The sequence below is a fragment of the Myotis nattereri genome (assembly GCF_964212035.1).
Source record: "Myotis nattereri genome assembly, chromosome: 17".
Taxonomy (NCBI): Eukaryota; Metazoa; Chordata; class Mammalia; order Chiroptera; family Vespertilionidae; genus Myotis; species Myotis nattereri.
The window spans coordinates 25109963-25231858 of record NC_138092.1 but is presented as its reverse complement, the minus strand read 5'-3'; the positions used below and the strand labels follow the sequence as shown (position 1 = coordinate 25231858).

Sequence of the window (121896 nt, the reverse complement as noted above, 5' to 3'; positions counted from 1 at the left end):
GGAGGCAGCCCAGACTTCAAAAATGTGTGTTTGAGGCAGAAGCATACAAACTTTGTGTGCTTTTTACATCCTAAATTGATCTTTACTAAACAGTAAAGAGCATTTGAGAACATTTTTTAAAGAAAACATGCTGATGATGCACATTTTATTCAGGAATTTCAAATTCAAGGGACAGAGATCCAATGAAAACCAATGTAAGCGAAAGAGAGAATTTACTGAGACATCAGGCTTCAGGCGGACTTGCATTAGAGAACTCCAGTGATGTCACCGCTCCACCCTCAGGGTTTGCTTGTCTTTGTATGTTGGCCTCCGTTGCTCCTATTGCAAGTAGAACTTACTACCTGCAGCTGCAGTGAAATGGATGGCACAGCCCTGATGCACTAACTCTCAGCTTAGTAAGGAAGCTTTTCTTTTCTACCGTTTGTTTATATGTAAGTCTCAAAGGAAGTTTCCTCTGGCCACGCTTGCCCATTCTGGGACTTGCTTGGCCGTGTGCTCATCTTTGGACCAAGCAATAGGCCAAGAGCATAGAATATGATGATTTACCCAGCCCAAATCACATCCCACATCTTGTAGAGGAAGTACTGTGTAGACCACATCACCAGCACCACAAGTGATGGTGTAGGTTGAGGAAGAGTTTATTTTCCCCCCTAATCTTTAAAAAAACATCTTTATTGTTGAAAGAATTACATATCCCTTTCTTTTCTCCCATTGACCCCTTCTAGCCTTCCCCTGCCCCCCCTCCAGGCCTCCACAACCCCTATTGTTTGTGTCCATGGGTTATGCATATATGCATACAAGTTCTTCTGTTGATCTTTTCCCACCCAAACCCACCCTCCCCACCCCTCCCACTTCCCCACCCGCCTTGGGTTTCATTGCCAGAGGAAAAGGGCAGACTAAAACAATAGCTACCTATGGCAGAGAATGCCAGTGGTCCCTCTCTATCTATTTTTTCCTTTTAAGTAACCACCCCCCAGTATCTTAGCTATGTATGTGTCCACCAAGGACAAAGGCATATATATATTTCAGGCTCACTTGCAACCAGATGTGGCCATTTGACTAAATCTGGTAAATGAATTCATGTAGGATTGCTGTGTGACAGTTTCTGAAAATCTCTCTTTAAAACGAGCTGCTATGCACCCTTTGCATCACTTTTCTTCTTAGTTTTTTCCTTGCTTTTTTTTTGAAAGTGAAGAGATGATGGCTGGCTTTGTACCTGCCATATTGGACCAAGAAGCAAAGGCCACACCAGAGAGTCCCTGAGGACTTCGTAAAGTCGAGCTGCCATACCTCCCTGGACTGCCTAGTTCCAAACTTTTCTGTGAAAGAGAAATAAATACCTACCTTGCTAAAAGCACCATTTTGACATACACATCACAGTCCACTTCTGGGAAATTCACTGCTTTCTTCTAGTAACTTTGCTTCTTCAAACCTTATTTATGTCTGTGAGCCTATATACATAGTGGAATGTATTTATTCATTTAGTCAACAAATACTTATTGAGACTTACCATGTGCCAGTTCTAGGCACTGGGACTGCAACAGTGAACTCAACTATTCAATAGTCAAAGCTTACATTTTAGTGGGACAAGAAGAAATAAAAGAAGATATTTATCATTTATAAAGGGTAATGCATGCATGGTTCAGGAGATACAGATATGGGATTGTTAGTGTGATTTTATATGGGGTGATAGAGGAAACCTTCTTTGATAAAATATTTGAGCAGGGACGTGAATGACTGGAAGGTGTGATGGTTCATTTTATGTCAGCTGGGCTGGGCCACAGAATGCCCAGATGTTTGGTTAATCATTATGTGTGTGTCTGTGAGGGTGTTTCTGGAGGGGATTCACATTTGAATCAGTAGACTGAGTAGAGCCGATTGCCTGCCCCAATGTGGGCAGGCTCCATCCAATTCATTGAAGGCCTGAATCGAACAAAAGCCTGAGTAAGAAAAGAATTCTCTCTCTGCCTGGTTTTCTTCTAGTGGGAACCTCGGTTTTTTCTCAGCTGTGGACTTGGCCTGGAATGATGCCATCAGCTCTCCTGAGTCTCTGGCTTGCCCACTGTGGATCCTGGACTTCTCAGCCTCCATAATCACGTGAGCCAATTCCTTAGAGTAACTCTCTTTTGGGCACGGGAAGGCAAGCAGTGGTTCTCAAACTGTTTGGTCTCAGGGCCCCTTTGTACTCCTAAAAAAATTATTGATGATCCCCAAGAGCCTTGGTTATAAGGATTCTATCGATATCTGTCACATTAAAAGTTATAAATTGAAATTTTTAAAAATATGTATTGATTCATTAAAAAGTATAATAATAAGCACATTGCATATTAATAAAAATAATATTTTTATGAAAAATAACTATATTTTCCAAAACAAAACAAATTTAATGAGAAGGGTAACATTATTTTGCATTTTTACAAATTTCTTCAATGTCTGGCTTGCTAGAGGTCAGCTGGATTCTCATAGCTGCTTCTGCATCCAATCCATTATAGTATGTTTTGGTTTTAGTATATGAAGAAAATCTGGCCTCACTCAGATGCATGTTTGAAAATGGAAGAGTGTTTTAATAGCCTTTTCAGACATTTGCAGTCGTTATTCTTTGATATGACATCAAAACTCACCAACTGGGAGTATTTTAAAGGGTAGTTGCAATGTGGAATCAGAAACTATATCAATAAAGTATTCTCTGTACTCTCATGAGAAAATGGGCATGAAAACATTAGAACATTAGCATAATTAGAATATTAGAATAAAATTAATTTTGATCTTTAGACTCCTGAAAGTGTGTCAGAGACCACACTTTGAGAACCATTGCTTCCGAATAAGTGAGGAAAGAATGGATGAAGAAGTGCATGTAGGAACTTGCGGGTTGTGAAGAAGACTTGGAAATTTATTCTGAGTGAAATGAGAAGACATTGTAGGATTTTGAGCGGAGAAATGAATTGGTCTAACATTTGAAAGGTCCACTCTCTCTATATATGGACTGTGGAGGATGAAGGTGAAGGAAACAGGCCATCCAGGAGGTGGTTGCAATAATCCAGGTGAGAGATGATGGCAGCTTGGACCGCAGAGGGCATGAGGGAGGTGGTCTGGCTTGTCAGATGAATGGTCAGACTGACCTGTGTCCTAGGACCACCGTTGCTAGATGTATGATCTTGGACATATAACTCTGTAAGCCTCCATGTCTTTATGTACACATCCATCCACAGGAAGTACTTGCCCTAGGGCTGTGGTTCTCAATCTTCCTAATGCCATGACCCTTTAATACAGTTCCTCATGTTGTGGTGGCCCCCAACCATAAAATTATTTTCGTTGCTACTTCATAACTGTAATTTTGCTACTGTTATGAATCATAATGTAAATATCTGATATGCAGGATGTATTTTCATTGTTACAAATTGAACATAATGAAAGCATAGTGATTAATCACAAAAAAATATGTAATTATATATGTGCTTCCCGATGGTCTTAGGCAACCCCTGTGAAAGGGTCGTTCGACCCCCAAAGGGGTCGCGACCCACAGGTTGAGAACCGCTGTCCTAGGGCCTGGTGCATTTAGTGCTTAACATTTAGTGCACTTAGTGTTTGTGTTGCTAGTGGATTGGGTCACTCACAACTAGTTTGGTGCAAAGCTGGAAAACTCCCCATCATCCTGAGGATGTCTTCCACTGGGCTTCTGGTCCGTGTGTGTGTGTGTGTGTGTGTGTGTGTGTGCGTGTGTGTGTGTGTGTGTACACTGCTTCTAAGACATAAAGAAGAAGAGAAAAACGGGAGACCTGGGCAAGGAGATGATTTGAATGAAGGGATGGTTTGTGGCAGGGCACATGCTTCCCTTTAGCCTGATGTTGTTTCTCAGGAGCATCTGTTTTGCCTTAAGCATGGGGTCCCTTTAGGGAATGTTTTTAAAGGAGATTGACCTTTTCCTCAGGTCCCCCCTCCCTGCCATGTGGTTTGGTGGAGGCCCGTGGCTTTCGGAGTCTGTGCACAAGCAGCTCTGCCTCCTGAGAGCACCAATTTAGCGAGAATGATCATGGACCACTGAATGGCTGTCAGGAGGGAACAATTTCCCATCAGTTCAAATCTAGAACAGATTTGAACTAATGCCCTGGGATTAAAAAGCCATCCTGTCTCTAGTTGAATAGGGACTGATGTTTGTAAATGCAGTTTTAAGCATGTTGCTCAGGAGGGTATTATGTTGCATTATACCCTCCTTTAGAGTGTCAAACACTTTATGAATATCTGTTGGGTCCAGTATGGTTTGATTAAATGATATTTACAATTCAGGGGGAAACGTGGTCCCTGACATAGCCACAAAGTGTGGGCTTTTGGTACCTAAAAGGTCATGCTTTTATTTTATTTTTTGAAAAAATATATTTTTTTATTGATTTCAGAGAAGAAGGGAGAGGGAGAGAGAGACAGAAACATCAATGAGAGAGAATCATTGATTGGCTGCCTCCTTTACACTCCCCACTGGGGATCTGGGCCACCATTCAGGCATGTAACCTGACCAGGAATCAAACCGTGACCTTCTGGTTCATAGGTCGATGCTCAACCACTGACCCACACCAGCCAGGCAGTCATGCTTTTATAGAGTGTCCACTCCATCATTTCAGGACTTGGTACTTGCAAATCAGTCATGTAAAATGAACAAATTTTTGATGTCCTTAAGGTGGGAGGCAGCATGGTGTGTAATGGTAAGATGGATGATGAAGTCGGAAGGACACATTTCAGTCCTCTGCATCCCAGGTGTGTGACTTCAGCAAGTCACCCTGGAACCTTTCTTTCTTCATCTGTTAAATGGGTGTAGTAACATGTCCTACTCAGGGCAGGCCTGGTAGGAGATTTAAACTGCATAGTGGGTGTTGAATACTTAACTTAGCTCAGTGTCTGGAAATCAGCAGATGCTCCAAACACCAGATCGCCATCCTCTGCTCTCTTAATGGTCTTGAGCAAAAGGAATGAATCACATGTGTCCAGCCCTAATCAGCAAGGCATGCATTTGAAATCTTCAGTTCAGAAGGAGGCATCTTAGGTAGCTTTCCCATCACATGGCAAGTGCTGGGGGGCAATCCTGCAGAGAACTGAGGGTATCGCCTTTTTCACTCCTCATGGCTTTCCAGTGATCGGTGCTATTCTGTATTGGGAAAATGCAAAATAGAAAAAGCGACAAAGGAAATCGATAACCAGACGCCAAACAAATCAAGCTCGAGTCACACCTTTAGTGGGTAGAACATGGGATAGGAGACAACCTCTGGGTGGGCTAAGTCTCCTGAGGAACTGAGAGTTAAGAAAGGGACATTTGAGATTCCTGGACAGATAGAAAGACAGGCCAAAGGGCCAGGCACAGTGGCTCCCGCAGTGTTCCGGGCCCAGGCTGTTTGGAATGATCACAGTGCCTGGCTCCACTGAGAGACCAGGTGTGGGCTCTGTGTTCACCTGTTCCGCCTGATGGGACTGCACCCGCAGGATTTATGCACAGGTGTCTCCCTAGCTATTGAGCTCAGCTCCCAGGTGCCTCCCTTCTCCTGCTGAAATGCTCATGATTGCCTTGGACGTCCACCTTTCTTTTACGTGAAAATGTTTTTTGTTTAAATGTGGTGGTTTTTTAAAAATTGATTTAAGAGGAAGGGAGAGGGGCAGAAAAATAGAAACATCAATAATGAGAGAGAATCATTGATTGGCTGCCTCCTACACTCCCCACACTGGGGATTGAGCCCAAAATGTAGGCATGTGTCCTGACCGGGTATCAAACCATGACCTCCTGGTTCATAGGTCGATGCTCAACCACTGAGCAACACCAGCCAGGCTTAATTACCTCTTTAAAGGCCCTATCTCTAAATATAGTCACATCTTGAGGTAGTAGGGAATTTCAACATATGAATTTTGAGGGGACACAAATCATCCCGTAGCATGAGGCTTCACCCCATCATCCTCAATTCAGGAAGGGGAGAGGCTTAGGGGTGTTTCTTTTATTAAAGTTTACCTTTGATAGGTAAATAAGCATATGTTCTTCTGGCAAATTGAAAATCAGCCTGAAAAAGGCAAAGCATTACAATTTTCCATTCACTCAGGATTTCATTGTTTGATAAAGATGGTGATTTTCCCATTTTTGGCACTAATCTCTGTTAACCACCCCTGACTGTTTTGTTTATTAAGTCCTTAGTTACAGCCTGGAGTTGACGTAGAATGTCTTCCTCTGGAAATGTGTACACATTGTACAAGCTCTAAAAGGAAAAAAACATGATACTGTGCTGGCATCAGCTGAGTTTTAGTATAAAGAAGGATTGCAAGGGTGTCAAAAGAGTGGATAGATGATGCTGAACAACTTTATTCCAAAGGACAGAGATGAATTATTTAGATGTGGATAAGAGAAAAAAATTTGACTTGGCATCAAGGGAAATAACATGATATTAAGATTGTTGGTTATGCTTATCAACAAGAAACTCTGAGCTTTTTAAAGATACCTCTGTTTCCATAGAGGACATTTTCATTTATGACCATAATCATGACCTATAAGAGCCTATGTGAAATAATGAAAGCTAATGCAAAATTCCATCTCTGAGCCAATATTATTATTACCACAAGGTGGTAACTTTTTTTTCTTTTAACTATCCTTATTCTATGCATGGAACACTAGAATGGGGCTATTCTGTTTTTGTTTTTGTTTTCCTTTTTATAGTTTCATTTTTATTTATTATTGTTATTATTTGTTAATCCTTCACCCAAAGATATTTTTCCATTGATCTTTTAGCGAGAGGGAAAGACAGAGAGAAACATTGATGTGAGAGAAACACATTGATTGGTTGCCTCCTGCACGTGCCCTGACTAGGGCCTGGCTGAGGACAAGCCTGCAACCAAGGTACATGCCCTTGACTGGAATGGAACCTGGGACCCTTTGGTCTGCAGGCCAATGCTCTATCCACTGAGCCAAAATGGCTAGGGCTAGATTGGGGCTGTTTTGAATAGTACAATCTATAGATTTAAAATCTAATAATGTTATTAACTTGATTTGTTTCCATCAAGAAAGAATAATTTTGCATAAAGCATACATAGAATAGTTGAGTTCTATGAAATATTATAAGGCATCTATTTCAACTCCCTTATCTTATAGGTGAAGAACCTGAGGTTAGCCCGTGTGTATCCCTCTTGTGGTCATCAACACAAATGAATTCAACATTCTCCAATTTTCTATTTAGGGCTTATTCTAGCCATAGGTTTACAGAGCATTTGTGCTAAATAGGACCTTAGAGGATGTTGAATCCAACTCTCTTGTTATACTTAAGTAATTAGTTAGTTAATTTATTATTATTATTATTATTATTATTATTATTATTATTTATTAAGGACTTTGCAGCTCACAAATGTGAGGCAGTCTGCTGAGGTCACAGGAAATTGAAGACAGAGCCAGGAACTGGAACCCTTCACATAACTAAGAGAAGGGAACTAAAAACACATCTGTCATGTTAATAGATTTAAATGGGGTTCAAATGACCTGTTAAGAGACACAAAGAATGAATAATAAAATGAAATCCACACCTGATACCTTATAGCAAAATAAGCTCATTATTGATTGAAAATGTAAACATAAAATAGGAAGTCTTGAAAGTATGAGAGAAAGCATGGGTTCATTTAAAAATAACATTGGAGTGGAAGAGACATCTCTAACAACTGGCCAGGGCCCAGAAGTCATAAATGAAATCGTGGTCGACTCACTTATTTTCTTAATATACAAAGAGCTCTTATAAATAAGCAAGGAAAAGAACGAAAACTAATAGAAAAGTTGGTGAGGAAAATAATAAAGCTGTTCTCAGAGAAAGAAGTACAAATGGTTTATTAATAGTCACTTTTCTTCACTTAGTTATAGGAATGTAAGTCAAGACAAGGGAATTTTAAAAGGTTAACTTATATTGGCTAAGATTTCGTAGTTTGATAACAGAGTAATGTCATGGGTATATGGAAACAGATATAGTCATACTCTGGTGCTAGGAATATATAGGCACTTTTTTTTTAATGGACAAGTTGAAACTAGCTCTCGGATTTTAAAAGCACATATCCTTTGATTCAGCAATTCTGCTTTTAGTCTTTCTTTTTCTATAGTAATGTTCTCACATATTTGCAAAGATATGACTCCAAGGGTGGTGTGAAGCCTTGTTTGTAATAATAAACATTTGGGAATGATTTAAATATGTATCAATAATAATTAAGAATTTAAAGGATGATGTGACAATCTAACGTGTGGCATGCCATATACTATTTAAAATATTGAGGTGACTTTATATTTGCTGAAGTGGAAAGATCTCTGAGATGCATTGTAAAGCAAGAAAGAAGCACTTACAGTTGAGTGTATAAATATTCATTTACAGGAAGATTTATAAGAACATTCATATGTAAAATTACTGGAGGAAAAGGGGATAAAGGTTTACTACTGAGGAGTAGACCCAGTAGTCTAGGTCTAGGATAAGGAGAGGGATGCGTGGTTTTGTTATACCCTTTTGTACTGTTTGAATATTTTTTTTACTATGTGTGTGGTTTTCATAATAACAATAGAAAACACTAAAAACAAAATACAGATGGTCCCCAACTTAAAAATTTTCTTTTACTTTATGATGGTGCAAAAGGAATAGAAACTAGAAAGTCCCCAATTGGAAACCAAATCCAATAGAAACTGTACTTCAAATTTTGATTTTTGATCTTTTCCCAAGCTAGCCATAGGCTGATACTCTATCATGATGCCGGGTAGCGGTGGAGAGCCCCAGCTCCTAGCCAGCCACGAGACCTTGAGGGTAAACCACCACTGTCTACAGTGCACCATATTGCCAACATATTTTGGATATTGTGTTCTGAGCAAGTTTAAGTGGGTTAGGTATATTAAATGCACTTTCAACTTAGGATATTTTCAACTTACAGTGGGTTTATTAGATGTAACCTCATCATAAGTCTAGGAGTATTTGTACAATAAAATACAAAAGAGGAATTTTCAAATTGCTTTAATGAACCTGTCATTTATAGGATTAAATCCAGAGCTCTGCCTCACATGGCAAACTCTTGGGAGACTAACCCAGTTGACCTGGCCAGCCGTCTCCCAGCGTTTCTCTCATTTGCCTTTCCTTTAGCCATGCCTAACCAATTATTGTTTCCTGAGTACATCCTGGCCTCAGTGTCTTTATTCACTTACCCCTTTTGCATGAAATATCCCTGACTCCGTCCTAGAAAATGTTATGTATCTATTAAGGACAGTTCAAATGATGCCTCATCTATGAGATCTAACACGACTGTTGGGCAGAATTAGCTCTTCCATCCCTGCTCTTGTAGCACTGTAATCTGAGGGAGGCCAGATTTGTTGTGATCTCACCTACCCAGTGACAGGAGGGTGAGGTGACTCTATCTGAGCCCTTCACAGAGCACCCTGATCAGGTCTGCAGTTGTGGGTGAATCAGACCCATTCCCTTGGAACTCCTGAGAGTGGGGATTGTGTGCAGTGACGGTTTGGGCTCCACGCTAGCTCAGGCAGGTCATCCCACAGAGGGAAGGGGGCACGAAGGGTCCTTGCATGTCTGCTAACATCACACACATGTATGTGTTTCTATACATTACCTCATCTGGTCTTCACCCTTCAAAGTAGGTCTTGTTCTTGTTTATATCTTCTGTTTTGTAAATGAAGACATCTGAGGCTTCAAGAGGTGAAATAAATTACTCAAAGTAAGCGGTGGAGTTTGGTTTCCAATTTGGGACTTTCTGGCCTGAAAGCCTGTGCCTATTCCATTCTGAAATCTGTGTTCTGGGAAGGGAGGGAGAGAGGGGAGGTTCTGAGTGAAGCAACAGTGTTCTCACTTGAGAGGCTCATCCCCTAACTCTCTTCTTTTGGGATGTGCAGTTGGACATGGACTGGGCTGAGGGTGGGGGCATGGAGGGTTGGAGAAGATGGGGAAAGTTGGGTGTGGCAGACCCTCCTCTGCCTGGCACTGACTTGCTAACTCTCGGGCTATGGAAGTCCTGGATTTGCAGATGTTCTCCTGACCCAGGTCCTGTCCTTTCACAGGCCAGCTGGAGTGATTCTGTTTTCTGGAATAACAGAGGGAGGAGGAGGATTAATCCTTGGCAAACTTTGGGGCAGGAAATGTGAAACACGTGCCTGCCTGGGGTTCCTTCAAATGTTTCTAATCAATGAACCAGATTGCACTTGAATCTTTTATGGGTCCTCTGAAATTTATAGTGAAATTGAAAGCCAAGTGTAGCCCTGGACCAATTTGTGGTTGCTCTAATAACTAGCCCCTTTCCTGACTCCTTCCACCGCGTAGTGAAAATTATTATTGCAGTAGAATTACTTAGTCATACTTTCCAGGGGGTTGAAATTTCTTAGCTTGTCGTACGGATAAATCATATGTTAATACTAGAGCAGTATAGCTTGTATGGGTCTTTGCATGGAATTTGACAGAAGACACAGTTGAAATTAGATATTGAAAATTCTATAGGTAGGATGTACCTATAGAATTCAGTTCAGTTCAAGAAACATTTTGAGCACTTACTATAGGGATGCCAGAGACTGGGCATACAGAGATGGTCTCTGCCTTTATTTCTTAAAGTCTATAACTTAAACTGGACATGTCTTAAAGTGAACTTACTATCTTTACAGTCCTGAGCTCAGATGATCGCACCATCAGCAATCCAGTTGCTGATGCCAGAAACCCTGGAATCATCCCTGATTTCTTCTTCCTCCTTTACAACCATGTTTAAACAAATGCACCACTAGTCTTGCACTTTGGGGCCATTATTAAGTCAAATAAGGGTGACTTGGACACAAGTACTGGGATGCTTCAACAGTAGATCTGATAACCTGCTGGCTACTAAGTTACTAGTGGGTGGGAAGGGTATACAGCCTGGATATGCTGGGGGGAAGAGGGGAATGAATGCCTCTTGCCCAGGGGAAGAGGGGAATGAAAAGAAGTTCAAGTGGAGTAGAACGTGGGTCAAGCATCGGAAGCAGGACAGAGGGAGAATTTTGAGATGCCAATACGGTGGGATTGTAGTGCTTAGGTTAGGATGGAAGCAGGTATAGAGGGATTAGATATGAGCCTACAGCAGGAAGTGATAGGCCCTCCAGGATATACTGGTAGCCTTTTTGGGGTCTGAGGCAGAAGTGGACCCATGCTAGGTTTCATGGCTTGGCATGTGGAACATGGACTGGGTTCCAGCTCATGCAACTCCTTAGCTGTGGACCTTTGTCTTGACCAGGTTAATGCTAAACTATTTGAAGGAGTTAATGCTTTATCTTCTGGACAGTCGGGAAACCCTGCAGGGTATTAAGCAGATGAAGTGGATGGTCAGGTTAGCATTTTTGGACAATCTCTGTGGTTGAAGCATGGAAAATGTGTTAGAAGACTTCAAATTGGAGTCAAGAAGGATGGTTGGGTGACTTTCTCAGTGGTCCAGATGAGAGGTGATGTTGGCCTGACCTGTGGCATTGTTGGCGTTAGTGCCATCATGAGGAATTAAGAGAAACTCAGCAGTAGCCTTCAAGGAGCTAGGCAGGAATCATAGTCTTGCTCGTTCTTACCTTAAGTCTGCCTTTGTGAGAGACACAGAACATTGAGGCTTGCTGAACTGTAGTTTTGGCTCAATGAGGAAACTGTTGTTGTTTTTTAACACACACACACACACACACACACACACGTTTGCATTGATTTCATATAGAGGACGGGAGAGGGAGAGAGAGATAGAAACATTAATGATGAGAGAGAAACATCGATCGGCTATGTCCTGCACTCCTCCTACTGGGTATGAGCCTGCAACCTGGTATGCGCCTTGATGGGGAATCGAACCTCGATCTCCTGGTTCATGGGTTGATACTCAACCACTGAACCACACCAGCTGAGTGAAACTGTTTCTTTCTTTTTTTTTTTAAAAACCCCACACATATTGAGGTTTAATTAAGATTTTAAAAAGTCACACACATCTGATGTATCTAATTTGATGAAGTGGGCACATGCATATACCAATCAATGTAACAAATATTCATCACCTCCAAAAGGTTTTTAATAATAGCTATTCAACAAAGGAGTAAGGACAAAAGTGGAACAAGATTTTGTTTGTGCCCAACCTGGCCCAAATAAGTGTCCCATAGGTCCTTTATTTGTATCATAACCTCACCTGAGCCTGATGGGAACATCCATGTTTGTGACAACTTGTTCTGTTTTCCCTCCCACTGGAAATGTTCTCACAAGGCAATTGAAGAATCTCATTCATTACCCCAAGAAGCAACTCAAGCTTTCGATGGTTGTGCAATTGCACCAAGTTAATTTTTTACAGGCCCTTGCTTGACCTAGCGTGGGCAAGATGTGAGCCAGCGCACGGGGATGTAATTAGTACAGACAGTCAGACAACAGTGGAATTAGCCACATTGCAGATTTGGGTTGGTCTGTATTTATATCTTCAGTCACCAACTTAGGGAGCCTTCAAGGGCTAGAGCTTGAGCTGGAAAACCATTAATGAACAAAATACTTGTTCACATTTTCTCTAGTTTTCGAACCATGTTAAAAAAAATCTGTTCTTTCAACCAAAAGAAAAACCCCTGCCATAAAAGAATAAGATGTCAGGAGAGTTGGATTCTAACCCCAATATTTTCCCTTCTCAGGCCTTGTGGAACTTGATAATAAATCTTCTCTGGGCCTCATTTCCTCTCTCAAAATTCATTTCAGCTCTAATTGGTTTGGCTCAGTGGATAGAGCGTCGGCCTGCGAACTGAAAGGTCCCAGGTTCGATTCCGGTCAAGGGCATGTACCTTGGTTACGGGCACATCCCCAGTAGGGGGTGTGCAGGAGGCAGCTCATCGATGTTTCTCTCTCATTGATGTTTCTAACTCTCTATCCCTCTCTCTTCCTCTCTGTAAAAAATCAATAAAATATATTTAAAAAAATTCATTTCAGACATAAAAATCCCATGCTTCTGAAGTGTCAGCACACAGTAGGCTCTCAATATATGTCTGTAAAATTGGAGCAATGAGCATTGTGTACTAGCCCAGGGCTATTACTGGGAGACACAAAAGTAAATGAAGGAGGCCCTTATGTTTGACTTGTTCACAGTCTGGCAGAGGAGCTGGTTATATATTCAGGTGACAACCGAACAGTCTCCCAGAAATATACAGGGAACTGTGGGATTGCAGAAGTGAGGAAGCTGAGCTAACTCTAAACCGGGTTTTGCTGGATGTGCAGGAAAGTCCTTTCAAAGCAGTGGAAATCAGATGCGGGCTCAATAATTATCCCCCATTACTCAAAATAGACACTCCATGCTTCCATGCAAGAACAGCTCCCCTAGAACCGGCAGGATGACTGTCTGATCAGTTGGTAGCAAAATCGGTATTTCCTGTGGCCACTTGCTAGCAATGGTGTGTCTGATCATTGAATTGTCTTCCCAAGTTTTGAATTCAGATGTGCTTAAGAGACACCACAGGTGGACTTATCAGAGGATGCTCCAGGCAGGTCTGCCAGATAAGAATAGTAGAAGGAAAAGAAAGAAATTGCTGGAGAGAAGTGCAGGCAAACAGATGAGACCCAAGGTCCATAGAGCCAACATTTTCTTCCTATTAGTGACACTGATGAGCATTTTAAAAATATATGAATATTTTTATTGATTTCAGAGAGCAAGGGATAGGGAGAGAGAGAAACATCAACGATGAGAGAATCATTGATTGGCTGCCTCCTGCATGCCTCCCCCACTGGGGATCAAGTCTGCAATCTGGGCATGTTCCCTTAACCATAATCGAGCCTGGGACCCTTCAGTCCACAGGTCGACGTTCTATTCTCTGAGCCAAACCGGCTAGGGCAGCAGTGATGAGCATTTGGTGGGAAACTAGGTGCTTTCCATCAGCTTTTATGCCAGGAATCGTCCTAACCCAGAGCCTCCCCACATTTTTCATTAATGAGTGCTCTTCAGCTTCTGCCAAATCTTGCTACCGCCCTTACTGTCAAGCAGAACACAGATGACCCTCTGTCAGTAGATACCAGCATGGTGTGTGACATTTTTCTATAACTGCTTGTCTTATTTTTTTTTAAAGCACCGGAACTCCCTTTCCATATTAAATTTTACCTAGAATAATAATATATAAACAGCTGTGGTCAAACTTCAGCATTAACAACAGCATAAATATTTACCAGGCTTTTATAATGTCCCAGGTGTTGTACTACGTACTTGACGAACATCCCCTCTTTATTTAATTTTTATAATAATGCGACAATGTGGTGCTTGAGAGGCAGGAATTATTTTTATACACTTTTTAGAGACGAGGAAACCAGGAATAACCAGTTACAGCTAATATGTGGCAAACCTGGAGTCTGACCCAGCTAGTTTCCCCTCAGTGGGGGTTCCTTATGGCATAGGAGGTCCTGCCCCAACAGCTCTACTGCAATGAGGCAGAGCTGAGCCATCCTGGAATCCATCTCCTCTCCCCTGATTCTGTGGTAGCAAGTGTAGCTAAGCTTCTCTATCCCCCTTCCCCTAGCTCAAGAATTTAGATAATTTACCAGGTTTCTGTGTAAATATTGTCTAAGAAATACTGCCTTGGTTTGTCCTCCAAGATCTCTGCCAGAGCCCACGCTCTGTCACATTGACTCAGTGTGAAACGGGTGCTGATAGCCAAATGAGTCTTCAAAAGTGAACCTAGATGCCAATCACACAAAACGCACAGTTATTAAATGATTCCACTTATATTAAATGCCGAGAGTAAGCAAATATATAGGGACAGAAAGTAGATTAGTGGTTGCCTAGGCTGGGAGCCTGGGGAGACATGGGGAGTGACTGTTAATGGGTTTCTTTTTGGAGTGATGAAAATGTTCTAGAATTGATTGTGCTGATGATTAACTGTGAATATCCTATAAACTATTGAATTGTACAATTTAAATAGAGAAATTGTATGTTATGTGATTTATAGCTCCATAAAGCTGTTAAAAGAAAAAAATCCCAAACCAACCAACCAACCAAACAAAAACAAAGAAGCTGTAGAGTGTCTCTTTAAAAATCTATTCAATGTATGTCCTGGTGGTGTGATTCAGTCGGTTGAGAGTTGTCCTGTGCACTAGGGGGTTACTGGTTCTATCCCTGGTTAGGGCACATACAGGAGGTGGCCAGTCAGTGTTTCTCTCACATCTCCCTCCCTCCCTCCCTCCCTCCCTCCCTCCCTCCCCCCCTCCCTCCCTCCCTCCCTCCCTCCCTCCCTCCCTCCCTCTGTCTCTGGAAGTCAATTTAAAAAATTCATTCGCCTGACCCACATGGCTCAGTGGTTGAGTGTAGACCCAGGAACCAAGAGGACACTGGTTCGATTCCTGGTCAGGGCTCAATCCCCAGTAGGGGGTGTGCAGGAGGCAGCCAGTCAATGATTTTCTCTCATCATTGATGTTTCTCTCTCTCCTTCTCCCTTCCTCTCTGAAATCAATAAAAATAATTCATTCAATGTAGTCATCCATTAATCTGTGAGTTCATTCCACAGCATCTGCAGAATGCCATCTCTGGCCAGGCAGTCTGCAGCACATGGGGGTACAAACAGACAAGAATGGTCATGACACAGCAGCAGGTGGCAGCAGGAGTACTCTTAACAGGGACATGTGCAAGGAGAGAGGAGGCCGAGAGCCCTTGGGACCCGGGAAAGATCTGGCAGAGGAGATGGTATTAAGCTCACACCCAGATTTCACTAGGCAGTCCAACAGGAGACTCCTTAGGTAGCCGAGATGGGGTCCGGGGGTTTTGGTAGAGCGAGTAAAATATGAAGAAATGAGAGTTGCTTGGCTTGTTTAGGGTTTGCATGCCTGGATGACAGATCACATGTGGAAGGACCACAAAGAGAAGGATTGGAAGGTAAGCAGGAGCTAAATGACTTCCCGCCTTGAATCATTCATTCATGCACTCATCCCTGCATCTCCTGTGTGTCAGATTAGGTCAGGGGTCTTAAGCTTGGCTTTTAGAATTGCCTGGAAAGCTTACAAAAACTGATACCTCAGTCTCACCCCACAGACAACTGGCCTGAGGGTGATTTGGGCATCAGGATTTTTCAAAGTTCCTGGGGGCAATTCTCTTCATAGTCAATATAGAAAACTAGCAGGCTGTATGATGGAGATGGGGAAAAAAAGGATTAAAGCAAAGATGTTCCCAGCACTTGGGAATTTATAATCAACAAATGTCTTCTGAGAGCGTACTAGGTATATATACCCTGGGCAGCGAATAACAAGAGTCACAGACCGCATGAAGGTTCCGACTGGCAGAAGCAACAGAAAATAGGAAGGAAGCCAACAAAGAAGTCTCTCATTACAACAGGGGAGAAATTATATGATGGAAACAGAGACGGTTAAGAGATAACATCAAGGGAGAGGGTAGTTCTCCAGATTGGCTGGTCCAGGAAGGGTCTCTTTGAGGTTATTTTAAGGCAGGTTCTGAAGGAAGGAACCAGCCTTGACCCATGGGAAATATGTTTCAGGCAGTGGATACATGTGGTGTGTATTACAAGGAACAGCTGCAAAAATGAAGTTCATTGTATGGGAGAGACTACAATGTGTTTGTAGGTTGTGATGTTTTATTTATCCTTTTATGCCCAGAATCCAAGGTACTGACTGTATGTGGTTATTTTATAAATGTTAACTGAATAAGTGAACTAATGAAATCAGTAGAGAAGAAATGGAAAGTCAGGGGGATGGTTGATGAAAGATTGTTCTAGAGCAGTGGTTGGCAAACTGCGGCTCGAGAGCCACATGTGGCTCTTTGGCCCCTTGAGTGTGGCTCTTCACTAAATACCACGTGCGGGCGCACATGTACAGTGCGATTGAAACTTCGTGGCCCATGCGCAGAGGTCGGTATTTTGTGGAAGAGCCACACTCAAGGGGCCAAAGAGCCGCAGTTTGCCGACCACTGCTCTAGAGGAATTGGATGAGAGAGCGAGTCCATAGCACACAGAGGAGGGGCATCCTGAGCTGAGAGGGAAAGAACAGAGACTGGAAGTAAGTTTTCCCGCAGGGCAGGAAGCAATGTTCCCTTCTGAGGGCCACTGTGCTTTCCGCTGGGGAGAGTGAGTGACGCTGCTTGCTGAAACAAGGCCAGCTGGGAGTGGGCTCCGTGCTCTGAAGAGGGGGTAACAGTGACTTTGTGTAACTGCAGAGGCGGCTGCCCAGGGACACTTGTACAGAATACAGTGGTGCTGGGCAGCCAGCCAAGGCTGCAGACCACACGGAAATGGTAGTGACAACGGACACGGTTGTGTGATGCTGTGCAGCTCTCGCAGATTGCTACCTCTTGGGCAGGGGCTTTACAGGGGTCTATGGCAGTGGTAGGACCGGAAATGAATAAACTGAGGTGGGAGGAGAGAAGGATTAAAACCGATGTGAAAATCTAAACTGGGACGTAAAGGAAGCTGTGTCTCAAAGGTGCTGGACAATAAGTGGAAGAAACAAAGGACAAACTCTAATGAGTCAAAGGCAGAAGTATGGTGGGAAGAGAGGAGTGAGAAAAGTGGAAAAACAGCGGGAGTTCCTTGTTACTCCGTGTAGGCACCACACACATTTAATTATTGTAAAACCTAATAGCTACTTTTGATTGAGTACTACTGTGTGTCAGAGGAAAGGCAAAGGGCTTTACCTAAATAATCTCACTTAATCTTCATAGCATAGCCTGTAATCCTCATTTTACTGATAAGAAAACTGGGGCTTCAAGAGGTTAAATATATTGCTCACATTCTGTAGGTAGAAAGATGAATAAAACTATACCTGTCTGATGAAGTTAATATGCCTGACCACTGACCTAGGTTGATTATCTATCTATCTATCTATCTACCTATCTACTTACCTATCTATCTTTTTCTTGTTGTAGAACAACATATGACTCCCGTATCATTTTCATGTGAGTTGGTATTATATTAACAGTTACATTAACCCACCTGGCACTGCAGGATGAATTCCACATTCCCTAAAGCGACACAGGAGGCTGGTCAGAGTCCAAACCCACACCCTCTTCTCTGGAAGCAGCCTCCCTCGCCCTGTGCTCCCACTTGCAAGGACTATTTTCAGGTTGCCCAAGGCACAAGGACAACTTTTGTGCATAGTTTTGTCTGCGTTGGTGATATCCTTCTCCTCCTGACAGACTTCTAGTTCTTCTAAACTGAGTATATAACCCCCTTTCCCTTTCTCCAAACTGAAAAAAAAAAATGAGAAGGATTCCACCTGACACCCCAGGTGGCTCCTGGGCATCTCTGCAGACCTCCATCACAGGTCTCTTCATCACACTAAAATTCAGGGCTCTCTTTACCACCCCACAGCCCCATTCCCTTTTGTTTAGCCTTCACCATGGGGAAGGACCCAGCAAACAAAGGGGAAAGGTTATGAGGGTGGCTAGGGATGGACTCTGATGGACTCTGGTAGCAGTCTCAGGAGTGCCTGGCTTGTACCACCCCTCAGAGTGGCCAGGCTGGTCCTCATGACTTCCTTTTAGTGGCTGGTAAAGACAAAAATTTAGACTATATATATATATATATTTATATATATAGTGAATAAATTCAAAATATCTGTGCGTATCAATAACCCAAACAGCTCTTATATTAAAATAACTCTAACAGTCATTTTCATAATTGAAAATGATAATTGAAATAATGATAGCGACAGTTGCTTTATAGTATGCATTGTAATTCTTTGTTGTGCGGTAAGTAGGTTGTGATATAGTTAAGTTAGTGTGGCTGGTCACCCAGCAGGGAGGTGAGTGGTCCGTGCCTGTGGACAGGAAGGTGGTTGAGGGCCCAGATTGCACTTTCTGGTTGGGCGATTGGGCAAGTATCTTATTTTGCTGGAGCTTCTGTTTGTTTATGTTGTGAAAATGCAGTAACAGCAGAGCCTCCTGGCATTGTCCGGAGGCCAAATGACAGCGCGGTTGTGAAAAGCCCTTTGTAAACTGTAGCATGTTCTAGGAAAGAAATAAAATAATGGTGGTATTATTCCTGAGCGTGTGAGAGGAATTTATACACTCTAGGCCTGCCCACGGTTAACCTGGAAGTGCTAATTCCGGGAACGCCTAAGCAACACAGCAGGAATCTTCTGCAGCAGAAACCCTTTTGAAAACAGGGGGGAAATCTACAGAATGAGGGAGAAATGGCAAATCAAACCTCCAGAGAATCTCCTTGAAAGATTGCGCGATGAAAAATTAACTTGGCGCTGTTGGGGGTGGGAATGTGGGCCGCTGCCCTGGATGCCCCGTCTTCAGCCTAGGGACACTTTCCTTCCCCAAAGCCATTTTAGTCAAAGGTCATGTGTGAGTCTTGTCAAAGGCCAGCTTCCAATGGAATCATTGTCCCTCGGGACAGCGGCCCCCTGACTACATCTGCATTGGAAAAATCCCAAAAGCAAACGGCCCAGTGCAAACAAGATCAGCTGGGGCAGCCTTCCCGGGGCAGAGCTCACAGGTCCACGGCCGCCACAGAGGCCGCGTCCGCAGCTCCGAGGCCCCGACCAAACACCCAGACGCCCGCAGCATGACCCGCCGCGCCGATCGGGTACGGTAGGCGCCTCTCTCTTCCCGTCCTCCAGGGCTTGGGCTCCCGGGTCCGAGCTGTTGTCCTGTCAGCCCAGCAGCCTGCAAAGGGCCCCCGGATTTTCAGGAGAGCGGTCCCCGTTGGACTGCGTTCCCGTGCACTCAGCTGGAACAGTTTCCAAGCGCGCAACGCGCAGAGAGCTTAACTCATTCCTTGTGTTTGTTGCCAGAGAGCGTTTGGGTTTGTAAATCGGCGTCTCATGTCTGCAAAACGAGCCGGTAGAACTTGCAGAGAGGGGTCGCGAACGGGTTCCCAAACCCCAGAGCCAGTGGGAGCTCGCGTGGGCACCTCGGTTGCATCCTGTGAACCCTGTCTTCCTGGGCCCCCCAGACGCGTTGGGGTTATTACCTGTCTGACGTGGGCTTTTTGCAAGAAGGAGGGCGGAGAGGGGCGGGAGGTTTAACGCCATCTGTCAGTAATGTTCCCTGGGATCCAAAGGCAATAGAATCATCCCGCAGATGGGGGGAGCCAGTCAGCGCGCTGGGTTCCCTCGCGGGCTCCACAAAGCAAAGACGGGGATTCCCAGGCGCAAAGCCTCTGGGCCCTTTGTTACTTAACTATTTGAATAAGCCTTTCAAATCAACTGCTAATTTTGGGTAAGAGTTGAAGGAGCCTGGAGACTCAGCAGAGTAGGAGGGCTTTTGATCTGGACTTGGAGATCTCCCAGGGCAAACAGAGCAGGTGGGGAGAGTCGGAAGGGGCAGTGGGCAGGGGCGGCGGGTCAAAGGCTTTCCGGGATGGCTGCCCTGCCTCGCTCAGTTTCACTTTAACAGGTTAAGCCCAGAGCCTGGTCTCGCTGATAAAGACAATGAGAACAAAAGCCTTTCTAAGGCTCAGCAGGACGAGAGGGAAGCAGGCTCCGGTGTTTGTTTATGTGTTTATCACACACCCAGTTCCACAGAGGATAGATGATTTTTGAGCTTCTGCTCCCCCTCTTCCTCCCGCCCCCATCAGCTGCTATCTCCTCCTCTTTCCCATCAAATTTCTTAGCAATGTCTATCTCCATGTCCTCACTACCCAGTTTCTCCACCCAGTTACCAGACATCTGCCTTCACTTCTGAAGACACACCTTGGTCAGGGCCAGCAAAGTCCTTGATGCCTAAACCTTGATAGCTAAGCCTTGCCCTCCCGTCTTCTCCGTGTCATTTTAAACTGTTGGTTATTCCCTGTCTAGTTTTTTTTTCTGTTTTTTTTTTTGGTGTTTTTTTTCTTCTCTGTTACAGATTCCATGATACCATGCTTCTCTGGTTTCCCTCTGACCTTTTGAGTTACTGTTTAATGCCTTTAAAGGACTTCCCTTCATCAGTGTTGGTGTGTCCCACTATTCCTTGACTCTCCCCCCTTTTCCACCTGCAGTCTCCCTGGATAATCTCATCCACTCTGTGGCTTTGGCCATGACAAACAATTCTATAGCCTATCCTACTTGTCTCCTTTTATACAGAACATCTCCACTTTGATGTCTCATGGAGCATCTTAAAGTCACCATATTCAAAATGAAATTTATCTTCTCCCAGGCTAGCTTTTCCTCTTCCATTGCCAGTTGTCCAAGCCAGACACCAGAAACATCCTAGGTCACTTCCTCTCTTTCACTCATGACGCCTTATCAGTCATCAAATCCTATCTATTCTTCCTGCGTAATGCAATTCATGCACATACCTATGTCTCCCTCCATCTCTCCTGCTACTGTTTTAGTTAAAGTCAGTACCACCCTAAATTCTATTCTGCTCATAACTTCCCATTAGCCCCATTTAGAGCCAGTGCTATCAACTCCCAGACCCCCTCTCTTGTTACTATATTGTGTCAAATGGTCTTTTGTGTCAAAAAATCATGTGGAGCTTTTTTGAACCATCTTCAGTGGGAATATATATATATATATATATATATATATACATATATATATATATATATATATATATATATGAATAATGTTGGTGTATACAGGTTTTCCGAGACTTGCCTTTTACTTTCCTCTTCAATCTCATTGCTTTGTCATTCACTCTCTCTCCACATTTTAATGCACATGCTATGGACATTGTGTACAAGTTTAGGCATAATAAACTAGTTACTAAACACAACTGTCCTCCTCATCCTTCTCTTAGGTCTATGTCTAACTTTATATTTCCTTAAAGACTCAGCTAAGAGTCAACCTAGAACATCTGCTCCCTGTCCTCTAGAATGGATATCCAACATGCTTCCAGAGCTTCCTTTATTCTATAAGAGCATTTACCATTCTTTATTGCAACTATCTACTTTTCTGTTCCTCACTGGTCTGTAAACTCAAGAGCAGGAATCAGCTCTTTTTGTCTTAGAATCCTTAGAACTTGGACTCAATTGGGATGTTCAATGAGGTCTTGTGAATTCTCTCACAATTCTTGTCAATGTCAGGCATTGAATAGGATGGCAATAATACAAAAGCATATCTGGAAATTATCATCTAGAATACAGTATGGTTAAGAAAAAAGAATGAAGATCAACCATGATTATCGGGAAAACTAACAATCTTCCACTAATTTAACAAAGGAAAAGTTTTTGAGATAATGCCCCAAGTCTCCGTGTTTACCAGGTCCCTGTCCAATTCACATCTCCTCTGATGGGTTTCTCCTGTTGCTACCTGTACCTATCCTAACCTTGCTGAAAAGCTGCATGAAAGGCCTTTTGCAGTTTTGCTTTGACTTTGTGAAGATAAAGTGATCCTTTTCAGGCTACAAACTGGCATGGGAAGAAGGTAGTAAAGGCTGAGGAAGGTGGCTTCTATGAGAGCCCTTTGGTAAGCTAAGAGACCCTGTCTGTCAAAGGTAGATGCTGGTATTTTTTGGATACCAGAGAAGATGTCCAGGGACCTTCAACGGGACAAGCAGATGAGATTTCAAAGGGCTTCTAGAGAATGATGGAGGCTTTGGGAGAAGATTTGAGAGATTAGAGATGAGAAAATTCAGTTTTGATTTTCTGTGCATCCTGAAACTATAGACAGAGAGGTGAGTGATGATTAAGTTCTATAGAGAGTTGTTTAAATTGCAAGTTGTTCTTGTTTGAAGCCATGATTCTTTTGGAGATTTGGATGTACATTAATTAATCTCAGGGGAAAAATGCATGATATATATACATGATCCTTTCACAAACTTTCAGGGGGGTTCATATAAGTTTACCCTTGGGCCCTCTGAGTTGTCATAAACCTCAGGTTAAGAATCTCTAAGCAGCCCTAGCCGGTTTGGCTCACTGGATAGAGCGTCGGCCTGGGGACTGAAGAGTCCCAGGTTTCATTCCGGTCAAGGGCATACCTTGGTTGCGGGCACATCCCCAGTAGGGAGTGTGCAGGAGGCAGCTGATTGATGCTTCTCTCTCATCGATGTTTCTGACTCTCTATCCCTCTCCCTTCCTCTCTGTAAAAAAATCAATAAAATAAATTTTTAAAAAAGTATCTCTAAGCAAAGGATTGGTTCAGTAGATATTTGGGACAGTGATTAGTAGGAGCCAGCATAAGTCCAATGATGTATATTCTCTCTTTTGAGAGGATCCCAGTGGAATGTGTGGTATTGACCATGAACTTGGAGTCACAGGATCTGATTTCATGTCCCTGCTCTGGTATTTGCTAGTACTGGTATTTCTCTGTGAATGATAGTTTTATTATCTATTAAAAAGGGATAACAGATGTTGGGAATTTTAGCTAATATAAAGTATGTGAAAGCACCTGGAACATGGTTATACTCAACTCACATTAACCCATTTGAAACACTGGTTGCAGGAAGGGCCCAGATCTTGTGATATCTTTCTGAACTAGAAGGGTGTATGTGGCTGAACTAATGGCTGGTGGAATGTATTCAGTAAAGGAGAGATGATTAATAGATGGATATCTCTGGTGGTATGCTACTGGGCTCTGTTTTCATTCCTATTTTATTAAATATCATTGACATCCACGGAGGCATAATACACTGATCACATTTGCTCAGAGAAAAGACATAGGAATTAGGAGTTCAAAAGCTATCAATAAGTTGTAGTCTATTTTGAGTTTTTATTTTTGGAGGAGTGTGTATTGTGCATGGGTCCTAAAAGTCAATTGCAAATTATTGGGTATGTGTTTGTATGAGAGGGAGAGGGGGAGGCAGTGAAAGGTAGAGAGAAAGAGGAGTATAGAAAGAGAGAGAGAGAGAAAAAGAGAGAGAGAGAGAGAGAGAGAAAGAGAGAGAGAGAGAGAGAAAGAGAGAGAGAGAGAATAGAAACTGGCTTACAGAGGCTGAGAAGTCCCAGAATCTGTCATCTGCAAGCTGAAGAGCCCGAAAAACTGGTGGTGTAATTCAGTTCAATTCCAAAGAACTAGGGAGCTGGTGGTGTAAGTTCCAGTCTGAGTCCAAAGGACTGAGAACCAGGAGTGCCAATGTCCAAGGGCAGAGGAAGATGGATGTCCCAGCTCACGTGGAAGAGCAGATTCACCCTTCCTCTGCCTTTTTGTTCCACTCAGACCCTTAGTGAATTGGATGATGCCCACCTGCACTTGTGAGGCCCATCTTCCTCACTCAACTGATTTAGATGCTAAGCTCTTCCAGAATCACTCTCACAGACACACTCAGAAATGTTTATTGCATCCCTGAGCCCAATCCAATTGACACATCAAATTCACCATCACAGAGTCTTTACAGAGGTTATCAAAGTGAAGTGAGGTCATCAGGGTGGGCCCTAATCCAATATGACTCGTGTCCTTATAAAAAGGGGAAATTTGACACAGACACACACGTGGAGGAAAGATGAAGTGAAGAGACACAAGGAGAAGACGGCCCACTACCAGCCAAGAAGAGAGGCCTGGAACAGATCCTTCCCCCATAGCCCTCAGAGGAAGCCCATCCTGCCAAGCCTCAATTTTGGACTTTTAGCCTCCAGGACTGTGAGACAATAAATTTCTGTTTTGTAAGCTACACTGTTTGTGATATTTTGCTATGGCAGCCCTAGCAAATTAATACAGATTTTATGAGAACATAATCCCCTTAGCATGGTTTCTGCTGGTAACACAACATTATTTTGCTCTTCAATCACCAGAGATTTTACTGTTGTTCATGGAATGATAGATGACAGTGAATTGCTGTTTCTCAGCAAAGCATTTTCATATCCATTATCTCCATTGACTCTGACCAAAGCATAAGAGTTGGAGCTTCTTATATCTCTGTTTTAGGGACAGGTTCAGAGAGGCTAAGGGACTTATTCAAGGTTGCACAGATGGGATGTGGTAGAGCTGACATTCAAGCATAGGCCTTTTGATACTAAATACTGTGCTATTTTAATGAGTTAAAACATGACACCTTTCACCTTCATGAACATGTCACATACCCTCTTTCTTCTTTAAAGTTTACAAAGAACTGGTTTGTGGCATGCTGAATTCCTTTTTTTTTTTCTAAATCCTTTAAAAATGATTTTATCATTCTACTTGTTGGACAGTATCTATTGCCTGATGGCACCGACTCCACCCCCTTCTTCATTATCAAATATTTATTGGGAATTTAGGTGCCTGTGTTTATGTCCACAGAATATTTCTTCTCCACTCGGAAGCTCTGTTGATTGACAAAATGGGCTTTCTCGGTACCAGTTTGATTACCGACACATCTATCTGCAAAACATTGGAGCTGTTGGACAGAATTGAATTTTTCCATCTTTAACATGGCTCCACTATTAATTCAACATAGTGACGTGAGGGGCACCTCACATTTTCCAGGAAGCCGCTTGACTTTAATCAGCAGGAACAAATGCAAGATTATTGCGCCTTTCCTTGGGTGACCTAAGCCTGTTCTTGGCACCCACGAGTGCAGAGCCCTGGCCGTCTCAGAGCGTTTCTGTGGCTCCTACCCAGGGGACTTATTATGTTTGAACCTTGGGGATAATTCCCTAAGAATGTAATCTTTTCTCCCTGAAAGAACAAAATGTTGCTTGTGTTTTGGTTATTCTTGTTATGAATAAAACCAGTGGTTCCCAAATTTTGGAACCATCGAGGTCTATAGTTAGGGTCACCAGATTTGGAAAAAACAGACAAATGGACAACAAAACAAAACAGACAACAATAACAATAACATAAACAAACTCAGGATCCTCCAGTTAAATTTCAACTTCAAATAATCAGTGAGTATGTTTTTAGTATAAATATGTCCCAAAGATATTAAAAATGCTAGAAAAAGTATTATCTCTGGCAATGCTACCTATAAGGTCATATTGGGGGGTTAAAGTGTTAATAATTTTTCAAAAGTCTATGAAAAGTATACATTTACCCAAAAAGGCTTCAGACCATCTTATGCTGGCACCAGAATTAAGCTACCATTTTTGATGACTTGATGCATTCTAAGGATCATGCAAAGCACATACATTATCTCATGTAATCTTCAAAACCAGGGGCTGGCAAACTATAGCCTTCGGGTCAAATCTGGTCACCACCTGTTTTTTAAAATTAAATTTTATTGGAACACAGCCACCCCCATTTGTGGCTGCTTTCACGCTACAATAGAAAGCTGAGGAGTTGTGATACAGTGATTGTGGATGGTCCTCAAGACTTACAATATTTATTATCTAGCCCTTTACAAGACCACCCTCTGAAGGAGTAACTATTATTTCCATTTTTAGAATGAAAAATGAAGGCCTAAAGAGGTTTAACTGGGCAAGGTCTCATAGTTCTTAGAAATCAAACCAAGGTCTGTTGAATTACAAAACTTCTGCTCTTACTACAGCTGACCTGAAGGTCATTGTCAATTGCATTTGTCTTAAATGGCTTTAACAGTGGGGAAACTGATTGGTGACTTCTTATTAAAAACATCCATCTGAAGGACAAAGCAGATGGGATGGTGCGTTGGTTAAGTGCTGAGTCCCTGAGGCCACACTGGTGAAGCCCTAGTGAAGTCACCAGTTTCTTTGTACCTCAGTTTCTACCCTCCCCCATCCTCGTGAATTACAGATAATAATTATACCTATTTGGATGATTGTGGCTGGAGTTTAATGAGATGATGTCTAAAGAGAAATTAGAAGAGTACCTGACAGGTACTATTTCAAATAAGCATTATTTCTAAGTAGGGACAAAGTAAAGAGTTTGGAAAGGTTGGGAGCAGACACTTCAACAAGGAAGCTCACGGAGCACGGTGGCCCTGCTTGTCAGGTGACAGCTATTGAAGGTGCTTTTCCAGGTTCTTTGTGAGAGAGGTCTTGGGCCTGAGTGTGTCTGTTAGTCCTTGGCTGGTTTTGGAAGTCGTGTTGTGAGATGTTACAGGATGCTCGTCCCGTTTTTGCTGGACCCTGAACTATTGCCCTGATATTTATAGTTCTAATTTCCACTCCCATTGGCTCCAGATTGACTACAAATGTAGCCAGGCTGCCAGAGAATGGCCTTCCCAAATAACACACGACAAGCCTTTTTTTTTTTTTTTACTTTTTAAAAATTGTTTAAAGTATTACAAATAGTAGTACATATGTCTCCTTTTTTTCCCCATTGACCTTCCCCTGGCCTCCCCTAACTCCCGGCACATGCCCTCACCTGCCCCCCCGCCCCAGTGTCTTGTGTCCATTGGTTATGCTTATTTGCACAAGACAAGCCTTTTTCCTCAGTAACACCTCAATCTATAATTTGATCCCAAGGCAAAATACAAGGGGGAAAAATCAGTTTTTACCAGTATTCCTCATCCTCCAAAGCATATTTTGTGTATGGAATCACTAGGAATAAACTCTGTATTGCCCTGGCTGGTCTGGCTCAGTTGGTTAGAACATTGTCCCATGCACCTAAAGCTTGCCAGTTCGATTCCCTGGCAGGGCACATGCCCAGGTTTTGGGTTCAATCCCCAATAGGGGGCATGCAGAAGGCAGCCCATTGATGTTTTGCTCTGACATTGATGTTTCTCTCTCTCCCCCTCTCCCTTCCTCTCTCTCTAAAAATCAATTTAAAAATCTTTTTTAAAAATCTGTATAAAGTGCATATTAAGCAGATTAGAATAGCCTTGATCTTTCGAGGAGATAAGAAGATAAGTTTGTTCCCTGAGAAAGAAGGGAGTGAAAGCCTTGAAAAGACTGGACAAATGTTCAACATTGTAACAAACAGTTCATGACTAGTCAATATGGTGGCCAAGATGTCTGTAGTCTTTGTTAAAGAGAAACAGCATGAATGTGATGATGTGGACATCATCAACAGGGTTTTACAATGTTCCCAGCATGTTTTGGGTGCAGGGGTCATGGGCCAGAAAGTGGCATTATTTTCTAGGGTTGGGGCTTAGCATTCTTCTAGAATCTAGAGAATTCTTGGGAACTGGGGCCCGGCTGAGGAGAAATGGAGGGAGCAGGCCCCAGAACACTGCTGCAAATTTCACAGAGTAAAACTGCAGGACAGTTGCCTGATCCCTTTTCTCTCCTGCCTCAACCCTCAACATCGACACTCTGGTTACATTTTCTTTCCTCTTTCTTTATCATTGTCTTCCTTTGTTAATTTTACTCAACTGTATTTATTGAATGTCCCTGTGTGCCAGGCACTGTGCTAAGCTCTGGGGATACATGGAAAGGGACATAGACGTGTGGAGCTTACAGTCCAATGGGAGGGGCACATATGCCAGGAATTAGGGTGAAGTGTTGCAAGACAGAAGGGTGGAATGAGAAAGAGCATACTGGGGTGGGGAGGCAGTGTGGTCAGGGAAGTTCTCTGGGCTGCGAACTGAGAAGTCCGAGTCAGTTTCCTAAGCCAGCCAACCAGTAAGTGACAGGACTGAAGTTTGAGCCTACATTTGCCTGACTCTAAACACCATCTGCTTTTCACTGAATCTTAACCAAAAAGAGAAAAAAGTTATACTTGTTCTCAAAATGTTTCCGTTTAGCTGTGTTGTACTCCCACGAAACAATTTGAGCAACAATGAGGAGACAAACCATTCAGCCATTCTGAGAGTTCACCAGGGGCTGGCCACAATGTGCTTGTAAGTGCCAAGTGCAGCTGCGCACACCACTGCTGAGGAGTGTGGAGAGAGCATTGTTGGGCTGGAGCTGGGTGATGCAGGAGGAGTCTGCCGGCTCTTCAGATGCATCACAATGCCCCCTTTACTCCCTGGGATCCTGACCTTGATTACAATCCAAGGCACGTGAATCCCACTTGTTTATTCCTTTCATTCTTAGACAAACACAAATCTAATGAAGAAGCAAATAAGTCTGTCCAGGTCACAAGTCCTCGTGGAAAGGCAGGTGTTTCAGGGAGATTGAGCTAATGCTAGCAGGTTGCCATTGCAACATGCGTCACTCTGGGGTTCAAGGGTAGTTCTGCTTTCCATGCTAATTACACACCGCAAACCTCTGCCAAGGGAAGTTAAGAAGGTCTGAGACATAGAATGGGCAGCCATCTTTCTTGGGTATTTAGATTTCTGTGTGGGGAAGGCAGCTGGTCCAGATACAGAAAGTCTAACACTTTCTATAAGAGATGTGCTAGAACTTGCAGGAGACGATGGAGATGCAATCCCTGTCTTTGAGGAACCTTCAGCTTAGTAAGAACAATTTCTGACCTGTCAAACTCAGTTAGCCAGGGCAAGTATGGTGGAAAGATCAGGGCCTTTGACCCACTCAGACTGGATTCAAATCCTTTCCCCATCCCCACCACTTGCCCTGTAGCTTGGAGCAAATGATTTTATTTTTTGAGTCTTGGTTTCTTTACTCATAAAATGGGATTTGATAAGTGATTCATGCATTTATATAATCACCTTAAGATGTTATTATTTTTGCTGTATTTACTAACGTTATTATTAGGATATGGCCAATTCCTATTCTAATACAGACTGGGTGACTTTGGGCATATTATTCCAACTTTTCTTCTAAATAGGATTATTCTAATAGTCTTATTTGTGTGGCTCAAGAGCTAATGACATTCTTTCATCACTCACACCTCTCGATTTATTCTTTATTCATAGCTCATCACTAATTGATATAGTTATATATTTTGTGCTTTTTTCCATGTATTAAAATGTAAGCTCCACAGGCAGGTATTTAGGTTCTCTTATTAGTTGCTGCTGTCTTTTGGGCCTAAAAGAGTACCTGGAACACATTAGGTTCTCAATAAAATATTTGCTGCATAAATGGATGAATAAGCAAATGAATGAATGCCAAATCCTCTGTTATATGTTTAGCAACTGGAGGCTCCCAGCCCACAGTAGCTGTTCCTGTGCTTAGTGTCATTATGATTATAATATGGTGTGTGTCGCCAGAGGAATCAATACAGAAAGATTGCTGCCAGCTCTGTCAGGCGACAATCATTGTTCTTAGCGCCGGCATCTCATGCACTGTGCTGTAGTTGGGCTGAAACAACCAGGTCATTGTCAATAGTAAGGTCACATGAGACTACATGCAAAAATAAGAGTTTCAGAATTTTTTTATCCATTCTCAGGAAGAAGTGGAAACAGCTGCAGAAAGGGAGGGAAGACTCGGCAAAGGAGAAAATAGCATCTTTTGCAAAATATTTTATCACATGAGGCCACAGGCTGTATACATCTGTGACCGAGACTTACCCAGTCCCAAACCTAAAGGCATGCAAAACCAGCTGCATTGCTCAGATGACACAAAAGAGTATGTGGATATAAAGGCTCCAACCTCCAGTGAGTGCCCACGTGAAAAACTTGACAGAATCTCTTCTGTTTCTGAAGTGGGAAAGGCACTAGAGAAAACCCCCTCCACTGGCCTCCAAACTTGAGATTGGAGGGCATTGTTTTAAAAGTAAGGACACAGACAATAGGATGGTGAAGGCTTTGGCAGGGGGTGGGGGCAGGCTTGAAGAAGTCAGTGGGGGAAGAAGGGGACATATGTAATACTTTCAATAATAAAGATTTTAAAAAATCAAAGGAAACTAAATGTACCACAATGGTGTGGACTATAGTAAGAAATGCTTAAAAGTGGGACTCTCTGGTTAGGCAGGCAGATCCGAGTTTAAATGAACCTTTGTGAACGTGGGCAAATGACTTAAACTTCTGTGAGTGTCTCAAAAAGAGAAAGCAGTATACGCTGTGCACGATTGTTGAAAATTCAGTGAGATCATTCCTGTAGGATGTCTGGCACATTCTAGGAGCTCAGCAGATGGTAGCTGTGGTTATCAACAATGAACCCTACATGGATTATTTTATTGAATCCCCACAACAACTCTCTGAGGAAGGCACTGGGATGATTCCCATTTTATAAATGAGGAACTGGAGGTCCAGAGTGGGTTCCTAACTCCAAGGCCCACAGCTAGTAACCAAGCCCAGTGGCCCAGGATTTTAGTAATTAACAAGTTGTATAACATCTCTTCTAAGAGTATCAGAAGCTTAGCAGGACAACGTGAGGGCCAGAACTTCTGCATTTTCTTGCATAATGCTCTAGTGGCAAGCTGGGGTTATTGGATTTCAACTTTGAGTGGCTCTGTGTTCACAAAGGATTATGGGCGGCCTATAAAGTTGGGAGAGGCAATATAAGGCCAGCTTGTCTTAGGCCCATCTTCTAGGTCAACCCAAAAGTATGTTACTTCATCTCTTGCTTAAGTCTATCAAATTATTTTGTGAAAGGTGTTTCTTTCTCCTTAACCCTGGCCAGTGTTCCCTTTACTTGTATTAATTAAATAGCACACACTAATTATATATCAGTCCATACCTACCTACTAGTATATCTATCTGTATATTTCCTTCAAGAGATGAAAGAGTAAGAACAAGCTGTATGTAAGGATCCTTCCCTTTCCTTTTGATTTCTCCAGAAAACATATGACTGAATTTTGGTTGTTTAATCATTTGAATAGCTCTTTGCTGGTCATTACAGAGGGAGAATTCAGTTCCCTAAGAGTTTTAAGAAGAGAGGAAAATAATAGCTGCTCAGAGTTGGAAAGGACTTTACATGTTGTATAGCCAATCTTCTTCTGAGTTTAGAGACTTTATAAGAATTCCTGACCAGCAGCACCCAGCCTTTCTTGAATAGTGACTGGGGATTTTTTTTTTTTTTTTTTTTTTTGTAAGAGAACCCTGACAGCACTGATTGTTAGAAAGTTCCTCTTATTATGAGATGAGGCATGCTTCTCTGTAACTTTTAGTTTTGCCCAAGGAGATACATACAATAAAACTCATATGTCTTGCATTGCCCTTTAAATATTAAAGAAAGACAGCCACACCCACCTTTTCCCACCATTCATGCAGGGCACCCAGGTTGCATGGTCACAGGGTCCTTAACCACTTGCCAGAACAGGAGCTCATTAAATATCAGTTCTCTCAATACCAGTGAGAGTGAGCCTTTTGAAACACAAATTGGATGATGTCACTGCCTGCCGGGCTCAGATCCCTCCAGTAGCTTCTCATCACACCCAAAACGAAACCCAAAGGCTCCACTATGACCTTTGAGGTCCTGCATGAGCCAGCAGCCCCCATCGCCTCTTTGACATCATCTGCTATTCCTCCCCCCATCTCTCCCTCCACTCCAGCCACATTGGCCTTCCTGATCACACACGGGGCTACTGCTATCTCAGGGCCTTCCACTTGCTACTTCTGAAGACACCCGGTTCTTCCATCCACATTTGTGTTCAGATATCATCTCTTCAGAGAGACCTCAGTGCCATTTAATTGAAAATAGCTCTTCCGATTACCTCTGTTCTCTTGCTCAGCTGTTTTCCTTACCATTTTTCAACTACCCAATATTATATTTCTTCTCCCACTAGAATGTGGGACCCATGGAACAGAGCTTGTATTCTGCTCACTTTGCATCTCCAATGCCTGAAACATCCTAGGTGCTTAGTAAAAGTTGTTGAAGAAATAAACAAATGAGTGATCAATGACTGGATTGAGTACGATGGACTCCTCATCATTCTGATCATGCCCCTCTCGATGCTGTCTAGTAGGGTGGTCCTAAAATGAAACATCCAGAGGCGAATACAACCTAGATGGAATCCAGACAGTACCAGGCTTTGCTGAAGTTGTCTCTCCTGGATCTAGGTAGTGATTGTTTATTAAATGGACCTAAGCTAAAATGAGGTAATTTAGAGTTCTGGTCAAGAATGGGCTTCTATAGAACTTGTAGGTAACAAAAACTCCCAGGTTTCTTTTACAAGAATTGCTGTCAATTCTGGACTCTCCTGTATTCTTTTTCAAGGGTGTTATCCCAGATAGATTGATCTGGTTCTCTCGCTACTTTTTTTTCAACTCTTGATTTCAACCTGTCAAGGTATTTCTGAATTTTGAGTCAGTCCATGGTACATAGTACATGGCAGTTAGCTGTCACTGGAATATTGAGTTCAAGAACATACCCCCCACATCTTTGATTCAGAAATCAGGAAGCTACTACCATGTCTGTCACCTCCATGGATATCTCCTGATGCTTAGAAAGCTGAAGAATGGACATCAAAATAATAGTACAGAAAAACCTCCCATCCCACAGTCTTGTTTTCCCAGAGAAACCACTAGCAGAGGTAGGAAGATGGATTCTGTCTCAATTCTGTATCCAGATCTCCTCTTGCACATAATGACAATGTCAGGGGCATAATTGGCAGAGTCTATAAACCATATGTATAACTCACTCTACAAAAAAATCTGTAAGACAGGAGGGCCCTTGGAGGTGGGGTGGAATAAAGATTGAGTACGTTGGTTCTCCAGATCCTCTACACATACCCATTGCATAGGTGAATGATAGGATAGCGTGTTTTAACAAACTGTTGACTTTCCAATCTCCCAATTAAAGTATGCTTTTTATCTCAATATCCCTGATAGCAAGTAGTATGTAGCCCCAAGTAAGCTTTCAGTTAGCATTAGCCAATGCAGTTAGTACTTACTAAATCTGTGTTGATCCAATATTATATGAATTTGTAAAATTATGGATTTTCAAAGTTTAGGGCAGTTGTCTCACAATGTCCAGCATTCTCTTTTATCTACTAGGAGTTTTGAAATGACATTACATAGTGGTGATATTTGCACATCCCTGAGACTATACTAAAACCCACCTAAATGTACAGCTTAAAGGGATGGACTTTACGGTTTAAGAAACATACCTCAAAAAGAGGAGAGGAAGGGGGTTGGGGGTGGGGCAGAACTAGTGAGATTATCACTGCAGGGAAGCAAATTCCAATGCCTCTGAACTCACAGGAAAGGAACATTAACCTTGGCCTTCGGCTCTCAGGTCAGTGCCTTCAAAGCTGTCTCCAGAGTCACCTCAGTTGCCCTCTGAACCTACCAACAGGAAGAAGCATTTGATTCGTGGTATGGACCTATTTTAACCAGCCTCTGTGTATGATGAAACCAGAACATTCCTAGAAATAGGATTTCCTGGGGCTTTCTCAGAGCACGTCAGGACCTCTGCCATACCACCTTCATCAGGTGTCCCGTTTCATTTTACTTTCAAATAAAATAGCTTAAGAAGAGAACCCAGTTCTCACCTACAGATCTCAAGGGGTTTGAATCTTAATGGAAAAAAAACTGTAATCAGAATTTGTGGGACAGTTGTGGGAATTTAAGAGCAATGCCTTGAAACTACATGGATGAACCTTGAGGGCATTATGCTAAGTGAAGTTAAATTGCTTCTTTTGTTAAATTGCTCCCCAAGTATTTTAGACATTTTTGATACTATTGTAACTACAATTGTTTTCTTAATTTCATTTGATTGTCCATTGCTAAGGTATAGAACTATAACTGATTTTTAATTATTTATCTTGTATCATGCTACTTTCTAGAACATATTTATTAGTTCTAGTAGCTTTTTTATATATTCAATAGGATGTTCTATATACAAGATCATATCATCTATGAATATAGATAGTTTTATTCCTTTTTTATTTGAATGCCTTTTCATTGTTGTTATTGCCTAATTGCCCTAGCTAGAAATGCAATACTGCATAAAAGTGGTGAGAGAAGACATCCTTGTCTTGGTCCCAATCTTAGGGGGAAAGCATTTAGTCTTTTACCATTATGGGTAATGTTAGCTATGAGTTTTTTTGTAGAAGACTTTTGTCAAGTGGGGAAAGTTCCCTTTTATTTCTTATTTGTGAAAGTCTGTAGCTAGTGTTCAATTGCAATGGGAATCACAGAAATGGCAGTTTTGCTTCCTCCCCAAGAGGAAATCATTGTGCTGCTGAGCATGTGATTATTCCATTCCAGTAGCAAGCATACACTTCCTTTTAGGTTTGAGTTCAAACAAATGTCTTGAGTTGAAACTCAAATTCTTGGGGCTTTCCAATCCAAATAGAGGGTCTTTATTATTGTAGCTGAAACCTGTAGTTGAAAGCTGCCTCCAGAGTCACCCTACCCTTTGCCAAGTAAGTGCTGCTCATTTTCTCCTGAGGTTAGTGAGGATGCAGAAAGAGTGATTCATAGCATTTCTAATTTGAATTTACATATAATCTCACCATAAGTAAAAAGGAATTTTCCTAGAACCTATGTCACTACTGAACACCTATTATGTGTCCAGCACTTTGCTGAATGCTGAGAACATGACAGCAGATGCAGTCTTTATCCTCCTGTAAATAATAATGGCTAATATTTGTGTGTTTTCTATGCTTCAGGCACTGAGCTACTTGCTTAACATGCATTATGCAATTTGGTCTTCATATCAACCCTGGGTGACTGTCATTTTGGTTGTTGTTAAAAGTCACCCAAATGTTAGAGAACTTAAGCAAGGTCTCATGCTCAAAAGTGGCAGACCCAGGATAGTCAGGCTCTAGAATCCAGGTTCTTAGTCTCTATATTAAGTGGTTTCTTTCTCCTGTTCTTTGGGCATTTATGCTCTTATTGTTAAGACAAGAAATACTCAGATAAAACAGGGAAGCCTAGAGAGACAAGAGACAAATGTCTTTGGGTAGAATCCAGGTGTTCTTGAACTGGATGATGCAGTGGGTGCTGCAGTTAAGAGGGGGAATGTTGTGAAGATGCTGAGCCCTGAGGAAGGCCTATGGACTGACTAAGAATTGGATGAGTGTTTTGGAAAGAGGAGGACTTTGGGGCTGAAAATCAGCATGAAGCAAAGTGTGATGCAGATATGAGCCTGGACTCCTTGGGGAAAGAGCTTGACTAGAATGAGAGTATCCATGGCTCATCAATGAAAGATCTGACTTGAGACAATTTGGGTCAGATTTTGGGATGTGTATATTACAACACAGGGTTGGATTTAGAAAAGTATTTAAACAGTGGAATTAACTTACTTATTTGTTGTTTTGTTTTCACAAGTTGCATTTCTTGAATTTCCAGGTTTCTGTGAAGGTGGTGTAGGTTAGAAGGGAGGTGTCTGGTTGGCTGGAATCCAGGCTCTCCACCCCCTTAAAGTACAGCCACTCTAAATTTAGATGTTGGTATTCCTTTTGAGATTGTACTTGATAATAGGGTTTTAGTGCTTAAAAAAGAGTTACAAAGCACCAAGTTAGCCAATAATTCTGCGTTACAGATGAAGAAACGTGGGCTTGAAGTGACACAGCCAGTTAGTAAGAGAGCAAGAATTCAAGTTCCAATTCAAGTCTCAATGCCAAGTAACTTCATTCAACAAACATTTATTGTCTGGCTGTTATCTCCCAGGAAAGATGCAAAGCTCTGTGGAGTGCAAGGATGACTGGTCCCTGCATTCGAAGAGAAATCACAAGGGATAGAGGTGCCTAAAAAAGAGATTACAGATAATGTGGAAGCAGAGAAAAGGACCCCATTGCTTTTCATGGGAAGGGGAAAAGCAGAGTGTGGGGAGGGTTCGCAGAGGAGTGACACCGGACCTGAATCTTCAGGACTATGTTGGAGTTTTTCAGGGAGATTTGGTGGAGAAGGGCATTCTAGGCCAAAGAAACAACATATAATAAGGAATGAAGGTGTGAGAAAACACAACTTAATTAAGGAATAGCAAATATTTTTTCTAATTAAGAAAACTTACCATTTATTAAGCATTCTTCTGTGCCACACACTGTGCTAGGCAATTTGCATGGATTATTTCATCTAATACTCTTAAGAATCCTATGAGCTGGAAACCGATGAGAAAACCGAGTCTTATGATGGAGAAGGGTCATGCAAGGTCTCACAGTTAAACAGTGGTAGAGCTGGGATCTGAACTCCTGGGGGCTTAATGTCACCTTGAGAGTCCTATGTACTTTGCTAGGCAGTTTGGATTTTATCCTCTTGGTCAGTGGTTCTCAAACTTGTATCAGAATCACCTGGTGGGCTTGTTAAAACCTGGATTCTGGGTTCTGTCACCCCCAAGAGTTTCTGATTCTGTAGGTCCGAAAAGGATTTGCATTTCTGTCAAGTTTCGAGGTGATTCCAACCCTGCTAGTTCAAGGATCACACTTTGAGAACCACTGTGATGGACAGCCATTAGAAGGTTTCAAGTTTGGGAGGAAAATCATCAGATTTGCATTTTATGTAGGGCTCTCTGGTCAATGAATGGGAATAAATTACAGGCTGAATAAGAGAGAACTCAATGAAATGGTGTTTGAAGGGGGCAGAGAGGACCTAAGGAAGAGCAGTTAAGAGATGAACGTCTAATACCCAACCATAAGCATGAAGATGAAGGGATGAGTCTAAAAGGAAGAGGAAAATCATTTAGGTACAGATAGGATTCAGAAAGCTCTGATAAATGATGGTAATCATTGTAATTAATAAATAGAACCTCTGGGTAGAGTGTCTGATTTAGAAGCAAGACGAAAGAATGGTTATAGAAGAAAAAGTAGTTTTAAGCTTGCTTTGAGTAGAAATGAAGAGGGGAGGGTGAACGGGTTGTTTGGGTCTTAGATGTGTCGAGTTGAGGCCCTCGTGTGGTGCAAGAGAGACTTCATGTTATAGAGACAAGAGGACTACGCTGGCTGAGGGGACCTGGATTCTAGTCTTGGCTCAATCACTTACCCACCACTTTGGATATGACACCCACGCTTTGAACTTCCAGTTCTTTACCTGCAAGTGGAGGTAAGAACAACTTCGCAGCCTGCCTATGTAAGACTGGAAGGTAAAGGGTGAGAGTCTTCAACCCTGTGGTGGAACTTGGGATAAAAAACACTTTTCTCTGATTATAAACACCCACCCACTCGTGCTCAGATATTCCACAGTCCACATTACAAAGTTGGCTCAAGATGAAAACTTTCAAGAGGTTCACCCACATGCTGGTGTGCCGTCTGGCCGAATGGTGACAGCCTTCTTCCATTCCCCTGGATGTTTAGCATGCAGGTTTCAGGGCAGCTGAAAAGACGTAGACTTATGCTGGGTTTTGAGTTTTAAAATGTTTTATTACGCGCTAGAGTTAGGGACAAAGCTGCATAATTTCGCTGGGGTAATTCTTTTTAAAACTCAATCATGAACCAATGTATTTTCAGTGTTTAAAGTCAGATATAACTTTACTTTAAATCAACTTTCTCAGCTGATTTTTAAAACTACTGGCCGATATTTTAAAGCTACTAGCCTATCCCTTATTTTAACTATGTAATTCTAGAATGTTAGCAAATGGATGTCTTTCTTATAAGCCAATTAAAAATTAAGAAGTGACTTTACTGAATATGTATTTGGTCATCATAATGGTTGAATATTCATTAACTCAGGAGTCATACTTAACGCCTTCCTGCCCCTCAGTGCCCATACCCAATTCATTAACAAGTCTTTATTCTGACTCACCTGGGTTTCTACCTCTCCATTACCCCCATAACCTTTTGGGTGGGAGGTATCACTATCTTTCACCTGGATCACTGACATTGTTTCCAGAATTATCTATTGTATTCATTCCTGACTCCCTCCAATTCTTATTCTCATAGTACAGAGATTAATACCTCAAAATCTGATTAAACTTCCACCTGTTTAAGCCCTTTTAAGCCTTTCCATTGCTTTTAGGATAAAGACAACACCACCTAACATGACCATTGAGGTCCCACATGAACTGGCCTCTACTAACCTCTCCAGTCTCATTTCATTCCACGCTAACTTTTGCTTTTCTATACAAGTCAAACTGGCTGTCATTTCACCTTATGCATGTGCTGAGGTCCACTCTACACAGAATCTTTGTGCATCCTGTTCCCTCTCTCTAGAATCTTTTTCTCCTCTCTTACCTAGTTACTCCCACGTTTCTGCACATCACAGCTCAAGTGATACTCCACCAAGTCTTCTCTGACCCTGCCGACTAGATCAATACTGAATTACAGTAGTTCCCGCTTGTCCGTGGTTTTGTTTCTTACACTTTCAGTTACACACAACCAATCCTGGTCTGAATATTAAATGGAAAATTCCAGAAATAAACAACTCATAAGTTTTAAATTGTGTGCCTTTTCCATTTATTTCTGTGTCTATTTGATGACAATTGAGAGCAGCAGACATAATACCAGTGACCAGAACAGTGTTTGGTACACAGTAGCAGCTAATGAATATTTGTGCAATGATTGAATATTCTTAGCTGAGATTGTTCTGGTGTAGGGGCTTATGCTTAGATTCCATTGGCAGTAAATGAAATGCATGGAAGTTTATGATATAAATTGAAGCCCTTGAAAGATGTGACAGTGTTGATTTCAGCTCTCAATTGTGTAATAACCAATAGCACAAGCCCTGTTTGCATTTGAATAGGCATATGCTATTTCTCCACTGGAGAACCCCCTGGGGACATAGATTACTCATAGAACTTTGCATCTGTGGTTTAGAATCTTAAGTGGTGTCTACTTGGTACACATCTGCAGTCCTGGATTGCAGGAGCCAATTGAGCCAGCTTGTTTTTCTATTAGCTGTTAGAATGTCTTGCTCAATTTAGATTGGCAAAGGACTGCTAGCCCGTTTTTTTTTCTGACTTTTCTAACAGCCCTCTACCACATCAGAATTGAAAACCAAGACTTAACTCAAAAAGTTTTAAAATAGACTCTGAAGAATACACCTGGAATTTGTCTTCTTACTTTCATAGTGCATGTGCTGTAGTTATTGCTAACTGATACCACTGAAAATCAGGTGGTCAGTAAATTGTCTAGCATCCTAGTGTTAGAAGTATTCTGGGAATAGTGCTAAAGTCAAGGCATGTTAATTCTGCATAATGAGAAACTGGATATAGATAAAGTTTGAAGCAGTTCATGAAAATGCCATAATTACTGCAGGAGGCAAGAGTGACAACCCTCAATTACATCTCTCTCAGATCTCACTGTTAACCTCAAGCCCTCTTACCTTAATCAGAGCTTGGGAACAAGGATTCACAGAGCCATTTCATGAAAAGGTAGACTGTGCATTTGTATAAATGCAACTTCTGTATTGCAATTAAGCAACACACACACTGCTGCTTTGTGCCACCAGCAAGGTAAATAAAAGACCGTTCTGCTGCTTACAGTTTGGGGATGATTTCCCTGGAGGAGTAGCCATGGTTTGTCACCAAGAGATCTGAACTTTAATGTCCAATCCATAGTAAATGCTATTAATAATATATTAAAATTATATTATGAATTAGACCGAGCAAGTCAACTTTCAGGGCATAAAAAAATGAACTCAGAATAATTTATTCTAATGCTCTGTTTCTCTAAATGTGGTCCTTACATTACTTACATCAGAATAGTCTATTCTGCCAGTTCTTGCCTGGTCCCTAAACTCCCCCTTTCCTGTCCCCACCCTTTAGACCTAATGCATCAGAATCTTGGGGAGTAGGCCATAGGCATCAACACTTTCAACAAGCTCCCAAAATGGTTCTTTTGCTTAATAAAGCTTGAGAACCACAGAGTGATTTTTTAGGGCCTGAGACTTTCAAAGATTTGTTTATACTTCTGGGTTTTCTTCTGCCAGGGGGCAGTGTTCTCTGACATACAGCTAGATTAGTAAACCATCCTGGAAGTTAATTTCAGTCTTTCTTATACATTTTCTTGATTACTGACCCGACTGTGGATGACCTTATATAAAAATCTTATAAACACTAGATTAGGTGAACTTTCTTAATTTGGTTTTGTTATAGAACATTTTGGACTGTATTTCAGTCACTTTAGTTGAGTTTCTAGACTATGCATTATCAGATTTTTTGGTTTTCTCCGTTTTGGACAATGAGAGTTGTTTTTGTTGTTGTTGTTTTTTTGAGAGGTACTTGTATTTTGTAGTTGATTTGATGCCCAAGGTAGGGATTTTGGTCATCTTCCTGAGAATTAATATATAATGATGTCTTATAGTAAAATTCTGGTTAGCAATGGTTAGATGGTGTTGCGTGTGTGTGTGTGCGCGCACGTGCACATGTGCAGTTATGTGTATGTGTCTGTTAATGAACTCCATACGCACAATGACCTGGTAGAAGATAAAGTTCTTTGGCAGAATGATGAACAGAAATAGTGACTGAGTTCAATCCTCTTAGATAATTGGTAACAAGTGCTGTACAGAAGCCAATTATGGATCAACTTGGCTATTATACTTATGGTTTTTTCTCCCTGCACAGCTACTCTGCATGTCAAAAAAATTAAGAGATGGTGTTCAACTTCTGAGTCTAATTTTATTTTCAAGGGGAGCCTTCATTATTCTCAAACCGAGTTTCCACGATCAAATGTCAGACAGAATCTAAAGTTGTTAGAGTCCGGCAGGGGCTGGGGAGGTTGGAGGGACGGGGAGGCAAGATTTGAAGGACATTGGGAACATCGTGGCATAGGATATCATCAAGGGCTTCCTAGATGTTTTCCTTTTTGGTTTATAGTGTGTCTCTGTAAAAACTAGCCTGCATCTTGAAGTTGAATATAAGTAGGAGAAAAATCTTACCCAGGTTTTGTTTTTTTAATAAGCCCTGCTGAATACCCCACTCAAAATCATTTCAGTATGGCACACAGATTAAAGTAAGAGACTTCTATAGAAAAATTCATGAGCCAGCCCTCTCGCCAGAGTGCACAACTAAAGGGGTTTTAGAAAGGCAACGTAATGTTTGCCAGTGTTTTCTTTTTTTTCTATGAGCTGTTACTAAGTTCTAGAATATATAATGCCGCCCAGGCCTACTGTGCAGCCCACTATAATAAACAAGTTCTTGCTTTTGTGCTATCCTGTTTTATTTAAGCAAAGCCACCGCTCCGTTGCATAGTGAGTGGTGTATTTGTTTATCTACACGCATGTTCTCTGTGGGAGAATGATGGTCGCTGGGCCTGGGGAGAGAAAAACCAAGGCCAAAGCTTCTTCCCTCATTTGAATCCTAAAAGCATACAAAATTTAAATAACTTTCAGATTTAGATGCCTCGATTTCTTTTTGATGGCTCCTGGCTGCCAAATAGCTTAGTACAGAAACTTTAATGTTCACGATAGCCTCAAAGGACACAATTTGAGGGGAAGAGGGCTGGATGATAATTTAACCGGGAAATAACCAGGGAGACAGTTCTTCAAAGATAAATTCTTGCACCACTGAGATTTCCTTCCTAAATTCAATCACTAATAAAGCTTCCCCATCCACCACCCCACCATCCCCACCCCCCAGCCCCACACACACCAAGCTGACAGTTTTTTCGGGAAGAGGAGGCAGAAATAAATTATTTCCCCCCTCCTCCAGAGCAGAGGACTTTCTGCTGCTTAGCTGGCATTCCCAGTGTTGTGATAAAAGTTACTTCTCTAAACTCTCACAACAGGGGGAAAATAATGCTGTCTCTTGTGTTAGTTACAATCTGGGGAGACTTGGTCCTGAGAAATACTTGAGGAGTCGGGAGTAGCTGCGAATGTGGCAACAGGAACAGGTCATTTCAACGGCCAGGAAAAATAAATACACGAGACAGAGAGGGGAAGCAATTAGGCTTATAAATGATAAAACTTTCCTGTTTTCTTTGTGTGTTTTTTTTTCTTTTAAAATAATGCCGTGAGGTTGATGATCCCTTATAACTAGCTACATTGTAAACCTTCAAAGCTTAAAGCTGGTAGAAACCCCTTGCCAGTTCTGTTTCATTTTTATCGGACAAAACACATTTGGTTTCTTTTTGAAAGACCATGTTTTTGTGAGGGAAGGAAAATGAACATGAGCTGTTATTGGCCCCAGCAACCCAAGAAACCCTCATGTTAGCAGAGGAAACCACATGAAAGTGTGTGTGTTAGGGGAGGGACCGATAAGGGGGTGGAGAAAAGGAGGCTGATGTTTCCAGCCTCTTTAACTCAGGGCTGTGATTTGTGAACAGACTGTGATGCAATCGAGCTTTGGACAAATCAGAACAGCCTGTCAACCTCCCAGGTGGGATTACATGCAGTTAATAGACTGAGCTCAGAGCCCCAAAAAGCAGTGCATTCAGTGTGGGCAAAGAGAACACACTGCAAAAGGCTTTCCAAGAACCCTTTGCCATGGCAAGGAGCAGCGTGTCCCAGGCGCGGCAGGTAGGAGGAAGGTGGAATGGCAGGGCTTGGTCTTCAGAAGCAGCTCCAGATTTTGTTTTTCTTTTTGTTGTTTTGAGATATGAAGACAGCGCTTGATGGTGCATTTTGAAAGCTGTGGAATTAGGTGGTGACGTTGAAGTCATTTGCATTTGCCTTCCTAGAATTTGATGCAGCCTTGTCTATTTGACAACTTGATCTCTTTATTCCCTTAGGTGATGTCCCTGTTCACTTTTGCTATTGGAGCCAATATCTGCTTGGGATTTGTAGCAAATCGAATCAAGAGGGAAGAAGGCTGGGATGAAGGCCCTCCTACAGGTAAGTGTTGCAACTATCTGCATTTTCAACCTTTTAAAAGTGTTATACACTAGGCCATCAATAGAAGCTCAGTGAGAAAGGCATCTTTAAATAATTTTGCAGTATAACTAATTTAGTCCTTAATTTCTCCAAAATAAAATCAGCTCTGTGTATCAATCAGGTGAGAGAACGCGGTTTTAGAGAACATTTATGATGTCTTCATGATAACTAGCCATTTAATTCTTTCTGCAATGCAATTCATACATATTAAGACAAAATTAAAATTCTTGTTAATAGACAAAATTAAAACTCTTGTTAATAGGCAAGGCTAAAATAGAAGTGGTGAGAGCAGGTGCTGCTTTAATATTGGAGATACGTGAATCGGATTGATTATCCTGTGGCGTTGGATATAGTGCTTATCTCCAGAAAGTTCTGACCTGGGGGCAAAGAGGAGTGGGAGTAAAAAAGGCAGTGAGCTGACTTCAAGAAACTTCAGAAATTTAGAACTAGCAGATTAAGATTTACCTAAAATAGGAAAAAGATTTTTTAAAAAGGAGGTGCTTCAAATTGGAGCTCATTGGTTTTTCTTTCGGCCTAGAGAAAGGTAAGTTTTAACAGTGTACCTCGACTCAGCTAATAGAACCGAAGTGAAAGCGTTTCCTTTTACAATACACTGCGCCCTAAGCAGTGTGGGAGTTCTTATAAAGGAGCTCCTTGTGCAGATGGAGGGGGCTTAACTGACCAGGTCTTAAGTAACGAGTTGGTTAATTTCCTGGAAATTGGAGCTGCTTATGGTTTTATAAATAAAAATTACATATTAAGTAATGCGTACTCTAGGGGGCAATATTTTCTTGACTTTGCCTGGCATCTCAGCATGTTTGTCAGCCTTCCTGTGCATTTTGTATTTCTCTGTATTTCTTGACCTGGCTGCTATAAAAGGCTATCACTGTCTCTGGTTAGCCAGCAGAGCTTGTATTCACCAAGTTATGACACATATATTGTTGGATTGCTAAGTCTTCCTTCTATTGAGAAGTTACTTTTGTGTGTCATGCCAGAATTATATGAGAAGTAGTTTAGTGAGTTGAAGTGGGGTGTGGTTGGGGTGAAAAGTGAGAAAACAAATAATAAAAATTGCACCCCCAGGGAACCAAATGGACACAATGAGTTGTCTTCTGTTGGGGGTGAAGGGAGAGAAGAGTGGATCACTGGGCTGTAGAATCCTGTTTTTATTGGTAACAAATGCTCTCTTCAAAGACCTCTCTTTCTTGTTCCAGACAAGTATAACTCCCATTAACACTGACTGTAACTGCACAGACTGGAGGGGGCGGGGTCTAGCCGATCCTTAGGATCAGGGGTCCTCAAACTTTTTAAACAGGGGGCCAGTTCACTGTCCCTCAGACCATTGGAGGGCCGGACTATAGTTTAAAAAAAAAAACTATTAACAAATTCCTGTGCACACTGCACATCTTATTTTGAAGTAAAAGAACAAAACGGGAACAAATACAATATTTGTATTTGCATGTGGCCCCCGGGCCGTAGTTTGAGGACCCCTGCTTAGGATGGTCGTGTGGGCAAGCTAGCAGCCCGGCAGCCCACTGCTGTTTCTTTCCAATGCACCCTCCAGGGAACTTTCTCCTGTTTTGTATTAATATAGCACTTTGGCTAAAACTGATAATTACAAGCTGTTTCCTTAATGAATGTGTAAAATCCAGCCACTCATTATTTTTGGGAAACAGTCATGAAAGTCCTGGGCTTGGCAGCCTGAATTCATGTAACTTGCTGTGTGGTCTTGGGCAAGTCACTTGTGAAGTCTGTTTCCTTCGCTGTACTATGAGGAGGAGGTCTAGATGATTTCTAATTTTTCTACTGGATTAAAAAAAAAAAAAAGCCCATGGTTCTATGTATTCTGTGCCATTGCCTCTGAATGTATGTGCTCTCTAATGGAGAACTTGGAAATTGTATGCCACAGTTATTAACAAACTATTTCCATACATTATAAGAAACAGCTACAAGAACTAATGCAATAATGCTACTTCTGGGAAAATAATATGATCTATATTCAAATTAATAAATCTAAGTGATCTTAAGTATACTACAAAATATTTGCTTCTTGAATGATTTGAGGAAATCATCTACTATTTTAGGCCTCTATGGTGTCTTCTAGAATAGTTTATTAGTGAAAAGTCTATCTATATGAAGCTTAGTCTTGCGATATAATGCCATTTGAGTCTGAGTATTAGGATTTTGGTATGCTGGCACACTTTTTTGTTTTTCTACGGATGGAGCTTATCTGCTGTTTAGGCAAGACCAGAGATGCACTTTGGAAAATGGGTGAAGGCATCGTGCAGAGACTTGAAGCATTTTAATCTTGTTAAAGGCAATATGTGCCTAGAAAAGGCCTCCTTCAAATAACACATGCGACTGGTTATTTTGTCAGCAAAGAGTTCACATCAGAAAACACTGGGTGAACTTTTCTATAGATATTAGAACAAGATCCTGGGAAGAAAGACAGCCATGCCTGTGTTCAGCAACACTTTGATGTTCACAGAAATCTGGGAAGCTCAGTGCTTCTAGGTTGTTTCACAAAATAGAAGGAATACAAAGGGCATTAATGTATGGCCAGCTTCAGACTGATCAGAGCACGATCTCCCGTCCAGAAGCACACAGTGCCTTGTTTGGTAAATGTCGTTCCTCAGAGCTCTCAGCAATAGCTGAGGACATTCTACACACATGCAACTGCTGTACTATGGACTGGGCTGCTAGTTTCAAGGCTGTTGCAGTGCAAACAGTCTGTTATAATTAATTAACTAGCACATTTGTTAGCTGGATTTATTGTTAGGACCTGGTGATCTATTGGAAGTCATGGTGGAATAGGGTGTCTTCTACCAGATCACAAAAGATGTATAGATTTATTAGAAGATGTGAAATGAGCAGAGTCAGTTATAATTCTGTTGGGTAAATATAATGGGCAATCAGGTAAATGAGATGGCTGAAATACATTTTCAAAGACAATGTAAGTGATAAATGCCATTTAGCTTGACATCTTTGTCCCATACCTACATCTGATGCAGCCAGCTTGATTCACCTTTAAGACAGCAAGAGAATTTATGTGTATACAAGTATGTGTGCACTCATGTACATGTGCATCCATGTGTGTTTATGGTGTTGTGGTGGAGTCTATTCTACTAAAGTTTGTGATAGATATTCTTTCAGTCTCCTGGTGAAAAATGGGATATCCTCTGAAGTATTAGAAACTTAATACTTGAAAAATGAAGGGAAATTGTAAGCTTGTGAATGGCTGGCTAGTAAACCTGAAAGCTCAGTTCAATTTATTATCATTTTTAGTAGCATGCAAGTTAAAAGTATGTGAGTGTGAATGAAATTCACAGATATAAATATGAAATGAATTTCTCTAACAACTTTATGAGCAAAGCTTTTCTTTGTGAATCATAGAGAAATCAGACAATAATAAGAGGAATGAGATGGTTCATGTTCATTTGATAACTTTAAGAATCTCTTTTTACAATGAGAAGGAGAAGCTATTTAAAAGATGGGCTAGTAGGAAGCTGCAAAGCTGGCAGATATATCAACCCTCCTCTGTAAGGAAAATAATCTCATGATGTCACGGGGCTTTGTGTTAAACCTAGTGTAGAAATCCGGGGTGTTAGTCAATGGACTGAAATGACCTGAATTCAAATCTAAGGAGGCCACCGATATTTCATTTCTTTGTTACAGGGAGCTTTGGTGCAGTAATTTTTCAGTTATCTTAAAACTATACAGAATCCCCTATCTCATTTACAAAAACAGAAATTTCAGTCCTCAATAAAGTTCAACATAGAATCTTGAGTCAACATAAAGTATCAATTCTTCCAAAATCATGTCTTAAAAAGAATATAATATAGATCATTTGGAGCCTATTTACAAAATGTGAAAAATCCTTTGTTAATGGAAACAGTCTTGTAATTATATTCAGATGATCTAAAATTTTAGCCAGGCCTTTGCAAGCTCAAAGTAGGCCGAGAGATTAGATTTTCCAAACAGAAAAGTGGGATAATGTTGCCTCTCTATCAGAAAAGAGTTTTGAAAACAAAATGCCATATTAATGCAGATGACAATACCAGATGTATGGTATTTGATGATATATTTAATTGACCTTCAATTATGTTTGAAGGCCAGTGTTTAAATTTTTTCTCATCAATTTGATAATAGTTGTGATTAAAAAAGGACAGTGTTGTCCTAGCTGGTTTGGCTCAGTGGGTAGAGCGTCAGCCTGCGGACTGAAGGGTTCCAGGTTCGATTCTGGTCAAGGGCACATGCCCAGGTTGCAGGCTTGATCCCCAGTGGGGGACATGCAGGAGGCAGCCAATCAATGCTTCTCTCTCATCATTGATGTTTCTGTCTCTCTCTGCCTTCTCTCTTCCTCTCTGAAATCAATAAAGGTATATTAAAAAAACAAACGGAGAGTGTTTCACTGTGTTGCAGCAGCTTTGCAGATCATTCAGAATCACACTACTGACTACCATCACAAATGTGATCTGAATGGTTTAGAACTTAAATTCACATTTTTTACTTTTAAGATTGAAATTTATAGAACTCTGTTTTGTTGCAGCTTATGAGGTCTTTCTACATGAGGACGCTGCATTTATCCACACACGGAAAGTTCAGGTGTTTGAAACGTCCCAGGTGGACTTATTTATTTAACACGTTGTCTGTGAACTCTGACCCAGCACCTGTCAGAGGAGGGAACAGTGGTGCTGGCAGGAATGGGTATTTACAGACAGAGGTGAATTTGGGAAACAGGCCTGTATGAGGGTGCTGCTTGCTAAGATATGAGGTAAAAAATATCAAGGGAAAATGGCAACTTCGATGCAAGAAAGTATGCCCAGGAAGAATGAGTCACATGATCCAGAAGAGGCATAGACAGTATTACATTCTAGAGTTGGGTGACATCTTGGATGCCATCCATGTCCCCTGCCACTTTTCCCTGCCTTCCATACTTCAGACGGGGCCGGCATACTCAGGGGAACCGTTATGTTTCAATGCTCTTAGAAAAGGAGGCAGCATGACAGGCTGTGAGCCGATTCAAAGCTTTAGTTGCTCTCACTTTCAGGAAACACTCCAGCTGAGAACCACGGGAAACAGGAGGAACAGATAGGGTGCCTATCTCAAACTCTGCTCTCAGGGCCAGACAAAACTTAGAAGGAAGAATCATCCAACTTTGAGCTGAGCTAACTGTTTTCAAGCTTAAATACTGCCTCTCATCGGCCATCATCCAAATCTGGAAGTTTCTGCTTTGCAGGGAGATTTGGAGGGAAATATGATTGGGAGTCCAGGAGGAAGTAATGTTAAGTCACAACTCTTGTCATGAATTAGGTTCTTTCCAATTAGGTTCATAGCAATAGTATTTTTAACTGCATAGATGGCACCAGAATTCTACATCACTACCTCTGTGTATGTGTGTGTGCGTGTGTGTGTGTGTATATTAAGATGGAGTGCTTCAGAAATAAGGTCTTATTTAACAAAGTAAAAATAATTTCACTTGGTTCTCTCAAAATTATGAATTTGGAGGAAATAAATCATGTTTCACATTGGTGTTTTTCCAAGTCATGCTACTGTGAAAAATAAGGGAAGCAGAACATTGTTTTTATGCATATCATAGATGTACATATATGCAGGTTTTAAAATTTTAAGTCCCGTTTAAAAACAAAAAGTGTCGCTAGAGACCTGTAACCTTTATATTTTAAGATTCTGGAACTGACGTGTATCTTTGAAGTAAAGTAACGTCATTTAAGTGTGTCATTAAAAAGGCAGCAGTAGACATTTAATCTCATAAAAGTATTGGCAAATGCCTCGTACAAAATTCCAAACCTCCATCATACTTACACACATTTCTGATTTGATTTTTTTGAGGGTTTTTTCTTTTATGGTTTTTTTTGTTGATTTTACTTTAAGTTCCTTTTTAGTTTTGAGCTTTTATGGACATCTCAGTCATAATCTCAGATAAAAATTATGGGATACTACAAGTGTATTGATCCTTCAGTTTTCATGACTCCTTTCAATATATTATAGAGCCAAAATGCTCATGTCCATATTCTCTTGGTTTTTAGGTTAGATAAAGGAAGGCTTTACAGATGTTTGAATTCAGATTTGTAGTAAGGCAAGGAATCTTTCCATTTTTGGCCACTGAATCAGGTACAATAAAAAGAGAAGTCCTGAAATCTGTTATTAGCCCGGAGTGGGGAACAGGCTAGGGGACCTGGGCATAGAGGATGACTTACAAACGACAAAGAAAGTAGGGGCAGGAGCTTGTTATGACAGAAGATCCAAGGATGGACTCGGCCCTGCAAAGGCAAGGTTCATTCTGTTCTACTCTACCACTTTATATTATTAAAAAAGGTGCAGCAGTTCAAATTCTTGGGGTTATTGGATTCGAAGTACTACAGGGCTCGATCCATCTTCCCACTTCTCTTCCTGCCTTTGTCACCCGAATCCACGTCAGCCACGAGTGGGTTTTGACATCTGTGTCCCTCATCCACACACACCCAGGAATTAACTCCGATCCAAAAGTTGTTGGTAATCCAGTCTTGGGTACAATATTTTTTAGGCGATAGATATTGCCATTATGAGTGTAAGGACAGCTTTATTAACAAAGCTGTCTTCAGTTTAAGGCAGTGGTTCTCAACCTGTGGGTCGCGAGCCCTTTGGGGGTCGAACGACCCTTTCACAGGGGTCGCCCAAGACCATCAGAAAACACATATATAATTACATATTGTTTTTGTGATTAATCACTATGCTTTCATTATGTTCAATTTGTAACAATGAAAATACATCCTGCATATCAGATATTCACATGACGATTCAGAACAGTAGCAAAATTACAGTTATGAAGGAGCAACGAAAATAATTTTATGGTTGGGGGTCACCACAACATGAGGAACTGTATTAAAGGGTCGCAGCATTAGGAAGATTGAGAACCACTGGTTTAAGGGTTGGAAAGGAGTATTGTAATTGATAGGAGCCAGCTATTGAATGAGATTCAATTGTTTTCAAAAACAAAGTGCAGGACAAATTTAGAGAATGATTAAGAAAATAGAAAAAGTCACATTGATAGAATGAAGAAAGTTTAAAAATGGCAAAAATTCATTAGGTATTTTCGAAGTAAAGAAAGAGATAGTGAAGAGATTAGATGAAGGAAAAGCAAAGGACATGAATAGAGGAAAATTTCAAATGCATGCTGGGGCACCATAAAGAAGAGGAGACAGGGCAAGTAAACCACTGTAAGCAATGCATTTTGAGATCTCTTATAATCTTAGCTATAAGCATAGCGAAGCATATTAATGTATGCAGCTCATGGGAATGAATGCTACTCAGAATTTATTAGATGACTGTTGGAATAATTCTGTCGAAGCAGTACTCTTAAAAATAAATAATTCAATCATAAGCATTTTCCTTCTCTTTATTTTTATTATAAGACTTCTTCTAGTTTTCCTTTTTTCACATCTCAGTCCCCCTTGTCTAATCTCACCTCCTCCCCTCGCCTCAGTTAATTATGGTCCAGCATGCACTGTTGATAGGTTGGCCAAAGTCAATAGAAAAATGTGGTTTATGAACCAGAGGGAAGGTATTGCTTTGGAAACCTGACATTAGTTCCTAAACGGAACTGGCTTGGTTTGTATGCATTTCAACATCCCACAGTCAACCATGCAAAAGCGCTTCACATCTCATGGTCTAGTGAATCTGTTTGCTTTAGCTGAACTGATCTGATGCCGTAAAGGCTAAAACAGGGTGATTCTGACTTCAAAGAGGACAGAGGAGTGAGGGGTGAACAGGATGTTCAGATAAATGGCTTCGCTGAACCTAGAAATGTCATTTCGCATCTGTTCTCCCCTGTGCCTGTTTTCTTGATTTTAAAAGAAATGCATATTGATTATAAAAAAATTAAAAGATTATAAACATGTAAATAAAGAAATAAAATTACAAGTAGCATGGCATAAACAACACTTATTAGGGTATTTGTATGTAATACATGTTATGTTATAAATATTATATATATATATGCATATATGCATAGACACGTGAGAGACAGAAGTATGTACTAGTAAATAAGCAAACAAAAACGTTAAAAGTCTCTTTGTCTCCCTCTTTGTTAGTTATTTTCCCCAAATGCAATTTCAGTAAATATTTCATTACAGGAACAAAAAGATTATTTTTAAAAAGTTATGCATACTTGCACTTTTTCTCCATGCCTCTGCCCCCACCCTCTCCTTCTCCCTCATCACTAGCTATCTCTGGCTCTGTTTTTATTTTTGATTGTTTTCCTTATTGCTCTTTGTATCTCAGTTATATGTAATATTATAACACTGTTTTGTACTTTGATCTTTTTGTTGTTATTGTTGTTATTACTAATCTTCACCAGAGGATATTTTTCCATTGATTTTTAGAGAGAGTGATAGGGAGGTGGGGGCAGGGAGAGAGAGAGAGAGAGAGAGAGAGAGAGAGAGAGAGAGAGAGAGAGACATCGATTGGTTGCCCCCTAACATGCTTTCTGACCACGGTGGGGAATGAACCTGTGACCAAAGTACATGCCCTTGACTAGCTGCCAGCTGACACTCTAACCATTTTGCCACACTGTCCAGGGCTGTACTTTGATCTTAAAAAAAAATTGTTTAGATATTTTGTAGATCTTTCCATATTAGCCTACACAGAACTGCACATTCTTTTAAGGGCTACGAAATATTTCATTTATGGCTAGAATAGTTCTTGTACATATATCTTAGCAAATTTTTTCAAATATGTATGAGAGGTAAATTCTAGTAATGGAATTTCTGGATGAAAGACTCATATGCATTTTAAGAACTGATAGATATTTCTGAATTGTATTGTATTTTACAAAAGTATTTATCTCTAGGAACAGGCATGACACTGCTTATACATTCTGTTCAAAAGAAGGTAATTATTTTGTAAGCTAGGATGAAGATCCAGTTTAATTTTTTTTCAGACAGCTTGTTATTCCAGCACAACTTACTGATTAATCCTTCTTTCACTTACTGATTAAGTTTTCATTCTTCCTTTGATTTAAAATGTTACCTTTATAATACGAAATAATATTAAATATAAACTGTAATTTAAATTTTTTTAAAAATTAAAATGTTACTTGCATTATAAAATAAATTCTCAGATATTTGGTCCGATTTCCTCTCTCCACCCCCAACACTGATCTACTTACTTTCTAATACCAATCTATGCTAATTATTTAACTTCAGAATATATTTTACCATTTAGTCTTCATCAAACTACTCTTTCTTTTCTATTTTTTTCTATATTTATTTTTTATAAACATTTAATATTCTTTCAAGTTTCAAGTAATCCTCTTTCTATTTTTATTGTGAATGCATTGAATCTTTAGGTTTATTTAGGGAGAACTGATATTTTTATAATGTGGATCTTTTTACCTCCAAGATGGTATAGCTTTCCATTTAATTAAGTCTTTTAAAATATCCTTATGTAAAGTTTTAATGTGTTCTTCATGTAGGTTCTACATGGGTCCTATTACATTTATTCCCAGATATTTTATCTTTTAAGTAGTATGATGAATGTAACTTCCATTTAACTTTTAGTTGATTCTTAAGATTTCTAGCTATGCAATGATCATATGAAAACAATGAATGGGAATTTATTTTTGACAAGCTAAGATTATGGAATTTGTGTTTGTGTAACTCAGGTTATAGGTATAGGTTTTGTGGCTGGAAGAAACCTTAAATCTCTATTTCAATCCCCTGTGGTCAGATTGTTCTCAGAACATGTAGGCTCAATTTTCGTTACAAAAAATCTATGGATTTTCAAATAGGGAAATGAGCTCTTGTCTCTCAGTACATAGATCGAAGTTCTCTTCTGTCCTGACATCATTCACATCCACAGAGACACTAACCCTCACAGATTTGTAGTCATAATTGTAAAAAGCATAAACCCAATAGCTGACACTTGTTACACTCTCTCTATGTCTGACCGCCTGGTAGTGTTTTGCATGGATTGTTTCATTTAATTCTCTTTATAACCTTGAGTTACTTTTATTAATCCCCTCACTTTACAGATGGGGAAACTGGCACAAGAAAGTTCAACAACCTGCTAGCAGGTGACAGAGCCATGCTGCTCAGCCAGAGTGTGACTGTATTACTGCACTGCACCGCTTCCCAGGGCCACCCCTCCACGGTGACATGACTCACTTCTTTTGTCTCTTGTATCTTGCAGTGTTATCAGACTCCCCCTGGACCAACACCTCTGGATCTTGTAAGGGCAGATGCTTTGAACTTCAAGAGGTTGGACCTCCTGATTGTCGGTGTGACAACCTGTGTAAGAGCTACAGCAGTTGCTGCCATGACTTTGATGAGCTTTGTCTGAAGACAGGTATGCAACTTTTGGGTCCTCTAGCCTCGATTAGATCAACCCCTACTGTTATATACCCTGCTTTTGCCAAACCAAACTCTGGGTTTGAGTTTTGTTACTTGAATGACCGTCAATTTTATGATGCGTACACCCAGCGTGACTCTTGTTTCCATACAAGAAGGTTCTTAGCTGCTGCAGTCATTACCTGATTTTGGAAATATTTGTGGCTGGGCGTTTTTTTTTGTTTGTTTTGTTTTGTTTTGTTTTTTTTGTCTTTAATCTTCATCATTTCTGTTTCTTACTGTCAATTCCTGCATTCACTGCCCGGGTACCTGGGCTGAAATTGTGCATGTTCATAAAGTGTTGGTTTTTTTATTTGCATTTATCTATCTATCTTGCACAGTTTCTGGCATTTTTTTATTTTATCATATCGTATAGTGACTATGGTCTACCTGGATTTTATTCCCAGTTCTCTGTGCAAGTGGAAAATTGCTCTGGAATCCTACTTGGGATCACCTGCTCAGTGTGGCTCTACAATCGCTTTCTGGCATATTTCTTCTATACTAGAACAGTCAGTAGAATAGACAGGCTTCTGGAGCACTTTTGGAGACTTTTGCCATCCCACCTACTCTGTTCCTAAAGCCCAATACTTTATGTAGGACTTGGATGATACCTTGTTTGCTGCCCACCATGCCTCGGGGCAGCATCACATTCAAACTCTCTGAGAAAGATGACACTCAACCCTGCACTTCAGACCACTAGGTGCAGAGATTCCACAGCTCCATGGCCAAGTTATTACTTGCTTTTGGACTTCTCTGATGAGCTGATTCTTTAAAAAAATCTAGGTTCTATTGATTTTGCTCTGACCTTTCTAATAATATCATTAGAAACAGAGACATTATTCTCCTCTACTAAGGAAATAGTCCTTAATTTATATGAAAACTGACATCAACTGCTTTATTAGTTCTGATTTGTTTGTCCCCCCCCATTCCCCAAATAAGAAATGTTTTATTAGGTTGTTTTTTGTGTTTTGTTGCACAATACATTTTCCAAACATTTTGGCATTTGGGGGTGGAGGGCGGGGGGGTGGGAGGGGGTGCGGGGGGGGGGGCGGTTACTTTCCTTTGGAACTCCTCCCAGTTTCCTTGGTTGTGAGTCTGCAAACTTAAATGCTGAGAACCTTGTAAACTACACGTATGGATGGAACAGATGTTCCAGCAGAGTCCGTTGGCTCTAACACATTCTTTCAAACCAGCAGCTGGTGTTTGCTTGGCAGTGAGGAACTAACTAACATTTTACGTTTCCTCTCTATGTTGAGTATCTTGTCCCTGACACGTCATGGCAGCCATCTGGATTCCTGATCTCAGAGCTCCTTGCAAAGTTTAATGGATCTCCTGACGCCAGCTTAGCCTTTTCTGAACATAGCTCATGCCTTTCTTCCCAGGTTTAATAAATATGGACTACAATAACATGTTTAAAGTCATTTATTCTCCATGCATAAAGATAACATATGCCAAATGTGGAAGAATCAAATATCAATCAAATATTAAATAACCACAAAAGGCTAATGAAAACAGTCTTTGCGATTCTACTTTGCTGATAGAAGCACTCTCTGGGGATAAGCACAATCAATGTTTCAGTGTAAATTCTGACTATTTTGTGTGTATCTATATTTATACAAGTGTGTATATATATGCCGAATGCCTGCATAGTAGTCCATTGAACAGATATAACCTACTTCATTGAGAAATTGACCAGCACTTATATTTTCCTACATTTTTACTATTATTAATATATCATTGAACATTATTCATGCATATTTATATTTTTGTCTATTTTCCTTAAGATAAATTCCTATGAGTGTGATAAAAATGTATATGCAAAAAAATGTATATGCATTTAAAAAATTAAATATATATTACAAAAATTATACTCTCAAAGTTTATCTTCCTGTCCAAGGGCACACGAGCTACTACTCTCTTTTCAGCAGTTCTCATTTTTAAAATGGATATCCTCATTTTTAAAGTCTTTTTTTTCAGATCTGATAGGTAACTTTCTTATCATCCAGTAAGGTTAAATGCTTTTATGTTTATTCCCATGCTTGCTTTGAAAATTAGGCAGTTGATTGACTCATACCTTGCATTATAGTTCACTCTGAACTCTGAATTTTTAAAAACTTCATTATTCTATGAAGTAAGTAGTTCCTCAATAAATCAAACTTGTTAATAGTGATGCTGTTTTGCAAGCAAATGGATTTCCTTATGGAATTTGGGGAGGAATAAAAGTATGCTGGAGGGTAGAATTATCCTTGAATTGGGGGGAAAAAAACCCCATGATCTCTATCAATCAAAGTCACCTTGGAAAATGGTTGATCCTTGGGACTAGGTCTGGATAAAGGAATTCCAAGCATTTAATCTTCTTGGGAAGAGAAGGCAGTGGAGATAGGAAAATGAAATCAGAAAATTGAATCAGGATGCAAAGGTAACGCTAAAAGAATAGAAATGAAACAGTAGTGGCATGATTCCCTAGAATGGCAACTATTATCTTTTTGTCTGTTTATTCACTTAATAATGGTGTGTAGTAGGCTATTAATAAGGAGCAGCATGGCTTTTTAAAATCATTGCCTTCCCCTTAGGATATATTTTAGGAGATGAAGACTTGAAGGGTCTTATAGCTCAGAAGAGGCTTTCTTGACCATTCTACCTCAACCAGAGCCCCACCCTGTCACTGTTTGTCAGTGCCACCTGTTGCTTCTTTCCCAGCACTCAGCACAAGCTGACATTATCCTGTTTTCTTGCTTATGGTCTGTCTATCCCAATTGGAATGTAAGCTCCATGCAGACAGGATCGGGTCTTCCCTCTTCTTCACACCTAGAACACAGAAAACATAGAAGTATTTATTGAAGAAATGAATTTACTATGAAGTGTCTCAATATGGCAATCCTGAATTTAAAGAGTCGTATTTTATTTTCATGGTAATTTTCAATGGGATGGAATAGATGTTCATGGAATTCCATATGTGCGCTAGGCACAGTCTCAAGCACTGAAGATAGAATGGTGAAAAAGCGGGGAGGGTGTTTTTCTGCTTTGGAACTTACAGTCTAATGGACAAAAAGCCAAAACAAAAAATAAAACACTCTCTTTAAAATGAAAATATTACTTTTCTGAAAATATTCTCTGGGGAGAGTTGAGTCTTGAGCTCTCAATCAAGTATGCTCCGACAGAAGTCCATACCGGCCTCCTGGCCTTCACGAATATAGGGACTCTGACCTCTCTTAGTGTAGGTAGCACTCCACTTTGGTTAATGATTGGAACTGTGAGTGTTTTTAATATCCCTTTATAATCTTTTTAGGATTTAACTTCCAGTGCGTCTGGAAGTAGAGGCCAGTTAGTTACATTATCATTTATATCAAGCTGATTAAAGTTAAGTAAAGCTACTTTGGAAATCAAGAGCTGAGCTATCGTGACTATGCCTACAATGGTATATACCCCTATTACAAAACTCCGATCCCATACATTTTATTGGGTCTTTTAGGAGAGTGCGCAATCAGTAAGGGTTCCATTTTTTTCCCCCTAAGGAGCCCGATCATGTTTGGCTTTGTACTCTGATTTAAAAATCAGGCATTCATTCTATGTGTAAGTCCTCCAAATATCATCTGGGCGTCAGGCCAACTCTAATTTCACAAGCAGATGAAATGATGTGGGGTTTTTAGCTCTTTTTGTTGGCAACCCTTGTGAGCAATTGTGGCCTCTTTCATTTGGTTTGCGTGAAGCAGCGAAAGTGTTTTCTTGTGCCGATTTCAGCTGGCGGCTGGGAGTGTACCAAGGACAGATGCGGAGAAGTAAGAAATGACGACCATGCTTGTCACTGCTCAGAGGACTGCTTGGCCAGGGGAGACTGCTGTACTAACTACCAAGTGGTTTGCAAAGGTACATGTTTCCTTGGATTGACTTGAGCTTTAAAAGAATAAAAACTGGTGTGGCTCAATGGTTGAACATCAACCCATGAACCAGGAGATCACGGTTAGATTCCCGGTCAGGGCACATGCCCAGGTTTTGGGCTCCATCCCCAGTAGGGACTGTGCAGGATGCAGCCAATCAATGATTCTGTCTCATCACTGATGTTTCTATCTCTCTCTTTCCCTTTCTCTCTCTGCAATCAATAAAAATAAATATATAAAAAATTAAAACAAAGGAATAAAGACTGGAGATACTCCAAGACATCCTGGCTATTGGGGATATAATGCCTTGGCTATGGGCTTTGGAGGAGGAAATGAGATGCGCCTTTACATTTCTCATGCTTCCTTCTTAGTTTTGCTTCCCTGCCTCTTACTGATCTGAAATAACAAGGAAATAACCCCAAATTTTGAATTTAGCTAGAACCACAGTAATGAAGAGATGTTTAAAGTTCCTGCCTTGGTTTCCTAGAAGCAGAGCCTGAGAAAGGAATGCCATACGTGGAATTTATTGAGGGAATATTCTGCAGAAAAACCCATGTGAGAGAGTAAGGGAAGTGGGGGCAGAGGGAGGCGAGCAAGGATGCGGTCCCAGGTAAAGTTTCACTTTGGGCTGCTCTACAGCAGCCGGGAAGGTAAATTTGAGTTCTTACCCTGAGGCCAGGGGTCCTGACAGTTGGAAGCCCAGGCACTAGTAGCCGCCAGATGAGGTAAAGAAGGTTGATAAAGAAGGTCAGGGCGTCAATAGCTCCTGTCCTACCCCAAAGCCATGCATGCGTGTGCACTGACTTTGGATGCCTGATGGTATAATATGATGGTTTTCTTCCAGTAATAAATAATTGAAACTGTGAGTGTTTTTAATATAAACTTTATAATCTTTTTAGGATTTAACCTCCAGTGCATCTGGAAGTAGAGGCCAGATTAGTAGACTACCAAAAATATAAGATGCAGTTTCTGTCTTTAAGGAGTTTCAGTTGCCATGCACCCACTTATAGAAGTTAATGGAAAGATCCAAGAATATTTATGTAAAGTTTGCAAGTCACTTTTTGGTGTCTGACTTAAGTCCTTCCAAGCTGTGGCATGGGATATTCAAGAAGAGTTTCTGTTAAGCATAGGGAATCTAGACAATAACATTGTAGTAGCTATGTATGGTGTCAGATGGGTAATGGAATTATCGGGGTGATCATTTCAGAAATTATATAAATGTCTAATCACTATGTTATACACCTGAAGCTAATATAATATTATATGTCAACTGTAGTTGCAAACTTTAAAATACTAAACATAAAAGTTAAAGAAAAAAATTGAGGGGAAAAGCAAATCAGTTCTGAAACGTGTAGTATTCGGTTGTGGCAAGAAGGTATTACATTAATATTAAATTAGGAAAATTCCCCCTATCCAAATAATCATTGTCACTGTTGATAAAGCATAACTTAAATTGAAAATTTGTTTCCTCTTCCCTTTTATTTCCCTATGTAGTAAATGTACCAATAAGCCACAAAGGCTATTAGATGAGAAAATAAAGAAAAAGTCCTAGGTATCATTGGTCATTGAATCATTAAACCAGCTTTTGCTGGTTTAAAATTCTAGTTTCAATACCTTTGTGAGGCCCATGTGTGCAGGGTACCCTGGGTTATTACATTTTAGGGAGCGTGGTACTTACTTACACAGTTGTTAGTACTTAGATTCTTGTTGACCAGGGAGATTTCCAATGCTATTTACATGGGAGCAATTTCTCCAAAGTCTTGGTCACAAATTTTACTTATGTTTAAGGCTTGTGATTTTTGTTTGTTTTACAACAATTTAAGGTAAATTATTTTGATAATTTTTATTTTCTCTAAAAGAGGCCACGTTTTTTTTTTGTTTTTTTAAATCTGAGTTCTTTCTCTTCTCTGTCCTTAGAAGATGTAGTTTATGCTCTCAGATCTTGGTGGGAGATAAAAGTGAAAGAAAGCATTGGTTTTTATTCCTAAATTCAAGGGCTGTACACAGATCCATTGGCAAATAATCTATTGCAATCTCCCAGCTATCGTCCCTGCATATTCTAAACTTTTTCTCTCAACCTAAGAAAAGTGGTGCCATGCTGTCTCTGGCTTTGAGATGTTTAGTGGGAGGCGGGGAGAATGTTCCATCTAATGACCAAACAGTTTATTTCTGGAGGGAAACAAACATGAAATGTTATTCACTGACGCCACTGGTGTTTTTATCTAGAAACCATTTAGACTCCGAAGGCTCGCATAAACACCACTCGGGGTTATTAAACCTTAGATTTCCCGTTGTGTATGGGTGTGCTTTAGGAAGCCAAACCAGACACCAGGCTTTATTTCTGAGTTTCTTTTTGGATGGTGTCCCATAAGCAACAAATACCAACCAGAACACAGGTCCTGGAATTGTACTCTTAAAGGCTCTGGATGGCACCTATAATTTGATTCACCAATACATTGACCCATTTTCCTTATAGGAGAGTCACATTGGGTAGATGATGACTGTGAGGAAATAAAGACACCAGAATGTCCTGCAGGGTAAGTATATTTTATGAATAGCATGAAATTTTATGTATTAATTGATGAACTGTCACAGGATATAGATAGGCAAATGCTTAAAAAGGATGCAAAACTGAAATCCACTTATCCGGGCGAACTTGTGAATAATAAGTCAAAAGCTACAATGTGCATCTTGAAGTAGAGAAATTCACAGAAATATTTTTTCTAACACTTCTGACATGTCAGAGACTGGTATTCTCTATTCTCCGACTTAGCTGGAGATTTTACAAAGTGTATCTAAATGTCACTGAAGGAGGAAAGAAACATTTCTACAGAGATTTGTTTTTTTGTTTTTTAGTGTGTTTTGTCCCCCCCTAAAGTGCTGCTTTTGCCTTTTTTTGGGGGGGGTGGAGGGAAGACTCTAGAACTCAAAAATATCATCTGAGATGGTAACATCTACAAGATGCTATAGAAACCTGACCTACTACCAAAGCAGGATGACACCCCAGTACTCAAGTGGGACCAGCAGAAGGCACTTATGCTTTTCAGGAAACTGTTGAAAATTCATGGACCCTTAGAATGCCTGTCAGAAAAAAAATTTTCAACAAATGTGTTTTTATAAATGTATTTGTTGGAATGTGTTTTTGTTTTAAGCAAAGTTGGGACACCAAATCCAAGTATTTATTTATTTTAAATTTATTTTTTTTAAATATATTTTTATTGATTTCAGAGAGGAAGGGAGCGGGTGAGAGAGATAGAAACATTAATGATGAGAGAGAATCATTGATTGGCTGCCTCCCACATGTCCCCTACTGGGGATCGATACCAAAACCTGGGCATGTGACCTTGATCGGAATCAAACCCAGGACCCTTCAGTCACAGACCGACACTCTACCCACTGAGCAAAACCAGCTAGAGCTAAATCCAAATATTTAGATATTATCTCGATTCTGGCCTCCTTTTTAACTGTAATGGGCCACCTGAATGTCTTTGGACTGTTAGAATGGGATGGCAATGGTTTCTGACTTTAAAATGTGTTCAGTTATTTTTGAGGAAAAACCAGTCTAAGTGGTAGAAGCCTTGTTAACTGATAATAGTAATGATAATAATGAACTCTCACATAGTATTGCTCTAAATGCTTTATATGTGACTCATTTAAAATATGCCTTTTTATTATGTGGCTTCAAATAATCTCAAGCCTATATTAGCTGAATTATCAGAAACAGTTTTGCTTATAGTTTAGTAGTCTCAAGTCTGATTAAATAACTGAATATTTAGAATATAACAAAGGGCCTATTTCATCAGATCCTTCCCTAGTTAGATGTATAGTCTAGTCCTTTACTGATTAAATTTTAGAGATCTTCAATAATTTAAATTATTTTTGCAATTATTTTATAATTAAACCTAAAATAAATTTTTATTAGTGCTTAGTTCTAGTGACAGGAGTGCTACTGTTATTAATTTTATATCCATCCATTCATTCATTCATTCATGTATGTATGTAATAAATATTTATTGAAGCCCTACTGTGGGTCCAGAAAATAAAAAGATGAATAAGACACAAACTGTGCTTTGAAACTAGTGAAGAAGTTAAACACTTTAACAGATCATTATACTATAATGTAACATATCCTATATAATAAAAGCATAATATGCAAATCTACTGAACGGCAGAACGACCAGTTGGCAGGGGGCGGGGCTGGCAAGCAGGCGGTGCCAGGCCAGCCAAGGCACTTGCCAGTGGGCAGAGGGAGGGAACGGTGATGGGGGCAGGGACCAGTGGTGGCTAAGGGGCAATGTGTGTGGGGGAGGGCCGGCACCATCCCCTGATTGGCCTGTCCAGTTGCCTCCTGCAGGGGGAGACCGGTGGTGGCTGCAGTGGTGTGATGGGGGTGGCGCTGTCCCCTGAGTGGGCCTAAGCCATCAGTAGGACATTCCCTGAGGACTTCTGGACTGTGAGAAGGTGCAGGCTGGGCTAAGAGACCCCCCTCCCCCCATCCCCCAGTGCATGAATTTTCATGCACTGGGCCTCTAGTATAAATGATAAAAGAGGTATGAATTGATATCTTAAAGGATTTCAGAAGTGTAAGCAACTAATATTATACAAGAGAAAACCTTGAGCTGGGTTTTAAAGAGCAAATAGAAGTTTTCCAGATAGCAAATGAGAGAATGCATATTCTAGGCAAATATAACAGCTTTTTACATTGTGAAAAACCTTGTTTGCAATGTGAGAGGCAGCCATGGAGGAAGTACATTAGGGGATATCAGTCCCTTCACCTGCTATTTTATGATTTTGGCCATTTAACTCTGGACTTCAGGTGCCACAAATGCTATGTGGCTGGGAGCTCAGCAGTATCGTTGGTTTCATCTTGGAAATCATTGGTCCCAATTATTGAGAATGATTCAGCATAATGGAAACTCTGTGGCAATCATTTTTCTAAAGCTTAATGTGTTATGTTTCAGGTTCGTTCGCCCTCCATTAATCATCTTCTCTGTGGATGGTTTCCGTGCCTCATACATGAAAAAAGGCAGCAAGGTCATGCCTAACATTGAAAAACTAAGTAAGTCATCTGTAATCCATGACCTGCAAAGTAACGGTTCAGCTATGGGCTTTGAGATCTCTGGACACATGGCTGGAAATGTATGTTGTTACTGGAAATATAAAAGTAAAGATTAACACGTGCCTTTGGTGGTTTATAGAATGGGTTTCTATGCACGAAGTGATTCCTGCCAGTTCTTTTGTTCTGATCTAAACTTCCGTTCCCAGGGTCTTGTGGCACACATTCTCCCTACATGAGGCCTGTGTACCCGACGAAAACTTTCCCCAACTTATACACTTTGGCCACTGTAAGTATTTTTTCAAATGATATAAATTCAAAGGGCTGATTTCGTCCTGAAATGACTTAAAGGGAGATTTTTTAAAAGATGTTCCGTAGTGTTCAAAGAAAATGTTTCTGTTTTCATCATAACTGCCTCAGCTGTTCACAGTAAATGCCTTTTACGACGTTGTAGGTGACCCGATGTCAAAGTAACTTTAAAACAAACCCTTTTTTAGGTACAGTTTTCTCTGAACACACACATTAAACCTCTGAATTTTCAAATAAAAATGTTGACTTAAGGGCTGCTATGTATTAATTTTCAGATACTTCCATTTCTACCTTGCTTTCTTCTTTAAAAATATCCTTAATTAGCTTAATTATGCTTATTAGTTTTTGTTTAGGGTAGAAATAGAACTTAGAAAAAGGAAAAATGGATGTAGACATAGAAATGTTTTTGGAGGTACATAAGTAAATTTCAATTAAAGATTAATTTGGTATAATAAATTTGTTGCCATCTTATTAAATTGCAACAGTTGCCAAATATTAAACTTCTTTATAATAATGTCAAGTTTATCAGATGACTTAAAATCAGTCTGTAGGTAATATTTATGTTTGCTCAGACCCATACTTTTAGAAATTGTTTCTATAAAACCTTTTATGATAAGAAAATTTATAATAGAACTAATGTGGGTGGATTATGGTTACTTTAGTGATAAATTTCCTTTTACTCAAAGGGGCTGTATCCAGAATCACATGGAATTGTTGGCAACTCAATGTATGATCCTGTATTTGATGCCACTTTCCATCTTCGGGGGCGAGAGAAATTTAATCATCGATGGTGGGGAGGTCAACCGGTAAGTTTTGCATTTTGGGGTGTGTGTCTGTGCATTGAAACATTTCATCCCCAAAGTGGTTACCAAGAAAAGAGGTGCATGTAATTTTCTCACACTTAGCAATGTTTCTTTCTTTTGTTATTATGTATATATCTGTAGGTGTATGTATGTACATAATATACAGGATGGGGCAAAAGTAGGCTTATAATTGTGAGTAAATAAAATACAGTTTCTTCCAGTATTATTTTTATTAATTATTGTATTATTTCCCATACAAAAAATAATGCAAGAATAAATTATTTATGTACTCACAAACCTACTTTTCCCCACCCTGTATATGTATATAATATGTATGTGTATCTGTATTTATACATGTATGATGTATTTCTATAGGCATGTATATACATGTGCATCTGTAATCTACACTAATAAAAAAGAAAGATGCAGATTGACCGTACCTTTGCAATGTCCGCCAGCCAATCAGGAGTGAGTATGCAAATTAACCTAACAAAGATGATGGGTTAATTTGCATACACAGGCTCCGAGCAGCCAGGGGCGGGGTGGGACGCTTGCATTATTGCCATGGCAATGACTCAGGCATTCCTCACCACCCCAGCCGCTCCAGGCCTCTGGGCAGCATAGGAAGGCGGAAAGGCTGCTCCGGGTCAGAATGAAGGCAGAAAGGTGGCTCCGGGCCGGAGTGAAGGCAGTGCCAGCAGTCAGGGGAAGGAAGGGCCATTCTTGCAAGAATCTTTGTGCATCGGGCCTCTAGTGTATATATACAGATATTTATGTGTGTGTACATTTATGTGCAGTTATGATTATAAAAGCATGAGATGATAAGTATCTTCATTAGGGTAATAGTGGTGGAAATGCTGACAGAGGGATGAATTTTAGAAATATTTTGAAGAAGGAATAGTCAGGTCTTAATGATTTATTAGATTTGGGGGTACAATGAGAAAAAGGAGTGAATAACTGTAACTACCCCAAAATTTTGGCCCAGGTGACATGTGAACAGAAATAGGGAAACTTGCTGAAAAAAGGGAACTCGATGAAACCCACAGTAATTTAATTATTATTTTTTTGTTTGTTTAACCCATTTTTTTCAAAATCTTGGAAGTTCCATGTAATATGTGGAATCCTACCTTGCTGCTGGGCCAGAAAATTAATACTTTGAAAGAAATTATCCTATTTACTTCAGATTAAATGGTTGGGCAAAAGTAAAATGGCTTTCCACATAATATTTTTCCTGTGACTATGTGCTTGGTTAGGCAATTGCTTTGGTCACTCATGAGCAAAGCAGCAACGCAGGGCAATGGTTGTTGAAAGGACAGAACTGACTGAGGGTAGAAGGGTGATAATCCCCACAGAAACACAACCCGGTACACATAGTCAATCAGAAACCTGTGGGAGAAGAATGGCAAACGGTTCCATCTCATGTCAACTGTGACTGGGGGCTGTGTCTCCCTGGGGCACTGGTTAGGAAAGAGGGCTGGCAGACCTCTCTGGGGTCACCATGGCAAGAAGAGTGGACAGGGGCTGCACACATCCGTGTGTTTACCATCCTGAAATGATCTCATACCTGGAAATGTTTGCTGCTATCTGTGGGCTAAATACAGAATATGAAGTAAGAAAAAAAATGGTATTGCTCTATGAGAAAAGGTCATGGTGAAAAAATATTCATATCGCATAATAAGTCAGCATACAAGGCTAAATGTGGACTTTTCATTAAAAAAATAAACATTGGGAGACTTCCTGTATGTCTGTAGAAGTGTTTCTTTATAGTAGAAGGCCTGATTCTGCTGTCTTTATTCAGGCTGGGCTCCCAGAAGTCTATGATGACCTAGGTTGTGAACATTGTGAAATTTGTTTACGGGGTGGATTTCACACACAGTTTATGATAGAGGAACAGTGTATGTGTAAATGAAATGATTGAAATTAGAACTCCATCAAGCTGTTGCTCGTTGGTCTTTTGCATTAATTTTGTCATGGAAGCAGACTTGCCTGGAACCACAAAGGATATAGAGCTAAATAGTAATTTTATCAAATTGGATCGCTTTACACCAAATGTTGACATTAGGTTTCCTCTGGGTCGACATGACTCAGAAGATGAGTCCACACATTCATTAACTTCTGCAGAAACGGAGCAGAGGGATCGCTGTTAACCGGCCCCGTGAAGTGAAGCCTCTGTCTCGACTGTTTGCCTGTTTCCTAATGACGCTCGAAGTTGACACATTTGACCAAGTTTAGTCCTCTCCTAATGCTGACCAAGATTTGTGGTGAAACTGATTTTGCTTCTATCTTCTTGAACAAGACACCACCAAGAATTCCAAGGAACATAGTAGCTGAAATTTAAAAACATATTTTATTGAAATTTGGCCTATAGGAAAAACATGGGCAGAAACTATAAAAAACTACAGGATAAGAGTATAAGATACTATAAATAGTATAAGAAGAGTTACGCCTTAATAAATATTTCTTAAACATTTATATCCTCCTCAAAGAGGCTTGTACATTTCATAAAACACCAGTAAAAAAAAATAATTGGTATAGAGAGAATATTTATAAAAATATAATTAAAATATTTATAAAAAATAAAAATCTTAGATAATTAAGTTAAGCTCAAATTATTTGCTCTTATTTGTTCTCTTTTTGCATTTTTCTAACCATGCTGCCAATTTCCTTTTAGAAAAATTCTCCCAAAAAGCAGGGAGAAATATTTTGCTTTTTTTTTTTTTTTGAGAAGAAATAAACATTTGAACTTGACATTGTCTTCATCATGAACATTTCTCTTTATACAATTGGTTACCTTTTTCCCCCAATTGCAAAGATGTTACTTGTCACTGTAAGAATTTGGGAAAGTTCAGAAAAGTACAAAGAACAAACGATCTTGGTTTTGCCATCGGGATACGTTTAGCACCCCCTCTTGTGTCTTCTCTCCCAGTGCTCTCTCCTTGCACCCCCGCGAAGCCCGCTTCTGGTGATCTTGTCCCTTGAGTGCTACTGGCTGAAAGTTATTTATAGGGCTTCCTGTTGCCAAGATAATGCCAACATCAGCATGTGTTCCACAATACCAACATTTGAAAGTGCGGGGTCATCATTTGACAACATTGCATTAAAAAAAAATCCATTAGAAAACCCCATATTGATCTTACATTTCATATCTGCCAAATATTGCCTAGTACAGCTTTCTTGAAAATAGCAAGCCACTCAGTTTTCGAGAAAGTTGTTTGGAAATGAATACTCTAAGCTGTGTCCCTGAAATTAAAGTAAGTATGCAGACAGATCACTTAATGTGAGAGACTGGCCTCTTCAGGATCTGGTGCGGTGTTGAGGACCTGTGGGGCGCTCAGCACTTAGTTTGAGTGCACCTACTTGCTCACGGAGGTGCTGGAACATGAATGAATGAATGAAAGTCCAGGGCACCTGGGCATGCCAGAGTTTGTACATAAGGTGGAAATATACTGTGGACCAAACCCTGGAACACTGTTTGGAACGTTCTGAGATCCTTATCTCTCGGATCCATCCCCACGGGACCCTACCTCTGCCAGGCTGAGGACATCCGGGATCTGACAGGGTGCCTATGCTCTCCTGCCCCATCCCTTGCTTGCCAACTGCAACAGCTGCAATTTGGGGGGCTGAGGATTTTCATGCCCCCCACCCCCGCCCTGACCCCCTAAGGAGCTGGGAATCTGCAGTACTCTCCCAGGCCAGCCATCTCAAACCATGGCCTTTTGAAATCATGGCCGAGCTCCTCTCTGCCTTACATCTCCCAATTACCGCTTTGATCACAAAAACCAAAGGTTTTCTCTGGAGTCAGTAAGACACCCTCAAAGTCTGGATGCAATGAAACCAGAAAAGGGAGTGGCTGAGATTCCTAGGCCATTTTTTGCTTCGGTCTTATAACAAACAAGCCACTCTTCTCCTTCCTGTTTGCCTCCTAAAGTGAGTGGGTTTCTTCTCACAGACTGCTCTTCAATGGAACACATCCTAAACTGTTTTTTAACGTTTCTGGAATAACTGTATTATATTGCTTTCCATTATTGTATAATGCCAAGACACTGTTTTAAGGTCTTTAAATGTATTGTCCTTACAGCTTAGAATAAGCCTATGTGCTAGGGAATATTACCTATATTTTAAAGGAAACTGAAGTTCAGGGAGCTTAAGTAACTTGCTGGAGGACTGCAGGCTGGTAAATGACAGGGACAAGGCTTAACATCCAGCCACCTAGCTACAGAGCTCAGGCTCTTAACGGCCCTATCTTCTGCCTGACAACCGCATGGGCTGGAAATAATATTTTAAAAAACTTAATGAAATGCTTGGTTCGCCTAACTTATTCCAGGAACTTATTCCTAAAATTCCATTTCCTAACAGGCTAAGTAAAAGATACAAAGGAAAATCCAGAATAAAAAAAAAATAACCTTTCTCTTTCTTTTCATTCACTTAGTTTAAAGCAAAACGAGACAAAGCTAGGTTTCGAGATCCTGACATCTGTGTGCCAAATTGGGATTCTCCTCTGTAGGCTTTCAATAGTAAAGGAAACATATGGTCCACTCCTGGGTCCTTTGATGATTAGAGTTCTGCCACATACGTGCGATGTTCAGAACAATGATCAGACGAGAAAGGTACAGAACAGACTTTTGAGATGAAATAAGAGTTTTTAAAAATGCCACTAGAACCAGGGCAGAGCTTTTGAAAGCTGTTGCAGTGAGCAGATCAAATAACATTTATGGAAATAATGATTCTGATTTCCAGATGTGAAAAAAAAATCATTGCAAATAATGTGAAATTTATGGTGTGGGTAAAGTATCAGATAGCTGATCTAATATGCTTTAAAACTTTTTTTTTCTTCCTTGACCAAAGCTCAGAACATGTTATAAGACTCTTATTTTTCCTCATTAGCTATGGATCACAGCCACCAAGCAAGGGGTGAAAGCTGGGACATTCTTCTGGTCTGTGTAAGTTACCTTTATTTTGTCAATGTTTGTAAAATTACAGTGATGACTGTGTTTGTGAAACATTGATTCAATTTTATTTCATTTCAGTTAAATGGAAAAGTGCTTGAACTTACGAATATTTTCTGATTCAAAATAGCCTTCCAGTTATTTTTTCCAGAGATCATCTCTCTGTCCCCCCTTCCATCTCCTTCTCCCACCCTCTCTTCCTCTTCTATCTCTCTTTTATCCCATCTTTTCTTAATCAAATGTAAGGAAGATTTTCTCTTCCTCTTCTAGTCATTCCTTAAATTTCTCTGTCCCCTTTCATAGGTTTTTGATAACTTGCCACCCAGGGAATGTGTATTTGTCTTTGTTTATTGCCGTGGTTTGTGTTATCATTTTCTATAAATACTAGAGTCCCGGTGCACGGATTCATGCACCAGTGGGGTCCCTCAGCCTGGCCTGTGCCCTGTCACAATCTGGGACCCCTCAGAGGATATTGGAGAGCCAGTTTCGGCTCAGTCCCCGCAGGCCAGGCCGAGGGACCCCACTGGTACATGAATCCGTGCACCGGGCCTCTAGTATGCAATAAGATCTTTGGTTAATCTCTTCCCGCCCTCCCCCCTTCCCCCTTCCCTCTGAGATTCATCAGTCTGTTCCATGTTTCCATGCCAGTGCATTGAGCTTCTTCCCCCTGGTGGTCAGTGTGCATCATAGCTACCGGTTGAATGGTTGAACGGTCACATGGGCTTTTATATATATAGATATTCTAACCTTCTATATTTATTTTGACTCACAACTTTAAAAATGTAGTGTGGGCTCAGGCTGATATAGTGGTCTAGACAGTGGATATTCCAGACAGGAGGCAGGGAAAGCCTCTATTTTCACCCCATTTTCCTAGTGAACCCCAGGATTTCCCTAAGTAGGAAAATGGGACCACTTACCTACTCCCCCAGGTGATGGGGAGATTAGTAGTTAATGTTCATAAAGTAGAAGAAACTTACCTAATAAAAGTGCCAACATGTTGATTATTTTTAAGCTCTTGGTAAGAAAAGGAATCTGTTTAGACTTTCATGGGGATTTTGTTCCTCCTGAGATGTTCTTTCCATCTTTTTTTTTAAAAAACCACCTAAAGCTGTTTCCATGTTTGCCCCATATTCCTTAACAAAAATTTGACTATTCTATAATAGTAGTGTGCTGACAGCAATCACAGGTTTAAATTAATCCAGAGTGGTACTGTCTATATTCTACAAATTCAGGAATAAAAGTAGCTTTTTCAGATTTGAATGGTTAAGTTGTAATTGGGTTTGGTGATTTGAAGCGAAGACAGAGGACTCCTTTAAAAGTCTTTTTTCCCTTTTTTAAAAAGAGGTTTTCTGAGTTGTGAAATACACATGGGCACGTCAGACACTTTACGTAAATGGCATGTTGATCTACTAGCTTAATCCTACGCATTACTTTTTCTATGACCCTTGACTGTCATAGATACTTATAGAAGTGATTTTTTCTGTTGGACAACATATTTGCCTGGCAAAATGGAGAGGAGCCAACAATGTAATTAATACTTAGTCCCTGCCCTTACCCCCCCCCCCCCAACTGCTATAAAGCTTTATTGAAAAGGCCCAGTGTTCTGGTTTTGAATGGCCATTTTCTCCACCCATTTCCAACCACTTACAAGAAGGTGGCTTTTGAGTGCTCCAAAGATGTCTGTGGTTTTGTTTTGCTTCTCAGGCCATTCTTCTTGTATCTATATCTTAAAAATGATTTGGATTCATTTTTTGCTTTCTATTTAAAATATCTTTTTGTAACTTAAAAAAACATGATCATATTTCCAGTTATTTAATGGAATATGTGTAAAGGCACTACACATAGTGCCTTTAGAAAAATTTTTAATTTAAAACCAGATTCAAGCCATAGACTTAGAAGGCCATCTTTTTAACATGATTCTGTGCTGCAACCTAGATAATTCTTGCCTTTTTTTTTTAAATATATTTTATTGATTTTTTTACAGAGAGGAAGGGGGAGAGAGATAGAGAGAGTTAGAAACATCGATGAGAGAGAAACGTCGATCAGCTGCCTCCTGCACATCTCCCACTAGGGATGTGCCCGCAACCCAGGTACATGCCCTTGACCGGAATCGAACCTGGGACCTTTCAGTCCGCAGGCCGACGCTCTATCCACTGAGCCAAACCAGTTTCGGCTAATTCTTGTCTTTTAAGTGATAGTATTTCATTTCAAAATCATCCTCAGCCGATGCTGTTACATTTTATAAAAATGTCAATTCATGTCCAAGGCCAGTAATTTCTTTTATATATGAGTGTTTAGATTGATTCTAATCACAGCTCCGCCACTTAATAGATTGTTGACCTTGAACAAGTGATGTAATCTCTCACTAAACCCATGTCCTCATCTTTGAATGGGAATGGTAGTGCCTTCATCATAGGGTATTGTGAAAATAGAATGAGTTAACTTATTTAAGTGCTTAGTAGGATAGTTAGCACATAGAGAACAACCAATAAATGCTATTTTTCTTTTTTACATTATCTCTTTTAACATGACCAGAAAATGGCTATGTATGTCCTAAGGTAATTTGTTTTCCTTTATCACTAAATACCTTATCTAGTCCTTCATTTTGCATTCTTTTTTATTTCTGACCATGTCCAATGTACAAGGTCTTATGACAAATTCTGTATCAATCAGTGATGATCACGATGACAGCATGAACCCTATTTTCATTTCTGTGTGGACATACATTCTTCCTTTGTCAGATATGTTTATGTTGACTCTGAATTGTATTTTAAACACTAATGGGTAAGGGCCATGTTGTGTTGGTCTGCGGTTATTTCATAAAGATAATCTAGAACTCCTAGGAAATTTAGACACCACTTTGTCCAATACCTCATTTTTTGAGATTGGAATACTAAGGCGTAGAGAGGTAAAATGTTGTGCTCAAGGTCATACTTAGAATGAATACTCAGGCCTCCAATGTTGTCATCTTATACTCTTAACACACACACACACACACTCAGTCCCGCTCAGGGAATCATAATGACCTGCTTATCTTTCCAAGCAGAGAATGGTAACTCCTCTGTTTTTTCTTGTTTTGTTTTTTTGGGTTGTTTGTTTTGTTTTTTGGTAGGAGTATCTTTTATCTTTAATTTTATTCCTACAAATGCCTTGAACATAATAAGCTTTTAACAAATATCTTCTGAATGAGTATATCATCCCTTAGGACCTGTGACTCCAGTACATAATTGTAAAAGCTAACATTTTTCCAGACTCTTTCTATGTGCCAGGCACTATTCTAAATGCTTTATATATGTTATGTCTTTTAATCCCTACAGCAGTCTGGTAATATTACCATCATTTTATAGAGGCACAGAAGGGTTAGGTAACTTGCCAGTCTCATCACCATCACATGTGGAGTCAGGATTCAAACCCAGACATTCTGGCCTCTGAGTTGATGTTTTATTCCCTGCCCCCTACTGTTCAAGCACCCTGTCCAATGAAAGCCTTAAAGCAGTGGTTCTCAACCTTCTGGCCCTTTAAATACAGTTCCTCATGTTGTGACCCAACTATAAAATTATTTTTGTTGCTACTTCATAACTGTAATGTTGCTACTGTTTTGAATTGTAATGTAAATATCTGATATGCAGGATGTTCTTAGGCGACCCCTGTGAAAGGGTTGTTCGACCACCAAGGGGTCGTGACCCACAGGTTGAGAACTGCTGCGTAAGAGCATTCTGAACTGGACACAAATTCTAACAGCTTGTATTTTTCCACTAGCATCAAATGAGTTCATCAAAGTCCATTTTTATGACTTAACGCCGATTATGTAATATAAAGCAGCTTGTATGTAGGTAGTGAAGTAAGAGAAGATGAAAAGGCATTTGCTTTTTTTTTTAATTAGGAAAGAATTCAAAATACGTAATTCTTTTGTTCAGGGGATTTCTAAGGCTGACAAATTAAATCTCTTATGCGATTAACCTGACTTTGCTATGCCTATTTCTAATTCAATTATAAGATATAATAAACGAGGTCACATTTATTCAATTGGCATTTGCTTGGATGAGGACTTATTTTATGGTAAACATGATTTTCTGAGTAGGATGGTTTACACCAGTGTTTCTCAACCTTCTGGCCCTTTAAATACAGTTCCTCATGTTGTGACCCAAACATAAAATTATTTTCGTTGCTACTTCATAACTGTAATATTGCTACTGTTATGAACCATCATGTACATATCTGATATGCAGGATGGTCTTAGACGACCCCTGTGAAAGAAAGGGTCGTTCAATCCCCAAAGGGGTTGCGACCCACAGGTTGAGAACCGCTGGTTTAGACAGCGCGAGACCCCTGAGAAGGGAAAATCCCTAGTCTATCAGAGAAGGCTGGAGTGGGTGCGGGTGGGGATGGGGGAGGCTGCTTGTTTAGAGATCCCGCCAACTCCAGACTTCTACCATGGCTCTGAAAATTTGTCTTTCTCCATGCTCTCTCATGCTCACATCCACAAGGAGTAAATGTTTAAATGGCTCACCCAACATTCCAGGATACATTTTAAATAGTTTTTAAGAAAGGTTTTAGGTTCACAGCAAAATTGAGCAGTTGGTATAGAGATTTCCTATATACCCTCTGCCCCCACTCATGCATAGTCTTTCCCATTATCAACATCCTTCACCAGAGTGGTACATTTATCATGAGTGGTGAGTCTGCATTGACACATCATTATCACCCAGAGACTGCAATTTACACTATGGCTCACTCTTGGCCACAGTGATTTTTACTAACCACAGTTAAACTTGAGCTTTAATTTGAATTCATCATAAACATGCTCTAATGTCTAGTGTTGGATGTTGGAGCAGAAAAGCATGCTGTGCTCCTTGCTAGGAAAGAATAAGCACATTTCCCTATGAATAAAGACATCACTCAGCTTGTGAGCATCTGAAGGAAACTTCCCCAAGGATGCATTGCTGTCCTGTTAGCCAAGAGCTCTTTAGGCGAGTGCCAGACTTAGGGTAATTACATTTCAACAGAAGAATGAGACTTAAAACACAAAAGTCATTGTGGATGAAGATTATACCCTTTTTGTCAGGCTCGTAATTATATGTGCCCGTTCCTGATAGATTTTTATAGAGCCCGAAGAGAATTTCAAGAATGCCTTTCTAAACCCCTTATTTGTGGAGGGGGAACATAAAGATTCAGATTAAATCATGTTTCCAAAGGCATATATATATATATATATATATATATATATATATATACACATATATGTGTGTGTGTGTGTGTGTGTGTTTAGAGATAGTACGATAACTAATTCTGATCATTAATAAAAATAAGGCTTCTTTTTATACCTATGAGGGGCTAGAAACTGTACATGCCCTTTGCCTATCTTGTCTCATTTCATCTTTACAGCCAGCTAGTGCAGGGTGTTTTGCTATTATCTTTATTTTACTGATAAGTAAACTGAGGCCAAAAGAGGTCAAAGAGGCTTAGAAGTCACGAAAAGTCACACCACCTTCCAGAAGCAGATTGGACCTGGCCTGGTAGCTCAGTTGATTAGAGCTCATCCCGATATCCCAAGGTTGTGCTTTTGATCCCCTGTCAGTGCACATATAAGAATCAACCAATGAATGCATAAATAAGTGGAACCACAAATTGATGTTTCTCTCTCTCTCCAAAATCAATTAAAAAAAAAAAAAAAGGCAGCTTGAGGATGTAAATCCTGGTCCCTCTGTGGCCACAGCTAACAGCTTTACCCACTAAATGGCAAAGATTCTGAGCCCTGGGTCCTTTCTGCCTGCAGCCTAGTCTCTGATCAGCAAGGCAGGTTCCTCATTTGATTGCGAATCAGTTTCCAGTCTCCTTTGTGGTTGAGCAATGTAATATGTTGCAAGTGGAAATGGAAGTTCTAACACTGATTTGAATGAGGCTCTTTTACGACAACGAAGTGAAAACAGATGGTGGTAATTAGAGAGCACTTGGCCTGGGTGCAAGAGCAAGTGCTCAACAGGCTGGAGCTTGTTGACACGCAATCTCCCATCATGCTTTGCTTGTTATTACCCTACAAAACTCCCATTATGCTTTCTTGATAATACCCTACAAAACTCCCACGTGTTTTGGTTATTACCGTACAAAACTCCCATCATGCTTTGCTTGTTTTACTCTCCAGGGTCATCCCTCACGAGCGGAGAATATTAACCATACTGCAGTGGCTCACCCTGCCAGACAACGAAAGGTATCTGTTTCCCTCTTACTGATTTTTCTTTCCCTTTCCTCCATATATTTTAATCTTAGGTTAGAATTAGGTAAAAACAAAACAAAACAAAACAAAACAAAAAACAAAACAAAACAGGCTGTGGAATAGAAGCACAACCAAGGTTTGGTATTATTAAGTTTTGTGGTTCTTAGCCTTAAGCCTTACTTCCCTAAGAAGATACAATAGACTAGGTTATTTAATTACATGGATTACTACATCTATTAATCCTGGCCTCTACCACATATTTTAAGGGAGTTCCTGGCTTGGATAAATGAACCAACTGCATTCCAAGGATTGGGGAAGCAGTAAGACTGACTTTTCCCTTTAATGGAGCTGCTGATTGCGTGGCCCCTGCGAATTGTCACTGGGCTGTATTATCTTGAGGATCAAAGACCTGAGTGTGTGTTCAGATTTTCCTCTGTGACTTTTTTTTTCTTTGTGAATTTTGATCCCTGAAGGCGGTACCAGGCAGTTACTGCCTTCAGGAATCAAAGGGATGGTGATGTTTTATTATGTTCCTCTTTCATTATGGTGGTGGTGGTGGTGGTGGTGTGTATTGGAGGTGTTACGAGTGGTGGATGTGGAAGCAATAGAAAGCAAAACAAAACAAAAAACAAGAATGTGATGTTTTCCATGGTAAGATTAATAGTTGTTGGGATATTAACCTGATATGAGAGGATTTAAAAAAAAATGTGTAAGGATGTTGGATATTCTTTGTTATATGTGGTTTGGGGAAGATTCTGAACCTTCCTATTTTCCTCTAGGCCTTCAGTCTATGCCTTCTATTCAGAGCAACCTGATTTATCTGGACACAAATATGGCCCTTTTGGCCCTGAGGTTAGTAGCTTACCATCTGCCTGCAGGGAACCTGTGTCCCTGGGCTACCTGATCTATGACCTTATTTCATGATTTGTACAAAGTCTCTCGGGGTGTATGTACCTGAAAGGTTTATACATAGTCAAAGAATTATAAGACTAAAGTCATTTTAAAAAATCTTCAACATACTTGTTTCTCTTGTAGGGATTTCATTTCAGATTGATTTGATATTAAAATAGATTTTAAACTTGGAGTTGATGGGAGGGGTATACCCAGCCTTGCAGGCATTAGTCAAAGGGTGAAGGAGGGGGAAGGGCTGGCATTTTCCATCACTGGGACAGGAATGAAAAGGAATCTGGAGATAAAACCTGCAGCATAAAACATTGCAACTGACTTTCAACTTCATTAAAATTATTATGCAGTTCAGATGGGGTACGTCAGCTACAGTCAACCAGGCATATGTTACAGCTTTGTAAACTTTTTATTTGATAAATTTTGACATTGGCATATACCTGTGAAACCATCACCACGATCGAGAGTATGAACATGTCCATCACTTCCAAAAATGAAATTAGTTCTTAATGGAGAAAAATACTGTTGAATGAATCTAGTTAGCAGAGCAATGTGACACCCTTTATCAAACACTAATATGTGGTAGAAGACAATCTGTTTGTAAGGTAGTAGCTAGTATAACTTCAAATTCAGGAGGGGAAGAGGATGGTGATGTTTTATTATTTTCCTCTTTCATCTACAGATGGAAATCTTCCAGTGTTTCAGCAATTATCGTTTAAAAATTGCATGACATTTGCAAAGCTAAACCTTTTAATATTTTCAATATTACCACTACTCATTCTTAGTAGAGTGATGAGGACTACACCAACATAATAAAACTTGATTCTGGTTGAGAAATCATTTAAAAACATTATTAATGGCAATTGCCTTCAATTCACTGTTAGGCCATGACAACACTGTTGGCTATAATTAAGTTCATTGTGTTCAGCATAAGGATGAGTAGGATAGCTGTAATACGGACTATACTTATTTTAAATATTTTTAGCAAAGTGCAGCCTGTTTAAGCAAAGACAGTAAATAGCAGGGAGCCATAAGTATTTCTGAGTGCATTCACATTATGTCACTGGTGATTTTTTAAGCACTGGAAACTAATGGCTATTAAAAACCATTCTTAGTTTGCCTTAAATCATTGAAGTCCTAGAAGTCTGATGCTCTTATTCCTATCCCTTTGATGTTCAACCAGTGTTGCATGATTATGAAACACAAATGATAAAATGAGATAAACATCTGCATGCATGAAACACAAACTTATTTTTGCCAGAGCAAGCCTGGCTGTTTTATCTTAGGATGTCTTTCTTTGAGATTAAAGTGAACAAATGGAACCACATTTTGTGAAAATGTTAAAAAACAAAAAAACCTCTAAGCAGTTCCATGTGCCCTATTTAAAGGGTCGACTTTAAATAGATAATGATATCCCCTAAAAGACCCTGTGGCATAGGCAAAATAGGGATGTGGGAGCCACTTGGTATAACCATGCTTTTAAAAGCAGGAGGCTGAAACTTACGGAGGTTTAGGGCTGCTCACGTTGCACGGCTGATAAGTGACCTTAGAGATAGAACCTCAGAACTTCCAACTCCCAGACCAGGGTTCTTCCCCTGGAATCATTTAACCCTCCTTCAGGCCAGGAGATAAGCAGAGTGGTCAGTTAATAGCTATGTTCAAATTATACAAGACTTTTTATGTCAGAACTTGGCTTTTTACAGTAAGCTCTTGTAATCCTCATTTTCTTAAAAGTTGTATGGGTTCGTAATAAGCATTCTTTTTTAATGGACCTCTCTGGATTTCTAATATGTGTAGTTCAGTTATGATTACTTACTTCAGTGTATGTGTGTATGCTTTAAGAAATAAACTAAAAAGTTTTTTAATGTACTGAGCAATGATAAATGAAGCATAATATAGAACGTTTTAATTTGCTGTAATGATGGGTTTATGCTCATTTTCTCATAAATATACAAACAGATTTTTCTTGTACCATTCTTTGAATTAAGAGTTGGAAGTATTCAGGAATACTATGTTCTTTTTAGTATTAATACTTCTTGTAACTAGGATATTCTCACATATTTACTGGGTAAAACAGTCTGAATTGGATCTATTGGAATATGTCTTCAGTTATGATAACCTAGTAACCTGGTCACTTTCTTCTCCTAATACAAAGGATATTTCCAGATGTTACTATTTTTTATTTGGTTTTAGGAATCTTATTTTTAACTGAAAGAAAATAAAGGCAGTTTATACTTTAAAACACAAAAACCAAAGCAAGCCAGCAAAATCTCTCTTCTGTTATAGACTAAATTGGTTTATATACCTATACATCCATCATATACATTTATTGTGCATGTAAAGATTATATTAGCTGCAATATTGTTATTAAAATCAGGTACGTGCTATCTTTTCCATCAATGAGAAATTATCTTGCGTTTGAAATTTCATTGAAATGATTCAGTCTAGCAAAATGGTTTGTGCTATACACAGTTGAAGTTTTTACTTTCTTGCTTAATTGAGTATACTTTTTTTTCAGGACCATTCTCAAAGACTATTCAATTAGATGACCAAACATTGGGCTAATAGTTTCAAGAAATGGTGTATTATTGCTCCTGGTTTCGTAGTGTAATGGTGAATGTTCAGAAATATGCTTGCTTTTGATTATTGGCGCAACCTTTTTCTCTTTTGACCTTCTATGCTTCCTCTGTGACCCCTCGTTCGGCTGCTCTTCCAGGCCTAGAGGCAGAGCTTTGGCTGGCTAGTGACTACCTTCAGAAGGCAAAGGATCCTGAAAAGCAGGGAAATTTGCCCCTCTTCCTCCCATCCTCTTAATAACCTCAGGCTAAGTCTTCTCAAGTCAGACTAAAGTATGGCTGGTCAGTGAACACTTAGCTTCCATCTACCTCTAACATTCGAAGAAGGAAATATATGCAATATAATCACTGGATGAAAACTCATTTTGACTAAATCCTGTTCCTCCCGCTGCTCCTCTAACCCGCTGCAATCGGAAGGGCCCGCCTTCAGAGTCTTCGGAATGTTGAGGTCTCTTGCAAAATGGCCGGGTGTCTGATAGGCAGACTTGAGCTCTAGCTGAATGTATTTAGTGACCATGAAATGAGAAACCCTCTTTCTCCTTTGCTTCTCTTCTCATGGAGAATTGCCTAAAACTAGAAGCATTTAAAAATAATACCAAACTCAACCAGAGTCTGTGGGGCTGTGTCTTTCAATCGCTCTGCTGGAGAGCGAGGATGAGACAGAAATGGAAGTGCCTTTGCAGTTGCTTGCTCTGGGAACAGTGAAATCGCATGGCAGATGGCCTCTTCTGTGGATACACTAACATTGTTCCTCCTTCTGCCCCTTCCTGCATCTGAATGAGTCTCTGGACAGTCCTACCGAGAGAAATCAGCTAGGTAAACAGCAGAGCTTGCTGCTTTAATTCACCTTTGCACCATCAGCAAATCAGGGGCCTGGTTTTCTCCAGCATCTGGGAAGTCCCAAAAGGTTATGTTCCTTTTTCAGTTTACGTGTTGGCATTTATTACTCTCTAGATTTTCACAACAAGATGCATAGTAGTGCCACTCCCCACCAAATGGGTTTCTGATAGAGTATAAGTTTACTCTTTCTTGATATGTGTACTAAGATGAAGAGATATTGATGACTTTTTACATTTTATCTAATTATACAAGAGAATTTTTTTTTAAAAGACAGTTCTATTTATGGTTATCTCATGGCTTAGAGGTTCTCTGTATTAGAAACCCAAGTTGTCAGTGACAAGTTCTCTCTCCTGCTGAAAGTCCTGATTTGTGGAAGTACATTCATGACCAAGGAGGATTGCTTATTATTTATGTTTTAGTTTATCCTTGGTTTTAAAATTTATCCTGTTCCTTGCCAAGAACACTTGCTTTGATATAGTTGGTGGTGTGAACAGACAACTATCAGATTCTGAACTGGAACCACCTACATGAATCCCACTGTCACCTTGAAATAACCACGTGACTAATATTCTATTTAGTTTTCAGCTAGTACTTTTTAGATGGAGAGCTCTTCATAACCAAGATCTAGTCTCTCCCTAAAGCAGGAGTTTTAAAATGCACAATTCTAGGTCACCATCAGGTGTATCCACGCCTATCAGTAGGCTCCTCGGCCATAAGACATTTACATGGCCAGATTCTCTTAAATTATATGCTTGTTCTCAGTGAAGAGACTGTGACAGCAGCATCAAGGTCAATTTAGGGGGTTTCTCTTGATAGAGATCCCTGAATAATCCTTCATACCAACTTTTTCTCACTTAAGGAGCCTTAGTTTTTCTCACTAAGACTCTACTGACCCCAGATGGCAAAGTGTGAGCTTTATTATCTGACCCAGAGGGACAGACGACTTCTGAGTCCAGACATCTCTATCCGCCAGTACAGGAGAGTAGTTATGGCTCACCTCTTACTCCGGCTAAGAGACCTAAGAGGAAGGTTATCCCTAAGAGGAGGCAGGAAAGACCAGTTGCTCCTCCAAAGAAAAGAAGAAGAAAATTACATAGGATGGATCATTATGCTGTGGAAACGCGTCAGGACAAAGTAAGTTTATCTATTGTTCCAAAGCTTTGTGGCGGGTAGGTCTGAGCTGAAGATTTCCTTCAGTACCGTGGCTGGAAACTCAGCTGAATAAGTTTCAGAAAAACTCTGGTGCATCATCATTTCCTTTGAGTCCAGAAGAAACTGGTCCTGCAGAGGGTAACACTGATGTGAAGACCTCCTAAACTTTCAGCAAGGCAGGAAAAAAAAAGCCTTCTACTTTCTTTAGAGTTAGTTGCCTTAAAACTAGTATTTACATTGAGGCTTCAGTGAATGTGAAGAAGGCTACTGGCTTTGCTTCCACTTGTTCACAGTGCTTCTTGAAAACAACCCAGCACAGTATCTGGGGGACTCTTCAAAGATAATGGAGATCAGAGCTCAATAGGAAATTGGTTTAGATTTGTGGTCTGTTTCAGAATTCTAAAACGGTCTCAGGTTATGGACAAGAGAATAGCTGAGACAGAAAGAAAGAGGAAGTAATGAGTAGATAAAATGCTGTGTGTTTTCACATAGGGATAATAAGTAATGTCTAGTCTTTTTAGTATATTCGTAGCAACCTAGAGGTTCATATTCTCAAAACCTTCAGATACCTCCAAGGCACATTTATGATGGGCTGAACTGATCCCTAAGAAGTAGGTTCCGCATTTTATCTAAGTTGTCTTGTTTAATAAAGGAAAATAAGTAATTGTCGAGGTTGATGTATGTTGTATATTTAGTATTTCTTTGTCTAGGCAAAGTTCTTAGAGGAGAGCATGGTGTTCTCAGAAGCAAATACCACTCAATCCCCCATCTGTTAGCCCTTTCAGATTATGCATCTATCATTCTGAAATCTTCACTTGTGACTTCCTCCTTGGGACAGAATTTGAAATACTGACTCCCATCATGAAGAAAAACAAGTTAACAACTGACTTTACTGGTGACAGGATATGAGGAAAGGTCTTGAGTCATCTGAGAAGATGCTAATGGAAGATAATATTGTGTGTCGGGATGAAAAATGATATGTAGATCCCTTCTGTTCTTATCTCAGTCATTTTGAGTGCATGTGTATAATTGTAGCTAAAATTTAAAATTCATCTAAAGTACTGTCAAGTCTTTGTCTGATGTTCTTGAAAATCTTTCCGTTGCAGAGATGAAAATGAAGGAGAGGCCACTAGTATGTGGGAGCATTCATACTGTTAGACACTTTCATTTGAAGCAAGAAAATAAGGGATGGATTATGTTTCTTAGACTTTGGACATGTTCTTCAGAGAACTAAGTTTTTGGGGTTTTGTTAGGCTAAATAAGATCAGTGGTTTACTTTTGTGTGCTAGGACTCTTGTAGATTCTTATTTTACTCAAAATCAGCTTGAAAAGGACTAAATTGATATGCAGAAGAGGTTCTTCTATTAAGAACCTATTATTCTCAGAAATGGACAGTTACTTGGAACATTAGATAGATTGCATTGTGTTAATGACGTTCTAATTTAGCATCCAGTGAAGATTACCTTTAACCTCAGAATTGCTTTTGATTCACTTAGCCTTCGTCTTCTTGCTGTGGTTCAAAGCCTAAATCTTCTTGCTGTGGTTCAATGCCTAACGTGACTTCACCTAGGGCACAGGAGACTTAAACAATCATCTGACTTTCTGCTCACTCTCAGAATTCTTGGATTTAAATAGTTACATTTTAGAAAGGCATTTTATCTCTTTAAAAAAGTTCCCTTAATATTTCTTTTATATCAAAGTATCTTGAAAGGGATTGGATGAGGGGAGATTTTGTGCTCCTGAAAGAATACAAAGTGCTTAGACCAGCTTTCCATCACGAATGGCAGGCAAATCCCCCTAGACAAAGCTCTGCCTCTGGGCCTGAAGTTTTCTTTCCAGAATGTTCTAGGAGTAGAAGATCTATGAGAAACTGAAAGGAAAAACAACTTGTAAGGACTAATTTGCTCCTTTTTCCAGATGACAAATCCTCTGAGGGAAATTGACAAAACAGTGGGGCAATTAATGGACGGCCTGAAACAACTGAAGCTGCATCGCTGTGTGAATGTCATCTTCGTTGGAGACCATGGTAAAGCTTTGTTTCTTCTTTGTTAATAGGATAGAGTCATTGATAATGTTTCCGATGGTGTAGAGGAAAGGAAGGAACCTTTTCCCTCAGAATCCCAGGTCGTGCTCTTCACCTCTTTCCCCATTTCATCAGAATGGGGAAAGATATCAAACCATGACTCAAACTAGGAGATGACCTGAGGTGACTCCAAGTTCATTTTGATCAAAACCAGGCACTTCCTCTATCTACCTATTCTCTGTAGGAAAAGCCTTTCTACAGAAACCTTTCTCTTATTAAAATGTTGCAGGCAATTTGCTTGTTATGTTAATATCTTCCTCTGTAAATATGACATTTTAGACAATAATACCCCATCTCTGATAGCCATATCCCCAAAAGGAGTCCACAGGGTTTATGAGACTAAAAAGTAAATCCAAGCATGATAAGGAGGCAGAGACATAAGATTCTTGTCAAAGTGGCATATAAGTAAAAATACGTCTCTGCACCCACTGAGGGAATTCAAGACAAAACCAGAGGACACTGCTTTAGTAGAGAAGACAGTTGAAAGAGAGGAAGAGGCAGTTTTTCTAAATCACAGTGTAAAGTAGAAACATTCATGGCCCCTTTTTTGAGATGATCAAGAATGTCATAAACATTATGTGATTATAGGGCTGGCTGGAGGGAGTCCTCAGAGAGGCTTCTTATTTCACAAGTGCTCAGATTGAGTTCCGGAAAGTAGCTACTACATTCCAGAACTCTTAAATTGACACAGTGACCCTGGAATATGGAGCTGCATTCTTCTGGAACTGGAACATTGTTTGACTCTTTAATAGTTTGTTAAGAATGTATGACAGGCAAATTTCCCTAGTAAACAGCTCTGCTCTGGGCCTGAAATTTTCTTTCCAGAATGTTCTAGATGATCTGTGAGAAGGTTTAAAAAACAAAAACAAAAACAGTGGGACTGACTTGCTCTTTTGCAGGCACTAAATGTGACCCTCTGCAAAATCATGCTCCACAGGTTTAACCTTGTGGAAAGCTTCAGATAGGACCGAGACTTTTGAGCAGGGGACACAGCTGATTCAATTGAAGTTGCCCAGAGGGTTCAAGAGCATTTGGTTACATGTTGGAGCCAGATGTCTTAAGAAGTAGATGGGTCCTGATGGAGCATTGTAAAAGTCTTGGGTAGATTAAACCTTGTGTTGCCATTGTGTAGGCTTCTGAGATGAGTAGATTGCTTTGGTTTGGGGAAGCCACCGCATCTCTTACATAAAAAAGTAGTATGGTCCAGTGTTTCATTGGTGTTCCTGTTGCACTGCACCACTTAAGAGCCATTTGATGTGGCAGACGTTATGTGACCTCTCGAACTCTCAGCCTCCTCGTCTGTAGAATGAGAACATTAACGCCACCTACATGGGATTAGTCTGGAGGGTGAAGGATTATGGCGATTCAGCACTTTCCATATGGTTTTCAAAAGCGAGATAGTGATGGTTCACTGCTAAGGTGGGGTAGGTGGCTTCGTAGAAATGTAACAAATGGAAGATCCTTCCAATCTTCCATTAATATCTTTTTGTAGATTTCCCCTTCCTGGGTTAACATTGTACTAGAACATATTAGCTGTTTATTGTTTTTATTTTTCTTCCTGTTAAAAAGCAAGATATAGAACCCTTGTACTATATTGGGATATGTTGTTTTTTTCTCTCTTCATTTCAATTTGTTTATAAAACAGAAAGGTCTGGATCTGGGATCCCAAAAAGTGATAATTTGAATTTTATTAGATCCAGGGCACTTTGGGTTATAATTGTTTATTACAAAAACCTTAGGGCATTCTTTATAGAATCACTTATTTCCCCCTCTTAGAGAATATGCATCGAATGGATTGTGCAAAGCAATGTATTAAACTTTTGCAGTTCCATGTCATCTCATACATTCTGAAATGAAAATAAAGGTCTCTACCAGCTTCCATGGTCTATGATTCTAAGACTTGAGTTTGTTTTTATTTATATATTTTAAACATTGATCAAAAAATTATCCTTGTCGAGGCAAGAAACAAACCTTGGGTCTGGAGGGATATTTGTTGGTTAAAAACATTCCTACCTAGACCCTTTGTGTCTTCTGGTCGCTGACTTTCAGTTTTGACTGATAACATTGTTTACCACTTGTTTTCTGTCTCACTTCGCTTTTCAGTGTTATTTTGTTCTTCGGTTTGGGTGGTCATTGGAGATGACATTTTTCTTTCTCATCTGTTGTTGCCAGTATTGTTTTGTCAGTTCCATCCAAGGCCACCAGTGGAGACAGAGTCAGGACTGGTGATTATGTACTCAAGTCAGGAGATATATTAGAGAGAGAGAGGGTTGGAAAATGACATTTTGTAAAAGAGACTTGGAATTATATCTTTCAGTTATTTACACCACCCCCAGCTGTGGGAAGAAAAGAATAAGATGCTTTTCATAAGGATTGTGTAAATGGATTTTTTTTTTTTAAAAAAAAGACTGTGGTTACTTCCTTTTCCTTGCTGTTCTTGCTGAATGACATAAAATGATAATTGAGATGATGCATTTTTAAAAAATTTTTTCTTTATTGATTGAGGTATTACATATGTGTCCTTATCACCCGAGATGATGCATTTTTAACCACCTAGCGCTGCAGGATACTATTCAATCAAAGCCTGGTGCAAAGACTATACACAGAAGCATCAAAATAATGCAAAGTCAATTGAAAAATCTCAAAAGAGAGAGATCCTTGCATGTAGCTGTTAAAAACTAATTAAAGAGATGCCTGGATGTTATTAAGATGTGGCTGTGTTAAGATTTTAATTTTAAGATTGCCTGAAAATCTTTTTTTTCCGTCCCTGTAGGAATGGAAGACGTCACATGTGATAGAACCGAGTTCTTGAGCAATTACCTGACCAATGTGGATGATATTACTTTAGTGCCTGGAACTCTAGGAAGAATTCGACCCAAACTTAGCAATAATGCCAAATGTAAGTTGATCCTTAAAATACTAAGTTGTTGGAGCAGTAATATTATAAGGGTTTGTTCTCTGAAGCTACTCTGAATACCTTGGTAAAAATCCTGGCTCTGCAAAAATTTAGAATGAATTGAAATGAATAAGTCATTTAAACTCTAAGCCTCAGTTTTGCATCTGAACAATGGGAATGATAATTGACAGCTACCACCTGGGGATGTTGTGAAAATGAATCTATGCATATCACTTAGATTGGTTGCTGGCACATGGGAGCATTATATAAATATTTGCTCTTGTTTTTATTATGTAGAAATACATTTCATTTGAGGCATGTGTATAACCATAAACGTCTGTTTACAAGAAAATAACTTTTCAGTAAGAGGTTCAGGATTGCTCTTGAGCTGGAGCTAGGGAGCCCATGACAAGGTTATGGAGACCCTGAGCATTCCTGCAAGTCCGGTTGAAGAGGAGTCTAAAAATGGTTGACAGAATCCAGGAGGAAAAACTATTATGCCCTTGGGAAGTGGCTGCTGCTTTGAAAGATTAGAAATGAACAGGAATAATCTTATCATTTATGTTCTGCACATTCAGGTTCTGAGATACCACCGACAAGAACTTTAATTTATGAACTAAGATGTTTTAGATGCTGCCTGCCTCGTTTTTGGGAAGGCCATAGTTTTATTGGAGACATGCTGCATTGGGGGGGGGGGGGATACTTTTAAAGTTTTTAGCCTTGGGCATAAGAAACCATTGGCACCAAGCATAAAGCTTTGGAAAATTAAGTTTTTCTCAAACTATGTTCTTGAGTCAGCACAAACAGGAACTGTTCCAAGGTCAGCTGCAGGCAACGTTGTGAAATCAACAAAGCATCAGTGTTTCCGCCCTCTCTTTTTAATGTCCTTTCTGCCCTCCACATCCTCCCTTCTCTGCCCACTTAACGTGGGCAGGTCCTCTCCAGAGACAGGGTATAAGTCACTAGGGCACCTGTTGAGTTAGTATTGGCCTTGCAGCACTTATGCACAAATGCTTTTATCTATTTTGAAGGATATCTCAGACCTCAATAAATGTAATGGGGAGGTTGTTATGGGGGGACAAACGATAACTACCAAATAATTGTTTTGTACATGTGATTTCATTTTATGAGAGGCATTAGAGTGGTGGTTAGAGCACAGACAATGGTGACAGGATGTCTGGGCTCAAATCTCTGGTCAGCCATGGGCTCACTGGGACCTTGGGTGGGCTGCTTAAACCCTCTCTGCCTCAGTTTCCTCATCTACAAAATAAGGATTGTTGGGAAGAGTAAATGAAAGATTACATCTCACTTAGATTTGTGTTTAGCAGGCAGTCCAACCAAATAAATGTTAGCTATGACGATGATGTCTTAGTGGCATCACTATTTTAGCTAAATCAATGCACCATCTTATTTAATCCTCCCAATGGCCCTGTGTGATAAGTATTATTGTCCCCTTTTACAGACAGTAGAAATCAAGGCTCATAGAGAGGTGAGGAAATGGGCTTAGAGTATGACAGTAAGTGGCAGAGCCAACATTTAAACCCAGATTCTCTGATTCTTAACCACTATCCTGTGCTGGGGGCCTCTTCTACTCACACAATGTGAGAACTGTTAGCATGAGAGGACCAAGTACGTCGGAAATGATGGATTTGTGTCCCAAATGTGGCCTCGGGCATTTGTGACTTTCCATGCTCTTTATTTTCCTTCATTATCAAAGAACATGAACTTATTCTGGTCCTGCAGAGAACTGTGGTCAAGAGGCCACAGAGTAAAGAGGTTCAAAGCATGGCTTGCTCAGCCAGTGGTAGGGTCCCAGTATATAAGCCCCTCCCTCCACCTTCTAAATGCCCATTGGTTTAGTGAAAGTTCTAGCACTTACCTCCCAGAGTTGTCATGAATGATCAGAGAAAGTGTCTGCAGAGTCTTACAGACAGAGTGCACATGGTCTGGACACAATTTGGGTTAACCATTATTGCTACCCTCATTACAGTTACACACTGCTTAACAACAGGGATACCTACTCTGAAATCCACTGTTAGGTGGTTTCATCATTATGCAGCCATCATAGACTGCACTTACACAGACCTAGCTTGCTACACCCTGGGGCTGTATGGCACACTACTGTCACACCACCGTCATATATGTGGTCCATTGTTGACTGAAACATCATTACACAGCATATAAATGTATTTGCTTTCCATAAAAATATGCAAGTAAAATTTAGCCCCAATTTAAGTAGAATGGAATCCTACTTTTTAGCTTTGGATTTAATAGCTTTAGAACTTTGGTTCTGAACTGTGATTCTGTCTTTGATTGTATATGTTCATATCACAAGGCAAGCTTATTTATGCATTTTCAACAAATATTTATTTACTAGAGGCCTGGTGCACGAAAATTTGTGCACTTAGAGGGGTCCCTCAGCCTGGCCTGTGCCCTCTCTCATTTCTGGGACCCCTTGGGGGATGTCCACCTGTTGGCTTAGGCCCACTCCCTAGGGAATTGGGCCTAAGCTGGCAGTCACACATCCCTCTGGCAGCCCGGGAGCCCTCGGGGGAAGTCCACTTGCAAGCGGGGAGCAGGCCTAAGCTGCAGTTGGACATCCTTAGCGCTGCTGAGGAAGCGGGAGAGACTCCTGCCACCACTGCTGTGCTGGCAGCTGTCAGCCTGGCTTGTGGCTGAGCAGAGCTCCCCCTGTGGGAGTGCACTGCCCCTTGGCGGTCAGTGTGTGTCATAGTGACCAGTCATTCCCAGTCGTTCTGCTGTTCGGGTCAATTTGCATATTACCCTTTTATTATATAGGATATCTATTACTAAACATTTATGGAGTGCCTACTGTGCACAGGCCCTGGGATACAGCAGGAAAGGACACGGACATGACCTGTGCCACTGATGTTTATATTCCCGGGAGGGCTGTGTCATGACAGTTGGTACCTCTTCTGAACTCTGCTTTCCTTTCTACTGATTCTATAATAACATACTAAGGCAGATTTTTTGAAAACAAAACAAAGTCCCACTAACCTACAATCTCCTCTTTCTCTCCCCCCGCCCCCCCGCCAAAGGGATCTTCAGATAATGTAATCCTGTCCACAGTTTATACGCAGCCATCATTTACATAGTTTTGCTGTTAGCTAGTTTGGGGTATTGACTAAAATGTCCTTTGTTTGCTGGTAGTGAAAACAAAGGAGGTGCATCCATGTGTGTGCCTGTGGCTGGAAGGGGCCGCTACCTGTGTAATTAGCCCCCTGATATTTATTACCCAGGAAACCCAGTCCCCTCTAAAAAACGTAGCTCAGTGGATTAGACATTCATCTCAAAGGGGGTGATAGCTTGTTTCAAAGATCCGCAGATAAATAGGAAGTTATATGAAAAGCCCCAAATGCCCAGTTTAGTTCCTGATGTTAAATTGCAAATAAACTAAATCTAGGCTCTGGAGGGACCATTTGGAATAACTTAAAGGAGCAATTACTCAGCCACATCTTGATGCTCTGGAAGGAGGAATTCCCTTGTGGAAGAAGAGACCCACACCCAGCAGGGACGTTCACTGTATGAATTGTGCCACTTATTTAACTGCTTTTTACTTACTGAAATATTCAATACCCACACGCAATGTAAATATATTTTAAACAAAACACTAAAGGGACAGCCCTTCTGGAAGTGGGGTAAAAAAGGATTGAGTCTCTTGCTGCAAAAATGATTCCTCTCATTGATTCTTATCATCTCTTTTTGACATTTTTCTCCTCTCTTTGAACAGATGACCCTAAAGCCATTATCGCTAATCTCACGGTAAGTACTGCACGTGACCAGGCCTCTGCTATTAGAGCAGCTTCCACATGCTCATCTCCTGTGTTCACCTCCCCTGTGGGGCGGGAGGAGCACTTTCCCCATTGCCCTGTATCCTGTATATTTGTTCTCTTTAGAGCTTTCAAAACTCCGGGCCTGTGGACAGCTGCAGGCTCCCTAATGGTCTTGGCAATGATACAAACAGACAATATTTGATCTTTCCTCATTAGTACTGAACAGTATTCATTCAAGATTAAACAAATCCTTACTCTCTCTGAACCAGATCTGCCCACCACCCTGTTCCATCACTCCCCCATCCAGGATAGAGTCCTTAAAAGCACATGAGGATGTAATCACATGGGCCTCAACATGTGTCCACCTCCCTTTCTTTCCACCCCCCACACCTTGATTGAAGCTTCTGGGAAAGGCCTTGGAGCTTGAATTGCTTTTAGTGAGTCAGGAGTATATCTTAAAAATGCCTTACTCCCCTCTGACGGTAGCCTTCCATCTCCAAAGTTACCTGATCCTCTTTGAACCTATTCGTTTCCAGTTTATATTATTTGAAAGGGGGTAACAAATTCCATTTATTCACTAATCTTTTCTTTGGCTTAAAACTTCCTTCAGCTTTCTAGAGAGAGACTATCCACACCTTTTTCTAGAAGACACTCCGTCTAAACTCCAATTTTCATTTACATTTCAGTGTAAAAAACCAGATCAGCACTTTAAGCCTTACATGAAGCAGCACCTTCCCAAACGTTTGCACTATGCCAACAACAGAAGAATTGAGGACATCCATTTATTGGTGGAGCGCAGATGGCATGTTGCAAGGTAACTTGGGCTTGACTGGCCCCATTTCTTATCTGCATAACCAGCTCTTTGACAACTGGAGTGCCTATAAGGTCGTCAGCCATCCTAAGAGGAAATATCACCCTTTCCAAAGGGTTTTCTATGCTAAATAAACAATCAGTGCTGAGATAATAATACATTTATATTTCCTGGGTCTCAGCATCTCAGTGTCTCTCTCCTTTTCAATTTTTGCGTTTACATTCTAGCCTTTATTCTTATTACTTGAGTAAGTCAAAAGTGTGACTGGGGCACTGCTTTGCCACACGGAACAGATTTGGTCTCAGATGACAAAACTTAGCCCATAGCAATGGGCTAAGAGGAGTTCAGAACATGTTGTTAATCTTAAAATCTCTGTTGCTGTAGACTTGTTTTATTTCGGCTTAAAAGTTTTTCGTTATTGCCCTGGCTGGTTTGGCTCAGTGGATAAAGCGTCGGCTTGTGAACTCAAGGGTCCCAGGTTCGATTCCGATCAAGGGCATGTGCCTTGGTTGTGGGGGGTGTGCAGGAGGCAGTTGATCAGTGTTTCTCTGTCATCGATGTTTCTGACTCTCTATCCCTCTCCCTTCCTCTCTGTGAAAAATAAGTCATATATATATATATATATATATATATATATATATATATATATATATATATAAAGTTTTCCATTGTTTATCTTTTTTTTGAACTACCAAAGACTCCAATATTGAAGAGACCATTTCTTGCTCTTGAATATTTTGTAAAACATGTCCTCCAGAAGCTAACCACTTCCAAAGAGTTAAGCATTTAAAGTTTATCAGTTTTCCACCCAAACTAGACAGCAGCCCCTTCCCCCTCTCACTCTTATTCTGACTTTCTCCTTTTAAAAAAGTGCTGAGAATCAATCTGTAGTAATAACTGAACAGTTTCTATATGCACATGCACTCTAGCAGAGCACTTTAATGAGTTTCCAAGGGAGAGAAGATAATGAGAAAATGTTTATTCTCTAGGAACTTACATCAATATGGAACACATGGAGAGACACATGACATAATAGCCCATTGTTACTGTCAGGGGGGTACATAGAGTTAAATATGTAAGATTATGCAGAGAGACGTATGAAGACCAGAAATTATCGAAATAATTTAGGGCAGACATGGGGAGTCTTCATGGAAAAGTTACAAAGATATGACCAAATGGCTTGGCTCTGAGTATGTCCTCTTTAGGATCATTTATGTATGGGTGGCTTAGAAGAGAGAACAAATTTGGCACACTTGGTAGATTTATATGAAGTAAATGTGGTTGTTGAGTGGAAGTTAAATGAAAGATGACGACAGTTAAGCAAATTAGCGCAGACTAAAGCCAGACATTTTAATGTCTGCCTTTAGCAGCAAATCTTTTAACTCTTCATTGTTGTGTTATTATATGTGCATATCTTATTAACCCAAGCTGAAAGCATTTTTCCTAAGGGTGGACACCCAAACGCTTAATTTCTTTATTTTCCCCTAAGCATTTTAGTTCAGTGTGATGTACTTAGGAAATATTTGTATTAATAAACATGAGCCCTGGTCAGTGGGAGTCATCCCATGTACTGAAAGGTTGATTGATGGTTTGATTCCTGGTCAGGGTGAATGTCTGGGTTGCGGGCTCCATCCCTGGTAAGGAGCATGCAGGAGACAGCCCATTGATGTTTTGCTCTCACATCATTGTTTCTCTCTCTCTCTTCTCCCTCTCCCTTCCTCTGTCTCTAAAATGTCAATAAAAATATTTTAAAAAAATGGAAGTTCTTTGGAAAAGTGCTACATGACACTTAAGCAAAAGGAGTCTTCTTGTCACAAAGAAAGTCAAAAGGTTTTGATGTATACAGAGTGATGTTTCCATTTTCTGTTTATGTATTGAGATAATTATATAGGTGAGGCTGGGCTTTTGCTAGATATGTCACTATTACCACTCAGTTATACTTTTTAGTTGTATTATATCATAGGTAAAGTTGAATGCAAACATTTTTATAGAACGCAGATCTTCTTTCATTGATTAAACATCCCATATTTAAAAGTGCCTACCATGTGTTTGGCATTGAGCCTAGTGAGGAGTATAGAAAAGTGAGCTGGAAAACATGGCCCCAGACTGGAGAATCTTATGATCTCTGAGCTGAAGCACATGGGCAGACAGAACATTGCCAGTGACAGGTGCTTTGCTTCATCCACATGTACAAAGCACAAGGTACAAGGAGGGCACCGTGACTTCGGTTCAGAGGTACACATTTGTCCTGGGCTGATTGTCAAAGCAAAGGCACGTGGGAGAAATGAATAGCATTGCCTTTTATCACCACAGGGATGGTGCAATTAAAATAGAGATAAATATGCTTGGAAAATCTCTTCTTAGAGATTCTTTGAGCACTGAACTTGGCTTTTTATCAGAGTGATTTCATGTGAAATCCTGACTGATTGTGCAATTATTTCAATGTAGGAAACCTTTGGATGTTTATAAGAAACCATCTGGAAAATGTGTTTTCCAGGGAGACCATGGCTTTGATAACAAGGTCAACAGCATGCAGGTATGAGCAAAGAACTGGTCTTTAAAAACGTGTTTTGGTGATTTTCAGGAGGGATGGGGAATGGAGGTGTGAGTGAAGGTACACGGTATTCATAAGTAGGAGAAGGGTTACTGCTGGATATTAGCAATGTCTAATTGTTCTTCCTTTTCTTATCTTTGGAAGACTGTTTTTGTAGGTTATGGTCCAACGTTTAAGTACAAGACCAAAGTGCCTCCATTTGAAAATATTGAACTTTACAATGTTATGTGTGGTAAGTCACTTACTATTAATCAAAACCAATGAAACAATCTTGAGTTAACATATGAACTTCCTCAAACTCAGAGAAAGAAATGAAGTGACTTCTTTTTGGGACCACCTCATCCCCCTGCAAAAAATAATATTGCCCATTGGTTTGAAGGACAGAATACCATTCCCTACTATGGCTTCTTTGTCTTCCTCCACCAATTGACTAATGAGGGGTTTTCATCATGTTGCTGTTGGCAGCCTTTGGCTGATCCAACATAGCATTAGAGTTTGACACCACCGGTCAGAGACCTAGTGAAGCAAGAGTTCTGCACAGAGCTTTCTCCCACCTCCATCTATCGTATTGCAGTTCAGTTAAAATTTTGCCAGCTTGCATCCTGGCCAGCTATTTATGTACTCCTAATTATTTTTCTTCCTTGAACTTCTAGTTGCTGAATGAGGACAACTTTTCCTATTTAGTAAGGGAGTGCCAGTCTGGTGGTTAAAGGGGGAGTCTGAAAGTCGGGTCTCCTGGGTTCTTTTCCCAACTTGGCTGCTAGCTCTTCCCTCTCTGCCTCTCAGCTTAGGCAAGTCACTGTGTGCCTGCTTGGCACCCATTCACTTGCAATGAAGTCAGCCTGTTCATTTCACAGTGGCACTTCAAGGCCTAGGGCCAAAGCCTCCTCTTGTCCCTGTACTTCTGTGGAGTGCATTACAGGGCAGGCCAGAGATTATTTATTGATTATAAGACTCATTTCAACATTTGGGATACAAAGTTTCATAGAGATGCAGAACAGCATGACACTGATAGTCTTTGGGTTCCTTCACTTTTTCTTTTTGGGAATGTCTGTCTGTGGCTTCTTTTCTTTCTTCTCATCAGATCTCCTGGGATTGAGGCCAGCTCCTAACAATGGGACCCATGGAAGTTTGAATCATCTCCTGCGTACTAATACCTTCAGGCCAACCATTCCAGAGGAAGTCACCCGGCCCAGCTATCCAGGGATTATGTACCTTCAGTCTGATTTTGACCTGGGCTGCACCTGTGATGATAAGGTAGAGCCAAAGGTAGAAATAATAGTTATGTTTATTGTGGAGGAGGTTGTTGGGTATAGACCAGTTTTGTCCACTAGAACTTTCTATAATATGTAAATGGTCTATATCTGTGCTGTCCATAATGGTAGCCACTGGCCAGATGTGGCTTTTGAGCACTTGGAATGAAATTTTTAATTTTGCTTAATTTAATTATTTATGTTGAAAGAGCCATATGTGACTTATGGCTACCATATTGGACCACATTTCTGTACCACTATAGGTACAGAAAGTGAAGGGCAAAAAGTAGAATTTATTAAGCTATTTTGTGGGTTCAGAATTCCCAATGAATGACTTTTTTTCTTTTTTTCAACCTGGATCATGTGTCTATTAGTCATGTCCCAGTAGGAAATACATGGCCCATGCAAAAGAGGTTTTTAAGAGTTTAAAGGGTCTGTTTCCATCATTTTTAATGAGAGGACTATTAATAAAGGCTGAGCAGTATAGAGGGATGTCATTAAGGGATAGTGAAGAACCCTGGGGCCAACAGGGGACCAGTCCTAGGCCTGAACAATTAAAGGCGGAACAGTTACGAAAACATGGAGAGAGAGCTATCTGTAGGAAGGAACTATGGAATTTGGTAGATAGGTGCAGCCTACTATAACCTTGTAGGGAGTAAAGTTGGGGAATACATACCCCTGTCGTCTTTCCTTTAATCTCCTGCTTGTGCCTCCTATTGGTAAAGCCCAACAAGATGCCAGAGAGCAAGCTTGCTCTTCTGATGCTATTCTGAGAGGTCAGTTTCTCAAGGCACAGAGAAGAGAAGGGAAAGGTACAACCTGGATGGTGATGGTGGTGGTGGGGGGTGCAAATAGAGACTACCCAGCACATCATGTTTGGACAGCTTTGAATACCAAACTACTAGTGTTAAGCAATAATTTGTTGAATTTTGTATTGATCAAAGACCTTTATGTTTGCCAATCAGTACTTCTGACAGTAAGAAATTATGGTGTTGCCACACTGTGTTGATGTGATTCTAACACAAAGCAAAGAAACGGGTTATTTTTGCATGTGTGATTTTATTATGGGTAAATCTGTGATCTTTCTATTAGACCTCAAAGAAATGTAAACTAGTTCTTCTAGTGCCCCATCCCATCCCCTACCATTTGTTACCTCCCAGAATTCCTACAGGCTTAGGAGCCACAGTTTGGGATCTCACCACTGGAGGAATTCAATTTGTCCTTTATCCCCCACCTCCTTTTTTGTTGTCCTTAATTTTTGCTCCTGACAAGAACCAATGAGGGTAATTACTCGCAGACCTCAGCTGGAGAAGTTGCATTGCCAAAGTCAACAGGAAGTGGTTTTGGAAGTGGAATCCAAATATAACCTTAGAGGAATCTATTCGTTGAATCTTGTTTTCCGAATTAACTTTCGTGTAGAGAACAATAAATATTTTGGATATGTTATCTTAAGCCATTTTAGAGGAATAATGAATTGTCTTTATTTTGTCTGTGGGTTTCCCCAAAAGACTACCTTCCTTTTCTTAAAACACAACAACAGCCCAAGCTGGTTTGGCTTCAGAATTGCTGAGGCATTATCTTTTCAGCTTTGGAAAAAGCGATTCCATAAATTAGTTGAGGAATCACTTTAACGTACCTAGGGATTAATATGAAATATTGAGGCACTATTTGAAATAATTTACCTACCTGTGCCCAAATAATCATCATTACCAGCATGGAAGGTTGGTACCATGATTATTCAGTTTAAGAAAAGGAAAACCAAAGTCATGGAGAGATTACAGAAGATGCCCATGACCATAGAACTTCTAGGAAGTAGATGTCAATTTGCGATAAAATTGTAATTCCTCTACGGAGTGTATCATATTGATGGCATTTAGAATCTTGATTTGAATTTAGCAGGCTACTAAGTAGAGACAAAGGTGCAGAAAAGAAAGAACATTTCTGATTTGCTTTCTTTTCTCTTTCCTTTTTCTGGATTTCACACATGAAGAACAAATTGGATGAGCTCAACAAACGCCTTCATATAAAAGGGTCCACAGAAGGTAAGGGGTTGATGGAAAAAGCAATCAGATATGTTTTGTTTTCTAGTTTTCAAAAATTTAAGAGACTTCTTTACTTCATAGTGTAAGCACAATCTTTTTTTAAATTTAAATTTGGATTGCAAAATGACTTCAATATCCATCTGGCAAAGGGTATTGGTTTATTCTATGTACACAGATGCCAGCTGTGTAATAGAAAAATCACATTATATATTTTTTCTTCAATAACTTTTAAGCCCTTTAAAAAACAAACATACAGTTGTGTAGCTGATGGGTCATAAGATAAGGTGCTGATGAGAACTTCTATGAAGGGACTGAAAGTCACAATTACAAATAGTAGCCGCTGGTACCTATATTGTAGCTCACTTACATGGAGAGTCAAGTGTGTCTGTTGTGGTGGGGAGAGATAGACAGAAGGATCCAAATCAGAACTCCCTTTTCACACAAGGATCACCCTAACTTATTCTCTTATTTTATGGGTAATGTTAATAAACATGTGTTAGTCAACTTTTGCAAGCTTGTGATAAAAAAAAACTTCAGTGATTTATACCAAGAAAGCTGCATTTTTGTGCCCACATTTCAGCATGTTGACTATAGGCTAAGTGTGGGTCTGCCTCATTATTCTGGAATCCAGGCAGAAGGAGTAGCCCCTAGCTGAGTCATGCCCTTTTCATAGCTAAAGGAAGGAGGAACAACAGAACCATGGAACAGGTCTCAGGCTTCTGCTGTTATGAGGCATTTGTTAACTTCACAGTTCACTGGCAAAAGCAAGGCACATGAAAACAGTGGAGTGAATAAGTATATTCTGTTGATGAAGAAACGGTCCTGAAGTCACATGGCAATGGGCGGAAGTAATAATTAAGGACAATAACGCATCTACTCCACAAGCTCTTTTATCTGGTTTTGAAATTCCAGAAAATTAGAAGAAATCAGAAGGGGAGGAAAATGCCTCCATGCAGTCAGTTTATTGCAGTAGATGGGATAGTATCTTGTAACAGCGAGGGAATGACTAAAAGTCTATTAAAAAGTAAGTAGAACTCAAGCACAGCAGCCCCCAGTCATGCAGTAAAGATGTGGAGTCGCTGTCTCCTGAGAGCAGTACTTGAGTTACTAGCTGACATGTGGTTCTGTTTATCACATGTGCTGTTTCCAATCTGATGAAGTCAAGGTTAAGGAAACCAGTAGAAGGTTTTATTTACTTATTTTCCCTCTTTATAAAGATCTTCATCTTGTTTCTTCTTCCCTTTCTGCATCATCCCTCACCCCCCTGCCCCATCCCCCTTCTTCTTTGATCATAGAACACAGACTCTGACATATAATTGGAAGAAAACAGCTTTGAAGATAGGGCTTGTTTGGTGGAAGGTACACAGATCCTTCACACACTCGAGAAGTGATTTGAAATGTTTGACATCTAACCTCTAGTGGACTTCAACGTCATTATAATTAGAAGTACAGTCAAACCTTGCTTCTCAAACATCTCCCATCTCGAACAATTCGGCTCTTTATCAAGATATTCACAGAAAAAAATGTCTGGGTTATTGAGCCAAACTTCAGTTTTCGACCTGACAGTCCTTTCATGCTGATACCTCAGCACAACAGAAATTGTCTCTTAGGCGACAAACAAAGGAGAGAATGCTTTTGTTGCTGGTAAAGTCAATGATGAGCACCATTTTAAAACATAAAGAGGCCATAAAGAGTGCTAATGTTGCCAAGGGTGTGAAAGAAACAATGACCACAGGCAATTGGAGGTAGAAAAACTGTTGTTTACTTGAATAAACAAAAAGCTGTTAGCCAGTGACAGCCATTTCAGAGGCAGTGACACATGAACAAGTAAGGATGCTGCATGCTGATCTGAAAGACACCCCTGGAACAAGTGCTGAAAGTGATTCCTTTAAGGCCAGTAGGAAGTGGCTCGATCAGTGTAAGAAAGGAATTGTTTATTATAGATTAAACAGTACGTTAGACATGTACTGTATATAAGAAAGGTTAAAATGGAATTATTTGGGGTCTGGAACAGATTAATTAAATTTACATTATTTCTAATGAGAAAAAAATGATTCAGTTTTCAAACAAATCACTTCTCGAACAGCCTTTGGGAATGAATTAAGCTCGAAACCTGAGGTTCCACTGTATTGGAATGTTGCCAGGGTCAAGGGTTGTGGAAGCTCATGATTTGAGTCTTTCAATATACCATCACCAAGACAGAGAAATAATACTGAGATGCTTCTCTCCCAAAGTCACTAATGAAACAGGGAATGATGATAACTTTAAATTGAATCCCATTTTTTTGCTGATTCAAGTTCTGGCTCTTCCTGGCACTAAAACATTTCCATCTGAGGGGGAAAAAGTCTGCATTTAGTTTGTTGGTGGCAGTGTGCTCATATGACAAGACCAGCCCAACAACTCATGCTCAGTAACCTCAGACTTCTGAGTGTGAAAACCAGAGGTGTGTCTCAAGGTGAGTCACTACCTTTCAGAGCTGGAGGACCTCTAGTTAGACCTCACCCATCCATCAGAGGTGAGCCTAAGTGTCTTATTTTAAGATGATTTTACATCACTGAAGCTTAAAATGTATATACTTTCATGCAAATGGACCCACAAGGGGATTTGCAGAGTTCTCACCCTGGGTTGGAAACTGATTTCTCTGAAACATCTGGTTCCCATCCGTTGTGTCATCTTAGTTAGATATGACTTCACATTGGTGACCGAAAATATTAGCGGAGGATCCTAGTGGCACATCTCCTTTGTCTGTTCAGGGCCTATTGGGATAGCCTTTAATGATACAAGAGAGACTTTAAAACTTACATGCAATAAAAATATATTTCCTTGTCTTACTATGTGCAAAGCATGTCCTTGTTTAGTGTCTAGAATGTGTATAAGCCTCAGTAGTCCCTTTCTTGTCTCCTTCTGTCTCTCCGTCTCTTGGTCTTTGCCTCCCTAAGGATCCTACCTCCATCATTTCTTCAGCTGCAAAGTGACATTTTTCGTGATCAGAGTTCTTTCTGATCTTCATGGTGTTTCCTGGGTCCTAAATCTAGTCTCCCACCTAAAGTATTCAATGTCTGCTCCACTAGAGTAGAACCTCTTGAATTCAAGTCAGTGTGTATGACAGTACATATGCATGGTAGGAGTAATTGCTTCCCCTTTCTGGATATCTGTGAATATATATTGAAATCTTTAGGCATTTTTCAGACCTAAAGTTCTATCCAAATATCAAGTTTTATTACTTTTAATCCTAGTTTTTTAAAACACACATATAGGGAGCTGATTTTTTTCCAGAATGAATGATGTGCTATGCACATTCCATTTGTAACATTGATATGTGGCTATTTTAGTGTCATCTGCCAAAAAACACACACACATACATCTAGTATACAATACCCATGTGTAAAAGCTGTACGTAACAGTAGTGAAACAACCCAGGAGTTCTATTTGAGGTAACAAAAGAAAGGTATAGTAGATTAACCTTAGGCAATATTTTGCAATAAATATTTTGCTATAAATCTTTAAACTATCATAGAATGAAGTCCTTTACTAAAAATGAAGAGGAAGAATACATAATCTTCAAAAACAGTGATCTAAACTGCTTGCTAAAGCCTTAATATTTCTAGACATGTGGTGAATTCTGGATCTTAATTAGATGACTGTTGTTTCTGAATCACATGTAGTTAATGTCTTGGCAAACTTACTGTGCAATGAGAACTCACTTTTTTGAGAGATTGAGTCAATGGATGAATGAATGGACAAAATGGAAATTTAAAAACTCTCAGCAAGCAATCTGGCACTTGAGCCAGGTAAATTTTCACTGTAAGAAGAATTGCACTATTTATTTTTACCTTAATCTTTCTCTATTTACATTGCTATAAAAATGTTTTATATTTCTCAGTCAGTTTGACATATACTCTTATCTTTGTGAAAAAAGGAATTAAAAATCATTATACCTATATATGTTTGGCTCTCTGTCACACAGACTAGCAATTCATTTGGATAAATGACTTACACATTGGTCATTCTTGTTAACCTTAAAGCACAGTCTGAATATGACTAGAGAAGGAATCTCTGTTACTTGTGCTAAAGTGTTTCTCTGTGTGTGTATCCTTGTGTGTGTTTTGGGGAAGACTTGGGCGAAATCATTATATAGTATAATTGTTTATGAATTATAGTAGGATTCAAGGTGAATCAGATGGAATAGACATTGAATTTTAATAACCTTTACCTACCAATATTTCTTTAACTGCAACTCTAACTACTACAGCTACAACTACTTCGGGTCAAGACTAGCTTTACATATTTGTCACCAAACAGTGCAACACCTAGGGAGAAATGAGACCTTGGGAGGTTAAATTACAGAATCATAAAGCTATTAGGAGCTGAGATGGGTTTTAACTCTAGTTCTACGTGACACTAAAGGCCCTATACTGTCCTGTGAAAAATTCTTCTTACTCTAAGAGACTCTGTCAGGAGAGAATCTGGGTATTGCTATGTAGTTGAATTATTTTATGCAAATCATTAATCTCCAGTTCTTTCTCAGTAAAGTGGAGATGAATTCATCTGCTTAGTCTATCTCTTGGGGTTATGTTTGGCAGGTCATATTAGAAATCTACTTCTTTATAGTCGTAGAGAATAGTATTTTAAAAAATAAAACAAGCATTCAACAAGTATTTACCAAGAAGATAGTTTGTGGTTGATATTATTGGAGTTAGAGAGATAATAAACAAAATGAATAAAATGATATTCTTGTTCTTCTTCTTATTTTATTGTGAGATTTAGCCGGTTAATGAATTACAATGTAGTGTCTTAAGGGCTGAGGTAAGCAAGAAGAAGACATGAATAGAGGCATTGAATCTAATCCCAGAGGAGGTTGACATGGTAGTAAAGGATAGTAGGCCCTTGCAAGGCAAGGAGGAGAAAGGGAGGCAGGAAAAACAAAGATCGTGGGTAGAGATTTTGTGGTAAAATGTAGAAGTACATTATTGTGGATGTTTTAAAAATCACAAAAAGGAGGAATTTTCATGTGGCTCTTAAATTAGCCAGCTAATGCCTGAGACTATGAATCAGGAAGCTGAGGAAGGAGAAGAAACACAAGATCAAGTCTAGGTTGCCAAATTTTGGAAGACAAGAAGAATGAGCACTGGGGAAGTCCACACCACTTAAAAAGATTTGACTCATAGTATTTTGCCAAGTGGTATCTGAGGGAGAACCTTGGCATGTACCCAAAATGCCAGAGACTATTGTAAACAGGGAACTGGGGTGTGGTATGAAGGCTCTGTCTGAAATTTCATGGAGTAGGGACCTAGCCTAGGAAGATATGGACTGTGCTATATCCCTATAAAAAAATCACAACAAATATATTTCCAAAGCAGAGGCTCTTGGATGTGTCTCCAGGTAGCTGGTCTCAAAATGAAGAGTTTATGTGTCCAAAAACTGAGATTCAGTCTCACTCTTTATGGCTCACGTTAGGGACATTTGCTAAACAGAAATGCAATGGGTGGCTTACCAGAGTAGCAGAGTCAGGCTGTGACCAAGAATCTGTGGTTCTTTGAAACTGATAAACTGGAAAAGGAAAAATCTAAATTTTGATTCTGGATTTTAAAGTTTGTGTTTCTTGGTTGGATTTTAGAAAACTGTTGAAACCACCACATTGTTTTTTTTCTTCATGACATATTTGCCCAGTTAACAACTGAGAAAAAAGTAGTCCATATGATATATTTGTGCTTCAGCTGTGTGCCAAAAATTGCAGTTGTGCATATTTTGGAAGCTCTGCAGCACACATTTCTGAAAAAAATTGAGTCTTTACATGCGGAGCAGAAGAGATGGAGTAACTTAACTGGGGAATCTTTCAGGAGAAAGTAAATCTTAAGATGCCTCTTCCCTTTTTGTACCCTCCACTTCCCCTCTTTCTCATGTCTCTTCCACGAGGGCTGAACAATGTGACCATATTATTTGTCATCCACTTTTGAGTATGGAAAGAAGCACTATTAACAGTTATGCCAAGGCAATGGCATAAATTGGGATGTGGGGTCAACCTGGCTTTGTTTCCTATGTTCTGTGAGGACTGTACTGATGCCACCTCACCCCATCCATGGCATTCATCACACTCTGTGTTCCCATTACGCTCTGTAGATATCTCTAATATAGTGTGCCATATTGGTCTCTCCCCTTGAACTGTGAGCTTTTTGAGGGTAAGAGCTCTATCTTAATTATCTTTGCCTAGTATCTCTATTCTGTAGCCTGAGGGCTGGCACAAAAAATGTACTCATTGATGAGAGGGAATATATTAATGAAAAAACGTGAAGGTAGATAGATAACAGGATTGGTGGAGAAATTATTCCTGATAGAGAGAAAGGGATCACATGTATAAAAGCATAGCATTCCTAATGATTATGAGCTGAGTGTTGCAAATAAATCAGCCTTCGTGAAATGGAGTGTCATGTTGAAAAATGGCAATAGGTGACAAGGACTGGGGGGAGGACCGGGGGGGGGGGGAGGGCAGAGTTGGTAGAGTCTATTGATTGTCCAAAACTATTATTTGGTGGCTGCTCTAAGGAGGGGTGTTCCATGGAGAGACATGGCTGCTGCCACCCCTTAATGGAATAGACTGGACGCTAGGTTTGCATTTGAATTTGGAAGAATGTGTTTGGTAAGCATTAAAATTTGCATGATAAAGAGATAATAGCTTCTCAAAGAATTTTGATACTTCTGCTTCCAGCTGAAACCAGGAAATTCAGAGGCAACAAAAGTGAAAACAAGGAAAACGTTAATGGAAATTTTGAACCTAGAAAAGGTTTGGTTTGAGTTTTGAAGGAAAGTCTGACTTTGTTTACTGCCCCCAAGTACTACTGTTATGATTTGCTGGCTTTTTTGTTGTTATTGTTCATTATATTTCATTTATATAATACGATCATATTATGTCCTAATTCTTCCGGATGGGTCCCCAAATTTAGCTGCTTAACCAAAAGCTTCTATGTTTACTGCAGTGCTGAAGCCAGACTACCCAGAATGGGCTTGTGCAGTAACTGTGGGCCGCTTTGCCTCAAATCAGCAGTTCTACTTGGGGAGGGTCTCGCAAAGTATTCTAGGAAGAGTTTCCTCTGTTACTTGCATAGATGGGCAATACTTTAATTAAAGCAACATGTATAAATAATTTAATAAGTGACTGCCAGAACTGGTTTTCTCTAATAAAAGTAAGCATAAATTTTTTTTTTTTTTTGATGATCGCTTAGGGAATTGTGAATTGCCTAACACTCAATACTTCAATCTTTAAATATTTTGGTCTGTAAGACCCCAATTTCCAAGAATCTATGGAAGTGCTGACTTCAGCCCATCTAAACCAGGCAGATCAAGCTCCAGGCAGCTATTGCGGGAGTGGAATGAAAGTTTTCACACGAAACTGCTATCTCTTCCTGGAAGAGTGAGATTTCAGACCTTATTTTTCCCTAAGAGAAGAGCTTTCCCTTGGAGGTCTGGATCTACATTCTGGGGTCTTAACTGAATTCTTTAGTAACTGATGACCTCCCCTCTTCTGTATTGAAAGGATGCTTCTAAATGCCCACTTATTTTATCTATACATGTTTCTTTAAGTTCTTACCTAAAGAGTTTTCCTCCATGTGATGAAGCTGCTTACTTTAAATGCTCATTACTACTCACTGTTTATGCTGAAATCATGCATATTTGAGTTGCTGTTTGCAACTAATGATCAAAGGGTGCCTTCCTCTTAATTAAATCATTGGTTAATTTGATGAGCCTTTTCAGGGGTCAAATGAATTAATTCCTCAAAAATCAATCCTATTGACTGCTCATTCTGCTGAATCATTTCAAAATTCACTAACCATGTTTCCTTCCTATACAGATGAAAATCCTTTACAACCGAAAAAAAAGCATTAAAGTAAATATGGCACTTGCATAATAGTTTTGATAATTGTAAGCCTTGACCCATACTTAGGTAATCAGATAAACCACAAAGTGTTAGGAAAGTACTTGATTCAATTAAGGAGAAGGAGCTCTATGTTATTAATAAGTAAGCAAGCAAATTTTGGACAACTGGACTCTTCCAATATTTCTTTAACATATGATGTAAAGTTTAATTTGTGTTTAACACAGTTTATTTTTTTTTCCTAGAGAGACACCTCCTCTATGGACGCCCTGCAGTGCTTTATCGGACTAGATATGACATCTTATATCATACAGATTTTGAAAGCGGTTATAGTGAGATATTCCAAATGCCACTCTGGACATCATACACTGTTTCCAAACAGGTCATTGAGGAAATTGGGTTTTATATAATTCTTCATGTGATTATATTCCTTGCATTCATATTATAATTACTTGCTTAACAGAATTTTGCCTTAGGAAAGAGTTTAATTTTTTTTCTGATGAAAAAAACAGCCTATGTTGAATCTATTGCAAGATATTTTGAGCTGGACTTTATGCAATGTTCTAATAATTTCTTAGCAGTATGTTAAATATTAAAGGGGATATACTAGTTATTTTGTTACTTTTACTATGCTTGTCATTGCCCAATAGTTACAGAAGTCACCAAGATTTGTTTGTTTTAATAGACTTTATTTTTTAGTGTAGTTTTAGGTTTATAGCAAAATGCAGTGGAAAAGACAGAGAGTTCCCATATATCTACACCCTTACATACACACAGCCTCCCCACTATCAATATCCTATTTGTTTTTTTTATAAAATATTTTTTTAATGATTTCAAAGAGGAAGGGAAAGGGAAAGAGAGATAGAAACATCAATGATGCGATCAAGCCTGGAACCTTGGCATGTGCCTTGACTGGAAATCAAACTGTGGCCTCCTGGTTCATAGGTCGACACTCAACCACTGAGCCTGCTGGTCAGGCCCTATTTGTTTTTTAATAAAAGTTTTATATTGGAGTTTCAGTTGTGATATCAGGAATTAGACACTTTTATTTGACAATTGAGGATATGTTTTTAATTTCTAAATACAACTGAGCACTTCCACTACCCCAAACACAGCTTCTCATTGATTTGTACTGTGGGCGTGTGTGTTGCTCTGGCACTACAATATGCATGTGCAGTCTTCCTTTGCATAGAGACCAAGTTTATATTATTTCTCTGAGTGTTATTTTTTAACTGTCGTCTGTGGAATCCCATTTATTATTTCAACAGCGGAACTCCTGCTGTATATATTGTTTTAGTTAAGACTTTATCAAGAGAGTTCTGCTGCTAAATAGATAAGTGTTTGAAAATTATTGGCTTACTGTATGTAAAACTGAGGTCTTTTTTTTATTTTTAAGGAGTCAGGATATCAGAATACGAGCTACAATAAAAGCTAGAGGGGTTTGGATGCTGCTGTAACAGAATAGCCTGGTTTCAGCATGGCACTGTTGGTTTGATGTTGTCTTTGTGATGACATTACTGACCACCTCTGACTCACCATGCAGGCGGAGGTCTCCAGCATCCCCGAGCATCTGACCAATTGTGTCCGGCCTGATGTTCGTGTTTCTCCGAGTTTCAGTCAGAGCTGTTTGGCCTACAAAACTGATAAACAGATGTCTTATGGATTCCTCTTCCCTCCTTGTAAGTTACAAAGTATCAGGATCTGGACATTCTAGAGGGGTGTAATTATGTGGAGTCTGGAGTGTGTGACTTGGTATTTAAGACTTCAGTGGTTTTAGCTTTTCTTCAGGAGAGCTGCTCAAGAGACTGAAGGGATGACCGTCTATGGGATACTTCCAAAACTGGCCGGAAAAGAGACCAGCTTTCACAAATCCTATTCTCCAGGGGAATTCTAAACTGCAAGGGAATATTCTGTGTGCCTCCTCATATCATTAAATGGGAATATGAAAGTGAAATAGTAAATCATTAAGACAGTATCCTATATAATAAAAGGGTAATATATAAATTGATCAAATGGCAGAATGACTGGTTGCTATGACGTGCATTGACCACAAGGGGGGTAGACGCTGGAACCTTGGCATGTGCCAAGGACATCCTGGACTGCTAAAGGGCACAGGCTGGGCTGAGGGAACAACCCCACCCCCAGTGCACAAATGTTGTGCACTGGGCCTCTAGTTATTTAAATAATACATGAAGCCCTTTAATTATCTCTCATTAGCTTGATGACATTTTTTAAAGTACAAATTACACTATTGAAATCAAGGACTTCTTTTCACAATATTTAAGAGATCTAAGACTTAGGTAGGAAGAAAAAGCATTATAAAAAAATTTTGAGAGAGAGCTACTGACTGAAGGAAAGAGATAGAGTTGGGGGTGGGAAGTAGTAAATTCTATATAAAGTAAGAATTGAGTAGGAATAAAAGAGTAGATTCATCCACTTCAGGCTATTTGGATTATTTTAGAGGATTGATTTTTTAAATTGATGTAGGTTTTGGTAAGTAATGGATACTGTTTGTTTTTCTAATGTTTAGATCTGAGCTCTTCACCAGAAGCTAAATATGATGCATTCCTTGTAACCAATATGGTTCCAATGTACCCTGCTTTCAAACGTAAGTCCAATATTTACCTAGTAAACTATTATTTATGAAAAAATATTTTCAAATTTACCACTTAACTTTTCTACCTATATAATACCTTTGTGTTTAACTTTGCAACATTTGAAGACATTTCATGTAAATTCTCTACTGTTAATCCAAAATATGAATCTGTAACAGCGGTAAACAGATTCTTTATCTATTGTTTAAAATTAAGAAATTGAGTCACAAGAAGTGACCCAGATCACCTGGCAGGTTTGGCTCAGTGGTTGAACATCAACCTATGAACCAGAAGATCATGGTTTGATTCTCAGTCAGGGCACATGCCTGGGTTTCGGGCTCGATCCCAGGAGGCAACTGATTGATGATTCTCTCTCATCATTAATGTTTCTATTTCTCTCTTCCTCTCCCTTCCTTTCTGAAATCAATAAAAAATACATATTTTTTTAAAAAGTGACCCAGATCATGAATGGTAGAAGTTGAACTAAACCAAGTTTGTGTTTTCCTTTTGACCTGGTGTTCTTTCTACTTCAGTGCTGATTATATGGCTGGTTAAAAGGGGGTTCTCTGTATTTTGGAAGCTACGACATTCAACAGCATCTATATATATTTATTGAATGTTCCAGTAAAAGCTACGAGTACCTCTCTCTTTCAGGATGATGGTGACCATGTATTTTGAATGTTGATGCTAAAACACAGTAAGAGCTTAGTTGTCTTCTGAATCATCAGAGTATTGAATTCAGATGTTTTTTTGGAGCTCTGCAAATTATCTTAGTTTCTCTGAACACTCATTATTTCTTTGCACATGGCATAAATATTTGTGGATGACAGTGATATGACTGATATAAACACAATAAGCCCTGGACCAGAAACTGGGTTCTAGTCCCAGGAGGGTGACCTCTAATTATGTGATCATATAGATGTCATTTAACTTCTCATTTGTAAAATTAAGAGATTTAATTGCATGACCTCTATGGTGTATGTGTGTGTGTGTGTGTGTGTGTATAAAGTCTTAATATATATATATATATATATATATATATATATATATATATATTAGACTTAATTGGCCAAAACAATCCATTTTCTATTTCTGATGACAAAGAATTCATTCATTTTCTCATTTATCCATCCATTTGCTTATCCATGCATGCATTCAAACATAGAGAAAGCAGTGTAGAGTAGCTTTTACCTCCGTTCAGTTCATTTACAGTGAACAGACCTATATGCTTACAGGAAAGATAGGAAAAGGAGGTATCAGGACTCTCAGGGCTGAAATAAAGTCTCAAAATAGGACCCATAGGGAAAAATGATTGTAGAGTATCATTGACAGTGGCAGGACTCCCCAACTTGACTTTGGTGAAATGGCCAACCGTGGTTTAGAGGGGAAAATATTGATGTGATGCCCTACGTACTAAATGAAGGTTTATTTAAAGGTAAAATCCACTGTTTATGCATGAAAAATTAAAGTATGCTCTTAAAAGCTTTCCTGGTTTGTTCTCTAACCCAACTGAGAAATGTTTCAGAAACCCATTTTGATATATGTCATAATAATACATGAAATGCAGCTTCATTTAATTTCCAAAAATCATGGTTCCCTGGATTTCTTTATTCTTACTGATGCCTTTTGTCCAAGCAGTAATAAAGGAAACACTTAGTACCACCCTGAGGCTGGCATGACAGAAGGCCTTTCACAGAGGGCTCACTGTTCTTCACTGGGGAAAGGCTTTCTCATATGCCACAATTCTGTGGGCTTGGCCTTTTGACTGTTCTCATTGTTATTTCTTTCCCTATTTGCCTCTCCAGTTTTTATGCTTAAGTTAACATTTGAACTTCTCTCCTACTGTCCTCCTTAGTTTATTGCAAATAATTATCTGTAGTGTTTTGGCTCTGAGGGCCTGCTCTTTCCCACTCAGAGCATCAGGAGATGCCATATGCAGTGGAAGTTCTGTGGGCAAAATGGCCAAGTACTTTTGAATGGGAGTGGTAAGAAGTGATAACAGCCTGCACCTTACCACCTCCATGTGGAATAGAGCGTAGTAAGTTGAATCCAACTTTTCAGAACCAATGCATTGTTTGCCTTTCCTGTTTCCTTCTTTTATTTCCTTCTTTTGCCTTCTCCTTTCCTGCCCCTAGTAATGCAAAATGGAGCTAGAGTGGACAATTAAGTCCTCTCTAGTGTGAGCTTGAAACCAAGAAATGAGTAATGGAGAAGAAACCTGACTTGCACGGATCAGGGAATGACTTTTCCAGGCAAAAAGGAGATCAAAGGCAAAAGTTTAATTGGAAACAAGTTGGCAAGGTTGGGGACAGGAAGAAAGCCATGTACCTGAGGGGAAAGAGGTAGGAAGCAAAGCCATGGAGGTAGGCAGGGTCTACAGTGGATAGTTGGGATTTTATTCTAATTATATATATAGTGAGAAATCATCTGGAGTGTTAGAAATGCATGTAGGGGGTAGTGTGATGCAGCCTGATTTATGGTGTAAAAGAATCTGTCTATATAGAGAATGGGCTACAGGGAAGTGAGAGTTTCTTACAGAGAGCCCAGGAAGTAGTCTTTTGTAGCAGTTTATTGAAGAGAGGCTAGTAACTTTGACCAGGGTGGATGGGGTGAAAATGGTGAGAAGTGGTTAGATTGGATGACTGGGATGTATTTTAGAGATGACACTGTTGGGTCTTGTTCACATGTGTATGAACTAAGGAGAGAAGCCAGGGATGACTCTGAGGATTTTGACCTGAACATCTGGGTGTGAGTGCCATTAACTATGATGGAGAAGATAAGAATTGGGGCAAGATTAGATAGGAAAATAAAGAATTCTGTTTGGATACATTTTTGCTCTACATGATTATTAGATTTTCAAGTGGACCATGAGATGGGTAGTTGGATAGCATATCTGAAAATCTATTGAGGCTGGAGACATGAACAGGGGAACTAGCATGCCTATGAGATTATGAAGGAATAGATAATAGAGTAAAGCCTTTTTTTCCATTTCTCACAAGTATTGCATTTCTTCTTTTGTACATACTATCCCCCCTGCCCGGAATGTTCTGTCACCACCTCTTTGCCTAGGAAACATCCAGTTGTCCTTCAGATCTCAACTCAGTAACCACTTCATCTGCAAATTCTTCCCTGAGTTATTGAGATAGGGTTAAACTCCCTACCAGTGTCTCTATATCTTTCTCTTTGCTGGCCGATAAATGACACACACACAGCTAATGCTTTAGGATGGATTCTTCTCAGCTCTATTGTCCCTTGGTTTGTGACATTTGACTTATAGAATATACTCTAGAAAGAATTTAGCCAAAGCAAGGAGCTTTATTCATGAAGTACTGATTTTGCCTTTGCACAGGAGTCTGGAATTATTTCCAAAGGGTATTGGTGAAGAAATATGCTTCAGAAAGGAATGGAGTTAATGTGATAAGTGGACCCATTTTCGACTATGACTACGATGGCTTACATGACACACAGGACAAAATCAAACAGTAAGCTTTCATCTCCACTTGGTGTGTGTGTGTTTCTAATTCTCATATATCACTCAAGACTATTCTTCAAAGATTCACATACTGGAGAAGAGCTAATACCCCTTAAATCTTTTGCTCTTTGAATCTCCTTGTGATTTCTTTAGTTCTGTGGACCTTTGATTAAGCATGGCATTGGTGGTTGGCATGAAATTGGGTTTTGTGGTAAATAAATGCACTTTTCCATTCTAGGAAAGAAAATGGATCTGAAGATTTAAAATTTTTTGTCAATCTTCAACAGCTCTTCTGTGGGAAGATGATACTTTTCACATATCTTCATTTTTGGGGGGACTTTTAAAATTTTTTAGATTTTCTGAGTTAGCACATCTCAGTAGGAAATTGCATATAGACTTTCATTGAATCTAGTTTCTACCTTCTGTGGTGTTATTGGGGATATAATAGTATACAAACAATATTCTGCTCACAAGGAACTTATAATCTAGTGGTGAAGGCAAGAAGATACAAATAGAACAATTCCTATGTCATTTAATTTTATACATACATGAAATAATCAGGAGCACAAAAATTAAGAAGGTTTAATTGTGATTTACAGATAATTAGAGAAAATGCTACTTTTTACATGGATAATTAATAAATTTGAAGTTATCTTACTCCCTTTCCATTCTTTCATTATATTTCATCATAACTGTACAATTACTTTATTGCTGATTATTGTTATAGTTTTTAGCCAAAATTATGTTATCAGTTCAATGATAATTTTCAATATTTTGAAAATGATTAAAATTGGGATAATAGAACACCAGGTAAGGAATTGTGATTTGTATACTTCATTCTACTGGAAAAGATTTTTAATACCTCTAGGTTTATCACTAGCACTCAGTCCTTAGTATTTCCTCTAGTAAGTTCTCTGTACCCAGTTCAGGATCTTATTGTGGCTTGAAAGGACTATTATACACCTAGCTTCAGTGTGTCCTCTCTCTGGCCCATTTTACACAACTATGAAAGTTACCTTCCTGAAACATGGATTTCACAATAATTATTCCTAGTACAGAAACCTTCAGTTATGTATTACTGCCTAAACAATAATGCTGTAATGTAAGCGAACGCAGTTTTGGCTGCCTGCCACAACAAAATCTAAAATCATGAAACAGGTGCTGGAAAAAGTAAAGTGGTTTATTTAAGTGCCAGCAACCTTAGAAAATGGAGGACTCTTGTCCCAAAGCCCATTTTAACATCTCAGTGCAGGCAGGCAGGGGTTTTTATCAGGAGGGAGAGGAAAAGCAGAACAAAGAAATTAGGGGGAGGGAAGGTTGAAAGTTCTTTACACGTAAGTCAGAAGGATCCATTTCAATGATTATATTAAAACTGGTCAAGCTTTTTATGGTTGAGAACAAGTCTCCTAGAGCCAGAACATCTGGTTGCTGGAGTCAGCTTCCTTCCCTGAAGCTAGTTCTTGTATTATGCTCAAAAGGCTGTTAGCGATTTATTGCAGACATGACTAATCAGGCTTTTTTTTTTTTTTTTAAAGGCATATACCCCATTTCCTGACTTGGAGAGAAGCATTGTTCAGTATATTTTACTTTATCAAGAAGGTTATTTTGTTAGTTAGCATAAGATTTCATATATCCTTTTTAACACAAACTCCACAACTTGGCACTCAGAACCCTTCGTAATTTGAAATATGTTGACCCATCCAGCCTCACTTTTCTACTATATTGTTCTATTCATCATGTCCAGCATCAAGTCTTGATTCAAGCTGTTTTATTTTCCTGGAATATCTTTTTTACTCTGCCAGGTTGAGAGAGGGGGAGTTGAAGCAGCTAAAACATTATGTTCAGAGATAAAGAAGTGGGCTACTCCTTAGAAGAAAAAAAATAATTCAATTGAGTGGGAAATATTTTTAGTGACCTAGGCAATAAGCGGGTACACCACTTGAAGAGGAAAGCTACTACAGCAGTTGTAAATATCTTCCTATTTCAGGTACGTGGAAGGCAGTTCCATTCCCGTTCCAACTCACTACTACAGCATCCTCACCAGCTGCCTGGATTTCACTCAGCCTGCAGACAAATGTGATGGCCCCCTCTCTGTCTCCTCCTTCATTCTTCCTCACAGACCTGAAAATGAAGAGAGCTGCAATGTGAGTTCAAAGAGAGCTCTTTAGAATGTGGTTACATAATTCATCTTTACTTCTCAATCTATATCCCACTGTTGAACCAGAACATACTTATTATAAGACACTTGGACTATACAACCAAGTGGAAAGAAGAAAGGATCCAAGCAAATTTTGCTTAACACTTGGAAACTGTGTTCCAATAGCTTTTTATTTTTCAGTGTAAGGGTGTGGGTGTATGTGCGTGTGTGCATTTAATGAAGTTCTATTTATGTATTTGAGTTTGACAGATGATAAAAGTGCCCAAATGCTTTGAGTTTTGCAAAAGACATACAGATTTTATAAAAAGAAAGAGGAAAGTAGTAAAATTTTGATACTTATTGAAACTAGTTAAGAGTTCTCTCTACTTTGATGGGTGTTTGAAAATTTCCATAATAAAAACATTTTTAAAAGACACACAGGGGAGCCCTAGCTGGTTTGGCTCAGTGGATAGAGTGTCAGCCTGTAGACTGAAGGGTCCCAGGTTCGATTCCAGTCAAGGGCACATGCCTGGGTTGCAGGCTCGATCCCCAGTAGGGGGCAAGTAGGGGGCAGCTGATCAATGATTCTTTCTCATCATTGATGTTTCTATATTTCTATCCCTCTCCCTTCCTCTCTGAAATCAATAAAAATATATTTTAAAAAAAAGACACACAGGGGAATATATTCTTTACAAATCAGAATTCATTTGCTACTAGTTATGGGAGGGGGTCACCCCATTTTCAAATAGACAGGTGACTCCTGACTCTCTTATTTCCATGTAGAGGCAGGATGGCATGATGAAAACTTCCCAGGGAGGTAGACATGAGCCATGCTGTATGCTCTTGGCCCTGAACCGATTCTACACTCAGGGACAAATAACAGCTATTCCAGGTCTCACTAATGCAATTGAGTGTCTGTGCTCCAAGGCTGACTTTAGAAGTAATAGTCTTCATGCTTTTGTTTCATGTAATATAAAGAGCAGGGATAAAATCTACTCAAGAGGATTTTTTTGTCAACAAGCATGACTCAAATTCCTAACTTGTGTAAGATACTCTGGGAGAAACAGAACTCTATTCAACAGTCACTACCCTAGGCAGCCTTCAGTGGGAGAGAGCAAATGAAATGGGGAGGACAAATGAAACGGGTATAGAAATTGCTATAGTAAAAGGCAAAGTGCCATAGAAAAGCTTCAACAGAGATTATCAGCTTCATGGCCAAGCTGGCTTTTGGACAATGGTTTCAACTATAGGAGAAGATTGAGGCTATGAATATCCAAAGCAAAATAAGGGATTCAGGAAAAAAGAAAGAAAATTGAAATGATGGCCAAGAAAGCTAATTAAGTTCATATGGAATATTGGAAATAAGAGTAATAGTGGGAGGTAAGGTTTTTTTTTTTTAATTTTTCATTTAAGTTAACAGCCAAACTACATTAGTTTCAGGTGTACAACATGGCAATTACACATTGAGTATATATGTTATGAAGGGATCATCCCACTAAGCCTAGTACCCCTCTAACACCATACCTAGCTGTTGCAATTTATGGACTATATTCACTACACTTAATGTTACAGCCTCGTGACCATTTTTTAACTGGCAATCTGGTTTTAAAACTTGTTTAAAATCAAATTTAAAATAAAATAAATAGTAACAATAGTCATATTAGCAGCAGTAGTAGCTGTACCGTTTATTGAGTACATGTGACCAGCCAAGTCCTGTGCAAGCCCTTTATATATAGGGTGTCCCAAAAATCATGCAAGATTTGCAATTCAACTGAATCAAATCTTGCATGATTTTTGGGACACCCTATATATATTATTTCTAATAATCTAATTACCCTGTGAGGCAGGTATATATGCTCTCCCCCAATCCCTTTTTATTAACTATTGAGAAACCTAGAGCTAATAAAGGAAACGTATGTTAGTTGGTACCCTGTTTAGTCAATAGGAGAGCAGGACTTTATAGAGTTGAGACCTGACTCCAAATGCCCATCCTCTTTCAAATTGATCAGATTTTCCTGGTGGAACCTTGGGATCTTAGAAATTTTTCTTATTGCATAGGCGTTAACAAGCAATGTAAAATGTTTAAGCATAGGAGAAACATTGTAGGCTCTGCTTTAGGGAGATAAATTTGAATGAAAGGGTGTCAAGCATGGTACTCAATGGCGTTTGGCAAGATTCATTTCATGGGATTGAAGTAATAACTTAAGCTGGGGTTGTGATCTTAGAAATTGAAAAAGAAGGGTGGAAGGCAGCAATATTATACTGAAAGGATCATTAAGATCTTATAAATTATTGGATGGGAAGTGGAGAAGCAAGAAAACTATAAGAGAGGCGAGTTCTCATCAACATATTGGCTAGCTAGACCTTCTCAATTTTGATTGTTTATAACCACAAAAGTAGCTAATGGTCCACCAGAAGAGTGTATAACAGGATATGCTTTCTTTGAATCTCAAATTTACTAAAAATTTGTTGTGGGGAGGTAAATTTTTTGCAAAAAAACAAACACATACAGGTTGAGGAGTGAAATTCAAAATTGACATGCATTTTTAAGATAAAGTGGAAACTAAAAAGAACATTTAAGACTCATAATAGGCAATTTAAGGTATATGTAGGTTCCTAGGGAATTCATGCTCAAGTTCCTCTGTCAGTAGAGGAATTTGGTGATGGGAGAGTTTGAAAATGTCATTTTCAATTCAGGTCAAAGCAATTCTTTAGTCACTGCACATTTTTCATCTGACAAATGAAATCGACTAATGTTCTCATAGGTCTTTCCTTCTTGGTTCCTGGCTCTGCATAGAGCTTAGAGGTATTTCCTGTAGAGCTCATGGCCAGCAAGCTTCTTATTGAAGAACCCCCTGTCCACATAGAAACCTGTCCTTGCTTTGAGGTTCACCTTAAAACTGCCAGGGCTTGAATTCAAACTCAGTTGGGATAAAATCAGGGAGAACAGGCAGGTGAACAGTAAATTTTCATAGTAATAGAGACAATAAGCAAGTTCATGGATTGTGCTTTTGGTTGCATTAGTGTTCTAAGTTATTTATTCTTAAAGTTTTTCCTTTCCTTCTTCCCTCCCTCGGTACACATGAACTTTTATTTGAGTTTTATTAGTTTTGCATTTCACATTAGAGTCTCCCTCAGCAAATGTTTCTGTAGACTGCCTGCTAAAATCAGGTAGGAGACATTTTTTTTTTCATGTTTAGCATAGCTAGTATTTTCTAATGATTAATTGGAGGCTAGATTTTAGCATGTTAGAACCAGGGGAGAATGTCTGTCAAATGAATTTGGCAAATCACTTCCCAAAGAAAGAAATAGCAAAACACAGATTTTTCCCTGAATTCTGATAAATTTAAATTAGGAAAAACCTTTTCACCCATGTCCACACATTCAAATGGCTGTATTTACAAAGAAACAAGTAGACTTACTGACCATTGAAAATCAAATAAATGAGTTGAATATGAAAATTCTCCCAAAATATAGCTTCATGCTTACTCTGCTTACTCGGAGGGGGTCCTGCAGGGTTTGGAGACCTCCTACTTCGTTAATTATATGGTCGCACTGAGGACTGGTCAGTACCGTTGTGGGTAGAGTTATATTTAGGTCTTTGCTGTGAATCTCAGAGATCTTGGTTAGCTTGGGTTAGGAGGGTGGGGCATGGAGTGTTAAAATCCTTACTCCTCCAGTCTGCAAAGCAATTTCTTCCTATTTCTTCATTTCACCTGGGATGGCCGGGCATCAGTTTCCTGAACCAACACCCTCATGATACATATTTAGCACTGGCACAAACTGCTTAGCTCCCTGTCCAGGTCGCTGTGGGAGCTTTACGAGAAAACCCATTGCAGGTTCTTGGGCTTTGGTTCATTGATCCCACTAGTGGTAAAAGAGTTGGGTGAGGGCAGGTCTGAACATTCTCAGCCCTGGGACACACAGCCACCCTTCATCTTGTAGAAAGACTTTTGGGAGCCATTGCACTGCTGGGGCATTTGGGAATAAATTTATTTGCAAAGGTTCCCCTGCTTTGTGCCTACCAATGAAAGTAGGTATCCTATATACTAAAAGCCTAATATGCAAATTGATCAAACGGCAGAACGACCAATCATTATGTCGCACACTGACCACCAGGGGGCAGACGCTCAATGCAGGAGCTGCCCCCTGGTGGTCAGTGCGCTCCCACAGGGGGAGCGCTGTTCAGCCACAAGCTGGTCTCATGGCTGGCGAGTGCAGTGGCGATGGAGGGAGCCTCTCCTGACTCCACAGCAGCAATAAGGAGCAGTGAGCAGGTAGGCGGTAAGGAGCCAGGGGTCCCGGACATCCCCTGAGAGCCGGGTTGAGGGTCCACTCCCCCCCTCAGTGCATGAATTTCATGCACCAGGCCTCTAGTTTCTCCATAATTCTCAGAGCTCTCAGACTTCCTTCTTGCTCTCAACTTCCCTCAAAAGTGAAATAAGTTGTTTTTAAAACATAAAGGACTGCTTCTCCTGAATTGCTTTTTGTTTTCAACTTAGACATGAAATAAATTGATTGGTGTGAGACATCTGACGGTCCTTCTGATATATGTGCTGGTGGGGCTATTGTAAACAAGTAGCTAAGACAGAGAGAGATTTTCTTTCTTTTTTCCATGGTGCTATTTTCTTACTCTCTCCCCACCCTTTCTTCCTTCCTCTTCTTCCTACCCCCCAGGGAGTGCTGAGGTAAGCATTTCTCCTTGTGAACCAAGGGAGAAACTGAGGACTAGAGAGATCAACTAGTTTAACCAAAGTCTCCCAGCCGGGAAGTGGTATAGCCACACTTCCACCCTAGGTCTCTTGGGCCCCAGAGCGCCAGGTGTATCAACTGAGCTGCTTCCAAGTCAAACTCACTATTCAAATGTCAGTTCATTAGAGTCTAATAGATGATGTCGCGAGTTCTTCTGAAAGACTAGGAATGCATACACATAATGTTGTACATTGGACACAAACTTCTTACTTTCCTGGGGAGGCAGAGGAGCTCTCCAATGACTTGTGCTCTGTGCTCAACACTGTAATTTGACAGGGAGGGGGTGGGGGGACAAATTACTGAATTCTCCAAGATCTTTGGTTTTCCTCATTTTGATTTATGTTCTGAGAACCTATTGAGTCAAATGCCCTTGCATACCACTTGTCTCGTTTATTTAGCACAGCTAATTGCTGTTGAGAATGTTTATAGCCAAGGGCAAGTATTTGTGGCACATTACTGACAGGAATGTGGTAGAGTGGCGGGGAGGCCAGGAAGGAATAACACACTGGCTCTGGGTGCAGAAGTGCGTAGAGGTCATTCGTGGACTCGGGACAAACTGAGCATTTGGAGAACCTCCTCTGGAAAATTCTGACTCTGATTGTATACTATTTCCATTGCAGAGCTCAGAGGATGAGTCGAGATGGGTAGAAGAACTCATCAAGATGCACACAGCTCGGGTGCGGGACATTGAACATCTCACCAGTCTGGATTTCTTCCGAAAGACCAGCCGCAGCTATTCAGAAATCCTGGCACTAAAGACATACCTGCATACATATGAGAGCGAGATTTAACTTTCTGATCATCTGCAGTGCCGTCTTATCAACTGGTGTATATTTTTATATTGTTTTGTATTTATTAATTTGAAACCAGGACATTAAAAAAATGTTAGTATTTTAATCCTGTACCAAATCTTATATTACGCCTGAATGACTCCACTGTTTTTCTCTAATGCTTGATTTAGGTAGATTTGTGCGCTGTGTAGAGCTTGTAAGAAATACTGCAGCTAGAGATTTTTAGTGGAAGCTTCTAAATGGTGCTGCAAATCTGATACATGCATTGAGGAAATATTAATTTTCCAATGCACAGTTGCTACATTTAGTCCTGTACTGTATTGAAACACTGATTTTGTAAAGTTGCATTTATTTCTGTTAATGATAACAGACATATTTAAACCTTATAAACCAATCTTAAATATAATAAATCACACATTCAGGTTTTTTTCTGGTTTTATTTGGCCTTTATTCTACTTAAGAACTAGAGTGTTTGCTGCAGGTGTGTTCATGCATGAAAGGTATACATTTCTTGCATTAGGTGGGCCCTCTTCCTAGTTGGATGTAGTTCACACAGTCAGAGGGGCATGTTTGATGTTCAGCTACAGTGGCCTGTATAAGATAGTTTAGGTACATATCTATGGGAAAGCAGAAGGGAAGAGGGAAAAGGAAACCAGAAAAATTCCTTAATACCCTTTCTCACTTACCTCTTTTTAAAATACATTGATGTTTGGAAGAATAGGTTCTTCTGATCAAGTTGGTTCAAAGCTCTAAGTATTAGACTCAACTGAGACTGGATTAAGCATATATTCTATATAAGGTACCAACTTAAGAATCATAGAGGATATGAAGAGAATTAAGACAGTAGGATGAGATACAGACATCTACACTAATAAAAGAGAAAAATGGTAATTGGTGTACGGCGATACCTTTTTCATTGGCTAATCAGGGCTATATGCAAATTAACTGCCAACTAAGATTGGCAGTTAACTGCCAACAAGATGGCGGCTAATTTGCATATGTAGGCACAATGCAGGGAGGCGAAAGGGAAAGCAGGAAGAAGCCCCCTGCCACTGACAGTGATCTGAAACCCAGGGGGGAGCTAAGAGCTGGGGGGCAGGGCAAAGGCGGCCGCCTTTCCCCTGCCCCTGGGGCCGCCTTTGCCCTGCCCCCCAGCAATGATCGGAGAATCAGGCGCCTTTTCCGCCCTGGCCAGTGATAGCAGGAAGTAGGGGTGGAGCCAGCGATGGGAGCTGGGCACGGTCGAAGCTGGCAGTCCCAGGAGCTAGGGGTCCCTTGCCTGGGCCTAAAGCGAAGCCCACAATCGCGGCGCCCCCCGCTGCCACTGCAGGTCCCCACTGCCTGGGCCAGACGCCTAGGCCAGAGGCGTTAGGCCTGGGCAGGGGCGGAGCCTGCAACCGCGGGGAGCTGGGGGTCCCCTGCCCAGGCCTGACACCTCTGCCGGAGGCCTCAGGCCTGGTCAAGGGGCCGATCCGGTGATTGGTGATCGGAGGGTGATGAGGGTCAACTCCTCTGGCTGAGGCATCAGGCCTGGGTGGGGGGTGGAGCCGGGGATTGGGGGGATATGATGGTCCCCTTGCCCAGGCCTGAAGCCTGGGTCAGAGGCGTCAGGCTTGGGCGGGGGGGTGGAGCAAGCGATCAGAGGGAGATGGGAGTCCCCTGCCCAGGCATGATTCCTGGGCCAGAGGCCTCAGGCCTGGGCGGGGGCCAGAGCCAGTGATCGGGGGGAGATGGGGGTCCCCTGTCCAAGCCTGACACCTCTGGCGGAGGCGTCAGGCCTGGGCAAGGGGCCGATCAGGCGATCGGAGGGTGATGGGGGTCAACGCCTGAGGGCTCCCAGTATGTGAGAGGGGGCAGGCTGGGCTGAGGGACACTCTCCCCCCCCCCCACCCCCACACCCAGTGCACGAATTTCGTGCACCGGGCCCCTAGTAAAAGTATAATTGACCAACCAAGGTAGATTCTAATAAGTGTCAAGTAAAAAGTTCTAATAATACACAATGACAGAAGGGTCCGGATGGTAGGTGGGGTGATTTTAAATGAACATTCATGCCTTTAAATAATAATGAATCACAGAGTAAGGAAGTCATTCAAACATTTCTGTCCTTCTGATTGTGTCATGGGGAAAGACTCACAGTGTTGCCATGTCTATAACAGTTCTAATCCCCCCCCCCTTTTTTAAAGAAAAGAGAACAGCATATTGTTTTGTTTACATTGTGCTAATTTTAATAGTTTCCCTTTTTATGATCAGTGAAGTGGGCTTTACATTTCTATGAAAATTTAAGAAGGAAGACATTGTGTCAAAAATGCATTACAACGAAAGTAGAACAGATGCTACAGGGATACGAGAGCAATCATGAAAGTGCTAAGAGAAAAACTGATGTTTGGGATACAGCTACAGAAGTACATTGGGAGGAGAGAGCATGGCAATACTAATGATAGCTGTGTTTTTTGAGAAGCCATTATGTCAGGCATGTCTAGCACTTCATATGCCTTGTCTCCAAACACTGAAAGTGAGGAGCTCAGGGAAGATTTTATGAAAAAGAGAAGAACAAAGATGGGAATGGAGAAGAATGCTTGAATTGGACTTTGTAGTTTGGGATAGGGTAAATGCTTGCTAGACGTGAATTGGAATATGACTTATTCTTCATTTAATATTCAATAATGATTTATTGAGCATTTGCTATATGCCAGTACCTGTACTTGCCATTCAGTAAATAAGATAAACATGGTTTCTAATGTAAAGCTTATACTTTAGCAGTGGTTCTCAACCTTCTGGCCCTTTAAATACAGTTCCTCATGTTGTGACCCAACCATAACATTATTTTCGTTGCTACTTCATAACTGTAATGTTGCTACTGTTATGAATCATAATGTAAATATTTGATATGCAGGATGGTCTTAGGCGACCTCTGTGAAAGGGTCGTTCGACTGGCGACCCACAGGTTGAGAACCACTGCTTTAAAGGGAGAAAGAGACACCTTCAGAAATCCCCATGATTTAACTGTGATATGTGCTTTGAAAGAATTAAGCAGGCATAGACTGACCAAGGGGTGGAAAGAAAAGAGCCCTGTAGATGACATCATAGCCAAGACTTGGAGGATAAGAAGAATTGGCCTCAAGAAGAATAGGGACAAGAAAGAAGAGCACAGCCAAAGACTGAGGTTGGAAAGATGGTGGGATGTGTGACAGTCTGAAAGAACACAGGTATGCCTGAACACAGTGGCGAGATTGGTAGGGACCAGGTCAATAGATCCCTCTAGACCCCATTGCAGCATTTGAATTCTTTTTAAGTGCGATGGAAAATAATTGAGAATTTTCAAGGAAGGTCAGACAGGATCTAAGATTTCAGTACATTGACTTTGATATGCAATAATTACATAGCTTGATTTCAATATAATTCCACATAAAATATATCTGATAAGAGGGGGTTCACCTATTAGATGCTATAGTTCTGCTTTTGAGAGTAGCATTACAAGGGAGAAGGGCCTATCCCAGCCGTGGGCAAACTACGGCCCGCTGGCTGGATCCAGCCCGCTTGAAATGAATAAAACTAAAAAAAAAAAAGACCGTACCATTTTATGTAATGATGTTTACTTTGAATTTATATTAGTTCACACAAACACTCCATCCATGCTTTTGTTCCGGCCCTCCGGTCCAGTTTAAGAACCCATTGTGGCCCTCGAGTCAAAAAGTTTGCCCACCCCTGGCCTATCCTATTCACTCAATAGTAGCAAACTGTTTGCTTAGCTATATTTCTATATCACCTCAGATTGAACTCTTTTCCAAATTGGTTACACCCAAGGTTTTGGAGGAGAGCAGTTGCAATTTTAGTTGAGTACTGCTGCTCTATTTTTATTCTTAGGTCAAGTCTTTCTCATAAATAAACTCCATATTCAGAGAGAACATCAACCACTGTGTATTTCAGGTGAGTGGCTTTGTAGATAAACACATGTCATTAATTGTGGGGGTTATTTATGAAAGTCTCTGAATGGACAGGGACTCTATTAAAATGAGGTCTGGAAAACTATTTTAAGTTGGGGGTATTTTCTTTTTTAAATATTGAGACCTTGGTCCATTCATGATTTCATTGAGCAAGTTGCCAACTGTTTGCTAGCATGGTGGTCCTGGTCTAGTGGATGGATTCAGAAACCACCTTTCTAAAATGAGCTCATAAATAAGGTCAACCAGGAAAACAGCCACATCGTTTCCCAAGGACAAAAAGATTCTGAATTGTTTTTAAGAAAGTTGGCTTGCAAAAAAAAATCTCTGAATAAAAGTAATGTTTGGTGCCATTTAGGTTTGCATAACTCCCCAAGAGCCACAGCCCCCAATTCCAGTTCCCATTATTCTTTGTGGTGGCTAGAAAGAGTGGTTGGGGGGTAGGGGTGGGGAATGAAGTCGGGATGATTCCTCCTGTTTGTATTGGTCTTACTTCATCTGTCTCTCACTATCTCTTTGCTGAGTCAGGACCCGGCAGCCTTGTGGGTGGGAAGTGGTAGAGGCAATGGGAATGCTCCCAGGGCTTTGAGCAGAGTGACTGTGTGAAACAGTGAGGAACAAGATTAAGATGTATGAGTTTGCAGGCTGGATAAATACAGCCCTGTTGGAGGTCCAACTAAGAGTGGTGGCGGCAGTATTTCCTGTTGGAGCTGCATTTCTTCCTTTTTGGGGGTGGGGGTGGGAGTGGG

The 121896-nt window shown here is 40.1% G+C and overlaps 1 protein-coding gene across 1 annotated transcript; it reads left to right on the top strand.

The window, feature by feature from the left end:
- Window positions 1-19265: 19265 nt before the first annotated feature.
- ENPP2 (ectonucleotide pyrophosphatase/phosphodiesterase 2) lies at window positions 19266-117633 on the top strand (the record flags this gene model as incomplete). Its single annotated transcript, XM_081111666.1, is given in 27 exon segments — window positions 19266-19320; window positions 19323-19510; window positions 42954-43056; window positions 53284-53439; window positions 57222-57347; window positions 59835-59895; window positions 62320-62417; window positions 62624-62703; window positions 63410-63529; window positions 68411-68466; window positions 74615-74680; window positions 75466-75538; window positions 82075-82183; window positions 85014-85139; window positions 88888-88919; window positions 89617-89744; window positions 92190-92277; window positions 92440-92527; window positions 93380-93552; window positions 95539-95590; window positions 102297-102371; window positions 103706-103842; window positions 105004-105139; window positions 105991-106068; window positions 109404-109536; window positions 111514-111670; window positions 117036-117633. Coding segments are annotated over 27 exon segments (2865 nt in total). The 3' UTR covers window positions 117207-117633.
- Window positions 117634-121896: the final 4263 nt, after the last annotated feature.